A 128,805-nucleotide genomic window follows, 5' to 3' on the forward strand; every position below is an offset into this window, starting at 1 on the left:
TGAAGTTAAAAGGCTTAGTAAATGTAATCGTGTTTAAAACAACAAAACCTCCCTCTGCCCTTGTCATAAGGGACAGAACTACATGTTGACACCACTGTCTAGCAGGCCCCTTGGGAAGTTCTCGGAATTTAGGAGCTTTAGGCTGGACCCCTGATCAGGGTGGTGACGAGTGTGGATGGTGTTGACATCCACACAGATGAAGAGAATCTGTGCCCCGAGGCTGTTCCTAATGGGACCACTTCTCCAGGGGCCAGGCAAGTTACTCAATCTTCTGCAGTCTCAGTTTTCTTACCTATTGAATGGGTTATTAGTGCCTGTTTTGCAGGGTTGGTATTGAGGTCTAAGGGAAAAACTGGTTGGGAGGCAAACTGTGGAAGAGTGACAAAAAAAAAAAAAAAAAAAAAAAAAAGAAAGCTATTTTCACGCTGCAGATAACTAGCTTCCCAGAGGAGAGCTTTTCACCTAATTATTGCCTCACCCTTAAAAGCCCAGTAAATCTCCTAACTTCTCCACGCTTTGGGTCTTTTTCCACCCATTAAGTAGGAGTTGACTGACCCAAGCAGAAAGGCGCAAGCTCGAAACAGCAGGCTTGTGATGAGCCAAAAAGAAGGAAACCGGGTTCTTCCTTTCCAAAACTGGCCCCAACTCCAGGCTGCCAAGCACGGAAACTAGCGCGGTGGGCACTGTGCAATCCTGTCTCATTCTTGCTGAACAGTTAGGAAATGGCACCTCATTGCTGGGGTTATTTGCCAGATATCCTGACGACAGCTGCTGGGCTCTGGACAGCTGCATCAGCCCGTCCGCTCTCTGTATGAAACACCCTACAGACTATTACAAAGAGCCATGCGATTCTGCCTGGAATGAGTGAGTGCTGCTGGTCCTCGCCACCTTCCTTTTGGAGATCCTGTTTTGAATCCACTTTATGGAGACGCCAGCTGAAATCTCTTTCAGTGTCTGCCTGTTGTCAGCACTTTCTCCTGCCCTGCCTCAAAGGGCTTTCTGTCCTTTAACTGCATCTGTTTCCTATGCCACAGTCAACCTTGCAACAGGCAGTAGTGATGGCAAGCCTTCCAGGACCCTCAGCCTCAGCAAAAGTCCCATCTTAATGCAAACATTAGAAAATGATTTTAGGAAAAAAAAATGATTTTAGTGTCACTGAGCACAAATTAACCTTCTGCTTGCTACTTAGGCATTGCTACTAGGCATGAGTTTGTTATTTTAACTACCTAAGAATCTGTGACGTTACCCTTCTACATCACAATGGTAAAGATCCTTCCTTTCCTGGAAGGAACTGTAACAAAGAACCTAAACCAGACCAAGCCAAACCAAACAAACAAACAAAAGAAAACAAAAACCCACCAATTCCTTAAAACAAGTTTTGTACGTGAGCTTTCAATTTTAAAACTATAAACTATAAAACTATAAACACATATTATTACAAATGCTTATACTAAATAAAATGGGAGTTTAAATTTAGAAGGATAATTGTTTGCCTATAATGCTGCTTCAGACATTTTCTTTAAAGTTCAGTACTAATGGCATCTTGCTTTCCAAATTAATAAATTATTAGCTAAGAAATAGATTTCTGGATTTATTTCCTTCCTTTTCTTTCTTTTTTTTTTTTTTTTTTTTTTTCCTTTCAGCCCTAGCTGGCCTGGAACATGCTATGTAAACCAGCTTGGCCTGAAACTCCCAAAGATCTGCCTGCCTCTGCTTTCCAGTTCGAGGACTAAAGATATACACCACCATGCCTGGCTTTTGTTTTGTTTTGTTTTTATGTATTGCAACAGTCAGAAAGAGAACCAAGCATACATTTCACATGGATGGGGGACTAACGCAGCAAGCAGTTGAAAAGACTATGTACCAGCCATTAGATGGCCTGCCCCTTCCTGCTGTTGTGACCTGAGGCATGCAATGTAACCTGGCTAAGCCTCAGTGTCCACTTCAGTGATACTGGTTTAACAATTTAACTTCACACATTATAGTGGAGATCAGAGCAGTGGTCACTGAGGGAAGAATTAGTACACAACTCTGGTTAATACTATGACCGAGCTGCTTCTGGAGTCTCCTGCCACGGAAGTACAGGCCATGTTGAAAGTGGCAAGCAAGATGCATGTCTTGGTGTGTAGGGATGACTTCCTTTATTTGGTGTCAAAATGGTAGGAGGGCTGGGAAATGCAAGGGAAGTGGAGAGGATGCCAGCGATGGCCCTGAATGGTTAGGGAACTGATGCTGGACAAGTCAGAGCAGCTGGAGAAGAAAGCAAGTCGGAGCACTGCAGCCAGTGGGGGAATTTCACTGAGATCTAACTAGCATTTGGAGTACAAACAGAAGCAAGAACCCCAGCCCTGCGGATGAGGGACATGAAGAGATGCCCTGAAGAGCTGCCCTAGCTGTGCAAGAACACAGTAGCCCTCCTGCCCCATGAGCAAAGGAACCTGAGCTTACAGATGCCTGGGTGGGGGTGGGTGGGGGTGTAAAAGGCTCAGATTAGGCATATCTTCATGCCCCAAGGCACAGGCCAAGGGAAGACTGGGTAAGTGACTCACTTGGCCAGACCTGAGCAAGACCTAAACCGAAGGCACTGGAGGATTCTAAGCACAGCGTGTGTAAATGTTAACTCCTTAACTCCGTCATTGTGACAGTGGACTAGAGAGCTGGCAGAAGAGGGAGGAGTGTGGCTTAGAGGACAGCAAGTGGAAGCCTTGGGCTACCAGTCCTGAGTTGGGCTATCAAGATAAGCAGTGGATCTAGAGGTCTAAGTCGAGGGGCCAAGATCTTCAGAACATGGCATCCACCACACTCAGCAGTCTCCTTAAAATGCCGTGTACATGAGTGGGGACGCAGAGTGGGAAAGAGTGGAATCTGGTTGGTCCCTTGTTCTAAGCTATGACAGGAAGCTTCAGTCACTGTGATGTGGAGTAGGAAGAGGCAGATAGATTCTGGTACACTCTGAACCTCAGCTGATTGGTGGAAACCAACGTGGAACTGCCAGAAGGGCCGCTGGATAAAGGCCAAAGGCTGGAAAAGGACAAGCGATGGGAAAGAGGACTCAGCACCTGGGGGGAGCCGAAGCTATGGGTGGTTTGAGACTGGCTGGAGAGAACATGAGTGAAAACAAGAAGCTAATGGCAAAGCCACAAGCAGCACCAATGAAGAGGCCAGGAACAAGGCCAGTGAGCTGAAGATGATAAACCAAGAAATGAGTTACAAGAGCCTAGAGTTTAGAGCAAGGGGCTTGGAAGTAGCACAGGGCAGAAACTCCAAGCCATATAAAGGATTAAGAAGAGGCTATTTTATCAACTTGAACGTCTGTCTCCTCTTCTTAGAAACTTCTTGTCTGTGGCCAGTTAGAGTCAACATCCCCTTTTCCAGTCTCCTTCAAAAGCAGCTTCATTCCTAACTGTGCATCTGTCTCCAACTTAATTTGTTTGAAAACCACCTCTTCAAGTAGACTGTAAGCTACAAGGATGCTGGGACTGCCTTGGACCCTCTGCATCTTAGGTGGTACTGGCACAACAGTAGGTGCCCAAGGGTTTGGTATTTTGTTTTTTGTTTTTTGGCTTTTCTGGTTGTTTTGTTGTTGTTGCTGTTTTTGTTTGTTTGTTTGTTCGTTTTTTGGTTTTCTTGTTTTGTTTTGTTTTTTGTCTTGCATCTAAAAAGCTTTTGCTTTGCATTTTAAAACAATCCCCATTATGTTTATATTCATGCAAGTAATAAAACCCTGTATGTTTTATTCATTTTACAACCTAATTGTAGCCCCCTCCCTGGTCTCCTTCCAATCCCACCCTCCCTCCCTCCCTCAATAATGGAACTAGAAGCCACAGAGAAATTTAGCTTGCAGAAAGGAAGAGATTTGCACATTTGTAGTGGGAGGGGGAGCAGGAGGAGGAAAGGGGCGGGGAGCAAAGCTTCTGGAGAAAGGGTAGGAATAAGGACAGGCCAATGGGAGAAAGACAAGGGCGGGTTCTGTGGGAGGTGACATGGGCATGGCATGTACTTGGCAACTATTGTAAGGAATAAATACTAGGCTCCCATTTCTCTGTAACTTGAGGAGGTGGGGGGGTTGAAGGAAACAATGAAGTTTTGGGTTTCCTAGTTAGGAATGGGAAGAAGACTGACTAGAAAACAGGCTGTGTGTGTGTGTGTGTGTGTGGATGGGGGGGTCTTCTGCTTTCTGGGATCCTGAGCCCCAGCTTAGCACCTGACTTGGAGTGAATGTGGAATGGAATGGAATGTTCTGCACTGCACAATGGCAAAGCCCAGCGCAAAAATGATAGTGGACAGAGATTAGGAGATTTAACAGTAGTCAGTAGTTTAAACAAAACTAACAGTAATGATCACATTTCTGAGTGCCCAGATAGTTCTTTGACTCTTCATAGTAGATGCTGGAACGCTGGAAGGCTCTGGAAGGTGGCATTTAAACAACCTCAACTGTACTTGAGAAGTGCTCTGAGGCTGTTGGCTGGGACCCTGAGTTCTCCCAACAAGGCTCTTCATGAAGCCAGCTGGCTTCTCAAGGATGGAAGGTGACTTATGGAAAGGATTCTTGTGTTGTTGACGCCATAGTTCTGTCTCCCTTTGCTTCCCGTCCTATGTAGACCTAAGCCTGTCTAGCATGACCAATGAAGAAAAGGCAAGCAGAACTCACGGCTTTTAGAATGGCCAAGAAAAACGGTGCGCCTGAGTCAGTGTTTCTATTCCTACCACACAAATCTTCCGCTCTTATTATAAGCACTTTGTAACATGTATTTGATTCTCCTAGAATGAAATTTGCAGACATTTCTTATCAACACCGATAATTAAATATACATATTGTCTTAGCAATAGTGACAGTTTATTAAAAGAAAGCAAATCATAATTAAACCATGTTTTGTGCAAACTTGTGGGACCAGTAGGTGTGGTTACATGACTGCCTCAAGCTGTTCCCATGTAGAAAGAACATGCTTGCATAGGGTGAGGGTACTCTGGAGATAATACATGAACATATATATATATGGGATCCCATATATATATATGGGATGAAAAAACCCAAAAATAGAAGGTGGGGTGACCTTTGAACTGGGCCACACCTAACAGATTATCTGACATTTCTATTCACTAAAGGGACAACAAAACTGCTGTTACAGCTATGATTAGCCTGTGGTTTTCCAAAGTGAAAGAAATAGTTTCTTCCATCTGAGCCCCTCACCCCATACAGTAGGAACCCTGAACCCTCGGCTTGCTCAGTGGCTGCTGGAAGCACCACCAGCCCTTGTTCTTGCTCGGAGGCCAAGCCACCTGGCATCAAAGACACTTAGTGTCATTTCCTGCTCAGATTTCCAGGTCAGCAGAACTGAAGCCTCTCCCAGCTAGCAATATCAGATTTTTAAAAAAAAAATTTTTTAATGCACTCTCCCTAGTTAAACTCAGATTTCAGATGAACAACAAATTATGAGCCTCATCATAAAAAAATAACTTGCAAATAAAAATATCACACACTGCAATTAACCAGACCCAAAGTCGGCACACCTCAGTGAGCTTCTATACCGATAGCCATTCTGAAGCTGTGGGGCTTCACACGGAATTTTACATTTTCTGTTAAATTGGACATAGAATCTACACTCACCCAGCCACACACACGGGTGCATGTGTGCACGTGCGTGTGCGCGCGCACACGCACACACACACACACACACACACACACACACGCACACACGCACACATACACACACAGTCTCCTTGGTGCACTGTTGTGGTGGGCCATGCTAAAGGCTTCCTGGCTAACAGTGAAAGCCTGCTGTCCAAGCATCAGTCAAACCCACGGCCTCCCCCCCCCCCCCCCCCCCCCCCCGACACACACACAATTATCGCATCAGCTTCAGCCCCAGGAAAATAAAGGAGCCACTAGAAGGCTTATTTCTAGATGTGGAAGTCCTGGCCAGACCCACCTCATATACAGTCTGGGCATTCTCTGGGCTTTTACCAGAGGAGATGACATTTCTGACCACCCTTCCTGTGGTTGGCCTAGCCCTGCTCTCTGAACATGGTAATTTCTGAATGCTGGCATCTCCATTTTCTTTCCTCCGTGTTTAACCCTTGGAAACTTAAAGGCTCTTAAGTCCAAGTCATAGATATGAATTGCTTTCTTCAGCTTCTGAAGAAAGAGTTGGAGCTAGCTCTTGCAAGGGCTTCTGGGAAGCTGTCTCTGCTGCATGTGGCTGGTGCACACACTAAACATTTTCCTCCCCTGTGGAGCTGTCTCCTCAAGGTGTCAGGTCAGCCCCCATGTGATTATTCTAGCTGCTGGGTATCTGGGCATTTGCTAAAACATTTTTCTAAAAATAGCTTTGATCGGTTATATCAAAATTAACATTAATATCATTGTCCAAATTTACTTTGGATGGTCTTGCATTCGTTCACTGCCGGCACTATTGGTATGAAAGCCACTCAGCGGCACAGGTTCATGTTCCAGGGCATCAAGAGATTGGCCCTTATGAGACAGAGATGCCACCATTCTTGTCAATGGCTCCATGCCTACTCCTCTGTGTCCACTGTGGCTTTGTGCCATGGCATCCTGTAAGGCAAACCTTGTCTCACTTGCTATCTTTTGTAGCTGAGTTTCCTGTGTCACTGAAAAGGAAAGTCAAGGGACAAAAAAATATTTTCCAGTGCCAGCTGGTTATCATTCCCGGCAACCCTTTCACAGGAGGGAGCCTTCTGATGTCTGTCTCTCTCAGCCACTGGTGAGGGGTGCTGGAAAGAGGGCTCAAGGCTGCAGAGCCAAAAGGAGCCTGGTCAAATGCAAGGAACTCAGACTGCAGTGTGCAGAGAAGGCCCCCCCACAGAGCCAGACTGCTCCCCCTTGGGCTGGCAAAATGTGTGTGCCAGCCAGGTCTTCTCACAGACTGCTTTAGTTCTCTGGCCTTTAAACTAGGATCAAATGTTTCCTGTTTAGGCCAAACTACAGGGCAGGTAACAAAGGCTTCTTTGGTGTTCTGGGAGGGGAAAGCTGTTGGCATGGCTTGCCCATCTCTCTACTGAGGGACACTGCTCCATCTTACTTGTATCTCCCCTTCCTTCCTTCCCTTCTACAGTGTGATAAACAGACCAAGCAGTATTTTCCATTTCACCTTGAATGAGCTCTTATCGCCCATATCCATGTCACTGACACTCAATTCTGAACTAGTCCAACAGTGATTTTATTTAAAGATTCAGAAAGAAAGAGAGAGAGACAGACAGAGAGCCAAAGAGAGACAGAGAGAGAAACAGGGAGAGACACAGGGACAGAGACACAGAGACAGAAAGGGGGAGGGCAGGAAGGAGGGAAATAGGGGGGGAGGGAACTTTCCTTGGGAGGAAAGATGATGGAAATAAACAGACTCATGGTTGACGGTGTCCATAGGTGCCTGCCAGGAAGATGACCCAACATCATGGTCTTTTTCATTACGTACAGGAAAATAGCACAGGGTAGAGGTGGGGTAACCTGAGTCCTTCACTTTGGGACACTCTGTATGTTGGCTACTATGGTGCCCTTAATTGAAAAGATTCCTGGCCTGACACCAGCGATGGTAGTGTGTGGTGATGAGCTGGGTTCTCTGTCCACGCTCTCCTCATTAATCGGAACTAGTGTTTTGTTCATTTGTGATCGCGGGTAACCTGGTGCTGAGATTTATAGCATCCTCTCTTTGGGACTAATGGAATTGGCCTCAAATGATGGGCGTGTCTGGTTATAGTACCCAGGCCGCATGTCACAGAAACTACTTTGGACTAGATCTTGCAGTGGGAAGCCTGACTTTGTAAAGAAAGGAGTGAACTCCTATTCCAGGAGTTTCTGTAATTGCTGTTCCTCAGCCTGCTGTTTGGTAGAGGGCAGCTGGGCTCTGGAGTCACTAAGGCCTGGCTTCTGCGCCCAGCACCTCAGTTCTCTGACTGGATTTGGAAAGTCATTGATCTCTTTGGAAGTCAATTTTGGTCTCTAAACTGGAGGCAATAATTGTTATCTTGTGAGGATTTCATCACCTGGTTTGCATTAATTCTGGGCATTTGCCAATCCTTGCCTTTCTTCAGCTTTAATCTGGTCCACCCTATATATATCTACCCTATACTCTGATTCTTTGCTCTATTGTTTCAATTTCAACTTTGCCAATGGACAATGAACAGGCAGGACGCTTAGTGATTAGAAATAGTTTCCACATAACCCCTTAGGTTAAGAGAGAATTGGAATCCTTCCTGAATTTGTAGTAATTATGTTTCTTTCCAACTGTGGCAGCCAGCTCCTGACTGTATTTCCAAGCCAGACCTCTCCCAGTGCACCACGTGACCCTAGTGGCTTCTCACCTAAAGGTCCAGTTGGCATCCCAGGATACAGTATCCAAGAAGATGCTTTCCCATCTAAATAATCCGCAAACTGTCTCTCCAGTACACAGGCCGAACCTTAGACCTATTCCGGGTGCATCTTCTGCACATACACAACCAGCCAGATGATGCAGGTGGCTCAACCCTCATCAGCATCCACTAGCCATGCGTATCTGCAGGCCACTGTCAAACACCATCACACTCTTCTCCTGGGACCATTGCTCCTGCTGGATCCTCTCATTTTCCTGTACCAGTTTCTCCTCAGAACCACGAAAGAAGCCTACTGGCCTAAATGGTATTCCAAACAGCTTGCTAGTTTACTCACAATAAAAACCAAAACTACAGCATATAGTCTTCATTGGTTCTGACCCTCGGGACAACTAACTGGGTTCCAACCAACACTGGAGTCCTGGCCAGGTCTCAGAGTTACCAAACGCACTCCAGACTCAGGGCTTTCCTGGTCTGCTAGGGGATCTCTTCACTGGCATCTACATAGCTCCTGTCCCCTCCTTCTGCAGGTCCCACTCACCACACTGACTGCTTAGTCAGGCCTTCAGAGTCAAGTGTTTAAAATTACAGCCCTATTTCATCCCTAGAGTCCCTGCTTAATTATTTTCCACATGCCCTTGTCACCTTTCAGATGCTATTTGACTCCTGTTTATTGGGTGCTTTTGCCATAGGACCAAGGGTATTTTGTAATGAGGCATACAGTGGAGTCCATTGGGTCAGTAGAAGCCAGAGGTGTAAGAAACTACACAGAGGTGTCTGAAAAAAATCCTCCTGTGAGAACACACCTCAACTGCCTTCTAAGATGGGAGCGTAGAGAGCAGGACAGACTCTCTATTGACCGCACTTATTATGCAGTTGCCTTGGCTGCCATTCTTTGCATTTTGTACTTGGCAATGTTCAATGTGTACATAAGCAATTCAATTTTAAAGTATTAGATATTTAATAATATATATGTTTAAAGATTATTTTTTCTGCCCCATGGCCTTTCATTTTTCGATGAAATAATCCAGGATTCCAATACCCTTATGCCTCAATATTTCTGTTCAGTTAGAGCAGTGGTTCTCAACCTTCCTAATGCTGCCACCCTTTAGTACAGTTCCTCTTATTGTGGTGACCCCCCCACCATAAAATTATTTTCATTGCTACTTCATAGCTGTAATTTTGCTACTGATATGAAATATGTTTTTCCAATGGCCATAGGTGACCTGAGGTGAAAGGGTCTTTGGAACCCCCTTGGGGGGGGCAAAGGGGTCACATCTCACAGTTTGAGAACCATTGAGTTAGAGTAACTAAGCTATGAAGTACACAAGCATCTTCACACACAGAGACCAAAAAGGGACACTGGCAGTTTTCCTCCATCTCTGTTTTATTCTCACACTGAATCAAGTTCACCATTTTTTTTTTTAATTTGGGCTGACAATTTTGGAGTTCTCTCCCTCACCCATGTAGATCCTGGAGATTAAACTCAGCTATCTGACTTGGCAGCAAGTACCTGTACACACAGCGCCATCTCATTGACCTCATCAAGGAAGAAAAAGAAGCCAGTATAAAGTCTTCATCATCCATCCACCTCACAGCAAGCAACCCCACTAACACTGCTGCCCCTTCATTGCAAGTGACAAATCAGCCACTGGCTTTTTTTTTTTTTTTAGCACAGTAGGGCTGCACCACCATTGGCTTCATTTAACACAGTAGGGCTGCACCGTCTTGTCCTGTGTGTGCTTCACTATGCTCACGTTTCTCTCAAATGCTGTTCTGAGAACTGAGTACTGTTTCTCCAGGAGGTGACAGGTGCAGAGAACCAGGCTTAGTTAGAAACTGTATTGAATAGCATAGTTATATGGCAAGGTGCACACCACCACCAAGAGAGGAGCATAGAAGTCCATCGTGGCACCACACATCTTTGTCTGCAAGGAAACTGTGCACTGAACACTTAACTATTAAGAAATTCTTGAGGGGGCTGGAGAGATGGCTCAGAGGTCAAGAGTACTGTCTGCTCTTCCAGAGGTCCTGAGTTCAATTACTAACCACCACATGGTGACTCACAACCATCTATAATATGATCTAATGGCCCTCTTCTGGCATGTAGGGGTACATTCAAATAGAGCACTCATATACATAAATAAATAAATCTTTAAAAAGAAGAAATTCTTGTAGTCCTCTTCCTCATGTCACACCCTCAAAAAAGTCATGAGAGCCTTGGAAGGATCCATGAATGTTTTTAGACGCTCAGAAAACCACCAGCCTTCATTGCCTCCATTGGGAAAGCAGTGTGCAGCCTGCCAGTGGACATGGACAGTGACCTGAGACTGCTGGCCTTTCTACCACTGGGCCAAGGAACGTGGCTAGATGAGCGGTGGTCTTTTAGATGAGCATAAAAGAAGCTGGAGAGGCCCAGAAAACCAATCAAGAGTTCAGAGAGATCATTCACCCTAAAGTTGAATGAGCAAGTACTCTATTTCAAATGGTCTAAAGTAAGGACAGCACTGTCGTTTACCGAGCAGGTGCACACTGGGGGACATGATATTAAGCAGTTCACACACAGGTTTAACTGCCAATTGACTGCAATGTTCCTCCCTCTCCATTTCCCCCGTTGGCTCCATCTAACTCACTCAGGATCTAAGGCCCATCCTGGAATAGTACCTGCCCACACCTAACAGCCTGCTAAGGGTAATTTAATATGGTTCCACCAAGCCCCACCTCACCCATCTTAGAACTTATCTTAGTACGCTATGTGTTGCCCTTTTCTGTTTCTGTAGAAGATTGCAGATTGTTGTGGTTTTGTGAGTGTAAGTCAGCTTTTCCTCAGCAGATTTCCATCCAGATTAGGTTAAACAGAGGGTAGCTAGGTATGACTACGCAGATGATAAGAGATGAAACATAGATAAAGAATAAGTGAATGAATGCCCTCATTTTAGAGGAAAGGGGGGATTAAGGCAAGATAGGAACCCTGGCCAGCCTGAACTCCAGGCTGGTGCTGCTAGCCAGGGCCATATTGTACTGCACATCAGTGGCTTTCCTCTGCCACCTATAAAAGATGACTGACCGGGCTTTGTGCTAAAAGTCCCTTCAGACTGAACTAGGGGACAGTCTGCTCTAGACTGTAAGACTCATCACCTATACCCACTTTCACACTGGAGGAATGCTCAGTGCATTGAAGGCCTTGCCCACTTCTCACATGGTAAAGTTCAGACCCAGAAGGGGGGGGGGCTTTGGGGCATGCTTTGCTCATCTCCTGCCCTTGGCTCTGTAACCATCCTCTCCCCACAGACTGCCATCTGCAAAGAAACCAGTATGAAGAGAGTATGGAATGCAGTTTGAAATCACAATTGGAATGACCCTCAGATTCTTTCTGGTCATCCGTTAACAATTCTGGACAAACATATCATCCAAGCAATCACACGTATCCCCTGGTGTTACACTGAAAACATGCCAGGAGCAGCCCTGGAGTCAGATTTCCACCTTTACAACCAACACAAACTGCTCCTCAGCACGCATGTAACCTTAGCAGGTTATCCCACCTTCCCTGGCCTCTGAGCCTCGTTTTGCAATCAGATGTGGCAACAGTATAGACATCCGGGGTTGCGTGAGGACTGGATGAAGTAACACAGGGTTGCAGTGCCTGGCCCACATGTAAGCTCATTAAACGTGGGTGGATTCCCCACAATGCTTTTGGTGCCAGCAAAATGATTCAAGGTACTTTGAAGTCAGTAAGTCCTCTTTAGGTCAGGGACAGCACAGGTTGGCTCCACCTTGTCACCTCCCACATCCTTGGTCTCTACCCCCAGTTTCCTCCTGACACATGCTGCTGAATGCTTCCAGTCCCCATCCAAACTGTGATGTTACCTGAAGCCAGAAAAAGATGTTCTTAAATGCCCCAACTTCTGCCGTTCATGGTAGAACACTCCGGTCTGATCGGAGGATGCCTGAGACTACAAGGCCCTTGGAAGCTGCCATTCTGCCTATCCAATTTGCTCCCTCCAGGCATGGGAACCAGCCCTCAGAAATGTGAGAGTCCCTTCGTTGGGCCTGCCTTCTTCCACTGCCTCCTAAAATGCTCTGCCTCTCAGGTCTCACCTGAGACAACCTGTCCTGGCTAGCTCCCAGCTTCCTCTATAGTGCCAACCTCATTTCTGGCCCCGTGCCACTCAGAGCTCCCAAGGTAGGAGCCAGATAGTCTGGGCTCCTAAGCCACGGCGATGTGGGTTAGAGGTGTTTTCCAGGAGCTCCCAGCTTTTCAAGTAGTTCTCACGTGAAAAATGGATAATGGTAGAAATTTTGGTCACTAAGACAGCTCAGGGAGATTAACGCTTTAGCAAAAATAAGCAACTGTTTTGGTAAAGGTTCTTTTTCTTTATTTTTCTTAGTTCCTCCAACATAAAAACCTCAAACCAGACAAATTAATTGGAAGACTCCCATAGCCAATAAAAACATGAAAGTAAAAGCCAGCCTCCATCTCACACAACTGAGGAGGTACTAGAATACTCCACTAGGGAACTGCTTTCCCACCTACGCAAAGCAACGTGACCTTAGGTCTGCAGCTCCATTCCTCATAGATTCTAACACTATAGACCACTGCCTTCTGTGGCTTACTATGATGCATTTCAGAAAGCCGCAGGCACAGGAAACGTTCAGTCGTGATAAGCAGTATCTTGCGGATGGCTATGCAGATGGGAGTCTCTGATTTGTTCTCAAATCTCATTGGTCAGATGGGGAAATGCACTTAACCACATGACTCTGAATAAAGATAGTTTCTCTTAACATTTGTTTTGCTCATCTTAAAAGGAAATAGGGGGCTGGAGACATGGCTCAGAGGTTAAGAGCACTGACTGCTCTTCCAGAGGTTCCAGGTTCAATTCCCAGCAACCACATGGTGGCTCACTACTATCTATAGTGTGATCTGATGCCTTCTTCTGGCCTGCAGGTGTACATGCAGGCAGAGCACTGTATACATAATAAATAAATCTTTTTTTAAAAAAGGAAATAGGGCACACAGACACCCCACAGTACCATGACTTGGCAGCAATGAGGCAATACAACAAACCATGAGGTATCCTAGAAATGGAGCTGGCTTTTGATGATTGCTTGCTGGAGCAGTTATCTAGAATTCAAATTAAAAGAGGGATTCCTCTCTGACCTCTTCTTGCTCCTCACGGTCTCAGCAGACCAAGACGGACTGAGCCCCTCTTCACCTAGACGAGCAGGATGCTGGGACTTAGAAGCAGCATCTTCATCATTTTGTTTCTCCTCAGACATTCCAGTTTCAGGCCTAAGAGTCCTTGCAGGGGGTTGGGCAGTCCATGGCACATGCTCATGGCTGGTGTCCTTTTCCTGCAGCAGTTCCAGCGAGCAAGTTCACTGAGTACCCGTGGGGAATTTTTAACCTTGCAGTACAAGCCACAAGTTTCTGTCGGAGGCTTGATGTGGAATGTAAGGGTTTGTTTATTTACAAGCTCCCTGATGTACAGGGTTATGTTACCAGGGGTGATAATGTCTGGCCATGCGGGATGAATGTGCCAAACACACAGTATTGGATGGAACTGAAGCTTAAGTCGGACTGTGATGCTGTTGACTGCACTGAGTGGTGATTTTCCACAGCAGCAAATAGCTTTGAAAATACGATGATGGCAGGAGCCACAACATTCTACAGAGGAGGCCAAGTGAAGCCTCCAACACAGGCTCACCTTTACTGCCCTCCCACACATGCTTTCAAAAGCCATCTTTTAAAAACTATGCCGTCCTGCAACTCTCCCTTGTCTGTAGGGATCAGACTTTATGTATGTATGTATGTATGTATGTATGTATGTATGCATGCATGCATGCATGCATGATGTATAACATGAGCACAGCATATCAAGAACCCAATGCCTCAGACCCATGGGAATGACAAGGCCTTCCCCAGGGTACAGATGTTGGTACCATGTACAGAAATTATCAATCAGTGTTTTCTCCTCCCTGATGACTATAGCTTGAGACCATCGAGTACCAATTGGCTAACCTGCCTCCTAGTTCTTTTGTGTACAATGAACCCACCTCCTCAGATGCTAAGATTCCTGGGTTTCTGGTGTGTCTCTATCAGAACACACAGCCCACTTGATCCCTGATTTTCTACATATTTGTCTTGCTTTTTATTGCCCATTACCACAGTCAGGGCAACCCCAGAGCTGGAAAGGTCATGGCATTTGGCCTCTTCTACCATCTTGATGGCCATGGCAAGTTGTTGCATAAACTTCTACACTTATCCATGCCTGCTTTGTTTGCTGCTCTTCTGTGTGCATTTAGTTAGCATCTCTGAAGAGGTGAGCTCTCTGAGGTGAGGGCCATGTGTGCTTTTGCTTCCAGAATCTTTAGCTTAAGTAAAGCACGGATCAACCAGATCTTTGGAAAAATTCAGAACAGGACTGAAAATCCCATTCTCTCTCGTGTTCCATTGCTGCAGACAAGTCATCTGCGGGTGCGGTTATGTTGGGTGACCACTAAGGGACACCATGGATGGTATACCACATATGCTATGTGTCACTCTCTGCTGTCAGGAGCCATAGGACCTTGCCTGACCTGCCCCAGTGGCTGAGAGGCCCTGCTGGCTGAAAGCCACAGCTGTCTGCATACTTGAGACAATTATTCTGCCTGGCTACCACAAAGATCCAGCCTGACCTTGAGAAAGAGAACATTCGGTGTATCGAGACTTCTGTATAATCGCCCCACTCCACACCTGCTGTCCTTGGGCCTGGCCCAGAAGATTTTGTAACTTTCCACTGCATTCCTTCCCACCCTCCCACCCTTTCAAAAGCTTACTATAAATTTGGATACCCCCTTACAATAAACGGCCCTCGATAAGCAAAGTTTTCCTGGGCTCGTGCCTTTCTTTTGTCCATTCTTTATTCACAGGTTGCGACCCTCCTCGCCACTCCACGAATAACTGAACCCGCGGGTCGGGAACACTCTGCCATTCTTGTCCCCTTCCTCAGGTACTTAGTGGTGCCGCTCCATAGTGTGGATGTGAAATGCCACGTGAAACATAGCTGACAAAAAATAGGGCTGGAGAATTCCTGCCTGAGCATCTGTGGCATTCACTCTGCACGTCAGTTTGTGATGGTGTAAAAAAAGAAAGGAGCTGCTGTTACAGCATGACATGACAACTCATCCAGCCCGCCATGAACATATGCTGGGCGGCTGTTTGCAGGCGCTGCCCTGGCTGTTACATCATCTTCCCATGCAGTCTCTGTCCAGCTTCCACAGCACTCTACATCAGTCATCCACCAGGTAGAGAAGAAATGGATCTTTACAGCACGTTTCTTGACTGGTCACTGGTGCTGAGCCCTGAACTCCTGCCAATCACCTCAGTAGATGCTGACTGAATGATGGATACAGCTGTATAAAGGAAGCTACGCCAGAGGACAAGGAAGGTGCTACAGTCCAAGCTGTTGCCTTCTGTACTCCTTGAGGGCTTCTGGTGAATGCCACAGATTATAAGTACCAAGAATGTCAAGGTATGACTAGATTCACATCTGGAATCTCCACAGTATCATGGATTTATGATAATCACAATTAGAGGATTATGGAGACTAACTGTCCTCTTAGAGCAGTTCTGGGCCAGAATCACTGTGTTCCAATGAAGGTGACAGACTTTTAAGGCATCAAAATTTCAGCCCTTGATACAAAAAAAAAAAAAAAAAAGCTACAAAGCCATTGGCATGCCTCAGTGACAGATACCACATAAATTGCATTGTTCAGTAAAATTAGACGCTAAATGTGAGTAAACGGCTTACATCATAGTAATATACTCTAAATATTTAATTCACCTAATTATATGGAAAATCTTAAGAATTTCTCAATAATTTTTTTTTTTACAAGACAACTCCCCAAAAGGAAAAGAATCCACAAACTAAATTTCAAAACCACTTAAAGCCTTCTCTGAATCGTCCTTGAAGTGCTTGCTGGCAGGGCCACAATGGTTCCTTTTGGAGGCATGATACAGTTACCAAACCTCACCTAAATCCCGCAGCCCCTACCTGCAGCATGCCATGTGAGCCAGAGAACTCCGGCATCCCAGCTTCATCCTGGCAGGCCACGTTCATGTGTCTAGGCATGAAAATATTTTTGTGCACCAAGGGAAATTATATGAGCAATATCAACACAAGCTGATTTCACAGCTGCACAGAGTTAATTAAGTGTTTTTTTTTTTTAATTTTGCTAAGTGTGTTTGGCTTATTCATTCAAAACACATTAGCGGAGCCATAGTGTGAGCAAAGCCCAGGGTTAGCAGATATGAAAATGGTGCAGAAGAATTGAGCATGGAAGCTGCCTGCAAGGCCGAGGCCCAGTCTGACAGGGGAGGAGATGGGCTCAGAACTCAAACACGACTGGCTGGTATAAGGTAAAGCAAAGAGAAACAAGGCTCTAAGAGCGCCTTGGTATAACGGTTCAGCCACATCACCAAGTTCTACTGCCACCACCACCAAGGTGAGAGTCTCCTTCACCCCACAGTCCAGGGAATAGGAATCTGGGTTTCCTTAGCAGAAGCTAGGATCCCTACTTGGTTTAAAGCCACAGGAGCTAAGGACTCACATCTGTTCCAGTAAAGAGTGGAGTGCCGGGGAAAGTCCTGCAGGAGCTTGAGTCCCCTAAGCCAAGGGTGACAGGGACAGCTCCTCCTAAAGCACCCCAGGGAAAGAGGTTTTTTACAAGATTAACCTCAGGCCTCCCTCATCTACAGAAGGAAAATGGACCACAAGGAAGCAACCAGCAAATGCTGCTCCAGCAAGCGCACAAAGTGAAGCCCCATCACAATTCATTTTTACTGGACAGTTGGTAATGGCGGATGGCACAGTGCAAACACTGACTTCTGACAGTGCCTTAGTGTCTGGTTGGAGCCTTCATTCCACAGAGAGGCCACTGTGCTACTTAGGGAACAACGCTTCACTCTAAGCCAATGGCTGTCAGCCTTCCTAACGCTGTAACTGGTCACTCAGTCCCCTCATGTCGTGGTGACCTCCAACCATAAAATTATTTCAAGGCCCCCTCATAACTGTAATTTTGCCACTGTTATGAATCATAAACATTTGATATGCAGGACACCTGATATGTGACTCCCCCCGCCCTCCAGAGATCATGAGGCACAGGTTGAGAACCGCTGCTCTAAGTAAACTGAGAGATTCAAGGAACCAAAAGGCAAGCTGGAACTGAGAAATCTAGGGAAATTAAATTTAGAGGCTACTGCCTGGCTGAGAACCCATCCAGTCCTGTGGCACCTGCATTGCCTCCTGGTCACACCTGTAGTGTCTGCTCTGAGGTTTACTGGGAGGTAAGATGAGGGCTTTGGAGGGAAGGATGTAGTAACTGCGGCATGGCTTGAGATGGGAGCCTCCTCTACTTCTCTGTAGGCAACGGTAACATCTGGGTGCTTCACACATTACAAACTCGGTGAGCTTGGGTGACCTGGCCGAACCTCTCTGGCCTCATTTTTTTTTTTTTCTGTAAAATAATCATAGCCATCCTTATCGTTAATTTATATGCCAGAACAACCCGCCCTGCTAACTCCTTTTACACATGACCTTGCGGCTCTGCTGTTCCCTGGAGGCTGGCTGGCCACCATCCAGGCCTGGCAGGAGTAAGCTGATGCTATCTACTTTGGTTTAAAGGTTTCCTGCTTCCTGAATATACACCCTCACCCCACCCCACCCCCACCACCTCCCCCGTTTCTAAAGTGTAAAAGTCAGGAGCCTTTGTGCGGAGCAGACGCAGTTAGAACATTTCAAATAATGACCAGGAGAAATCACCCGGGACCCCACACCTGTTTCTCTCCCATCTATGAACGCACCTGCCACCTACACATGGTCTTTCAGTGTACAAGGGCTGTAGACCCTCTGGGACCTCTGCTAGTGACCCTCCTCCCCCACCTCCCTCACCTCCCCCACATCCCTCACTTCCCCCACTTCCCCATCCCCGCCTAACCACCCATGTGACTTCAGACCAGTTTTCTTCTTTACACACAGAAGGTGTGAAGGTAATAGCACCGTACCGTAGGGCCAAGCTTAATGAAAAGCATTTTATGAAGAGCATTTTATTCTTGGCACATCAGACTCATGGCTGATGGCGTTATTTGTTGGAGCCATCTTCATCACTCTACTTTGAAACTTTGGCTTGGAAAACGATACTCTTTTTAAAAATGTCAATGCCTACTAAGATGAAAAGTGGGTAGGATTGACGCCTTAAAAGCCATCTATCTGGTCAAGGGGCCCAGGGGTGGCTTTGAAATATGAGTGATTGAGTTGCTGGTCTCAAGGACATGCATGCTTCCATTGCAGGATTCCAGGAGGCGGGACTCTTGGGAGCACATGAGAATCCCTGTCCACAGGCCTACCTCACCCCCCCCCCTAAACACCCTGGCCACTGTGCTTTTGCATGGAGTTGTTTGGCCAGCTCAGAGCCACCCTGGAGTGGGTAGAACAAAAGAGCATCCAGCGTGCACTAGGCTGGAAAGAGTGGATGCAGAACCCACCTGTCCTTATCAACCACTGTGGTTTTGGACAAACTCTTTAAGTCTCCATTTCCTCTTTGTATAAAATAAGCAAAATAACGTTTCATCCTAAAATGAGAAATTTAGAAGAAACAATATGGGTCATCAGCTTGCGTCACTGTGAATTCTCAAGTAGTCACAGTTAGTCGGTTTCCGTACCAGCGTGGTTTTTGTATTTTGTTTTGGCTCTTAGCAACTAGTAGGTTTGTGTCATGCCACCCTTTCTAGGTTTAAACAGGAGAAATATCTAACTTGTCTCAAAAACTATGCCCTGGCCTATTGGTTAATTAATAATTTATCTAGTTTAGATGCCAAAGGTTTATGCTCTTTAGGAATCTGAGCTGCATAGACCTAGGCGGGGTTTGGATTCCCCAAGCCTTTTGACTTGCAATCAAAGTAAGAAGTCATGGTCTCATGACCACTAGTGAATTTCTTTGCTCTCTCTCTCTCTCTGTTTCCTGAATAGGATTCTTCACCACAAATGTATCATATGTGTTTTTTTTTTTCCATTAGCATCCTGTCACCTGCCCTGGAGAATGTCCCAAGCCCTAGAGGACTGATCTGTAGCTTGCTGAGTGATAGCTGAGTGGTCCCATGCACCTTGTTCCTCACACAACTGTACTACACCAGCTCAGGATTTGATACTCATTGCCTAGTGCTCTAGCTCTGAACGTGACAGGTACACTCCAGCCACCATGTTGGTGCTCTTTGCTTCCTGGTGTCAGCCATTTGAAGATCTAGGTGTTTTGAGTCCGAAACTGGAATGTCAATGTAGGGACATATAAAAACACGTACTTACTACAAGTGTGCTAACATTGGGCGATCTAGGTAAGATGCTGATGACCACAGTGCTAAGCAATAAGACTGATGACTTTCTAGCGCTGCACTGAGTGCCAAGGACACATTACTCCTCAAACTGATCTGCATATAAACCCTACAGAGAAGTACAGTGAACAGGAAAGTAAACCCAGAGAGGCCAAATCAGTGGCCCAGGCTGCAGAGATTGATAAGGATTCTTGGGTTCCTGATGTAGGAGGACAGGGATGATGGGATGAGACTGAAAAAGCAGGTGTGGAAAGCCCTGAAACTTCACTTCCCAGATACTACGCCCCCTTCAGCAAACAGGCCTACAAGAGGAGGGACAGGGCCTGCAGACAGCCCAACTGGAGGTTTGATTCATCTGCGGCTGTTATGGAGTCAGCATTGCTATGGCCGTAGATTCTATCATTGCTGAGAGCTCATAGAGGCGTCGTTGAAGCCTCCAAAGACAGACACATCCCATTCAACATGTGTACTCCCATCGTCTGGGAGGAACAATGAACACTTGGTCCCCTTACCCTGCTGTATACCCCCAACCCTTAAAGGTACTGAGCCCAACCCACAACTGAACAAGAGGGCAGAGGGACGCTCTTCGGAATGCTCATTCTGGGGTGGCGTGGGATGTTTCTGACTCTGTAGGGATTTAAGGTTAGCAGGATACCAATCCACTGTCCACACCACTCTCCTCATCAAAGAGTCTACCCGCTTCCCATTAAGGGACTGTGAGCTCCAGAGTACAATGTGGTCACCTCATGGGAGTCTATTTGTCAAAGCTGTGGCTCTCGATTTCACTGACAGAGATAGAGTTCTCTCCTTGGATCCGCCTCTAAGGTCCTGGAGGCCCCCAGCACTGTGGCTGAGTCAGCTCTGACTCCTTCAGGCCATTATTACCCGCTGACCTTTTCCCATCAGTATGAGTCACTGAAAATGTCAACCTCGGTTCATTGTCCATGCCCTGGACACTCACCAGCCATGGCTTTAGCAGGCTTCTTGGGCCTGGATTCCTGCCCACAGCTCCTTTGGCCTGGATTTCTGCGATTGGGATGGAAGCAGGAAGAACTAATCTTGGCTTGGTGGCCCACATCCCGAATGTCCTCTTTTCACAGGACATCCGGCTTTTTGTCTGGCTTCCTGAACAGGTCCTATGAAGTCACAAGTGCTGCTGCCATCTACAAAACTCCCACTCCATTACAGCAGATCCCCTAGAGGGGCAGGAGAAAGTAGAGCCAGGTACATAGCCCTACACACTATTTACGTAGGTGATTTAAGAATGCTGCTTGGGCTCTTGAGTCATCCCTCCCGAGCAACTTAGGGGCCGTGGTCCAGGCCCACCCTACTCTGTACTAGGACTTGGCTTTTCTGTCAAGATGCCTAAGGAAGTGCATCATGGAAAGGAAGAGGTAGAGACTTTGCCTTTCAGGCACAGATCGCTCAGCTCTTGTCCATCATCAATACTTTATACTCAAACAAGGAAATTTTTCTCCATGAATTGATCTCTAACACTTCTGATTCCTCGGACAAGATTTGTTATGAGAGCCTGACAGATCCTTCCAAGTTGGACAGCGACAAAGAGCTGAAAATTGACATCATCTCTAACCCTCAGGAGCACAAGCTGACTTTGGTGGAGGCCTTGGCATGACCAAGGCCCACCTCATAAATAAGTTGGGAACCATTGCTAAGTCTGGCACAAAAGCCACCATGGAGGCTCTCCAGGCTGCTGCAGACATCTCCACGATCTGGCAGTTTGGTGTTGGTTTCTACTCTCCTTATCTAGTGGCAGAGGAAGTGATTGTGATCACAAAGCACAATGGTGATGAGCAGTATTGTCTGGGTGTCTTCTGCGGGTGGCTCCTTCACAGTTTGTGCAGACCATGGTGAGCCCATTGGTCAGGGTACCTAGGTGATTCTTTACCTCAAAGAATACCAGACAGAGCACTTAGAAGAGAGGAGACTCAAGGAAGTGATGAAAAAACACTCCCAGTTCATAGACTATCCCATCACCCTCTATTTGGAGAAAGAACAGGAGAAGGAGATCAGTGATGATGAGGCAGAGGAAGAGGAAGTTGAGAAAGAGGAAGAAGATAAGGATGCGGATGAGAAGCCTGAGATTGAAGATGTGGCATCAGATAAGGAGGATGACAGTGGCAAAGACAACAACAAGAAAAAAAACAAAACAAAAGGGGATTAAGGAGAAATACATTGATCATGAAGAGCTGAATAAGACGAAGCCTATTTGGACCAGAACCCCTGGTGACATCACTCATGAGGAATATGGTGACTTCTAGAAGAGCCTCACCAATGACTGAGAAGACCACTTGGCAGTCAAGCAATTCTCTGTAGAAGGTCAGTTGGAGTTCAAGGCGTTTCTCTTCATTCCTCGGCAAGTTCCTTTTGACCTTTTTGAGAACAAGAAGAAGGGCAATATAAAACTGCCTGTCCGTGGTGTGTTCACCATGGACAGCTGCGATGAGCTGGTACCTGAGTACCTCACCTTTATCCACAGTGTGGTTGACTCTGAGGACCTGCCCCTGAGCATCTCCCAAGAAATGCTACAGCAGAGGAAAATCCCGAGAGTCCCCCACAGAAACACCGTCAAGAAGTGCCTTGAGCTCATCTCTGAGTTGGCGGAAGACAAAGAGAACTGCAAGAAATTTTGTGAGGCATTCTCCCAAGAATTTAACGTTTGGAATCCATGAAGGTTCCACTAACTTTTGCTGCCTCGCTGAACTCCTCCACTATCACAGCTCTCAAGTCTGCAGATGAGATGATTTCCCAGTCAGAGTATGTGTCTCACATGAAGCAGACACAGACGTCCATCTACTGTACCAGTGATGAGAGCAAAGAGCACGTGGCCAACTCTGCCTTTGTGGAGCGTGTGCGGAAACGTGGCTTTGAGGTGGTGTACAGGACTGGGCCTATTGATGAGTGCTGCGTGCAGCTGCTCAAGGAGTTTGATGGAAAGAGCCTGGTCTCGGTGACTAAGGAAAGCCTGGGGATACCAGAGGATGAAGGAGAGAACAAAAAAGTGACGAGAGCAAGGCAAAGTCTGAGAATCTCTGCAAACTCATGAAGGAGATCTCAGATAAGAAGGTTGAAAAAGTGACAATCTCCAATAGGCTTGTCTCTTCACCCTGCTGCATTGTGACAAGCACCTGTGACTGGACAGCCAAGATGGAGTGGATCATGAAGGCTATGCACTGAGAGACAACTCTACAATAGGCTATATGATGGCCCTAAAACACCTAGAGATAATCCTGACCACCCCATTGTGGAGACTCTGAAACAGAAGGCTGTGACAGACAAAAATGACAAAGCTGTCAAGGACCTGGTGGTGCTGTGTCTAAAACTGCTCTGCTCTCCTCTGGTTTCTCACTTGAGGATCCCCAAACCCACTCCAACCATATCTACCATATGATTAAGCTAGGCTTGGGCATTGACAGAGATGAGGCAACAACAGAGGAGCCTGCTGCTGCTGTTCTTGATGAGATTCCTGCCCCCCCACCCACCCAACTTGAAGGTGATGAGGATGCCTCTTGCATGGAAAAAGTAGATTAATGCTCCTGCAGGAAGCCCATGCCCTCTGTATAGTTCCCCTGTGGCTCCCTAGCATCCTTGGCCCACCTGCCTCTCTGCTCATGTCAAGAAGAGTCTCTTCTATCATGTCCTGTGCCTTAAGGCAGGAAAATCCCCTCCCATAGAATAGCAGGGTTGGGTACTGTGTATTGTGGGCTTCTGTTTGTTTTGTTTTATTTTGTTCTAAAATTAAAAGTATGCAATAAAGAAAATGCAGTTAATAAAAACAAAAAACAAAAAGAATGTTGCTTGGATCTGTAACCACAATGGTTGCCTCCTTAGAGGTACTCTTAGCCAGAACAGCTAGGCAATTCTGGACACCAAGACTGTCCTCTTCCTAGGGCCCTAAGAGTCTGGAAAACAACAAAACCATGTGGAGACTTCAGGGAGGCCTGGGACACAGAGGCGGCTTCATTAGTCTTACTAGACAGGGAATCATGGCCACAATGTGGCCAGAGACATCAACACTGGCCAGGCTTTCCTTATAGGGGCAGAGGGCAGGAGAGGAAGGAATGTAGCCAGATCCCTAGAAAAGTCAGAACTGGCTAAATTCATAGGCTGATGGGAATCCAGGCAAAGGGAATTACCAGTCACAAGCCCACCCCAAAATCCACCATTTCTACACATAAGAGGACTTAAATGAAAAAGATGATTCTAGAGACAAATAAGGATAGTTAGAGAGGCTGGAGAGATGGCACAGTGGCTAAAAGCACTGCTTGCTCTTCCAGAGGATCAGAGTTCAATTCCCCACAGCCACATGGCAGCTCACAACTGTCTGTAATCCTGCTCTAGGGCTTCTGAAACCCTTACAGAGACATGTAAGCAAAATACCAGTGAACATAGCATTAAAATGAATTATAGGCATATTTTTTAAAAGAAGCCCATTTGCTTTAAAAAAAAAAAAAAAGAAGTAAAATCAAAATCTTTAAAGATGGAGAGGGGGAGGGAGAGAGAGAGAAAAAAAAATGGCTAGGCAGAGAAGATTCCGAGAGAGTGTAAGAATAGCAGGAAGCACTGTGCTTTCTAGCGTGGCAGCAGTACTTACAATCCCAGGACCAAGAAGCAGGCGAGCAGACCTGAGGCTCACAGGCCAGCCATCCTAACCAGGCCAGTGAGAGACCCTGTTCCAGAAGGCAAGGTGAACAGTGCCTGGGGAAGGACATCTGACACTGTCCCCTGGCTTTCACACATATATTCCCATGTGTGCCCACAGTCCTACAAACATGCTCCAAGAAATATTAAACAGAGCGAAGGGCAATTTAGAGAACTAAGTGCTCACTGTCTCATCAGGCTTGTGTGTGTGTGTGTGTGTGTGTGTGTGTGTGTGTGTGTGTGTGTGTGTGTGTGTGTGTGTGTGTGTAATGAACAAACACATGCAGTGGAACCAAAGCACACTCAATCTGTAGAGAAAGAAGAGCAGAGTGGCCAACATTTCTAGATAACAAATGATTACTCAGAGCATCTTTTGGGAGCTCTGCTGAGATGCTGACCTTGGAAGAAATCACCGACACTGTTTACTGACGCAGCAAAGAGCTCCGTGGAATATAAACTAAGAATTGGCGTCTTCGCTCTTCACTTAGATTCCAAGTTTTAAATATAGATCGACCCTGATACTAATCTCCTTTGAGAATGGTCGGAGCTCAGAAGTGGCAATGCTGGGTCAAAGGGAAAGTCTTGTACTTGGAACAAAATAGCCACTGACTTCACAGCAAGAGCTGCCAGCCACTCCCTTCAATGCAAGGATTTCCTTCATGCCCAGGAAACCACGGGTCTCTATAGTAGGTGAACAGAAAGGGTGAGATCAAGCCTGGACTTCCCACTGTGTCCTGTTGAAGGAGGGCCGGCGTTCTGATGAGCTCATGCAAACTTGCACGCAAAAAAGGGAACTTGTTTAGAACAGCTGGCTAATCTTCCTGGATTAGTCGAGATGGCATCAACTTGACAAGACACAATCTTGTTAAGAATAGCAGGGCACAGGATTCACTATTAGTGGCAGTTTTAAAAATACCCAGAGCCTTAGAATTTTTTTTTTTTTTAATAAAAATAACCTAGTACTTCTTGAATGCAAGTGTGACCCATTTAAGGAGACATTTATGGTCTCCTTTCCTTGGTGATTTCATAAAAACATGAATGAGAGACATTTGCCTTTGAATGTGGGGAGAAAGCTTCCATCAAAGCGGAAACAGCATCTTGAAGTTTTCCTCCTGGGATTACCAGAGCCCTTTGAACATTCAGTGCATACAAAGCCTCTCAAGATCTTGAAGGGAATGGAGACTTCAAGATTCTTGATTTGAGCTTGTTTACAGCAGAACTGGGGAAGAAGGTCTTTGCATTATGATTCAGGCCTATTTAAAGAACAATTGGATAACCAATTGTCTGTCCATAAGATTTTTGTTTGTTTGTGCCCCCTCCCCGCAACAGGATTTCTTTGTGTAGCCCTGGCTGTCCTGGAAGTTGCTCTGTAGACAAGGCTGGCCTAGAATTCACAGATATGTTCCCTGCCTCTGCCTCCCAAATGCTGGGGATTTAATGCCCATCTTCCTGAGTCTTTCCTACTTTGGCTGACTAAGGAAGCAAGCTTGGAACCCATGTGCCAGAAACTTGAGAGGCTTTGCAATAAATACAGCTTTCAGCCAGACAAAGAAAATACTGGTAAAGCCAGAAACAGAGTACAGTCAACCTTGTGAGCTTAGGAGTGGGCCTTTGGCACAACGGAGCCACTTCCACGGCTGTGCCCATAATGGTGGCCTTGTTAGACTTTACAATGAAAACAAAAAGATCCTGAAATGGGAAAGCAAATTACAGCATGCCCTGAAAAATTAAACCTAATAAATATATATTCTATGAAGCTGGCATTGGTGGAAATATTGTCCACCTTTAATTCTATCATTTAGGGAGGCAGAGGAAGGTAGATCTCTATGAGTTCCAAGCCATCCTGTTTGCTTAGTGAGTTCAAGGCCAGCCAAGGTTTCATAGCGAGGCTTTGTCTCAAAGCACCAAAACCCCAAAATGCTAATGACCATTTGTTTTATGGTGGACGGGGTATAATCTACCTTTAACCCAGTACTGAGGAGGCAAAGGCAGGTGAATCTCCAGCCAGCCTGCTCCATGCACTGAGTTCCAGGCCAGCCAGGGATACAGAGCAATACTCTGTCTCAAAAACAAATAATCCAAAAGTTAACCGTGGGGGTCGGTGAGATAACACAGTGGGGAGAGGCATCTGTTGCCAGGCCTGGAGACCCAAGTTTAACCTCAGGAGCTCACATTGTAGAAAGATAACAGACTCTAGCAAATTATTCTCTGACTTTACATGCCGGCATGGCATGTTGGCTCACACACACACAGGAACACACATTCACACATACATACACACACACACACACACACACACACACACACACACACACACACTTACTTTTCTTCCTTTGTAGCAGCTATATGATTAAGTAGAGATGCTTTGTCTGCTCTCTCTGCAGTGTGGCGTCTCTGGATTCAAGCCTTCACAGAGCAAGAGGTCTTTTGGAGCAACCCAGTAGCGATGCTGTAAGGCACCCTGCCTAGCCCAGGACAGTGAAAGAGGCACATAGGGGACTGAGGGAACCAGTTCTCTGAGTCTCTAGAGACACATTTCTCTCACTTCTCTGTGGAGGGGATAGCTAAGCTTTTCCCCAACACTGAAGGAAGTATTTGCAAAGGTTGATAGAGTTCGGGCAGCTGTTTAGAGTAGCTGGTCTCAACCTGTGGGTCTTGACCGCTTTGGCAAACTCTATCTCGCCAAAATATTTTCATTAAAATTAGTATTTTACAATTGTGAAATAGCAATGGAGTAATTTATGGTTGGGGTCGGCACAACATGAGGGACTGTTAAAGAGCCCTTGCATGAGGAAAATTGAGAACCATTGATTTAGAGCATTGTTTGGAGATACCAACACCAGCTTTATGGCTGGGGGTTTCCATTTATCCTGAGGGTGTGCTTTCTGCAGAGCATACAGAAGCACCTCAGGGAGGGGCCTGCCTGTCTCCCAAGCCCCTCTAGCCCCCAGGGCAAATCTCCTCAGCCAGAAACCAATCCATTTCTAAGAATAAGGCAACGCTTGCTTTATCATTGCTATTTTGTTTTCAAGTATAACCCTGAAACTACTGTACATTTTCCTGATGTCTTATAAAGCATTCCCTCAGCATTTAATCCTAAGTGTTAGAGTTTGTCTGTTTTGTTTTGTTTTCTGATCACTAGCAACTGAAGCACTTGTTGGAATAAAATACTATTTTCAAGAAAATTCAGCCTGCAGTATTTTGGTTCTGAGGAGGGTGTCCTGTGGTATTAAAGTCGAGAGGAGGAGTGATTTTTCCAGGATCGGCGTGGGTCACAAATGCGCTTGATTTCTCATCTCTCGTTAGCCACACAGGAATATCCTGTCTGCTTCAGCCTTCCAGAATGAAGTTTGTTATGAACAAAGGCACCTAAACACTGGCTTCAGTCTCAATGCTGCGATGCGTTAATTAGCAACAGCTTAGAGAACTGCCCAGTGAGTTTACCCCTGAACCAGGAAACCCACTCCATAACAGCCCTACGTGAAGTCTTCTCTGAGGATCACTGAGCAGATTGGAGGAAGCATCGCATTTTGTTGCCCTTTGTCTTGTGTGTGGAGGAATGAAGGTGTGTGTGTGGGGGGGGGGGTAATAAAATGCTTTTGGATAGAAAAAGAGATTGCCATTAGGCACCCCGCTCCCAGTTTCAGTTTCTAAAGGACAACCGTCTATTGCTCAGGTCCTGCTTCCCCAAGAGTCTGACCTACTGCGCTACATCCCAGGGCCTCCAGGGAATGTTTCCCCAGATCACTGGAGCAAGACGGGGGAAAAGAAAAGAGGCCAGCAATTACAAAGGGGTTGTGAACCATGTCCCAAAGCATCATTAGGTTTCTGGAATGTCAACAGGGCTTCTCTACAGAGACAGGCCAAAGTCCCTGAGAAATGACTTTGTGTTTATGCTGTGTCCTTTCCAGAGATTTCTACAAAACCATTAACATGAGGTAGTAGACACAGATTCAACTTCGAGGAGGCGGATTCTGTGCATGTACTTAGAGAGCTAGCCTTTCCCAGTGTGGTGAGCTATCATAGACACTAGGAGAAGAAACGCCATCAGACGTTACAAATCCAGGTTCCGGACAAAATGTACACGCTGAGCTCTGAGTTTCCCCTTCTTCTCTCTTTCCAGCTTGTTCATTGCTCCATAATGTGTTTTTGTCCTTTTTGTGCATTTGCTAAGATAGTTACTAGGTTTCCTCAGCATCATCAACATGTGGATACTCAGACCCGTGGGCTCCCTCTTCTGCCTCTGCGACACATTCCCAGGGCTCTGAGGCCTTTCCCTCCTGGCTCTGCCGCGGGGAAGGAACTTAAAACTCGGGTCTAGATTTAAATCATGATTCCTAGTACCTACTGCTCACTTGACCTTTCCGGATTTGGTTAACCAGTGACCACATCTGTGTTGTGAGGCCTTAAGACTACCTACACTCAAGCACTACAGTCAAATGAGGTTTTACCTTTATTTTTAAATGAGGTCAAATAAGGCATTGCTGAAAAGCTCTTGCAAAGTACAAAATAATCTCTTATGGCTAGCTTCCAGTGTCCTTGCTTATCCCCACAGAGGACAAATCAAGAACCGAGGCATAGCATGGCAGGCAGGATGATGCCTGAGAAGTGGGCTAGGGGTACACTCTTGGATAGAAAAAGAGGTTGGCGTTAGACACTCCCCCCTCCCCCACCACACACACATTTCTGTTTCTGAAGGACATCCAGTCATCCATTTCTCAGGTCTGGCTTTCCCGAGAGTCTGACCCACTGCACTACATCCTAGAGCCTCCAGGGAATGTTTCCCCAGATCACTGGAACAAGATGGGAAAAGCAAAAGGGGTCAAAAAAAAAAAAAAAAAAATCATTCCTTCTTGACAGAGAACTAGTATCAGAATTGGATTTTCCCAGTTGTCTCATGAGTGTTCTAGCTGTCCCCCACCACACACTGTTTACCCAGGGCACTAGCTATGGAATGTGAGGAAAGTGGTATACAAGATGAAGGAACAGTTAATAAATTGCCATGAGCTGTGGCCAAATGTGGTCACTGGCCATAGTGCTTGGAATTACAGCTGAGTACAGAAGCAAATACAAGCCAGATTCCCGGCAATCCCCAGGACTGCTCTGCGAGAGCAGTGGTGCGACGCTGGTGTCAAGCACAACCAGAGCATGTTAACAGAAATAGAAACTGGCTGCTCCTCTGCCCAGGAACGATTGATTTTGTGAGGAACATTAACATAAATGAGTGTCAAGGTGTATGTGTGTGTGTGTGTGTTTGTGACACTGCAGATGTAAAAGGTTTTTTAAAAATTTACAAGTTGCTTTGCCAAAGACTTGAAAACATACCCAAAGATGCAGGAAAACAAACAACAAAAACAAACAAACAGGGTCTAACATCCACGAGTACAGGTGAGTGCTGATAATTGCTTAAAGTTTTGTTTTTCAAAGTGAAGTTGCTGGCATTGTGAGACAACACTCCTAAATCCTTATTTGTGAGCCCCTGAGACCTCCTCCATTGATGTTAACGCGGAGCCTGTGAAGTTGCGGGGTTGTAATTGTCTTGAGTACGATTTAATATAAATGTCTCAAACTAATTTACCCAAAGATCTAAAAACACCTTGCCATCAGAAACACCCCTCGACTTACCTTTGAAGCATCTGGTAGATCTTTGTCAACTGTCCCATGGGTTCTAAGAAGTGCTCCGCCCCTTAACATCAACACGCTCTTTAGCAAGCCACGCCATTTCGTCTGTTATGGGAAGCGATCGATTCTGTGTCCTTGGATGACAGTCAGGGCTAAATAAGACACCATGGAAATAACCCGGTAAAATTTCAAAGTATAAGCAACACGTTGCTAGTCACACGGGCGCCAAAGCAACCCAGGTTCTCCTGGTTCGGAGGTGGCCCCAACACGTGATGAACCTTTTTCCTTTAGGGCCTGCAAGGCACGAGGTGCAGAGCTGGCTAGGGAAGGCGCTCCACAAACTGAGGCAGGACATGGGGTTCCCTTTCATGTTCTCAGTCCCCAGCGGCCATCTCCAAAGTGCGGTCCGCAAGCTTTGGGTGGTGTGGTCATCAGCGTCACAGTCACCAATAGGCTGTTAAAACCAGAAAGAACATAGCTCCGTGGCTCCACTCCTGGGTTTGACTCTAAGTCTGAACTGAGCTTGAGGATCTTCTAGCAAGTTCCCAGGTGGGGGTGAGGCTGCGGATACAGACGCTGGCTTGGTAAGGATGGTTGTGTTTCTCTCATGGGGCTCTCCATGTGAGCTCTGCCTTTTGTGCTGATGAGGGTCTTTCATGGAAATGAACATCACCTGGGGAGCCTTGTTACAGAAATTTGCTTCAACTAGTCTGAGGTGGGGCTGCACAGCACAGATGGGGCTGGGTTGCTGACCAGGGTCACTGGGGAGGCAGAAGTATGCAACTGTTCCCAGATGGTTGTGAAATTCCAAATTAAAAATCATTATTATTCACAATATTATGCATTTTCATTTGGAGGCATCACTTTTAGAAATTTCAAAGACTTGATAAAAATAAGAATAGAAAATGGGCAGATTTTAAGGCTCGATGAAATTAATGAAATAGTGTTTTTATCCAGAGAAGGAAGGAATTAAAAGGAGTGAAGAGGTTTGTGGGTAGACTGTAACTAATACACTGGGCCTATGGTAACTTCCTATTCAATGGCTGGGTCTGTAGGAGTCTGGCTCATGGTTGCCATGGGAGAAGAAGCTTCAAGGATTGTGAAGTGAGAGATCACAACTACCAAATGCTGTTGTGGTCCTGCTAGGTGTAGCTGGAGACTGGGGAGTGTACTCGGGTCTCCCAAGTGCATTTAAGGAGCTGGGTCATGCTGTAGTAGGGGCTGGGGTGGGGAAATGCTGTTGTAGGAGTCACCTCCATAGGTGGTGCAAGTAAAGATGACAAGTAAACTTGATCTCAGGCTAACCTGGGTCAGCATCACCTAGAGATCTTATTTTAGCAGTGCCGGGCCCACCTCAAACTCCACTTCCTGTAGGCCTGATGCAGAGCTGGAAAGATTTCATTTCTAACATGTTTCTGGTCTGTACCAGGTAAGCATACTGGTTAGAAAATTACACTTCTTGTGTCAACCAGTATTTAAGATAATCAACTTAAAAAAGTGGAAATGTATCTGGGCTCAAGTTTCGGTCCATGGTCCACTGACAATGGGTTTGCTGAGAGCCTGCAGAGAGGCAAGGAGCCCGTGGTGGCCAGAGCTGCTCACTTCATGGCAGAGGGAATGCAGGAGAGAGACAAGGGTTCGGATTCCTACCCCAAATGACGTAAGACCTCTGCTGACCTCTTAAAGTTTCTCCACCACCAACAGCACCAAGTTGGACCAAGCCCCCAGCACCCCTAGCCACTGGGGGATAGTCTAGACTCAATCCATAGATTTAGATCAGGTTTTTTCAACTTTGGCACTATTGCTGTTTGAGGCCAGATAATCTGTTACTGTGTGAAATTGTCCTTCCCTTTATAGGATGTTAACAGTAGACCAGGTTTCTAGCCATTAGACATCAGTAGCCCCCAAAAGACATGATACCCAAAATGTTCTCCAATATCTTTAAATGCCCCTCGGGGGTCAGCACAACCTACTGCCTTAGGTTATATAACATACAGGGGGAAACTCTACAAGACACTGCAGAGCTGTGTTCTGTAAATGTGGAAAATAGTGAACCACGGCCTACAAGATAGGAACTTGTATGCTCAAAACTCAAATGACCTGTCCAAGTTAAGGCCTCACACTTTAGCCTTTAAAGAATTGACCCCAGAAAAATCAAGTTGGACCTGTAATTCCAAATTTCTTTCAGGTTTCTGCATCGTGGAATTCTGATGATTTCCAGACCATTCATCTCTCTAGAATGACCACTTCATGGATATCTACCCCCCTCACTCTCTCCCTCCCTCCTTCCCACCCTCCCTCCCTCCTCTCTTCCATGTGTGTGTATATAGTTTTCTTTTAATTTTTTGAGACAAGGTCTTTCACTATGTAGTCTGAGCTGCCTCGAACTCGCTCCTCCTGCCTCAGCACTTCCCACTTCCCCTATACTGGTGTCACAAGTCTGCACCACTAGCTCATTTATACTTATGTGTGTTCAATTTTGACTTTCACATTCTGATGTCCTGCTGTCAAGGTAGTGGTCTGTACCAGGTAAGCATGTTTATATATCTTATGCTCAAACATAGTTTTCCAGAAAAAATACTATTAATATAACGTAGTGAAGTTTTACTAACGTAGGTCTTGCAACCGTTGACCTTCAGCCCTTCCAACACTGAACACTAATGATAGTAAAGGTTCACTCTCGCTAAAGTCTTGTCACCCACTTTGTGGCCCCTGCTTCAACAGTGCAGGCATCAGATGGAAACTCTTTAGAAATAGAGAATTTTTTAGCTCCATCCCTACCAGGCTGAGCTGAGAGCTTTAAAATAAATGGCTGCAGGTGATCCCGAGGCACAGTGATTCTCAGCTGCATGAAGGTCCTGAGGAACGCACAATACACCTGTTTTTCGGAATGCCAGTTCTGCATTTGTGATTTTGATAAATGCCCCTTTCCTCCTTTCGACTGCAACACCTCATGGGAAAGTCTGCTCAGCAGTGGTCCTCAGAGCCACACACATCGCTGAAATATCTGTTACAGGAATCAATGAAGCACGGCCCAGATTCCCTTCATATCTGCTTCCCCCAACCTCTGAGGGCTCAGCAGAGCTTGGACTGGATTTTCTCAGATCTCCACGGGATTAGAAGGAATCCCTGCAGGAAGAAAAGTGAACTTGAATTGGGAGACTTCAGCTCTCCAGCAGTTAAGGGTACACTGGACAAAAGACCTCCACTGTTGTTGGAACAGGCTCCAAGAATGGAGCGAATTCACAGAGCCTGTGAGAAAACTCCAAGAAAACAAGAGTCTTGTGTCCTCAGTAGTTTCTTAGAAACACCGACTTGTTCTTGGAATGTAGTTTTGTGCCTCTCCCAGGTGTGGCAGATAGGAGTGAGTTTACTTCGGATGTCATTGCTGGCTGTTGTTATTCAATTAAATGTTTAAACTAGCCTTTGTATACCTCAATGGAAAAACATGTTTTTGCCATGTGCAGCTCGTTATTAGGATCGTAAACACCTTGAACTCATGAGACTTTCGCTCGTGTGATTTCTCTTGACCCTCAGTGTGGAAACTGTCTGATGCTCTGGATAAAACTGGCTGGTGCATGAGTCTTTAGTCTACCTCACAAATGGGCTTCATTTTCCTAGGTCCCCCACCTCTAGAGCAGTGCCAAGTGTCTTCCCCCTAATTCCGTGCAAGGACTTTTATTCTTGCATGTTTTCATTTTGTTCCTCTACAGTTGTTTTTCCTTCCACCCAGAAAAGTTATTGGAGAATCAAATGTTATAAGTTAACAAGATCACTAATAAGATTTATATAATGCATATATGCTTAAGTGTTTACTTATAGTTTATATTGGCAAATAAAGCAATGTTTTCAATAAATTACAAAATGTAACTAATTTACTCTCTGTCTCAGTGTCTCTGTCTCTCTCTCTCTGTCTCTCTCTGTCTCTGTCTCTCTCTGTCTCTCTCTGTCTCTGTCTCTCTCTCTTTTTTCTCCTGTCTGGGTATGTGATGAATAGGCTTCTTATTTTTAACCCAGAAAGTACAATCCAGGTGGTAAAGAAAATTCGAGCATGGCTGAGACAACAGTGTGTTGCCTCAAGACCCCAGTCACAAAAATCAGAAGTCAGAAAGCAAGAAAGAGAAAACTAATAGTATTAACAGTGTTTTTATTTACAAAGATTGCTTTTATTTGGCCATTTTGAAAAACCACGTACATTTTTCACTTTAGAAAACATTAAATAATAAACAAGATGGTATACAGTACTTTGGATAACTTCTTCCAACAGTGTAGTGCAATGTCTTATTGGCACCTAAAAGTGAAATTCTCAATTACTTTCCCCTTTCTTCTTCGGCTGTGCAGTTACATGACTAAAAAGGAAATGAATCATGAAAAAAATGCACCTAAGAACATATTACTGGGATTTATTCAAAGACTCAGTCCAGAAGATCCAACTCTGTCTCTAGTGAGCTAAATGACAAAGTCACTTGGACCTGCTCAAAGACATTACCAGCTTGTGGGACCTGGAAGGCTACTGCTAAGACTGCGAGGCATGGAAGGAGGTGAGGGAGAAGGCTAACAGTGCCGTGATCCACACACCCTCAGTAGCCACGTTAAACTTAGAACATGCAAAACAGATTCAGTGCACCGGACAAAAATCTCTCTGACCCATGCTTTTTGGTGTGGATCTCTCTGAAAAACAAGTCTAAATAAGCATCTACTGAACAAACCAGAGGGTCACACCGTTCACCAGGAATACGGAGTAACGTTGTCACATTAGGACATTGTAAAGATACTACAGCATCTGTCTGATATAACCTCTCCACGAATAAATAATTTAGGGATTTTGTTTGTTTGCTTGTTTTAATACTGCTGAGTTGGCTGTTGAGTGAGAGGCATTTTAGTGAGTTCAACATCTCCTTTTGTGACCTTTCTAACAGGAGGTCAAGAGAAAAATGCCTAAGAGTTCAGTCGAAATTGCTTATTTCTGAAGATTTATCATTATTATATACTATTGTGAGGATCTAAGTGTCTTCTAGATTCCACAAGCAGGTATGTCGCCTTGAAGTTAGCACACCTGAAATAGATAACATTTTCATGTAAGTTTTTTTTTTTTAATGGAAGGAAGGGAGGGAGGAGGTGGAGAGGAAGAGAACTGGAAAGGAGAGAGAGAGAGAGAGAGAGAGAGAGAGAGAGAGAGAGAATGATTTTCACACTTTTTTTGGTAAAAGATTTGACTTAAGCAACTGTCCCTGCCAGGAACTGGCCCCTCACACTCTAGCCTCAGCCTGCTTCCTCTCCTTCTAGTCTCAGCGCACATGCAGAACAGCTGGTCTCCAAGCTTTCAGTGCCAACCCTTTGGTTTGCCCCGCAGTCTTCCCTTCTCCAGGCGGAATGAGCCCAGCTCCTTTAATTTTTCATCATAGATCTTTTTTTTTCCCCAGCCCTTTAATCATCTTTGTGTTTCCTGGCATAAACAGCAGAAAATATTTTGATTACTTAATCAGAAATGCGAGAAATGTTAAGGAGACAGTTGACTTTTCAGTTACGTGTTTGGAATACAAAGGTATGGCAGGGAGGAGCTCCAGTTGGGGCTTTGTGGATATTAGAATTCCTATCCTCTCTTGTCCTCCCCCATGCGTGGGTCTCATCCCGTTGCCTGCATCCCCGCGGCGCACAGGCCTGCTTCCCATCCCAACCTCGGGTAGGGTGAAAGTCAGAAGCTACACTCTTGGAAACCTTGCCAATTTGAAGCTCATTATGAACGCCTGTCCCATGGCCTTCCCCTCCCCCCACACAAAGCTTCTTAGCAGTGAAGCCATGTGACAATGGTGAAAGCTGTTGGTTTAAATAAAGCATAACATAGGGTTTTATGTATTAACTGCAGGTCCTCGCTTCCCTTAATGGCTTGCTTTCTTCTTTAAAGATCAAACTCAAGGGCACCGAAATAAAGCCGTTATTCTACAGCCCCAGCCACACACCTCTGCCAGATAATATGGTCGTGGCATGGGTGACACTTCACCATGTATTTTTTTTTTTTTTTAACTCAAGGGATCATAAGCTGCCTTTGACCTTGCAACTAGAGTCTGTGACTATTAGGAACATGTAAATACTTATAGTAACAGCACATTTTCACAAACACAGTACTACTAACAAGGAATTCCATGCCCGCCCTACATGACTGTCTTTAAAAGAAAAACACAGTTTACAAGAATAAATGCATCTTAATACATTCTATACCTTCCCATTATAAAGTGTATGGCAGTAAAAGTCAGAGTTGAGGTCAGGCCAGAACGAACTGAAAGTGAAAAGGATGAACTAGTCCCACAAGCACGCTGTGCATCATACTGTAAGCAAAGTCAACACTACTCATGGCACAACACTGGACAGATGACAGAACGCCATTTGCACAGAATGAAAACTTCTCCCATAACTGGCTATCAGGGCCACTCTGTCACCAGGATGAAGGATGGCACGCGTCCCACATGCCAAAGGCCTTCCTAAAGGAGACACAAGGAGAAAGCCCCACCCCAGAAGGGCCTGGATGTGTCTCCAGATGCTGCTGTATGTCAAGGCGGGTGTCACTGTTTGTTGGGATGCACAGAAGCAGGCCACCAAGACCTCAGTCGCCAGCCAGCCTTCCCCCGACCCACTCCTGCCCTGGCCTGATACAAGGGAGATGAGAGGGCAAGGACTGGAAAAAGAGGAAGAAGGGCAAGGTCACTGCCAGCTCTGGAGTGTCCTTCTCAGCAGTGTTCTTCTTAGCAGTGGCCTCTTTTCAAGCTCACATCATCCAATCCAATCTCCCCTGTGTGGCCACGCCTTTTTTCACCTTTGAAGATTACCTAGGGAGAGAAAGCGTACACTGGTCAGGCTCCTCTGACCCTTCCCAGCCTCTGACCCTTCCCAGCGCTCGCTTGTGGAGCGTAATAAGGAATCCCTTCCCCAACGCCAAGCATTAGACTCCGTGGCAAAAGAAAACACTAGAACACAGGTGCTGGCATCGTCCCAAGCCCCATGTATTTCTATGCATGCTTCGATCAGCAAGCTGTTCACCAGACCGAAGGACCCAGGATCAGTTCCTCTTCAGTTGCCATTCTCACTGTACACTAGATGACTGCAGGAATGCTTACTAGGTGGACGGTGGTCAAAGATTACCAAGTATCGGAAGGTAGAAGAGTGTAGTGAAATATAAGGCTGAAAGCGTAGGGGCTGAAGAGCTCTGAGATGCAGGCTTAAAGCCTGTCTTGGTTTTCTCTTGATAACATCCCCTCACCACCCACAGTGGAACAGAAGTATCACCATACTCCAAGCACACTGCTGCTTTGGCTGTGTAACCCCCAGCCTCTGAGCGGGGTGGGCGGTGGGGGTGGGATGGGGGGGGGTCTGCTCTCTCACATTTTATCCTCTGTAGGGTTTCCCTGCTTCTTTAAAATGGGACAAACCTTTCAATACCACAACTTGAAGTCATGCATTTCCCTGTTTTACTTCTCCAATATAGACATTAAGAAAACAAAGGCAAGAGGTACACAAAATCTAGTCGCCCCCTGTAATGGGGGTTCTAACGTAGCCTCAAGAAACTCTGTAAGAATGGATGTAGAGTCTTCTAGGCAAAGTTGTATAACCATCTATGGGAAGGTGACATTTTCTGAAATCTACCCATTATTTTGGTGGGATGTGTCATATCATAGTCTCACTACCCAGGACTTGATTATTTAAAATGAAATTTTACATTTAAGAACAATTTACATTCCCTACTCAAAGTTTCCCCCATAACCCACCCTGAATAACACGTCTCAACCCTGTTTCTGGGCTCCCAACCTGGAGCTGCTTAACTCTTATCTCTGGGCCAAAGGGAATTTCAAAGGAAAACTTAAAAATAAAAAGAACTGCCCCCACAGAGGTTCTCCTAGCAAAAGCTGGAAGCTTTCAGAATTGAAAGTAAAGAAAAAGCAGACAGCATTAGTCACTACACCGGAGATTCTGGATGTTTCTAGCAACTCTTTCTTTTTTAAATTTTCTATTGCTGATTTTCTCTCATTGAAAACGACTGGTCATCATGATTGAGCGAGGGTGTGGTGCTCAAGGTTCCAATGAAAAAAGGGTGAAGACACAGAAAAGAATTTCAGAAGGAGGTGACGGCTGGAGCCCTTGTGTCCAGAAAAAAAGCCACAAGCCAGTGGAGCTGAATTCACAGAGTGAGGCTCTTCGGGGCTCCCCTGTGAATGCACAGCCTCCCTTTGGGGATCTACTTACGCTCTTGACGTCAGCCCCTCGCAAGGTGATCTGAGTTTGCCTCCAGCCATGGCCACCGTTTCTTCCCCACAGGGCTGCTCCGTGGGTACCATATTTTCTCACAAACACCTGCAGTGTGCCGGAGTGCAGCCCAGTCACCTTGTGCCTGAAGGACAGGCACAGGTCCCCTGAATGCATGAGGTGGCCGAGAGGGAGCACCAAGCGAGCGGCTTTCCCCCCAGGGGCTTTGGCTGCAGACACTGTGAGATACTGTCCACCTGGAAGGGAAAAGCAGGGCCTCTTTCCAGCACAAACTGCATGGACACAAGGTCTTTAATAAACTTCAGACAGCAACATTTGTTAATAAGAAACCCCAGATCTTATTTCCATGCCTGTTGTGAATGCTTTGGTGTTTACAACATAACACCCACCTACTGTGCCCCAGCGAGAATAAAGACAACATGCCATGATCTCCTGACTAGTACCCAGCACTGTCTCCTCAGAGTATGACCAGACGCCCCTAGGCACATGTCTTCACTACCTTCCAATCCTCACCAATTCTGTGCTGTCAGACATCCTGCACTGGTTTAGTAGAAATGACCCAAAATGTCCTGGGTAAAACTTATTTGTAAATAACTAACTTTTGGACCATAAAACACAGAGTAATCAACGCTGCATTATATCTGCTTATTCTTTCCTCTCGCCACTTATAAACACAACCCTAAACTGCAGAAGGACGATCTAGAAGTAGTTTGCAGTCCTTCTCACACAGGGCCACAACTCATGCAGGAAGACACACAGGAAACTCGCTGAACATGCCTGGGGTGTCAGTTTCATTTGGAGGCTAGTAATTTAAAAGACGTGTGTGTGTGTGTGTGTGTGTGTGTGTGTGTGTGTGTGTGTGTATCTCTGCTTGTCTGTCTATGTGTCTGAATGTCTGTCTTGTTATATCTAAGGTAACATAAACATTTAATAAAAGCCTCCACTTTTGACATGTCCACTTGGCCATCCTCAGACCCCAGTGTCTATAGATTTCCCATCTCTCTTTTGTTAAATAAGTGGAATTTAAAAAAAAAAAAAAAAAGACTAAGCACCAGTATGGCGGGGGCTGCTGCCGATCAAGAGAAAGTTATGAGTGTTTTGAAAGTGAGTGCATGTACAGATGACAATCCCTTCAGGCAGTTTTTGTCACAGAGTTTCGACACTGATTTGTGCACAGGAAGAATGTGGCTGGAATGCTGAACACATGTCTCTGCTGTGGGAGAAACCTCATTTCCTTTTCAGCTCAAAAACAGATGACCATTATCATCACCTTACTCTTCATTTATACAAGACATGGCAGGAGACTTGGGGTGTCTTCTCACTCAAGTGTGTTTTTCTCTACCAAGTTCCCGCTGGTGTTCTCCTAGGTAACAAAGGACTTCTGAGTAGCTATGATGTACCTGTGCTCTGTGCTAAGTGCTCCCTGCAGGCTGCAAACAACCAAAGCCAGCCCCATCCACACTTCAAACCTCCCCATTAACATCCTAGGATAGAGTGGGTCTATAAGGATATTTGTTGGCTAAATGACTGATGTTCCAAAAATATAGCAAAAAACTGCCAGAGAATAGTCATGTACCCAAGTCACTAAAAACACTGTGTGTTGGCTTCCTCCCTCCTTATCTTGGCTCCCTTCTCCCACATACTGACACTCCCAAAATACTGGGCCAAAAATTTTATGTGTATGTTAAATGTCTGTCTATAAGCCTGCTTCTAAGGTAAGATTATTACAGTGAACCTGCACGGTTTAAGAAAACAGGGATTATCTTAAGTACCTGTGGAATGCATGCTAATATCATTTTTCAAGACACTGCATGCAAACAGAGCACCTAACAAACCAAGGCACCCCAGATTCAAACAACCCTTTTCTACATGTATTCAGAACTCTAAAATTGTGATAAGGATGAGAAAAGTTGCTACTGTTCTTCCTCTATATAAATGTTCTGAGTTGGGCTTAATTTTTTTAAAAATTTTGTTTATTGACTGAGTGGCTAATTGTGGGAGGGGTGGGGATGCTCACATGCCTTAGCACATGTGTAGAGGTCAGAGGTGTGTGGTCAGAATTCCCCAGCATACTCTGAGGAACAACTCTGAGTGGCATATTGACATGAGCTGTGCACTCGCACCATCCTCCAACTCTCCGCCATCTTTTGGTCCTTTCCATCCTTTTCTCCGTGCTGAAAACTTGCTCGCTGATTGCCTTGGTGTTACTTGGGATATTTTCCGCATGAATACAGATGCTCAGCGCTAAGTTAGAGGTCATTCCCTCTCATGTGAAGCTTTAGCCCTTTAACAACATCTTGCCAGAGGCCATCCCACCAAACATCTCCAGCAGGAGGCTCATCTCCTCCACACCAGCCTGTTCTTTCTAGTAGTTCTATTGAAAGTTCTTTTTGAGTGCTAACCAAAACCCATCAATGTTGTTTTCTACCATGAATCTTACTGAGTCACAAAGAACAACTGGTCAACCTTGGGTCAATTGTTTCAAAGTAGTGCAATTCTATTGCTTCTTGTGCAGGTTAAACATTCTGGCCTTCACACACTTTTCACAGGTAAAAGAAGACACATCTCTTCATCCAGGTCATTCCCTTCTGAATGATGTACAACTAAGTCCCAGATGAGAAAGACTCCTCAGAAGTAGATCAACCACTTCACCACAGTGTATTTGACATTCTGGAAAAGGACAATCTCTGTAGATATATTCCATCTTTTTGAAACAACTGTCCCAAGATTCACCTATAATGACTTCACTGTGTACTAAAGTCTAAAGTTCTTCATATAAGGGCTGGCTTACATCTTTCCATAGTTGTGGTTGGTTTCCATACCTTGAGATATACTTGCCATGAGCGTGTATCCCTGTGTGCAGCCCACTGACCTAACCTTTTGAATGATGGGTCTTCCAATACACAATAACTTTCTGTTCTAACACAGTTCAGTGACAACTCAAAATACGCGCTCCCCACCCGCACCCTCGTTCAAATTTTATGCATCTTGTACTAGAGGATAAGAAGAATTTGCCCACAGATCGAAATGTCTACAAATGTGCTAACAATGGAAGGTGTTGAAAAGTAGTACACGGTTCTGAAAAAGTGTTCTACAAAACAACTCAGTTTGTTTTGCAAGGACTATTACAAACAGCCTGTTTTGACAAAACTAATAACCTCTTTTAAACTTAGCACGAACTACTCCTTAGGTGTACCTTACTCAAAAGAGTTCTTCCTGTGGCCATGGACGTTACTGACCATCTCATCACCCATGCCTGTAGAAGATCTTTCTGCTGCAAACTACTGCAGGTCAGCAGTCTGAACCAGTCCCACTCAGAGGCTACACCAGGTACAGGCCCATGCATGCCACTAAACTGACTCTACAATGTACTAGTTTCTTCTTCTCTTCACTCTAGCTTTGTGGCCTCTCAGGGAACCAGCGCTTCTCTTGTGAAATAAAGACAATATCACTCAATTCACTGGATGCATATGAGGATTAAATAAAATTAGTGAGGTGAGGACCGTGCTGGTTCTACAGCAGATATTAACATCTGCCAGGTACCTATTATCTACAGACGCTTTTGATATAATAACAATGTGCTCAGTGGTTACCTTCCATAAGTGTGAGTGACTCAACACATAGATGTGAGTGTAATTAAACTGTAGGAGATACTGCATAGTTTTTAATAACAAATCTCTCTCTCTCTCTCTCTCTCTCTCTCTCTCTCTCTCTCTCTCTCTCTCCCTCTCTCTCTCTCTCTCTCTCTCTCTGTGTGTGTGTGTGTGTGTGTGTGTGTGTGTGTGTGTGTGTGTTTTGAGACTGGTTTCTCTGTATAGCCCTGGCTATTCTGGAACTTGCTCTCTGGACTAGGCAGGCCTTGAACTCAGAGATCCACTTGCCTCTGCCTCCCATCATATCAATTTATTTAATATTCATATTTTTTAAGTTTACCTTGAACATTTATTCTTAAATACCTTTCCATTTCAATTCAATATTCTTTCAGTTATATTTAATTCAGTTCTAGAAGCACTAATGAAAGTAGTCTGGACTAATCACTTGAAGGCTTGTCGCTGAGACTGCACACTACAGAAGGACACTATAAGCACTGCTGGCATTCCTGGGAAGCCAACTACGATCCATTGGATCCTCTTGCCACAATGCCCCACTCACCTGCCCCACCACTGCCATGTTAGATTGTAAGTGCTCACAAAGTAGCTTTGCTATGTTTCATCCAAAGACAGTATGGCATTGGAAAACTTGGCTTCAGGCAGACGTCAAGCCGAGCAGTACTTTGTCTTCCTACCTCTTGTGTCTTATTCTTCAGGGTAAAAGGAAAAAAAGAAACTAGGTTTCTCACCCTCCCATTAAGGTGGCTTCACTTGAGAAGACAGTTGATTACCGAGGGAAGGAGGAGTCCAATGTGTAGCTTTATGTCTCAAAATGAGGCAAAATGCTTAGTAACCACTAAGCGTTTACATCAGCAAGCACTGTGCAATTTACAAGTCTACTAATTTTTCAAGAGCCCATGTCTAAGTCCTGCTTGGAAAAAAGCGTCTCCTGGAAGCAGAGTGGTAACAGGTCCTCTGTCCTCTAGGATCTGACTTAGACTAAATTGTTTCCAGTGAGCCACTGTGTTGTGTAAATGTCAACTGTCTCCATCATCTGCAGCTAAATCTTTGGTAACAAGTCAGAGAACATAACTGACAAAAGTATGCTGTTACCACAGGGGACAGGCCACTATACAGAGGAACTGGGTGTTGCAAGTACGTGTCATGAGAATGATCAAGCCAGGGTGAGGCTAAATGCTTATTTACTAAGCTTTTTGAGGTAAATCATCCGGCCTCCTGATTATCTACATGTATCCCATAATATGAGTCTAATGGACAGCTAGCAAATCTCCTCTCCTAAAGAAGGTAAAATGTACATTATAGGGACGATTTTTTCTTACTGGTCAGAAGGACCAAACACTGCCAGAAGGCGTTGGATCATGTGACTTTACCTGCTGGGTCCCTGACAGGCTCCCAGTGTAAGTCGCTGTCCTTTTCTCTGATCCATCCACAAAGTCCATGGTCAAAATTACAGCTGTGTATGAGAACACCTGCAAGAAGGGCCCGAAAGCTAAGACCACAAGTCCACAAACAGTAGCCAAGGGCTTGCAGAGCAGAGGGTTGCAGTTTTCTCCTATCCAAACTTAATATCCCAACAGAGCACCTTGCCCTGAGCTCAAGAGGAAATGACATGCATCTTTGGCCAGCACAAGTGGAACAGATGCTCAGCTGCAAAAACAGAACCAAGAGTTCTCTCAACTCATGAACCTGTCGGGGTGCCACTGTCAAAATATGACTTCCGTCTCACAGCTCAAACATGGCTTTAATGCGGTTCTAAAAGAAAATGATGACTCGTAATTCTTTTCCCTCAAGTGACTTAATGGAGTTGAAAAAAAGAATAAGAGAGAAGAAATCACAGAAGTTCTCTAATGTAAGTGGTAAACCCCATTATTTTGCATCCCAGCTTAAACAAGAAAACCCGCACAGTTCAAAGTTCCTTTCCTGAGATGGGGGCAAGATTGGAATGTAACAGCGTCTACCTGGGTCGTCGTTAGTTTCATCATCGGCGCTGATTCCTCTTTCAATTTCAAATACTTCAAACAGGTCATTTGAGGGCTGCCGTGGAACTGCAACAGAGAAGCTAATGGTTTGTTTGTTTACTTATCAGCCATCTAACTATTTATCTACCCATCATCTTCCTATCATTTATTTATGAGACTTTGCATCATCACCACGTCTTTAATAAGGATGAGGAGAAAGCTTATGGATTTCACTTCCTTTTACACAAAGAGCAATACAACTTGCTGTGCAGATATTGGCCTCTAACATATATCTGGATATATAGAAAAAAAACATAATTTTCAAAATTTCTAAAATTCTAAATAAGAGCAAGTTAACGGGAGGGGGAGACAGCTCAGCTGGTAAAGTACCTGCTGTGTGTGTGTGAGTGCAGAGTTTGGATCTGCAGCTGGTGCAACAGAACACACCTGTAACTCCAGTGTTATGGGGCAGAGTAAGGAGGATCCTTTACACTGTTTGGCTAGTCCACCTAGCCAAATAGAGGCTTCTAGTCTGCTGACAGACCCTAACTCAAAAAATAAAGGGAAGGCAGTTGCTTGCAGATTTTCATTGCTAAAGCCACCCATTTTGGTTGGTTTTTTGTTTTTTTGTTGTTGTTGTTGTTTTGGTTTGGTTTGGTTTGGTTTTGGTTTTGTTGTTTTGGTTTGGTTTTTCTGAGCATTATCTCAAATGTGTGACTTTGCCTTCTTTCTGTCTTTTTCAAATCTAAGTTTGGTTTGGTTTGGTTTGGTTTTGGTTTTGTTGTTTTGGTTTGGTTTTTCTGAGCATTATCTCAAATGTGTGACTTTGCCTTCTTTCTGTCTTTTTCAAATCTAAGCTCCTGACTTAAAAGGCATGACTTTATCTTCTCCCAGCACCCTCCTCCCAGCAGCTGTGGAAATGTACAGCTTGCCCCCTTGGTGCCTCTAAGCCCCAATAAAATTGCTTTTGAGCTTCAAAATGGCTGAATGAATAAATAAAAACAAGGTGGAAAGTAACAAGAAAGGCACCTGATATTGACCTCTGGTCTGTACATACATACACATGTGCTCACATACATGCACACACCTAAACAGATACATATACCACAGAGAAAGAGAGAGAGAGAGAGAGAGAGAGAGAGAGAGAGAGAGAGAGAGAGAGAGAGAGAGAGGAAAACATACTATTAAACAACTAATTTCTAGAAAAAAAATTTACAAACTTCATCTCTGTGACTGATGCATCAGTGAATGGTTTGGTTCTTACTCACAGAACCTATTTCCCTCAAAAGAACTTTGAACAGCAGTGTAGACAGTACACACCTGTTACCACAGCATTCCTTATCTAAGCAGGTCCCCCACCTCCTCCTGTAAGGTGGAATACAGGAGGTTTCCTGGTGAGCGTGAGCCATCCGCCCGACAAAGTCCACAGCCTTGCCCAAGCATGCCATTCATTCCCACATCCCTGACACTGATGCTCTTTTTCCTACTAATTAACCTGAACAAACATCCACTCTTCATTTCAGGCCCAGCATAAACATCAGAGAAAGCTCTGAAAATTGGCATACTCCTGCCGGAATTAAATCTTTCCCCACTGTTCACCCATAGTCCTGTTTGCGTATCTCTTTTGTCTGCCTTTATAAGGAGCTGCAGTTATTTACACACACACACACACACACCGTGTGTGTGTGTGTGTGTGTGTGTGTGTGTGTGTGTGTGTGTGTGTACTAGTCTCTGAGGTCCTCACTCATCAATCACACCCTACTCACGGGGTGTTTCCAGAGCTTGACCTGGTGACAGGCACTCTGCGATCACTGAGTGAATGCAAAGATCCTGTCAGAAACCCATGTTTTTTGTCAACACCCTTCATGGGATGTCACAAGTGGGTCAGAGCTTAAGCTCACACTTCAAGAGAACTGACTCACTTAAGCCCTTATTTATGCATCCACGCGATGTATATTTGATTTCCAACCCACTGCCAACCCTCACAGTGGGCACTGAAGAGACAGTACGTGGAGCGCGAATAAGATCAACAAGGATGCAGATCACAGGGAGCTTGGATTCTAATGGAAGACACTGACATCAAACATGGGGATAAATGGGCACTGTAAGCTTTGAAAAAGGGTAGAAAGGGGTGGCAATGCCTGAAGATGCCATGAAGAGTAGCAGGGTCAGAGAATAGGAAAAAACTGTGGGAAACTTGGTTAGTGGTTAAGGGACTTCCTGACCAGAGGCCAGGGGGTACTCCCTTCTCCTTGCCAGAAATGCAATTAATACTTTATTTTCATAAGGCAGGGCATAAAAGACATAGACTACCACAAAACTGATGACACCCAGAAGGCTCATTTTCTCTAGTTGTGTTACTGTCAACAAGGACTTTTAAAAGTGACAAGCGTGTACTATTTGCAACTGCTCTTAGCCTACGACCTCTGGATTGTTCCTGTGCTTTTGTTTCAAAAGTCAAAACAGGGAAGCGCCGTCCTCTTTCACAGCGCGCGCGCGCGCACACACACACACACACACACACACACACACACACACACTGCCCCCCTCGCCCCCACAAACGACAGGGATGACACAATCCAAGCTAAGGCAGAAGACAGATGAGACCTTCTGGTCCCTGGAGCTGCTGAATGACTGACAGCAATTACACCCAATGACAGCTCTCCTTTCCTCACTTTCAGACTCTTAGAGAACACCTTTCTTATTTGTTAGGAGTACAATGTTGTAGGCAAATCAGCTTCATTTCTCAGGACATAAGTTGTAAAAACATTAGGGCACAACTGTGCTTCTGTTCTACTCTTCAGTAGCATAAATGACTTTAAAACGGAAAGGCTCAACTCCCAAGGTGTAGAGTCTGATGGCATTACGATAGCCACCCTGCCCCTCCCCGGCCTCAAGCCGCCGCGGTGAAGGACCGCCCATTGGCATTTGTTTTTTTGATATGTCCGGGTGTTCTGAAATGTGAGGCTGTTTGATCAAAGAAGACCAGGAGGTTTTCTCTTAAAAGAGCAATTTAAACTGAAAGGGAAAGAGGCAGAACTTTCCAAGCAAAAAGCACAAATCTGGGGTGATAAAGATGGCACCTTGGGCACAGAGTGGTGGAGAGCACCAGAGGGTGTGGACAAAGAGAAAGGAGAAGATGGGGCGTTTGGAAAAGAGATATCCCCAAATCCGTCATCCATCCACCCACAAAGCCTCAGATGGCTCACTACGATTTCAGACAATTCTAGGAATTATTTAATTAACAGTGGGTGATGGTGTTTACACCTTTACTGGTGTGACGTCCTCAGCACCCATCTATGCTTGCAGTGTTGTTGGCACTACTGTGACCCTTGCCAGGTTACTGGTGTTTCTCACCACATCAGTGTGACTTACTAGGAACATCACAGGTTAGTGTCTGCAAAGGTCCAGTACTGTACCTGGCATATGGGATAGGATGTGAGAAAACCAACTGTAAATAAGTATAGAAATTTGAGTAGGTTTCAACAATGTATTTTTTAAGACTAGAAAAACAAGTCATAAGAAACACATTAATAATGTGGTAGTCTGAATGTAAGAAATTATAGTGATTTTTTAATTTGCTGATTCATTTAGTCTCTTGTATTCTATATTTTTGGGGCTGTTAAAACATTTAAATATAAAAAATCCTAATAATCTATACAAGGAAGTCTCTGTAAGGATGTATCTAGCTACACAGCAGTGACATATCTGATGTTTGTACCTTGGCTGCTCAGAGAACTTTGAATACTTTTGATATCTGATGGAAGCAAGGTTGTAAAACTTAAATGTCTGTGAAATTCAAATACTTTTTTTCATTCAAGGGAGTGATTTTAATTGATGCAGAAAATAATAATTAAAACATCTGAAAACAGACTAGCAGCAATGGACGCATGCAATTTCACTACTCTTCCTTGCTTGATATCTTGCTTAGTATTCACCTGAGATACACAATAAACAGAAACATAGCTGAGACTTTCTTAGAATTAGAATGGTGTAATTATAAAGATTAAAAAACAATAAAAGATGCTAACAATGTTCCTGCCCCTCCATTTTCTCTCCTTCAGTGTCCTCCATTCACTGGGTAACCAGTCAAAATACAGAGCACCAGTGGGGTATAAGGCTGGGCTAAGCACCCGTAAAGCAAGGAACATGCTTTCCTCCTGTCTTCTTTTGCCCTATAGTCTCGGGAGGAAGATGGACATAATGGGGGCTTTGATGGAAAAGTAGACGATATTGCTTAAGTGTCGGTGTGACAAGCGAAGCCTGGCAAAGCTTCCCCAGGAAGAGGAGATGCTGAAACTCTCTGAGGAGGGATGTTTGAACTAAGATCTGGAGATGAGTTGCTGCCATCGATGGCCCTGGAGAATAAAAGGGGGTAGCAGCAGTCCTCTGGAGAGCTTCGGGGAGAGGCAGAGCGCAGGCAGAGAAAGGCTCCAAATGAAGCTGGGGCTGCAGAATGGCTGTTTGAATCCCTGTTAAAATCTTGGATTCTATCTTGGCAGAAATTGGATGCTCTAAAGGGTTTTACAGCAGTGGCAAGGGAAGGTCTGCATGGTGAAGTTACCAAGTATCATCCTGCTGCTGCTTGGAGAATGGCAAGGAAGAAGGTGAGAGCCGAAAGCATTTATTACTACAATTAATAAAAAGAATGTTCACACACTTAAAAACATTCTCCAGCGTTTTCCTGACATTACTTGATACTGCACCAACAAAAACATTCTTTTGGTATGGTAGAGCCTGGCTTTAATCCCAGCACTCGGGACGCAGAGGCAAGCGGCTGCCTATGAGTTCTGCTCCCACTGTGACTTGAATAGCGAGTTGCAGGCCATCCAAGATTACATAGTGAGGCCCTGTCTCCAAAACAAACGAGATCTTGCTTGTTGCTTCTAAAAACCACCTGTGTAACTAAAAGAAAGAAGGTAGTGACCCTCAAAGGTGGAGACTGAGATTCAGAGGGCACTAATACCACCAGATAACAACTGTGGGAAACAGAGGGTATTAACCCCCAAAGAGATCATGGGATATTGAAAGTATTAACCCCATAGAGAGAGACTGTAAGACACAGGGGGGACTAGCCCCAAAGATGGAGGCCGTGGGGTGGAAGTATGAGTGAGGTAGGCTGAGGGCACAGGACTGTCTCCTAATGGCCACAGAGTCAGTCCTGGTACCCATGGTGGGAGCAGCTATGGGAAGAAGCAGTCCTGCTTGCAAAACCCGCTGTTCGTCCAAGGGAATCCTATGAAGTGCAGTCTCTCCAGAGATGTGATGATATTAACAGATAGTCTACATTCATAAATAAGATTTCTCAAAGAGTCGGCTGCAGTTTTTACCCAGGAAAACCTTAGCAGTAAACACAGAGAGGAAACTGTAAATACTACCCCGCATACCTCCCACTGCCAAGCTGCTTGCAAAGCTGCAAGCACTAGTTCTCAATGGCAGGTTTGCAGCTTCAGGTTCCCTTCAAGGTGGTTTGCAGGACCTTGGACTGAAAATCACAGACAACACTGTCTTGAGTTCTTTCTGTGTTAAGGTTTCCCTTCACTGAAGAGAAAGGTACAGATTATCTATTCTCTTCTTTTTTAGTGTCTTACAGGGAGGAAAAGCAGCTATTTTCAGAGGCTACAGACTGGAGGATGGAGGTGGATGATAAGGACCTTATGCAGCAGTAGCCTTTCCTCTCCCTCCAGCTCCCACTCCAGATGCAGAACGCACTCAGCAGAGAGAAGCCGATAAAAAGACCAGGAATAAGTTTCTGCAATTTCCTTGCCCTCATTCAAGAAATATCTTAGCCAAATGTTGGTTACTAGAAACAAGAAAAGGGTCGCTGAGCCCTACAGCAATAAGACCTTGCTTGCCAATACTTTATACCCTAGGGAGGAGCTACAGATGTCAGAAGACAGAGCCTGAGAGCACTGAACAGAACTGGGAAAAATTAATTCCCTGGTGAAAGGCGAACGCAGGCCCAGCTGTTCAGTAATGGGCCTGTGAGGGTGCGGGCGGACCCCTTCTCCGCTTCACACTGTGTGTGCCTTTTATAAAGCAACTCAGGTTCAGGAGGTACCCAGGGAACTCCTAAGAGGACTGAGACTCTAAGTCACGGTTCTTCACTAAGCATGGTTTTAAGAACCAAGAGAATAGCCGACAGGCTTGGCTCTCCTGCCCTCTTCCGAGCCAAAGCAAACCACAAGGGCTAGGCTCCTCCAGGCCAGTGCACACACCTCCACACGGGTGTTAAGTAAATGCCCCACAAGGGCTACTTGAACTGAGCACAGCACACCAGAGTACAGGGCCTGCCTACTGTACAGGAAGGTGTAGCCCACTCATCCAAACCATCCATCAAACTAGCAAGGGGAGCTTTGGTGTCTGCTGTTCATCAGACACTGCCATGTGCGCTTGCCATCTGCGTGGACTCAATCTCTGGAGACAATGGTCGCTATGTTCCCAGTGAAGACGCTAGGGTGTCGTTGTCTCAATTTAACACCCTCTTAGCTTTACATGTGCCATGAATACCTGATTTAAGCATGAGGTTCCAGTTATTCGGCAATAAACAAAGTATATGCAAAGTAGCTCATTTCTATTTTCATTTTCTCTGCTCACACTTGTAAATCAAATCAATTTGCTATGAAAAGAGAGCATTAGCCAAAAATAGCATTAAAACTGTAGCGAAACATAATAAGCATCAAAAAAAAAAAAATAGTCCTCACTAGAATACACGGCTTCTCTTATGAATTAATTAGCGAAGGCTGTTATTACCACACAGATGAATTCCGCTGATGTTCTTATGCAGCAAACCCTGTGGTAAGTGTTTTACATGGAAACCCATCTAACCCACGCAGTTGCCCAGCGAGGTGCACACTGCAACTGCCTCAACATTTCAACGAGAAAACATAGATGGAAGAACTTGTCAATGTGCCCCAAATACCATCCTTTTAATTATACCTCTATAGGCAAATGTGCACAGGACTTTATAAACTTCTGATCGCTGGCTTAGGGCATGTTCACTAAGAACTCAATTTATACTTTCTGAAAAGAACCACTTATTTTCTTCACCAGTCACCACAGAACCCCATTAAAATACAAATCAAAAAAATCTTAAAAACTCTCAGAATCCATAGCACCAGCCCCTGACCTGGGAGCAGCAGCAACTCGCTTCTCCACAGCTCTGGCAGGGATTTCATCTTCGGGGAGATGTCAGCGCAGTCCTGAGGTCTCTGTGGGCCTTACTGTTTACTTGAGAACAAATTTGTCAGAGAACCTTTTCACCCCTCAGCTGAAACAATCATCTACTCATCAACCACCCAGAATTAGAAAAGAGAATAAAATATGTCCATGGCTAAAAATGTTGAGATCTACAGACTAGGAAAATCTACAGAAGAGAAATACTAGGAAAGCAAACCCCGAGGACAGCACGGTACAGAGCAGCAATTTTCCTTTTACTGTGTGATACCGGGGCCTTCAACCCAGTCTCGTGTTCTATAACAGCAGTGGCAAAACGGCTGGTTCTCAGATATGGCCGCGTACAAAAGAAGGTGGCAGAGATCAACTATATTATATTCTAGAATCCTGAGTTGATAATGCCTTCTCTTTTGTTTCTTGTGGTACAGATGGTAAATTTCTGTTAGGCAATTATTGTATATTAAACAACCTGTATTTGGCTAACTCTGTTTCTATGCAAGACACAGTTCTGATGACTAGGGGCTGTCACTGGAACTTAGAGAACCCTGCTGCACACTCTGGCCCTCATTTGTCAGCAGCATAGCTGTGAGTGAGCTAAAAGTACAGCCTGAGATCCTATCCGGCCCAGCTGAATCAGTGCACGTCTTCATCTTAATAATCTGTACACACCCTGATCTGATGACCCTAGACAGTCTGCATGAGTGAACTCCAGAGAAGAGGAGCCTTAAATGAGCATCCTGGTTCATTCTAGTTCAATCTGGATTCTGAAAACACTTTTTTGGGGAAAAAAATATGTCTGCTGGTTCAAGTGATACTATATTCCTTGTAGTAATCTGAGTCTTTTGGCACAGTTATGGCACATCCTATTCTAAGGAAATGTTAGAACAGTTAGAAGTTAATAAAACCTAGAATGGATTTTTTAGAAATAGAAATGTTTCTAATGAGACTGGAGTGGGTAAGAACCAGAACTCCCTGGGGTACTTTCTCAAAACGTACAAGCCTGTTATTAACCTTCTGTGGGAAAAGTGGGACCCTCTTACAACGACCCTCTGCTACAGAGTCACTGTCACAGCAAATCACTGTTTTCTCAATGATGACAAAGAAGAGTTTAAAAATTACCACATGGGGGTAACAAGAAGGCAATGAAAATCACTCACAGCACATAATCCATGGTTATTCCATTGGAATTTTTTCTTTCAGACTTTCATATACATCCAAACATATGGAGTCACGTATTTTGCATTTCAGTGGGGGTAAAATGGTACATATAGCTTTGTATTTAATTTTTCAGTTAACATATTTCAAATATGGAATTTTCCAAGTAATTTTTTATGAGAATGGTTTTTTATTTTTCATTTATTATACCACTAGATCAGGATGCATTCTCCGCCAACTTCCTCTGCTAACACCTTTATTTTCTTTGCTCTTACATAGCTGTTTCTGACCTGCCTCCGTGGACTGCGGAGTCTTTACCACCACGTAAAGCTGCTTTTCTGTTCGTCTGCTCAGTACCTCTCTTCCTACTGGGAGCAGGATTCTCTCCACTGGACTACCTCAGAACAGGCCTATTAGTTTCAGCCTGGAATGCGATGCATGCTACTCAGTCAGGACTCTTGGTCACTGCGGTGAGTGGTCTCCTTGCTTCTTAGTTCAGCCAAGAACTAACCAGACACTGGTTGAAGAGAATTCTAATCCAATGAGTTAAGTAATCCCATAGATAAATCTATCTGAAGGTGATACACACTGTACTAGGCTTTTCCTAGTCTGAAAAGACTAGCTAGCAGACCTAGTTAGCTTGGCTAAACTGGGTATTTCTTAATGCGTTTAACCCCAGAACTTGCATAACCTTCCAGGTAGCTAATGGCCAATGAAACACACTTGTAGAAGTGCTGCTTCCTCCCAGTAGTAAAGGAAGAACAATGGCACGCTTTGTCAGGGACTTAGCACAGTTTAAACCAGCCTATTATTAGCTGGTCTACCATTAGCTCTGAAAATGTATCTGGGTAGGTTGCTAGTCCATTAGCCAAAAATCCTTAAGTCCCTTAGAGTATGGTTCCCAACCTGTGGGTCTTGACCCCCTTGACAACCTCTATCTCCAAAAATATTTACATTACAATTCATAACAGTAGCAAAATTACAGTTATGAAGAAGCAACAGAAATAATTTTACCATTAGGGGTCACCACAACATGAGGAATTGTATTAAAAGGTCATGGCATTAGGAAGATTGAGAATCACTGCCTTAAACTATTCTTAATTTGAAACAGGTGCTTAATATTTCACATCCAACATAAAATGTGACTCTTTAGTATATTTATTCTCTCCAGTATGGTTATAGTGAATAAATAGGTAACCTTTCCCACTTCATAGTGGTTCATTAGTCATACAAATTTTACTTGAATTCTCTCTGACCTTCAACCCACTAGTAACTGAGCAAAGCCACAAACTCAGAGACAGCAGAGGTATGAGGCAAAGCTTATTGTGGAAAGAGTCCTGGCGGGAGCCCATCCCGGATGCTTCAGCCGCCTTCCTATCCCCTTTCGACTATTTATACTATATCTCAACATCAGGCGTAGACTTACACTGGATGCAGAATTTTCTAGAGAATGTTTGCTGTCACTGGCATGTTACCCTACACCAGGGTGAGAATAAAACTGTGATCTGAAATAACTCATCGTTTTGGAAGGCTATTAGAATCAAGAAGTGGGACAGAGCTGCAACAAGAAATACAATTCAAACTGCTTAGTCTGAAGAAAGGGCTGAGTGATTTTCTGAAGTTTTTCTTGAAGTACATGGGAAGCGAATCTGACAACAGTGACCATGTGCCACCACCCCTGAGAAAATGACAATAGGAGAGTTCATAGATTTCGGTTAAACATAGGGTGTCTCGGTTATGAGCTGGGTTGTGGGAAGGAACCCTGGATGTAGCAGGGGTGACTCGAGAGTCCTCATAAGGCCACACAACACAGGAGCAAGCCTCTTGGATACTTAAGTAATGCCGCTTTAGAGTGTTTCTAGGCCCCAAGTTAAAATGACCAGGGACTATGGCAGTTATCAAATAAGCCCTCATTTGACCTTTAAAGGTTTGCAATCCTGTATCCCTTTCTCTTGCAGCATAGCAAAGGAACAAAGTGTCGGTGTCATGGAACTTTGCAAGCTCTCATTGTGTTAAGGAATTGTTTCATAAATTGTTTAAAAAGATTACGAACCTTTAAACAGACAAACTTTCACATAGTAAAATCATAAAGTAAAAAGTAAATTTTATTATAACTAACTTGGGGCACTAGGAAGCAGACACATGCTTTGAGGCCCCTGCTTGAAATGGCTGACATTTCTCTTTGTGTTAGCATCAATACACTACCTCAGAAAGAGTCCTTCACTGTGGAATACATAGGATTGGTGTCTCATTATGTTTCTAAAAAATCTGAAAAATATTGTATTTCACAGTCATTTAGAGTGTGGATATATGGTAGATTTTGGATCTATAAACCAGGAGAAATAAGAGTGACACACCTTAGATATAATCATTTTTAAAATAAAAAAAAAATAGTTCAACTAAAAATGTGCTAAGGTTCCTTTTTATTTTCACAGAGAATAAATAATGGGTTTTTTTTTTCTCTGCATAAAAGGCTTGGTAGCCTTTTACTTTTCAAAATATATGCTATAACCACAAGGAACCAAGTTAAGAAGACTCCAGAATCTTCTCCTATGCTCCAAATGTATGAGTAGCTATTGCTGAAGATGAAGGGAGCATTAACTTTAGTTCCTGGCAGTGTGTCCGAGCGGTGAGGCGATCTGTGGCATGTGATAGCCTTGGCACAGGATCAAGGTGATCTCCCAGGGTATGTCCTTAGGATAGCAACCTCTCACAGCAAGGGCCTGGAGAAGCTCTGGAGCTATGCACCCCCAGTCTTACACCTAGGTGCTACGGGCAAACTTCAAGACTATTTTTAATTCCTTTATGTGTATCTATGTGTATGAAGAAAGAACACTTAGAAGGGCTCTTTAAGAAGAGAAACCCTGTCTTGAAAAATAAATAAATAAATACATACATACATACATACAGCCAAAAAAAAAAAAAAAAAAAAAAAAAAAAAAAAAAAGAAGAGAAACATTAAAAGGGAGAGACCAAAAGATGTTCTCTCCATTTGTGGGTTGCCAACTTGTCATGACCAGTAAAGGCACAAAACAATGTACATACCATACATGGTTGAGACGTGAGTAAAAATCACATTATATCACTAAGAGACAGGAAAATACAAAGAAGAGAGAGAGAATACACAGAGAGAAATTACAAAATTCAATTTAAACAACAGATTATGCTTATATGAAATATATATTTTGAGAGCTACCATATAATTCTCCCAAGCTGTATGTAAGTTGCCTAAAACATGCACAACCACAACAGACGGACTCTAGATCTCCCTTTAAACAAAAACAAACCTGATAATCTTATGTAGGTAAAAAACAGCTTATGTCTTCTCTTACGAAGAAGTACAATCATTATGGGGGCTGGGGAGATGGTGCAGTCAGCACAGTGTCTGTGTTCATCCCCTGGGCCCAGGTTAAACATACGGAGCTAGGCCTGTGGATGTACACATGTAACTATGTGTAACAGAGATGCACCCCTGTATCTCACTAGTTAGCCAGCCTAGTCTACTGGGCAATTCCAGACCAATGAGAGACGTGGCCTCAAAAGACAAAAAAAGAGTTGACTGCTCCTGAGAAATAAAACTCAAAGTTGTCCCATGGTTTCCATATGCACATACATTCAAGTATATACACACCTGCACACACATGTACACACACACACACACCAAACATCAGTATTCTATTTACCTCATTAAAAAGTTATAGTGGCATTTAATTTAACTAGCATACAATGGCTCCATCATGGGAAAAAACATCTTAATGGGTCTATTAAAAGATAACACTTGAGGCTGGAGAGATGCTTCAGTGGCTAGTAGCAGTTGTCCCCCTTGCAAAGGACCCAGGTTTGATTCCCAGCACACACATGGTGACTCACAACCAACTGCTATTCCAGTTCTGGGGAATCCTAGCCCTCTTCCCTAAGTGAACACCTGGCATGAATTTCATACACACTACATACACAAAGGCAAGACAGTAATCCACATAAAATATAATAAATAAACCTTTAAAATGATAATAATTCATGTGACCTACTGAACACATCTCCTCTGGGTTTCTGAGGATCTGTCTGTATCCTGTTGTCAACCGTAAATCCTCGTGTAGATGTACTGGCAACAGGTGCCATAGTTGTCGGTCCAGTGGGTGGCCTCTCTGGGGTTGGTGGAAGTGGAGTTGTTCTGAGCTCCGTTGGGAGGGGTGGCGGGGGTGGGGGGGTAGGCTGTGTTGTTGGATTTGGTGTGGGTCTTGTTGTTGGCTTGGAAGTGGGCCTGTTGGTAATCACAGGGGGAATATATGGTGTCTTCAGGGGCCACCTGGTACTTCCAGCGTCAGGAATCCTATTGGCATGTCTTCCATCTCCCTTTGAGACTGTACCATTTCTCTCTGGCACATGAACTGGGCCTGAAGGTTCAATCATGACTTTAGGGATGTCTGAAAAAAAAAAATCCAAAAGTTTAACGTAGCATGAAAATATGTCTAAATGTGCAACAGGGAACTGCAGACAAAATACATGCACAGAAACACCTCATGCTAACTAAGTCTTATTTTTCACGTTTACAATATTCTCGTTTAGAAGAAGTGACACCACTTCCTGAATAACAAATGTGTGTATATGCAAAAATACATTGGTGTTTCTATAATGAATATGTATTATTTGAAGCACAAAAATGTCTTCAAAATGTATAAAGCAGTAGCAACAGAAATCAGTAGTTTTCCAAAATACGGGAATATTGCATTCTGGGGGAAACGCACTCAGTGCTGTGCTCCCCTCCTGCGCATGTGCCATGAAGCTGGGCTTGGAACCCTGCAGACCAGGCAGACCCTTTCATCACCTGTACTTTAGATGTCTTTAACTTATGTAAACAACTGGTTTTATTGCTGGCTTTTCTTCACATTTGCTAATTTACATTTGTTTTTCTAAAAAGGCATGTTCTGAAGTTAATAAATCATCTGTGGGATATTTCCCATTGATAATCTTCACCAAAAAAAAATCAATATTTAATCTGCCTGGAATGATATATTTCAGAGCAGGAATGACTTCACAACACTTCAAAAGCCCTTTAATCCACAGGATTTTATGCCCTGTGGTTTTTCAGTAAATATTTTACCCAGGAATTTTTTTTTTTAATTATCTAGTGTTACATGAAATGTGTGGTAAATTATGGCCTTTGGTTTGTCAAACTTTCATCTTCAAAAACATGCACTTTTCTTGTTTATCTGGTAACTCACTACTCCAAAGATAACTTAAGAAAATTTAAAAGCAAAGCAGTTTTAAATGTAAAGAAAATTGACATTGGAATTACTTTCAGCAGTAGAGTTAAGAGGCACCAACAAGAAAGCAAATATGTAGATTGTATCCCAGTTAACATAATGCTGTGCTAACAATGGATGTTTATTTCAGATTCAACAAATTTGGATTCTCAGGAAGGACTCCACCCTTTTTTGTCTACCTGAAATGAAGCAATTCCTAGACTTTACTCAAGAAATACTAAGGCTTTTAGTATTAGAATGCACTAGTGAATCTTATTTAAACAGTTTTTTTAAAAGTTATCCAACAAGTGATTTTACTATTTATAGAGGATCAGGTTGACCTTAGTAGATATGAAAAGTCATTTCTTCAATAACCAATTGCGTTCCTTATCTGCCTCAGCAACAGCCTTTATGCAACCCATATTTCCTAAAGAAGTGAGATCTGGGGGCGGGGGGGGGCGGTGTTACTCACACACACAGTTCAGTCCGTCACCCTCGTATCCATCTTTGCATTTGCACTTGTAGGACCCGTGCACGTTGTAACATCGAGCAGAGCTGCTGCACTGATGCTGCCCAAGGGAGCACTCGTCAATGTCTGCATCAGGGGCAAAAAAAAAAAAAAAAAAAAAAAAAAAAAAGCCAAGTGGAGGGGCATATGATGACGTGAAACACACACCAGTTTGCTGAGTTCCACATGAAACAGCAGCGATCAGAAAGAATACAGTGAACCTAGTGGATTCAGTAGTTACTGTTCATTTAATGCCTGTCCCCTCCCCTGTCCCTGACAGCTGGAGACTTCTCAGTGCTGGAGGAAGACAGAATACACAGGGATGGGACACTTCCATTACCATGACATTGATATTTGCCTCCAATGTACATGAGGTCGAAACCAGTATGGCACTTGCAGATGTAACTCCCGAATGTGTTGACACATTGCCTGAATCGAGGGCAGGAGACTCTTCCAGTAGCACACTCATCAATGTCTAGAAATATAAGTTAATCGCACTTAGGTAGAGCCAAGATGGGAGCTCATATCCCCCTGGCTACCCCTGCGACAAATTATACATTGAAAACAAGAAATCCTGCAGTTCCAGGTTTCAACTCGAGCTCTTCTTTTCTCACAGTCAGCGTCGGGGGACACCACACTGCCTACTTAGTGAGCTGAACTTTCCCCCCCAACAACTCCTAAACCACCACCAAGTCCTGTCATTTGTTGTCTAGCACCCCACCACACACACACACACCATCACCTCATTCCTACCCACCGCCTCCTGCTTTCCACTGAGACAAGTAGTCGTGAAGCTGGGTTGTTTGCTGCCAGTCTTATCTCCTCCAAATCAGTCTTGGCAGGTTCTTTAAATTTATTCTAAATTTTATTCTCTATGCATGACTGTTTTGACTGCATGTAGATATGCACACCATGTGCATGCCTGGTGCCTGAGGAGGAGGCCAGAGGTGGCTAGATCCCCTGGGACTGGAGTTACAGATGGCTGTGCGCTGCTCTGTGAATGATGGGAAATGTGGACCAGTAGCCAGTGCTCTTAGCTGTTTGCCTGGCCAGCTCCTTGGCAGGTTCTTTAAACAGCTAATGGCCCAGGTCTAACTTTAGAAATACCCTAATGATGATTTTCTATGACGGTCCCTTTCTAGTTTTGTTTCTCTTACTACCTTTTGCTAACATTCAGCATGGTCAGTAATTTTACTGGATACTATTTATTTTCTGTCTTCCCTAGCAGAAGATTAACTTCTTAAGGACCAAAACCTCACGTTCTTTGTCCATTGCTACACACCCAGCGCTTAGCGCGCAGTGTCTTGAATAGAGCAGCAACTTAGTAAATGGGTCTTAATTAGTGAATAGCTCCAAGCAAGGCTTGCCCCATGCTGGGGACTGTGACTGAGCTCTCTGAAGACATGATCTCATTCAACACTTGCAATGGTTCTATGTAGTATTGTTTCCATTTTAAAGAAAGGGAGGCCCAAGCTCAACCAATAGAAGTTCTTTTCCTAACTAAGGTTTCATAGCTAGCTAGTCTGCAGCTCAGCCAGGTTTAGAAGGTCTGAACTCTGTCATAATCTGTACATGCCATCTCGATGTTCTAGGAAAACGCTAAGCCCTATGGTACAGCACATGGGATGAGTTCTGCTCCACTGCTGAACAGATTACAGAAACTGAGATCCAGTTTGCCTGAACACAGTGCTCTGTTGTACATCCCTGGTCCTGCACATGTGGTTCCCTCTGTCTGATGCTTTCTCCTGTCCCAAAAGTTTCAAAAACCGTGTTGGTTCATTTACGGAAATCCTCTTCTGAAGTAGCTGGTATCTCCTCGCAGGTAGCCACATACCTGACTAAGGAGCTACCTTTTTCTTTATGCCTCCCACTGTCTTCCTCAAGCCCACCACATCTACTGTAGACGTTTAGTGAAGGAACTCACCCACACAGGTTCTTCCATCAGGAGCCAGCTGCAGGCCAGGGGAAGGACACTGGCACCGGACTTGTCCCTTGACAACATCACAGCCATACTGACAGTTTGCCATGGAACAGGATAGGGCACCTGGAAAGAGAGCAACTGGCTGCCTCCAAGACATAGGAAGCATTTGTAACTTATGCAGCTTTTTCACATGTCCTGCAATAGGTGACACTGATTCAGCAACAGGGGGTCAATTAACCAACGTTCTAAGGGGGTAAGGCAGGGAGGGAAGATGCTAAAAAGTACAAATCAGGCCACCACTTGATGATAATCATAGAAAACTAAGTTCAATTCAGTTTTCAGCCTACAGAGAAGTTTAGGGTAGTGCCTGTCTTAAAAAACACATTCAAATGCTAACAGGAAGCATTACACAATTCTCTTATAAAGATGCATGTGAACTGGACCCTCTTGGGCCTGGGCACGCAGCTCAGCTAGTAGAGCGCTTGCCTTGCCTGTATGAAGGCTCTAACTCCAGCACCTCATCAGCACTCAGGAGGCAGAGGAAAGAAGACAAACCACTCAAGGTCATTCAAGGCTAGCCTGGGATATGTGAGATCTCATTAAAAAAAAACAAAAACAAAAAACACAACTCAAATTATCTCATGCTATATTCATTTTCGCTTAAAACAGTTTTTTTCAACTAATTCTCAATCCAACCTTAAAATCTTTATTATCAAGAAATATGAAAATGAACTGAGAAGTATTTATGAACAGATCTGATGGATTCTATCTAAGCAATGTCTCAATAATCATTAATATTCTTTGACCTGAAGTATTCATCTGTGCCCAGGGAGTGCACTGGGGCCAACACACCGAGAAAAACATTAGGAAATGTGATTCTTATTCTAGATACAGTTAATAAACCTATTTAATGTTGGCCTGAGCATTAAGAGGAATGTCACATATATAAATGTGCACCTCTTATTTTGATCTTCTGTGCTCAGGCGCGCACACAAACACGTTCACAATCCTATTCAATAGGGATAAAGAGGCAGCTTTCCCCACAGGTGGGCTCCCCAAGCACCTCAGAAAGCAAGCCTAGAGCACATATAAAACTGTTAAGATTCTTGACATACTTGAGCAGGACCCATCTGGCGTGAGCATGTAGCCGCTGAGACAATAGCACTTGTAACTGCCGAAAGTGTTCATGCACCTGTGCTTACAGGGCCGAGGCTTCAGGCCACACTCGTTTAAATCTGCAAAGAATGGGGGTTAAAGCAGAAAAGTCACAGACCTCAGCACTGACGGAAAACACTTCTCTACGTGGAAGATGAAGGCAAAAACGGGTCAAGACAGTGAAACCATCACTCCTATGACAGATAAAGCTGGTGTGCATTGCCTTCACACAACATTACATCCCAGATGCTGTTGGGATCTTTATGGTCTATAATCTTTGGGGACAGTACTGTGGGCCTGCCTGTAACCCCCACAAAGAGCAGCAGGCTCACACCTCAGGTAGAGTCTGTGTGACTGCTGCCAAGCTCAGAATGCTTGTGCATTCTCTGTGTTAGAACCTCTCCTGCTAACAGACTCTGCTAAAAAGGATACTGCGTGACACTTTTCACTTCATAGGGAATGTGCAAACGTTAGAACATTAGGATAATGTGACCTTCTCAAAGGACAGCTATGTTTTCAGAAGGGAAAAAAACCTGTATGGATCAAACTGAATACTATTTTGTTTTTTCTTGTTCAGTTTGATAGGTTCTATACTGACTCTGGACTACAGAAAACTCAGCTTCCTGTTTCACCAATCCATTCAAGTCACAAAACACGTTTTTAAAGCCTTCCAATGTGTTTTCATTCGTTTGGCAGTTAAGAGGAGCATGTGGAAACGCTAAGGGACAAAAACATCATTATGTATTTTATGTTTATTGGTTTAAATATCAATGGGAAATTAATGAATTCCACAATATAAAAGTTTTCCACCACAAAAGTGAACACTGCCTCAAGTGAACATAAAATTCACAGCGGCATAAAACACTGAAATACTAATGCTCATAATAGACCTCATTAAAAAGGAGCGTGACCACATGTTTGTCTGGAAACAGCAGCATAAGTACCTTATTAGCATAATTTAATTATAAATTTATCCATATCACCAAATAAAAACACAGATAATATATCTAGCTACAAAGCTGGTTCTAACTCTAATCAAAGTTAAATGTGACCTGTTCATTTGCCACAGGTATGTGGTATCCCTCTGAAGCACCCAGTTACACTGCGCCATAAAGGCACCAAATAAATAGCACATCTAAGAATATTTTCACATCCTACTGACTCTCCAACTTGGTCTTTCTTCTGCTCTTACCACAGTGTGAGCACACTGCCAGCTGGGCAAATTCTGGAAAGGTTAGATAAATACAGCAAATACCTTTGTCATTTCCTATGTTTTCTTCAATTCGTTGCTTTATTGTCTTTTGTCCAGTTAAAGGTTTTCAAAACAGAATCACAGTTTAAGTATTTACAAAAGAATCCCTCCTCATGGAAGGTACTTTGTAGATTATTATATCAAAAAAGTTGACTTCCATGTCTGCTGAGTGGGGTAGGAATAAGCAGGACTGCCTGAGGTGAAATTCTACTCCCTGTCCAGACTCCTCTGCCTTGTATTTGAAGATTTATTAAATATCTGAGTCAGGAAAGTCTTTCTTATCTTCTAAAAGTTGAGTTCCAGGCCAGCCTGGTCTACAAAGTGAGTCCAGGACAGCCAAGGCTGCTACACAGAGAAAGCCTGTCTCAAAAAACCAAAAAAGAGAAAAGTTTTGTTGTCATCCTTAATATCACTCCTGCTGAGTGACGCTGGCCTCCCTGGAGATGATGAGAAAGGTACTTAATCAATCTGCCTATGTTATAAGAGAGAATCTTATTTTTTTCTGTGCTCAGAAAGCAACAAAAATAGAGTAAGATTTGATCTATATTTCAAGAGAATGCTACGGATGGCTTTTTAGAGTGTCGATTATCATTCCCTAGTTTATTTTGAGACAGCAACAGAAACTTCTGGTGGTTCCTTACCGGAACCAGCAGCTGTTTATAATCCCAGGTGGCTCACAAGCGTGGTATTTGATGCCAGTGGGAGTCTCTCCAACACTTCCTGCTTAAAGCAGAAGCCAGTGGAGGCAGTACTTCCCCAAGCCAGTGGTGGTGCTGGGCAGTGAGGCCCTTAGGAGAGCTTTGGGAATCCAGCCTGTTTCTCAGGGGTCTTAAAAACTGCTTTTAATCCACATTTATCTTTTCTTTCCAGTGGGAAAGTGCTTAAGAATCATAAAACTGAAATGATAAAAACAAACAAACAAACAAACAACTATGTGTTAAGATTGCTGAAGTGCAGCTCTCCTGAATTGGTGTCTTCTGGTAGGGTAGAGGTGGGGGAAGGGCTTGGTTTTCTTTTCTTTCTTTTTAGTTTTTCAAGAGACAGGGTTTCTCTGTTACACAGAGCCCTGGCTGTCCTGGTCTCTTTGTAGACTAGGCTGACCTCAAACTCACAGAGATCTGCCTGCCTCTGCCTCCTCTGCTGGGATTAAAGGCATGTGCCACCATGCCCATCTCAGAACTTGGTTTTCTTTAAGGGGCTGGTCAACACAAACTGGACTCCTCCTCCTCCTCCTCTTCCTCCTCCTCCTTCTCCTCTTTGAAGGAGCGGCTGGGTCACAAGGGTAGGTGGACTAGGGAGTAAGTATGATCGGGGTACACAATGTGAAATTCCCAGATAATCAATAAAAATTATGTAAAAAAGTAATTTAAAAACTAACAGACTGTCATAGGTTTTTTTATTACTTTATGAGAGGATATGGAGGGGGGCGGGGACCAGGATGTATCCATGGGTAAAAATGAGGAGACACTGGCTATATTGCCTGTTATTAAATTAAATGCTATGTAAGAATTCAAGCATGTGGGAGCAACTTGAGAAACTGTTCTAGCAGCTGTTAATGGGCTGCATGACAGTCCCTTGGCAGGTGGCTGTTGTTCTGTTAATGTCCCTGATGACTGCCTGTCCCATGTCTAGCAAACCCCACAGTGCCCCTTACCAGAACTACTACATAACAAAACAGCATTCCAGCCACCTTGTTTACCAACCACTGCAACACAGTAACAGATCTGAGGAGGAGGGAACGCCAAAGCTCTTGGCATCTTGTTGGAAAAACTTCGCCCTCCATTTTCTTCAAGGTTTCTTGTCTATAATTATCCCACCTTATTTTGTTGTTGTTGATCCAAAGTGTTACAAAATTGAGTTAATAATGCTTCTTCTGATAAATGTGGTACTCACATTTGTATTTTATGAAATTAAGTCAGAAACTTTAAATGACACTTTCAAATTATGGTAAATATCCTTATGCCAGTCATGAAAGGCTCCTCTTGATCTCCCATGGTCTCAAGGAAATTTAAAAGTTGATAAGTGAATCTAGGAAATAAATTCTAGTGTTTTTACTTTAAGCTTACTCTAGAGGATTATACAGATCTCTAATAAAAGTATAATGCACTCCATCATACACATATCTTACACTAAAGACATAATTTTATCCCCTATATTCAAATACTTTAAATGTTAAGCATATAATTCATGAAGAACATTATCATCAGGGTTACATTAAGCAAGGTGGTGGATTCGGGAGCTTGGAGGGGTAAGGTACAGTGAAAAGGGAAGTGGGCCAGAACAGGAATGCAAGCCGCATAGCATCATTATTAGACTTCAGGGCAAAGAGAGTCAGAAACTGTATTAGCGTGCAGACAATGAAAGGTGGCTTGGAAAAGCCTGGGAGGGAGTCAGCACGAAAGATAGCCACTGGGCTCTCACAGAAAACCACCTTCTGTTCCCTTTAACCATTTGGACTCCCCCCTCCCCCCCCCCCATGCTTCTTAAGTCAGATGTTGTTTCAGAAATCAAACTTTTAAAACTTTATCTCACTACAATAAGGTCACCAGTGAACAGATGTCAAAATAGCAACAGCCAGAACTCTCTGAACTATGAGCAACTCTGAAATGAACACAGTCGTCCTTGTCCCTCCTACCGAGCATGTGCAACGTGAGTAAGTTCCCCATCAGCAGAGACAATAATTACCCCTAAACTCTTTCAGTTATTCTAAGTTAATCCTGTGAGTGCGTGGAGATAAAATCTAGAAGAACTAGCCAGCGGCCCTACCACCTTTCTCACCTATAGGTTTTTCCATCTCACAGCAGTCCCACAGCCAAGCATGGCAGGAAGTGCTCTAAGGTCCCTTACTGCCGAGTCTGACACTCTCCAAACAGGTCGCCAGTACACAACCAGTTACAGCCAGAACTCAACCCTCTGACATTACAGAGTGTGCACAAAAGAAAAGAGCAAATGTGTGGCTCGATTTCTAACCAAACCCAAAACCCCATATCCCGGACAGCAAGAGAGGAAAGGGCACTAAATTACTCTTAAAAATCGACTTGGAAAAAGGCATCCAACCTCATAGCTCCCTACAGGAATTCCCAATTTCCCCTACAAAAACTGTCTTGCTAATCTGATTTTGGGAGAAGGTTTCCAAACTCAGAGGAGAGGAGGAAAAGTAATGATCCATGACACGTAAGAGGAGAGAAAGCCCCATGCTTTCCAGGGCGCACGGCCTCAGCGACAGGTGATAACTGCCCCAGCCGGCTTCACATGCTCAGGCTGAAGGCTGCACTTCCACGCTAGTGTTCAGGCATTTGCAGGAAGTGATATAAGGACATAAGGGCATGAAGCCTTGCAGGCGGGAGGGGAGGAGCAGCCACCGGAGACAAGGCACTCTCACCCCTTGAAGGTACACTTGTGGCTTGATGGTCCGGGGGTTGAAAAAGAGGCTGTTCACTGCCTTGGTCAAGAGGACTTGGGTAGGAAGGCTCATCTTCACGGCAGGGAGAAGGTAATAAGAGTCAGCTTTGAACTGATGTCATTTTTAGCCCTAAAAATCTTCACAAGTATATATTAAACAATTACAAAATGTTGATGGAGCTTAAAAGGACTCTTTGACTACTTCACAAATAATTTCTAGCTCTGTTCTATTTTCTTTCTAAAAATTTATCATAATAATCTTCCTTTCCAAAGAAAAAATATAAATTAATAATCCATCATTCTCATACCATTAATAACCAAAAAAGAAATTAACATGTGACTTTCATTATCACCAGAAGGAGAAAACAAAACCAAATTGTACAAATAATAACATAATAAACTAAGCCCATTTAGAATATTAAAGTTTAAATGACCAATTTAAGATTTGTCTTATATCGTTAAGTTGCTAATAATAGTTAAAAATTTAAAAATGTTTAAAATCCATTGAATATTGATCTTATCTAAATCATAATACAATAGATCATCATACTTTCACCCAAAAATAAAAATCTTATTTCATATTTGGTTCACATTTATTTACAATGAGCACTCGAGGCTTTAAAAAACAATGTTAACCATTGCCATTGTCTTTAACCAGTTCCTGTGAGATGACTGGGCTCAAAGCACAGTGTCTTTGCTTTCTGTTTTACAACAGAACAACTCTGTTTACCGACCACTTACTCTAAAGCAAAGGCACATTTGTTTATGGGGCTGGAACTTTTAAAAGGCAAGGCTGTCAGTATCACCACAGTTAGGGTGAAAGCACCTACAATTGTACTCAGTATGGCCATTTACAATCTGCTGTAAGCCATACACCCAGACATATAGCCCTGTTCTATGCTGTTCTTTCCTTGGGATGAGGAATTCAACATAAGGAACAGAAACAAATCCAAAACCTTAGTGATCAGTATCTATAAATTGTTTCTTCTGAGATGAATATGAAACATGCATTTAGAACAATGTCTTAATTTCTTTTTTTTCTAATTTATTCATATTACATCTTGATCGTATCCTCCCACTCCCATGCCCCCTCTGTCTTCCGCCCTATTGCCCTATTCTCCTCCTTTAGACCTCTGACAAGGGAGGCCGTCCTCCCCCACTGTCTGACGGAGCCTATCAGGTCTCACCAGGAGATCTGCTTCCCCTTCCAAGGGGAAATGAGCAAATCAGGGACACCAGAGTCCATGTCAGAGGCAGGTTCCCCGCCCCACCCCCCCCCCCGACACCCCCACCCCCACCCCCAATGACCATGGAGAATGAGCTGTCCATTGGCTGCATCTGAACAGGGGGTCTAGGTTCTCTGCATGCATTGTCCTTGGTGCATCAGTTTCTGTAGTGCCCCCTGGGTTCAGATCCTCAGACCTTGATGGCCTTGAGGATATATTTTCATGCTGAGAATAATTCTCCAGGTGATACGATAATTTACATTCTAAAAAGAATTCCTCAGTGGGACAATTGTAAAGGGATTATGTGTAATAGTATTCTTTCTTGGATGGGTGGATTTGTTTGGGTAGAGATGCTGAAGGAGAAGGAAATGGGTGTGTAAAACATTAGTGGAGGACAACGGGAGAGCTAATGATTAAACACAATCTTGTCAGAATTTGAGTTCCAATTCCATCCCCTGTGAAAAGCATGTGCCTTACAGTCTGCTAATGATTCAAAACCATAACTTTGTTTTTTTTTTTTTATTCAGCTTACAATTCAGTTGTTATCCCATCACTTGTATCCTCCTGTTCCTCCCTCCCTCCCACTTTCACCCTATTCCCCTCCCCTAGGTCTGTGACTGAGGGGGACCTCCTGCCCCACTATATGGTCATAGGCTATCAAGTCTCATCTTGTTAGCCTGCTTATGCTTTCTTTGAGTGCCGCCAGGCCTCCCCACCAAGGGGAAGTGGTCAAATATGGGGCACCAGAGTTCATGTCAGGGTCAGTCCCTGCTCTCCATATAACTGTGGAGAATGTCCTGTCCATTGGGTAGATCAGAGTAGGGGTTCCATGTTTACTACTTGTATTGTCCTTGGTTATACAATAGTTTGAGCAGAGCAAAACCATAACTTTGTATCTGATCTAGAGCAATGAATCTAGAGAGTGACTCAGAGGGAAGAGCAAGCCACCTAGATCAGCCCAACTGTATGAAGGTTTTAAATCCAGCCAATTGAAAGCACAGCTTGTCCGGCCATTCTGGTCAAGGCCAGGGAAGCCCCAAGTACACTGGGTCAGTGTCTGTTTTTCATTCAAGCTGTTTATCCCACCAAGCAGGTTTCTGAGACCGCTTCTAAAGTGGCTATGACTTAAGATTCTTACCCCAACGCCAATTTTAATCATATGCTAACTTCCAGTTATGTGAAATTACTTCAGATTTACTGCTTCTTGACACTTCTTTCCTTGAGGGAAAAAAAATCTTTTGATTTTATGTATCTCTGAGGCATTTCTACTTTATGAAAATGTGTGGGCCTAGATAAAAGCAGTTAGTTAATTTATTGTATGGCAGTTCTGCACAATTTGCTGTAGTAAGGTTTATAAGACTCCAGGCTGAGCTCACACTTACCCAGTCCCTTCCCCCTAGCAACTGGCAGGCTCAGTCGATGGATGCAGACTGTGTAAGATATGATATTAAAAATCTCCAGGGAACACTCTTAGGTTCCTATGACTCCTAAGACTAAGAGTGGCTGTGTGAATCTATCATTCAGTTAATGAATAAGTAATGTTCACCTAGCAAACATGAGGCCTGTGTTAAATCAGAAACACTTCGAAAAGTCCTTGTTGAATGAGCCTTTCCTGCTGGGATGAGCCATGACTACTGGTTTTGCAGTCAGACATGTTTTTTTGTTTGTTTGTTTGTTTTCGAGACAGGGTTTCTCTATGTTATCTTGGCTGTCCTGGACTCACTTTGTATACCAGGCTGGCCTCGAACTCACAGTGATTCGCCTGCCTCTGCCTCCTGAGTGCTGGGATTAAAGGTGTGTGCCACCATGCCCGGCCAGACATGTTTTAAGGTACATGAATTTATTTTTCATTCTCATGTAAGACATAACTCTGGTTTTTCTGATGAAAGTTAGCATTAACTTTCCTCTCTTTTTAGCTTTGTAACTCTAACAGTTGAAATTTGCAGATACAGTTAATTAAGACAAGGAGCTTTGTGTGGCCTTCGAGAAGAGTAAAATAATCAAGTTTCCAGTTACAAATTTTCACTGAAAATTAGCTTACCAAAATGAATGTGGGTTATGTCAGCCATAGCTCTAAATCAACTCAGCCCTTCTCAACTAGTTGTGTTTACTCAGGCAAGACATCTAGTATCTCTGACCTTTAGGTTCTCCAGATGAAAATTGTGTCGGGTTTTGTTATTACCTATATGCCTAATTATAACAAGTGATATTTTACTTCCTAAAAGCCTTACTAATTTATTCGTGGAAAAACAAGAATTCTAGAAGGTAAGACTGTCAAAATTGTATATATGTATCTATGTATGTATGTATCTATTTTTATGTCGTGTGTGTGTATATGTGTGTGTGTGTGTGCACACGCACGCACACGCGTGTGTGTGTGTGTTAGGTTGCGGGGGTGCATGTGCCATGGCAAATGTGTAGCTGTCAGAAGACCACTTTGTAAATTTAGTCCCCTCTTCTACCTTTGGGTTCTAGGGCTCAAACTGAGCTTACCAGGCTTGTCCAGGAAGAGCTTTCATCTGCTGATCCCTCTCCCTGCCCCAGAATGTAAGACTTGAATTACAGATATACACATTTTAGTGAGTATCCAAGAAGGCAAGTAAGAGAACATCTTTTAAGAAAATATATGAAAAAAAAAGAAAGAAAATATATGATTCTAAGATTTACTGGTTTTAGTATTAATTCTTTCATAATTGGGAGAAACAGCTATGACAACGGTTGGAAAATGGTTGGGGTGAGAATTTAAAATTCTTTGTTGGGAATAGAGGCGCCATGGCTTTCAAGCTATTTTCCTACCTTGGTTGCAGGTTTTCCCAGCAAATCCAGGGTGACATTTGCACTTGTTTGGCCCGATGCACTCTCCATGTTTGCACTGTGGTTGACACACAGCTGTGGAAAGAGGACAGTGTGTGTCAATCTCAGGGTCATCAGTGCATCCTCCAATAAGCACTAAAGTCATGGACCAGCATGATGACGCAAACTAAGACCTTATGATAAAGTAGCCAAAGTTATAAAGCCACTGTCTACACCACAAACCTGCTTGTACGCATTTATCATACATGTAAATATGTTAGTATGTATCACTAGGGGCTGAAAAAATTGCAAACTGTGTATACTACTCAATAAAGGTAACATGTAACTTTACAAAAAATGTTCACACACAATCTCAAAACTTATTCTTTCAAGTACATGTCAACAAAGCTTTTAGTCTGAACTTCGGGGCTTATCTGACATCAATAAAGCTTTCAGACTAGGATGTGACTTGGTGGAATAGCACTTTCCTAGAATGTGGGAGACCTTGAATTCGAGCAACAGCATGGCCAAAACCCAAAATGAAATAGATTTATTAATAAAGAACAGTGACAATCTAAAAATAAAGTAATCAAAAGTGAAACAAAGTAAAACAAAATTTTTAATTTCTTCTCTTCACAGAAGTCTTCATAGTCTTGACCTTTCTTACCCCTGGCACGCACTACAGTTCCTCTTGAGTTTATAGAGGCTTCCTGTATCTCAGCAAACTTGAAATAAGTTTAAGCTTATTCTTCCCTAACAACAACATCCACTTTTCTCAAGAACTCAAGTCTTTTCACAGTCTGGAAGTTTACTGTGTTAGCCTTGTGTCAGTGGTTTTTCCACGGGGTCCTTTGCACATTGGGGACATCTGGCAATGTCTGGAGACATTTTGTGCTTTCCTGCCCTATAGGGGATAGAGCACATCCCATAATGTCTAGCTATCCTACTCACATACAAACTGTCCAAATGACACCAGAATGTTATAAAGCCAAGGATGGGAAATGCTGTCCTACTCTGCCCAATATGTTCATAATGTAATGGCAGATACTATAACAAACAAAAAATAACAGCATAATTGCTGACTTCAAGGAGCTCACAATTTAAAGAGACAAAACTTTTCTACATTCCTATTTTAGATTTATTTTTTTAAGTGTGTGTGCCTGTGTATGTGCCTGTGTGTGTGTAAATATGTGAATGTGTGATACACAGGTGTCCAAAGAATCCAAAAGAGGGCATCAGATCCCTCAGAGCTGGAGCTACAGGCTGTTGTGAGCCACCTAACATGGGTGTTGTGAAACAAAGTTCACAACAAGAGTGATCCACATCTTAAAACATCGAGACGTTGTTCCAACCCATTACACATGTTTTCAATTCAAGACAGTATTCATGTATGGGCATAATGGTTAGAAAAATAGACAACGCATAGAGACATCACCACATACGGACTTGAGCAGAAAGCCTCAGAAAAACAAGTGTGCTGGATCATGAAACATGATGTCCCATAGAGAAGAGAAATGTGCAGCAAAGATACCCATAGGATAGTGGGAGGTCACTCAGGAGGCCTGGGTAACTAACAGGATGAGTACGTGCTCATGGAAGAAGAAGAAGCAACCATTCATGCTAGGTATGGGATGACGGTCTTCTGAGACTCTCAAACTAAGGAGTGTTACCTTATCTGTGGGAAACGGATGATTCTGCAAGGCTTTCGTGGTCAGGAGAACTACTGTATACATGTTGAAGCTGTGTGGACACTGATGTGGTGAAGGTATGTGAGATGAACTGGAAATAATTCTGACGTAAGGAAAGCAATGAGGTTAGAGAAATTAAAGTTCAGGCTGGCTAGACCCAGGCAGCCGTGGTTCGTGTTCATGACAGGAAGAGATGAGCTGCAGTAACCATCAGGTGAAAAGCAGATAGGGCCTGACCTAGGGCAACGCAGACACCACGCCTCTGCCCTCTGAAGTCTTGGATGCCCGTTCCTCCAGCCCACGCTTGGCTCCATTCTGGGACACACTTCCAGTTTCCTCAGACAATTTTCAAACATTTCCTCCGAGACTCCTGCCAACCAACACACCCCCTGGGTTTGTTTTGGACATCTGCTCCATCTGTTCCCTCAGCTCTCGTGTGCTGCTGTTACTGTCAGCCTATGCTTTATGCAGTTAGGTCTGAGGACTCCTATCCCTGATGGAGAATCAAAGCATACAGTAGAGGATGGGCACAACACGGAGAGAAGAACGTGGAGACTCCTTAGCCTCTGACTTTAGACACAGCATACAGTCAGTGGGAAAGAAGTGTGCTCCTTCTGAGAAGCACTGAGCTTTCTAGAAAGCCCTTCCAATATTACTCTCAGTGAACGGGAAATAGTTCATCCTGAATGCAGGATTTTTAAAGAAAGTTCTTCAACCATGGTTCTCTGGAATATCTAGGCTTCAGCATCAAGAAATGCAAGTGTGAAAAAAATTTTCATTTTAAAAAGGAAATACTGCCTGGTACAGTGGTTCACATCTATAATCCCAGCACTCGGGAGGCAGAGGCAGGCGGATCGCTGTGAGTTCGAGGCCAGCCTGGTCTACAAAGTGAGTCCAGGACAGCCAAGGCTACACAGAGAAACCCTGTCTCAAAAAAAAAAACAAAAACAAAAACAAAAAAAAACAAAAACAAAAACAAAAAATGCAAATATTCCAGTGCTGGTGGATGGTTCAGCAGGTAAGGGTGCCCTCCCACTAAATCTGATGACCTTTGACCTCAAGGAAGGATCTACATGGTAGAAGGAAAGAAGTATCAACTCCCACAAGCTGTCCTCTGACTTCCACATGCATCATGTCACATGGCTATCACAGTGCTATCCCATTGGCTTTTTTTTATGAATGTAACCTAAATAATCAAGTCTCCTGAGGTACCCAGAATGGTGTACTTTCTTTAAAAGGTACCATTCATATTTGGTATATTTAAATCAAAGTGATAACTCCATAGAATAATTGGAATTGAAAAATATCTGTGAAAAAAAAAAAAAAAAAAAAAAAAAAAAAAAAAAAAAAAAAAAAAAAAATATCTGTGAAGATATGAAAGGGAAGCTTTAACAATACCACTTATAAATATGAGGTTTACTCAGCGGACACTTTGTAGTACAACCTTGCAGCCTCCAGGTTGCCTTTGACCTCTGACCAGGTGCTGGCCATCCATTCATGGTTTTCTACTCACAAAGGTTGGGTTTTTTTTTTTTTTTTTTTTTTTTTTTTTTTTGTCCTCTCCCCTTTTTATTTGTTCAGCAGGATGCCCTAATCTTAGGTGCATCAAATGTACACACTCCAACAGGACAGGGCTATTAATGGTTTTGCCAAGTTTGGGGAGTCAGTTATTTAAGGAAAACTGCTGGCTGTGATTCTACCTGAAGGAACTAGCAATTACAGATTACTGAGCAGCTACGAAGAGCAATAAAGCACATACAGAGCTGACACAATTATTTCCTTCACAGAAAATTAATGCTTTACACGTTCTTTCATACAAGGACTTTCCCCCACGATCTTGGTTTTAGGTCTGGGATGGAAATCGGTAAATACGTATTAAACACTTATTATACTCAATGTGTCACACTGCACGCCTTCAGATAGAATGGGGGAGTGACAGAAGATATGAAATTAATCACATGGCTAATTCTGTTTAAGCCACGGCAGGAGCTAGGATTGGAGAACTAAAAAGAGGGGAGGGTGAGTGTGGACAGTGACTAAATCCACAGAGCCTCAGGTCTGAACCACGATCACAGAGAGCAACTGTTAAAAGGGAGGCCTCAGAATATGAACAGGTGGGGGAGGGGAGGCAGTGAGGGGGCTCTCGCTGAGTGGGTAGTGTTCTTGTAGGCTACCCTGCAAAGTGCTTACAACAGCAGATGAGATCAAAGGACGCCCAGGATAGCTAGCTCGTAAGGCCAGCGGGATTCTTTGGATTCCTACCTTTCTGGTTCCCTTTTGCCTTACCACAGAATGTCCTTTTGGTTTCTATCCCCCAGTGTAGGGGGATATTTACATTTCCTAGTCTCCTTGGCAGATGGAAGTAAGCAAAGGAATAAAGTCTGGCTAATTCATATATAAATAAAAGTCATTGAGTGGAGCCGGTGGGATGCTACTTCGGGGAGCATGTCCTAACGGCCTGTCTGTGTTCTTACTGGGCATGGAGAACCAGAACTGTTTTCTGACCAGTGATCTTGAGAATGGAAAGAAAGGTAGAGCAAGAATCATCACATTAGGCCCATTCCCTGTTCACTGCTGCACCCAGCCAAAGACAGCCCCTGACTGGTCTTGAACACGAGGCTGTGGAATATGAACGTAGCCTGTTTTTATCAAGAGGGACAAGAATATTTTGTTTTGCTTTTTTGGGAGTCCTATTAGTAGCTTCTGGTACAGAAATAAAGCACACCATGTTTTTGGTATCTACAATGCCACATTACTCATGCAGACAGAAGAAGAACTTCATTAGTGCATATAAGCAAGCAGAGAGCACATGCCCACTTTAAAAAACTATACAAAATTGGCTCCCCACTTTTGCGTAAACTGGCCTGGCTTAGTAATAACTAATTCCACTGCAACTCGCAGCATCTGTGTTACTCAGTGAACTGGGTCATCCACCTGATGAAAAAGGACAAATGATCATTTTCATCTAGTAGCAAGCTTCCAGACCATCAAAAGGAGGTAACACCCTGGTTCTGGAGGAACTATGCCAGGCCTACAGATACTACAGGCAATCAGAGAGGACAACAGGGCTTCCCTGATCTCTGTGTGGACCACATTTGATGGTCCTGCCTCTGCCACCCTCATCTAGTTCCAGCTCAGTGAATAAAGATCACATGAGGATTGTGGCTTTTCTCCCTTCAAGATGAGTTACAAGAATGATTAAGAACGCATAGGTACACCAACTCAAAACTTACCCAGCATTCCTGTCACATCTCGGGGGGGGGGGGGTGTCTCAGAGTAACTAAGTCTTTGTTTTGACTAGAAAGAACACACATGTCTCCACATTTGAAGCAACCACAGCTCTTTGACACTTCCTCCCTTTGACTGAATTCTAAAATTTTACTCAGAACCATTCTAACTGTTGCAACCGGGGTTCTGAGAGGTCAACAGCAGTTTCAAATTCCGACAAAAATATCGAGTTATCCAAAAGCTACGAGACAGTTAATCTCACACATCAATTTTATAGTGCTTCGTATGTGAGTGAATCACACTGGAGGTCAAGGGCCAATGTCTGGATTAATAAGAGACATGTTGAGATGCCAAGGGGACAGCTGTTCTGGAAAGCAATGAGGACAGAACCAATCCAAGCTCCATCCTTACTTTATGCTTCTTAATGTAAGAATGCACCTGAGTCCTTGGGTGTCATCTGTAACCCTTGCCATCTTGCCCTGCCTTCTCCTCCAGGTCCCTTTACTTAGGAACAAGGTGACAATGGTTATCCAAGAGTGGAGCAAAAGAACGAACAGCTGTAAGACTGAGAGACATTTGGAGAGCTGCCATAGTTCCCAGCCACTCCACTGAGTTGATTTGAATAGATGTGAAGGAGAAAAAAAATTGCAAATATGAAGAGAATCTCTTTTTCCAAGTGCCGTTGACCTTGGAAGAGAAAATTGCTAAAAGTAACATGAAATCCCTCACTGCTTATTTATAGAACCTGGGAGGGATGGAGACAGAGGTTTATAAAAAACGATTGGAAAGAGCCCTGAGCCATCACACATCGTATGCAGAACAGAGCCCACCATGCAAGATCTTCAGAGGAAAATAACTCTGACTCACCTCAAACACTGTATAACACCAAGCAAGTATTCAACAAGTTCAAAATACTAAATTTCTGATGTAATTAAAAACAGTGTAAAGTTCCTCAGATTCTTATTTAAAAGGCTATCTAATAAATGTTCTCTTGAACAATAAACTAAAAACCATTTAATGTGGCTGAATTTCTTGTGGCAGTACCCATATGCGGAGGAGACAAGTGGCCCTTGTTGCAGAGTCCACACAGCCTGAGTGAGTGGCGCCATTTCAGTAAAAGTTTCTTAGTGCGGGACTACTACTCCTCTGGTGGGTTAAGAAAGATGAGGAAGCCTGGCATGCGATGTAATTTGGAAGCTAGAAAAGAGAGGTTATGATAAAGTAGTAAGCAGAAAGGAATGGGAGTAGGGAATGGTGGCCAAATGCAAATAGTATTTAAGTGACATTTCTAAGGAAAAGTTGCCTTGAAGAAACATTCTATAATTTCCAGGGACTGTAAAGAAACCTGCTAGAATACTTCAAAATAAAATAATCTCTTTATTCTATTGTTTGTTGTGTACACAAACACTTGATTCTGAAGCGTTAATGAAGCATTGCTATATCTAAGGAGGGGATTTTTGGTGACTTTTTGCAAATATTAAATCAATATTATGACATTTCCTAGACTAATATGATGTGGGATATTTGTGAATTTGACCTTTCAGGTTTCTTTTTAAGAAAATTATTAGTTGTTCCCAATTTGACTGATAGAAAAACTTGGCCAAACTGTGATAATCTAAATGTCTATTAGTATCAAACTGGTTAAGTAAGAGAGGACACAATTGTTTTTCTCCCTCTAGCATGTAGACTTCAATCCAGGCCTAAAGCATCACTGGAGGGCCCTCCCTAGACTATGATTTGGGCATGGTATTCTCCCTATACTCACGTGGGGGCTGGGGGGCTCCCTTGCCTAATAGCTCTCGGTTGAGCCCTTGGGATATCATTCAAACCATATCTTGTGTCTGAATTCTTCCCAGACCATCAGCTTCATCACCAATCACGGACAGCTAACTGCAGCTCCCAGGAAGCAACACTCTAGAGTCTCCGTGCTGTCACGTAGAATGCCACTCTCCCTTTGACTGCGAGACTCATATCTGGACAGGCTTCAGAACTCAGTTTAAGCATCACTATCTACAAAAACTGGCTTTAGCCTCTTGTACTAAGTACAGCCCTCCCCAGGGCTTTCCTAAGCCTCTACAAAGATGTCTATTATAAATCAAAAATATATACATTTCTGTATACATATTTCACAGTATATTTTAAGAGTTTTGCAGATCTAGCTCCCAGACCTTGAGTTCTTTAAATATACAAAAGTTCCTTTGAAATACGATGCAGTCTTCTGACAAAGACAGCCATGACAGGTATACAAGGTGTTAAAAGAACGCAGCAGAATTTTTCTGTATGGCGGTGGGAGTTAGAAAGATGCCAGCGATGGCTTTCAAGACTGCACCGAATCTGACAGGATGAGTATAAACTTGTCACGTGGGCACGTATACAGAACGAGTAGCAGAAGAATGGCCAGAAAGTCACAGGACAAAGCAAAGGGTCTGCACCTGAAGGGGCCATGCAACACTTAAAAGGAAAAGAAGAAAGAAATCCTTTAAACAGTAGGCAACCCGAAGACCCCAATGAGTCAGGATCCTACCCACAGCTGTGAACAATCACTGGCTTATGCACAGTCGATTAAAAGCATGGAAGCTGATTTCCTTCTTTAACCTTAAGAGAGAGTTAATGAAATATTAAGTCACAAGGGAGGCAGACTAAAGATGTTCAGTTTCACAGTAAATTGTCCTTCCTAAAAATAATAATCTGCTTATTGAGATCATATCTCCTTCATGGTTTTTGTTCTTGTGTTTTCCAGACAGGGTCCTTACAAAACCCCGCCTGGCCTGAAGCTCACTACTTAGACCAGCCCCTGCCTCCCAAGTGCTGAGATTAAATGCATGTGCCACCAGGCCTGGCTCCTACATCACAGCAATTGCTATCTCTTACACATTTAAAAGTGTACTGAGCTGAATGGACTGCATGCTGCAACAGAAGAAATAACGTTGGTCTGCAAACCACCACAATAGCATAAGGTAGCATGAACCAGGCTCAGGCAAATGTAAAAGCAAAGTGTAGAGGAGGGGACAGAAGTCAGCTGTGGCGGGTAAGGACAGCATACACGACAGTGATGTTTGAGCTGGGGCTGACTGAGTTAGGAGAGCATCCGCACCCTAAAAGCAGCCCTGCCCCTCCCGGCAACCATTCACTTTCATCCAAACATGTCTATAATTAGAAACAGTAGTGACGGGAGACAGAAGAGGCTAACCAGAGGGAAGGAGAATCTGCTTACAGAGGATGACTTTCTTCCCAGCTCTTGATGTAAAGAAATGCTGAATCGTTGGTTCTATTCAAATATGGGCCAAAGGGTAAGGCATTTTTACACAAATGAAAGCTTTTAGAAAACATTTCAGCAAATATGACATGGCTTTGCCTGGGACACATTCTTCTTTGTGACAATTACCAAGTTGACTGGAAGGGTCAAAGAGCATGAGGAAGATATGAGTCGTCAGTGGAGGGGGACCCAGAATCACCCTGTGCCTGCCAGACCCCCCGCCCCCGGAATGCATCAAACTTTTCCACTTTAAATTCTCAAGAGTGCTCCACACTAAGCACATCCCAAGCTGGCGTCAACATCCGCACCTTCTCCTGTGTTCTCTAGCTTACCAAATGACACCCTGGAAACGCTTGCATCCTCGTCGCTTCCGTCTCCTTCACTCCTCCACAACAGCCACTTTGTCGGACTGAGTGTGCGCCAGTCCCCAAGTTAAGTGCTCTATAAATATGTGCTCATTTACCCCTTACTTAAAATTCCTATGAGCTAGGACTCTTATCTGCCTCTCATCACAATGGCATTGTACACAGAGAAGACCCTCACAAAACACTGTCCCCCTGTGGCCTTCATGCTGTGCCCCTCTATCCATTCTGTTTTTAGGATTTTTTCAGTACCTTCCTATCTTTTTTGTTCCCACCACTACTTAAAAACAAGTCTAACTTTTCGCCATGGGCTGTAAAAACTCCAGCTCTGAACTTCAAATAGTTATTCCTTAAGTTGCCAAAGAGGAAGTTCCAAAATTAGCCCCAAACCTCAAATGCCTGCACGTGCCAGGCGTTTGCCCTGAAGGAAGTGAGCCCGGGTAAAACGGAGCGCATGCTTCTTCCATCCGGGTTGCTGCTTAACAAATTCTAGCCCACTGGTTCCCTGAAGTGATGCCAAGGTAATGATTTCCAACACTATCTCTGAAATCCATGTTTCCTGTGAAACACTGACAATTTCAAAAATAAGCTAAAACACCCTGACCAGAAAGAAATCCACCTTTGTGTTAGGTTTGACTCATCAGCCCCAGATGATATGCTCTCAAATAGTATGCAATTTCCTTGATAAAAATCTTTAGCGTGGTCCTTCATTACCTTGTGGTCAAGGCTAATCTACTTTATATGACATCAAGGGCTCCCAGAGACATTCCTATTTGCTTCTCTTATCAGACATCCTTCAAGCACTTATCCCACTGCTGAACTTGGATTCTTACATTTCCTGGAAGGCATCATTTTGGTTTCTGAGATCTTTGCGCAGTTAGAATACTATCTGCCAAGAGTGCCCTTCACTTGCCTTAGCCATCACAAGTTAGCTGTGCCGTGACAGCCCACATTCTTGGTCTACAGTGTTGTCAACTGAGAGGCACTCTCACAGAGTCCAGCATCAAAGTACATCACATTACATTACATCTTTCTCATCTAGTGCTGCTGTGGTCTGTGGACCTTAACTACGGATGCAGAGCAGGATGAAGGCCTGGACCTTGGGTTTACTGGAAGGATGTCTGCATTGGTGAGCCCAAGATCAAACATGTCGTTTCACTCAATCCATATGTGTTGAACAGATGAATTAACCGAACACCATGGAGCCTTCCAACTTCTTATTGCTCCTACTCAGCAGAGAGAGTCTTCCCCTGAACTCCCTCAACTCTTCTTCAAAGTTTCATTTCTTATTACTCAGGGAGGGGCGACACAGATGTGCGGGCATGAGTAGCATGGGATGCACGCACAGCCAGTCCTTTCCTGACTACTTTTAAAATGGTTCTGGGAGCTGAACTCAGGTCACTTGCCAGAGGGCACGTGCCATGGAGCCATCTGGTGTGGCCGCCCTCAACAATTTATCCTTAACTTTTTCCTATGCTAGAATTATAAAAGGAATAAAGACCAATCATCTTATATGACCGAGTTCCTTGAGAGAAAAGGTCCATGCTCTGTTCCCTTTGTGCATCCCTGGCTCCTAATTTTAGCTCCTAGTAAATCAAAGTAACTGTAAATGCTAAGGTTCCACAGCTCAACTCTATTTTCTTCTGGTTATTTCAAGTGCAAGCACTGTGAGCTAACCAAAACTGTTCCGCTGAGGGTTTGGGCAAAGACATTATTCACAACATGGGAAGGAAATGGTGCCAACCAAAGAAAACCCTCCAGCCAAAGGCTTTATTCTAGCAGTGAACAACCAGAAAATTTTCCTACTGCCAATTAATTCTTAGCTGCAAAAGATGAACAGGGGAAACAAAACAGAGCTCTGTTTGTGGTCTACATGCAGACCAACACAGTCAAGGACTGTCTAAACATTATTTGACATGACAATGTGGATGGGGAAATATCACAGGCACCCACCCCTAGATCAAAAACTGCCGGCAATTAACAACAACTGAGAGAGGGAAAATTAGTCTTCCCCCAAAACATATTTATATATAAGCAACACTGAATGGTCTCATTAGGTTGCATTTATATATTTCTTTGCATATACATATGTAACAACAATTAAAGAAAAAGGTCCATCAATATGAGGTGGGAATGAGAGAGGTTGGAGGGAGGAGAGAATAATGTAATTATATCTTAATTTAAAAAATTTAAAGGGAATTGTTCTAGAGTATTGGATCTGGTGGTCTACACCTGTAATCCCAGCACTTGGGAGGTCAAGGCAATAAGATTCAGAATTTGATGTCAGCCTGGACTATATAATGAGTTTGTTTAAAGCTGACCTGGGGGTACATAGAGATACGTGACTACCTTACCAGGCAAGGATGGGAGAAAGAGAGAAAGAGGGGTGGGGGGAGAAGAGAAGAGAAGAGAAGAGAAGAGAAAAGAAGGGAAGAGAAAATTGTTCAGTAGGCAGCATTCTACTTACAGCCAGAAACCCACCTAAAAAAAGCTTTATTGATTTTGTCACTAAATGTTCTTATTGAAATCCTACCTTTAAATGGTCTTCAGTGACATGGGATGGCCTCCTGCAGCAACCACCTTGTGCTGCCTCCTTAGAATTGACTACTGCAGGCTGTAATTTGGTATGTTCTCACCCAAATTAATCACTTAAAAGGCAAACGTCTTGCCAAGTGACCTTACTCACTGCTCACATGTTTAAACCAGGGAATACTTTTGCACCAAAGCATCAGGAGGAAGGTATAATCAATACACAACTTGTTATTCAATATAGTAAAAAGTATTTCTTACCTGGATTGTTCCATGGAGAATTAGTAAACATGAAACACAATTCCCATGGGTTAGTGATGAGCTGGTGTTAGTAACTTCACTTGGTGGAGTTTTGCTTTTTTTCTACATTTGTTTCTTTAAATATTAAGAATTTAAACTGTCCTTTAGGTTAGAATGGAGGTCAGTTTATTAGATTTGTAAAACAAGAGGGAGAAATAAGAGTCAAAAGGGAAAAATTTAAGCTAATAACTTGGTTAAAGTTACCTTAGAGAACAAAAGGGGGACCCAAAAAACAAAGCAAAACAAAACAAACAACAAGAATAAAACCCCCACATATCTATGGAATAGAGTGCCCTGAAGTAAGCCACTCAAAACTAAGTAGTGTTAAACCTTGTTTATAGCTTTTTAGAGTATCATTTAGATGTTATGGCTTTCAAGGAAGAAATTAGCCAAAATTATGTCAAGAAATATGTTCCTCTAACCTTTGAGCTGGCACCTTATCCTTGCTAGTCTCTGCCTTAAGACGTAGAAAGCTGCAAAACAAATGGCCAAAAAAAGAAATTCCAGATCTTTTCTCTGTAAGGAGGCAGGCCTTGGGTATGCCCAGCGTGTTACATTCCCGGAGACTTACACACATTCAATTTTCAGTGCTTTTCTGAAACAACAAAAAAATCTAGGACATGTTTAAAATAGTAGTATTTTAGTCATCATTTTGTTATTAGAAAACATTTTGTAACAAAAATATTAAGCAATGATTGAACTTATGCTATTCTTCTATAGCCCAAGTTCTTTTAAAAACATCTTTTTTTTTTTTTAGTGTGTGTGTGTGTGTGTGTGTGTGTGTGTGTCTGGGGGTGAGGAGGGGGTGTGCAGGTGCATGTGTACCACAGTGTGTGGAGATCAGAAGTCAACTTGTCAGAGGTGGTTCTCTCCTGCAGCCATGTGGGTCCCAGGGATCAAACTCAGGTCCTCAGGGCCAGCAGCAAGCATCTTTAACCACTGAGCAACATCATCAGCCACCTATATTCCAAATTCTAAAGAAATATTTCAGAGCTTTTGTAATACTGTATCTTTCAATATTTCATTTTCAGAACATTAATTGTTGGTCCCTGGAGTCAGTATCCTTTTATTTAAATGAATGTTGGACAAAGCATCTGAGGAAAAAAGAAACACTTGGGCTCAGTCAACACCCGGGCTGGTAATGCTTGCATCAGTACGTGCTCACTTACCTTTTCCTCATACACTGCATGCTCCCTTTTCTCTCCAGCTTTGGGAAAAACATATTAAAGTTTGTTTTCTTCCCTTTCACAGCACTGTCTTCTCGCATGGCTGCTTTGGTTGTCAATAGCAACAAGAATTAACTGCAAAACCTCAGCCATTTCTCTTGGAGATGCACAAATAGCCAGTTAAATGAAAGTAAAGGAAAGAAAATCAAAATACTACAAACAGTGGTCAGTGTTGGACCAGCCTACTGTGCTAGGGGTGAGAGAAGAGATGGTTCCATTACTACTCTTTTGGAGGAATACCTTCCCTCTTTAAAACACCCACTTTAACACATGATCATTTTGTGTATCAGTCTAATTTAATGGAGTCTTTTTTTTTTTTTTTTTGAGTATCAGAAGAAAAACCTGCAGGTCCAATTTGACTCAACAAAAGCAACAATTTAGTTATTCATTCAGAATGATTACAGAGTATTCCTAAAGGCAAACATTTGTTTGCCAGATGTTTTTTGTTGTTTATATGTGACGTGATGTATGGTGCATGCATGCATGCGTGTTGCATGCATGTGAGTGTGGGGGCATGCATGCCAGTGTGGGCATCCACCTCTGTTCCTCTTTACCTTGTTACCTTGAGATAGAGTCTCTTACTGACCTAGAAGCTGGCCCTTCTGGCTAGGCTGGCTGGACAGCAAGCTCCCTCCTGGGATCTGCCTCCTATAATGCTGGAGTTGGAGGAGCATGGATGGCTTTTTTTTTTTTTAAATGATTGCTGAAGATTCAAACTCAGGTCCTCCTGCTGGCACTCACCAACTGATCTATCGCCCCAAGCTTTGTTTGCTAGATTTTTTTTTCATGTTGGTTATGTTTATGATTTGCATTTTGTACTATGTTGCTTTTAATTTTAAAATAGTTCACCATATCTTGATGGCGCCCCATTTATTTATGAAGAATAATAAAATGCATCAAGTATTGTCTAAAGGAACTGAGGATAAATCAGAGCATAAAGCACATTCTGGATGGCATATCTAGAAGTTGTGTTTATGCTCATGATTATGTATGAGAAAGAAAATGTAAGAGAATACTATTTCCTTAATAAATTCCATAACCAATTTTGAATAATTTATCTGGAAATAATATTTTAAACAAAAGAAAAAGGAGTCATTAAAGAATAAAAAACATCATTAGTTTCAAGCTAGCTGTACTGGTAACACACAGCCCAACAGTTCCATCTAGCCAACTTCCTTATACTATCTTAAGTTTGGGTAGCATTCTTCTTAACTCACCTGAGTTAATTGGACATAGTTGATTTGGTAAACTGATTGGTGTCAGTATGCATACCTCTTAAGGCTTCTAAGTTAAATCTCAGCTGATGTCTCACATTCTAAAATTCACATTTCAAATCCATACGTAACTTTGTTTTAAGTCAGAGGTATATTAAACATGAAATAGAAAGTTTCTGGGGTTTATTCTGTGCTGATGGATACAGACATTTTCATAGGTAACCCGCAGTGCAATGATTGAAAAGTTGCCAAAAATCAATCCCTTGTGTGCATTCTGTGCCTCAGTGTAGTGTGCGAAGCCTAGAACGGAGTCCATTAGGAACACGTAACACAGGAAAATCTCTCCTCCTGATAATTTGTTTCTCCACAGCTACTGTAAAATGGCTGTGGGGGTTAAATACATTCAACACCTGCCAGCAAAGCCACTGGTTTACAGTTCAGGATTTGAGCAGCCTTTCTGCTCCAGTTCTTCTGAGATTTCTCATTGATAAATCACACTTTGCTACATGGGTAAATTTATGAGACTGTGACAAACCAAATAAACTATTCAGTTATCAGCTTTCCTTGCCTGCAGAGCACAGCTCTATGGATTTGGAGGCAGGCCTGAGCTTAGGACAGGGTGAAGGGGAGGTATACTCCTGTGGTAAAGTGTGGGCCTAGCACGTGTGTGAGCCCGAGAATGGAAAACAATCCTTATAGCCATGCATGGTGGCATCTTGTCACACATGGTAGCATCCAAGAGGGAGAAGTAGAAGGTTCACACGTGTGAAGGCAGTGCTGACTATGTGGTGGGACCAGTGAGGGGGAAGAAGAAAGAAAGGGAGATGGGGAAAGAAGTCAGACAAGGGATACGACAGAAAACCTCACCACGGTAGTAACCCTTTACCCTCACCCTGCCTACCTTCTGGTTTCGAGTTTACTATAAAGGACTGAGAGACTCCCTCAGGTCTCTCAGGTCATTTAAAATCTTTGGGAAGGAAACAATAAAGTACTAAAAAGTGAGATGGCTGGGACAATTACCACATGAGGTAGCCTGGGGCACAGAGCCCCTCAAATGTGTGGCCCAACAGGCCGGGTGCCAATGTCTCACGGTGACAACCAGAGGTACATGAGAGGGAAGTGACAACATGTCACACTAGTTCCAGCTGCCAAGTCCTAACCATCAGCTAGAGACACCCATATCCCAACCATCAGTTTTATAGTTTTCATTGTCAAAAACTTGGCATTAATCTGGGAAAATCTCTTCACAGCCAATTACCCAGCTTGGCACAGTTACACACTCACATGCGGCACGACAGACAGCAGAGCATAGGCATCTGAGTCCTAGAAGAACTCCGCTTTCAGGAAGAATTTTAAATCCTATCTGAAGAAAATGCTCAAATACCATAAAATGTACGAAATGGTGTGATTATCCAGTAAAAAAAGAAAAAAAAAAAGTAACTAATGTTAGTAAATACCAAAATAGAAGATATTAAAGAATTTGCGGTTGTGGAAAGTGTAGGGGATACACAGATGGCTTGGTGATTAAGAGCATATACTGCTCTTGTGAAGGACGCAGTGGGCTCCCCACACCCACCTGGACTTGCTCACAACCACCTGCAACTGTAGCTCCAGGAGATGCAGGGCATTTTTTTTTCTAGCTGTTGCAGGCATCTCAATATGCACTCATGTGCATGTACCTACCCCTGCCTCTGCCTACCCATATAGATAAATTTAAATTTAAATTAAGAAATTGGGCTGGAGAGATGGCTCAGCATGTAAGAGCACAGGCCGTTATTCTAGAGCACCCAGGTTTGATTCTTAGCACCGACGTGACAGCTCACAGCCTTCTGCTACTTCAGTTCCAGGGGATCTGATGCCCTCTTCTGGTCTCTATGGACAACAGGCACGCACATGTTGCCAAGACATACATGCATGCCAAGCACTCATATATAAGTTGGGTATCTAGGTAGGAAGGATCTGAAGAATTGGAGGAGAAAAAAAATGATAAAAATATATTATATTAAAAGATTTAAAATTAGGGGGTGTGGTGGTGGTGCATGCCTTTAATCCCAGCACTCAGGAGGCAGAGGCAGGCAGATCTCTGGGGGTTCGAGGCCAGCCTGGTTTACAAAGAGAGTTCCAGAGAAGCCAGGGCTACACAGAGAAACCCTGTCTTTGCGGGGTGGGGGTGGTGGGGGGAGATTTAAAATTAAATAAAAAGGGGAAAAAAGAAAAATATCTATGGATGGAATAGTTCCTGTCAATTTAGCAACACACACACCTTTTACCAGTTAGGGAACTCCTTGAAATTGAATTTGACACTTATCATTTATGAAAATAAGATGAAAGGTTTTGGGTTTTGTGGCTATTTTGTTTTGTTTTGGTTTTGACAGGATCTCATCCTATAGCTCTGGATGTCCTGGAACTCACTCTGTCGACCAGGGTGGCCTTGAACTCATGGAAACCCGCCTGCCTCTGCCTCCCAAGTGTGAAGTTCAACAAGGAGCACCACCATGACTAGAAAAAAATAACACCAATTGCACAAAGCACATATCAGCCTAAGAATTGCTGTGGGGTTTTCCTTCCTTTTGTGTACACTATTAAAAATTTAAACTGTGATGAAATCGCTCCTAACATTTCAGATTCTGTGGATAGTTCTGTGGAAGGCAATGCTAACCAACCACAGGGAAACAACAAGTTCTGGAACACTTGTGCCATTTCTCCACAGAATAATTAGATAGAAATTAACCAAATTAAGCATTTGGCTTTAAGCTTTTACTGACAAAAGTCCTCTATATCAAACCCTAATCACAAGTCCTCCTTACCCGAAGTTTTGCACCTACTAATGCTAGCTCTGACCTTTAGTATAAAAAGCTACATTGGACAGTGATGGCCTCTGATGAAACAGAGACATCTATTTGTTCTCCAATATCATCTACCACATTCTAAAGCTGAAAATAACTTACACCATATTTGTGTCTACCTTTCTCCGCCAGAATTATGTTGCTTTAGCAGTTTTATCAGGACAAGTTGAAACTGACCTCCTTTGTAACCACTATGAAATGACAGGAAACGAACAGAAGACATGTGCGACCATTTGCCACACACCATAATAAATCATCTGGGCTGTAATATGCTCCCTTATGCTGCCTCTAATGGGAACTTTACTACGGCCATAATTGTCTCTTTAACTACATATTAATAAGAAGTAAGGGAATAAAAAAAGCTAAGAAAATGTTGAAGTACATTAACATAGAAAATTATTTTTGGTATTACTTAACCAAGCTATACCTTATAACGTGCAACTTTTTTGTAAACACAATTATTTTTTTTTTCTTGTCCTGACATATTCCTAGGGAGGTACTAACAGTCACGTCAGACCAACACAACTGACTTTAATTTTTTTTTTTCAACTGATTTTTTTTTTCCCCAACCTTAACTGTCCTGGCTATCCACTATTTTTGAGGACAGATCTCTCATGTGTTTTTATGCTAAGGCCTCAATTCTCCAAGGCTGTTCAAGGTGAGAATTCAGGCAGCCTGGACGGCTGCTTCGTGTCTGAGGAATAGGAACCTCTGCTCCTCCTATAGAGATAGGCCACACTAGACAGTGCCCTCTCAGCACACAGCATCTTTTTGTTACTATTTGGACTTTTGTGATGTTAGTTTTCAGAGAGAGAGAGAGAGAGAGAGAGAGAGAGAGAGAGAGAGAGAGAGTAAAGAAGGAAGAGATGAAGGGAGGGAGGGAGGACGAGAAATTCTTACAGGGTTTATATGCACCAGGATTTCAGGTCCCATTGCCAAAGGGAAAGATAAAGATACCCAGAACTTCCCTCATGCTCTGCCTCTCTGGTCTAGCTGAGCCTCATGGCTTCCACAGAGCAGCTCTGTGAGGTCCCGACAGATCAGGAGACTCAGCAGGGCTCACGAGGTCTCCTCTGTACATCTAGAGAGGGCGCTGGAGAGGAGCCAGCACTGCTGCTGGGTTCAGTGGCCATTTACCATGCAGCCATGTAAGAAGGAAGTGGTGCCGGGATAAAGTATCTTTGTTTGTCTCTTTAGCCCAAACCATAATTTACACGGCATGATGGGGGCATAGTGTGATGGTGGTGAATTTATATGATATCTAATGAGTATGGATTAGTGTAACGATTCCCCAGTGACTCCTTCACAAAACCTATTTATAGCGGAGCCCACCAATCCCCTACCTAGACTCATCCGCGATGCTAGCTTTCTGCTCTCTGTCTCTCACTTTTTACTTTGGCATTTCTTACTTTTTAAAAAGATGAGACTTGAAAAGCCTCGTATTTTCCAAACAAGATAGGATATAAACAAATTATGAATAAAGAGATCAAGTCTACTTATGTTTTAAGGCATCGTCAAAGAGACCAAAATGTAGAAAGTGACTAAGTTGAAAATGTCATTTCATAAAATCAATCATCCTTTATTTTCATTTCAGTTAAATTTTTGTAAAGAAAATATACAGCAAAATTAAAGCTCTCTGTCTCTGTCCCTCTGTGTCTCTCTGTGTGTCTCTCTGTGTCTCTGTCTCTGTCCTTTTCTCTGTCTCTGAACAGGATGTCACTGTAGAATTTCCCCATACTTAGTTGTATAGGGCAGTGCTGATGACACACATCCAGATAGCCACTACAGAACATCTTGTAAAAACACATCGGAAGCTACCTTAGTGCATGTAAGTAGGAGATTATTAATGAGCATCTGCACGAAAGCAAACTGTAAAGCCATTTAAAAGACTGAGTCAGGTTTACATGAAGCTGTAAGGACTGGTCCTTAAACATTTCTGTAAAGGCATAGCAGAGTTTAATTTAAGCTACCGTTACATGAACAGTGAAAGTCTCAAAAATATTTAGACATTTCCGTAGAGATTAGTAAGCAACAATGACCATCTACTGGAGACCAGAACTTAGTGTCAAGAAAACATCAAGGTAACAAGCACTTACCGTGACTGCAGCTCCAGAGGCTCCCTCTCTCCCTCCCCTTTTCAATTCTTTCTACTTAAACATGCATTTCTTACTTTTTTTTTTTTAACAAAAGATGCGTTATGTAAATCACTTATCCCCACAGTTTTGAAGGCATTTTTGTAAGTGCTTTGGCTCTTTTTGCCATAATGTGCCCCATATAGCTTTCCACCCTCGGGTTCTACTCGCCACTTATAGATTACAGGCCCAGGAGCACAGCACACACCATGTACACAACACACACCACGCACACAGCACACAGCACACCATGTACACAGCACACACCATGTACACAGGTACATTGAATTGCGGCTGAAGTGGAAAGGTAACAGAAGCAATTCCTTAAAGAATACGTGAGTCTTTCGTACAAGTGAGAAAAGGCTCTAAAAGGGACACAATCTAATGGCTGCAAGCTAGGGGGAGACTTTGGCAAATGGACAAATGTCAGTCCATCCCGCCACCATTGGCCAAGTGTCACTGGTCTAAGATGAAAAGTGAATGTAGGATCAGACTAAGCAGAGGATTCCTTGGAAGAGAGTAGGGAGGAAAACATCCTAAAATCAGGCAACAAGCAATCAGTCTCTGACCTATCACTAGCAACCGAGAAACCTCTCTCCAACTGACCAAAGCTAAGACTATCTATGACATTTGGACATACCAAAAACTTGTCTTTCCTATGTATTAGAAGACTGCAGCTCTGAATTTTTCAACATTATGTTCAAGGTTATTTAGAAGCAGCGTACAGATGCAGCAGTAGAGGACTGATTAACTACAGGACAGACACCCAATGGAGCACTATTATGAATTCATAAGGAGAGGCTTTTCCCATACAGATGTTAAGGATTAGCTTTAAGATGCTGTGTGAAGGAGGCCCAGGGCAGTTTACCTACTATGCCATATTTGTACAAGGCAGGCAGGTGCCAGGGGAGAAAGAGAAGCTACCCAAAGGATGAAAACTCTCTCTGAGTGGTACAGAAGACCATCTGATAACACTTATTTCTCTGAGGATAGTCATCTCTGGAAGTGAATACATTTTCCTTTCTAAATAAATTGATTCTTTAAAAAAATGTTGGGAAAAATGTAAAATCCTGCACACAGCTAAAAGAAGAAGGCATGCCGTCTTCAGTAGCACAAAAATTGGAATGATACAGAGAAGATTGGCATGGCCCCTGTGCAAGCACGACACACAAATTTGTGAAGCATTCCATGTTTTGGGCATCAGTTTCTATATTTGTGTGAATTTATAAGCTTGCAATAGGTTTTGAATGAGGAAAAGAAAAGAGAGAGGAAAAGGCACAGCTACTTTTATGTTGTAGAAGAGACAGACAGTAAGAAAGGCCAGGTCATGCTGGGTGTGGTAGTGCACACCTTTAATCCTAGCACTCGGGAGGCAGAGGCAGGCAGATCGGTGTGAGTTCGAGGCCAGCCTGGTCTACAGAGTGAGTCCAGGACAGCCAAGGCTACACAGAGAAACTCTGTCTCGAAAAACCAAATAAGGGAAGAAAGAAAGAAAGACAGACAGACAGACAGACAGATAGACCAGGTCAACAGACTCTGCGTTCCTCGCCCCCCCCCCCACCACCATCACAGGGATGGTCCAGCCTGTGTTGAATAGCATCCCTTATTCACTGTGGGATCTACAGAGTTATTCATCATCACTGATCATCATCTCAAAGCAGCTGGTTTGACTTGGCGTGCACAGAGCACAAATCTGTCAGATAGAAGAGCGTCAACTAGAAACAGGAGGCAGAACACCTGCACAGGAGGGCATTTGGGGAGGAAGCACACCTGCTGTGTGCAGCTGATCCTGTCTCTGAGGTGCAGCCCCTGTGTGCAGAGCCTGTGTCATCAGCATCCAGCACCGTGCTCTTGTGGCAGGGGTGTGAGGGCAGACCCAGCCACTAACTCTCAAGAGTCTCCAGTGCTTCCCCTTTGCTAGTCTGCCCCTTCAGCTTGTGAAGCGCTAAAACTTCTAATCTGTAAAGGTTAAGAGCTGCCCAAATCATCTGCAGGAAGGCATTCAGGAAATTGGTGGCTCTAAATGGTATTACTGCAAAGACCAGGTCTAATCATGGAAAGAAAGGAAAGAGCAAAGCCATTTCTTTAAAACTTAACTTTGAAGACTACCTACACTCAATAACTACCTGTTTGAAAAGGTCAAGATTCTTCAACACAGCTTTGCACTTGGAATCTGCATTCCAAGGCCACTCAAAGTCACTCAAGGGACACGGTGTTCCTAAACAGCCTTTCCAGGGAAGTGACAGTTGAATAACCTTTGTTACAACAACAGCAAACCCAACTTCACTTCCTAAGGATTTGGGGACTCAGGTTTGGGGACATAAGTAGGTTTAAAATTATGCACAGCCTTGCTTTTATTCCTACCGTAAAAACAAACAAAAGAGATTCTAGGTCCACATAATAGGGAGAAGGTGGTAACGAACTGAGGACAATGAGGTATGAACAGTTCCATTAAGCTGCCCAGAGAGACTTGCCAGCAATCTTTCACACAGCTCCAGAGGCAGGACCCGCACCCCAGACTCCAGTTATTCCTGGGGTACACATGACTGAACAGTCATAAGTAAACTGTTATTTAGAAGGTCTAATCCATGTTCAAGGAAAGTTGTTTTATTTGTTGGCTACACATGGAAAGGTGTTTGCTAGCAGTAATGGTGGGAGTGGACTCTGGGTGGCACAGGCAGAAAATGAAGACAGATCCCAGGCCCATTGGGCCGTGACAGGAATAATATGTGTAACTTTCCAAAGACGACATCAGAATGCTGCATCTGTAGGCTGGTTGGTGCCGCTTGGTGACAAAGCACTTGCCCAGCATGTACAAGGCCCAGGGTTTTATCTTCAAGGGCCAAAAAGAAGAATTTTCTAATTTCTAAATTCCTAATTTACTTGTAATTATTTTAAAGAGGACGGTCAAAACTTAAATAACCAAAGACACAGCTTATGAAATTGTGTGAATGAAGACAGCAAATCAATGACCTGTGCAAGGACCAAAAAATTGATAAATTGCTTTCTTTTCCCAATACTCAGTTTCTGAGCAAAGACACAAGAAAGTAATCATAAATTTTAAGTATCTCATTTACTGTAATGAAGTTCTATGCTTTTATCAAACAGCCTCTTAGTTGAAACCCGGAAACAAGTCAGTGCCTTGCTGACTAAGCTTTCCTGTGTTCCCAGCCACCAGCCAGCAACATACATTATCCGATAACTAGGCAACTACTAATGGTTGTAGAGGGCTTTGCTATTCCGCAGTCTCTCCTTCATTAACCTCAAGCATCTGAAATGTTCATGGGGGCATTCTGCAGCTAGGGACACACCAGGAGGAGCGAGCCCAGAACCACCAGCAGTCTGTCTGTGGGTGTAGGTGTCAGTCTGAAATGTTCATGGGGGCATTCTGCAGCTAGGGACACGCCAGGAGGAGCGAGCCCAGAACCACCAGCAGTCTGTCTGTGGGTGTAGGTGTCAGTCTTTCCCAACTCTCCAGTGGGCACATAACAAACTATCTGCATTTTGCCCTGCTCTTAGGGATAAAGGGCCCAAACCCATTTTAACCCATAGCGTTAACCCATCCCTGACGGCCAGAGAACTCTGAAGCTGAAACCAGCAATGAGCTGCACTTCCAGCTTCCCTTTGCATCTCCAGAAAGGGTCATCAACAACAACAACAACAACAACGACAAAATAAAAAAAACAAAACAAAACAAAAAAACCACTACTGCCATTAACCCTGATCTCCAAGAAAAGAAAAAAATGAAGAAACTGTAGTGCCTAGTAGCAGACACTCCGTGTTTTTTCTCATCATGGAAGTTTCCCGATGGGGTTCACAGGCAACCCACCTTGGACATATGCTGATGGCTGAGCAGGTACGGAAGTAGGAGCTTGAGTTCAAGGCCCCAACTTATCTAGTGCTTTTTACTTGATCGCACTGCACAGTGAGCCTTTAAAATAAAATGTGAAAACCCAAGAAACCTCAACTACAAAGTCTCTACTTGGCAAGAGCAGAGCCAAAGTTAACACAGTAAAAATGCAATGTGTCACTGAAATGATGGGGAGCTAAAGCACAGGAAGTCACAAGCAAGGAACAAATACGCAGCGACAATATTTGGGAGATGGGGGTACTGTGTGCTGTAAATATGTGGCCACCAATAGGTGAACACAAGGACATTTCATTTGATAATAAAGAGCCCCCGTTAACATTCAATAAATTTAAAGCCCAAGACAATTAGAAAATCAAATGTGGAATTTTCAATGTGCAAGAGATCTATTTATGAGCCAAGAACACAAAACAAAGAGTGAAAGAATAGAAAGACGCCAAGGGTCTAACCCAAAAACGAACTATGAAAACACAACCTGCCTATTTCTGGAAACTGTCATGCCTTTCCAGCATGGCAGGAATGCTGGGACTGGACTGTGAGTGGCATGGGCAGGGAACATGAGGACAGACCCCATGCCCATTGGGCTGTTCCTATACTCTGTCCTTCAATAGTCCTGGAGAAATAGCAAGTCCCTGAGTTAAATGTGGCTTTGTGGCTAATGGTGGTAAGCCAGCCGGGAGGTCAGACAATTCCATGACGCTGCAATATGAGTCTTTCCAAACAAGTCCAGGAAAAGGAGAGCAAGTAGGAGTAAGTTGTGGGGTGTTTTGTGAAGACATATGACTCAGGTGACTGTTGGATCAAATCACGTCATACGTATTCAACCCGATAGAGCAGACACCCAGCCATAACATCCGGTAGACAACATAATGTGGGCACCACTTTCCCTGCTAACATGTCTACCTAGAGATAATCCAAAAGGCTCTGTGTAACAGGTGGTTACAGCTTTGCTGTGCTTTGTGAAGGAAAGTACAAAGTGAGTCAATCAGAAGAGGACCATGGCACCTTTGACAGGGAGATGACATGGAAAAGAAGCCTCAGGTTATTTAAGTGTCAGAGAGCTGAAAATATTTTTCCATGTTATATTTTTTAGAACTTGGTTGGGAATCACATAGGTAACTGACTACCAGACTTAATGCTAGGCATTTTCCTTGAATTGGATACAAAATTTTCAATTTTATAAAGGCATTCAAAGCAGTGTTCAGAGATGCTTCATTCATCTCACAAGACACTTTCTGGTGCTGTTCTACCCCTTTGAGCTGACCTCTTGCCCTCACATTCGTTCACCTCAGATCAAAACAAAGGAAGGCCGATTCTGAGCTGACAGGAGACATTTGGACCGTCTAGGATTCAGCAACAGAAAAACACACAGAAGAATAATTCTACCCCAGAGTTCATCTTCACAGCCTCAGCACCACCAGTATTAATGGGGAAGGCCCTTTTTCAATTTAAAGAAACTTCATTTCGCCAAGGCAGGAGACCTTGCAGCCATATTTTAAAATTTGGCCAGGTGTGCATTTTTCCAGAGTGAAGAACATGGAATCTGATAGCGAATTTACCCTTCCTGTGCCCTCCAGTCCCGTAGTCATCATGAACGGTGAACATGACCCAGTACAACACCTGTAGTGCTTGCTCAGGCCAGGAAGAGTGTCCAGTGTTTCCCAGGTGGTAACTCACTTCAGGGTTAGATGTCGTTAAGGTCTGTAATATTTCAGATTGATTCCAGAGATGAAGAAAAGGAAGCACAGGGGCGTGATGAGTTACTCAACCATGTGAAACTAGGCTGTCTAGAAGCAAAGGCTACGTTCCTCTCAGATACTATGGCTCCTGGACTTTGCCACACCTCCAATGAACTGTGGCGTGTGCGAGGCCCTCTTCCCTACTTTTGTACTGTGACCATCTTAACCTTCGATTTCTACACTGTACTTTGCTCACATCCTCAGAAATAAGGGGGAAAAGAGACATACTGAATGCCACTAAATGCCTTCTTTTAGAAACAAAAGGAAGGTTTGAAAATGACAGTGTCCCCAATCTGTTAGGAAAGGTACAGGAGAGAGGAAAAAAAAAAGTCAGGGAAATCTCTTAGATGATTACATTCATAATGCCGTGGTGACTTGAAAAGGCCTCCGCACTTGCTCAGCTTTAGAGTCTGCCAAGCTAGTGCATACTTGAGAAATTTTAATTACTTGGGTCAGGAAAATGAAACAGCTCCTGGTGTTGCTTGGGGAATTCCACAGCAGGACCTCTCGAGAGCCCAGGAGTTTTCACCCTAGAATTCTTTCAACACACCTGGCATCCAACCTACATTCTCCTAATCTCTGCCCACAGGGCAGGTGTGAAGGTGTGGCCCACTGCTACACGTGGCATTCTGCCAGTGCACACCTCCTTGGCCTGGGTAGGGCTGGGTGACAGCGCAGACCTCAAGGCCCTTCGGTGTTCAGTTCGCCAGTTTCCTGAAAGTTACAGCAGAGAAGAAGGAGAAGGGGCTCCTTCCTGCACCGAGGCTGCCCATGGTTTCATCTGGGGTAGAATTATTTCATTGTTTCATTCTCTCTTTACTTTCTGGTAAGTGGGCCTGGTGGCTCACCAGCCTTGATTACATGCGAGCCTCTGCCTGCCAGCACTTCTAACACCTGCCATGTATGTGGCACAAGGCTACATTCTACCAGATGCCTTCTTCCCTCAGAACCAACACTGACCAGCCAGTGGAAGCCAGACAGTGTTGTCTGGTCCTCCCATGTGCAGGAAGCCCCATCTCTCTTCACCAGGAAGCAAAGGCCCAAATGAGTATGGCACCAGCGCTTACAAGTGACAGGAAACCAAGTACTAGTTCTCTTCACCTGTCTGTCCCCAACCAGAGACAACAGCCCAGGTGTCCGTTAGTCAACCACTCTTCTTAAACATCAGCGTGTTGTTGATAATGGCCGATGGGACTCCTCATCGTCTTGACGCCTCATCCTGCCGGGCTTCCTTACTCCCTCTGGCCTTCTTGATCACCCTTCTCCATGACACCTCATGACTGACAAGGCAGATGTCCCAATGTGGAGCCCCACTCGGTTCCTGCCATCTTACCAGATGTTATGCTCAACAGATGCCTCAGAAATCTACTTGATCATTTGGGGTGGGATATGTCTCTTTTTGGAGGCAGAGGGGAAAAACAGGAAGACCAGGACACATTTTTGAGATGCAGATCTAAGTGAAATCTGAGAAATGTGCTAAACTACTCAGTTTTTTGTTTATGACTAGGATTTTTTTTTAAAATCATAGACAGATCTATTTTGATCAAGAATAAAATAGAAATCAGTGTTCTGATTTGGCACTTAACTATATATGACTTTGATCAATTATGGAATTTACAAATGATGTTTTTCAGATGTTTCCTATAGCCCCATTGGCTGGCCCATGTAGATATCAGTACAACTTCTCTTGATTAAAAAAAAGGCTTGAAAATGGCAAATGTGCCACCTTACACAACAGCTCTGGTGAAGACTTTACAGGAACTCTTAAGTTCCAAGTTTATTTAGTGTAAATACTGTCTAGACTCATTATCTCATCCTCATCTTAGAGCTTAGAGCAAAGGAAGGAACAAGCCTGGAGCGGAAGGAACTGAGGACAAAACCTTAAATTGCAGCACAGGGCTAAAGAAAGAGATGGCTCAGTGGTTAAGAGCACTAGCTGCTCTTCCAGAGGACCCGGGTTCAATTCTGAACATCCACATGGTGGCTCACAAACATCTGTAACTCCAGTTCCAGGGCACCCTCCAGCACCAGGTACTCAAGTGGTTCACATACATATACACAAGCAAAGCACCCATACACATAAAATAATAAAATAAATAAGTGAACAACACAGTAGGTGGCTCTCTGTGAATGGCAAAGCTGGCACCATAACACAGGGGGTCTCTGGTTGGAAGGCGGCAGAATAAAGATTTGGGTCAGATCTGCACAGCGAAGACTTGATCAGTAATGGCAATCCCTCCAAGGTGCAGAGGCTACCATGGCCAAAAGACACACCCCACCCACAAAGGGAACCAGAGCCTCTAGACCTGATACTCACGTTGACACTGTCCCCAGGACTGTCGAGCCCAGCCCCAGCAGCAGTCAATCCTGCCGCCATAACGACATAGGCCAATCGAAGACACTATTTGCCTGGGCCACCTACCAAACAAACAAACAAACAAAAATTTAAGTAAATAAAGAAACCTGAGATTTAAAATATGTTTTCTTTGTTTTATTCAGAAAAAAAAAATAAAACCACTTAAACCACACCCAGCAATTTTCTACAAACTCCCAATGTCTGCAGGGATTTGAAGGCAAGACACCTTCTCAGTAATAGCTCTGCAATGACCTAATTTCTACTTGTAAAGGTAGCACACCCAGTACACAGGAGTTATGAGAAGAGGCAGTGCTGGCTGAAACCAAGAAACCTCTCAGGCCACCATGCTACGGTGGTTTCTAAAACCCTGAAATAACACAGACTCCCCAGACTCACAGCTGATGGGTGTGGGGGAGGGCACAGTTTTGACTAACGCACCATAAGCTGAAAAGTGCTGAATAACAGAGAATCTGTCAAAGTGGAAAGAATTTCTGACTGGGATAAACGGCAGATAAGGAAATGGGCAAGGAGAGGTTATTGAAAAATGAAATGCAACAAAGCTCTTTTGGATACAAGCACCCCCTCTCACCACTGCCTTACTATAAGAGACGGGTGAAACCAAGGAATACTGACCGTGGGGAGCGTATCAAGTGTCCTTGTGTTTTGTAAGCTGCGTGCATCAGCAACTCATATTATTTCACTAATGTAAAGTATATCCAAAGAGACTGAAAGTTTAAGATGCAGATGTGTGCATCAGATCACACTTACACGGGTGATTGCTATCCTGTTTAGAGTCACACTTACCAGACTTTATTCCTCTAAATAGGCTGTTCTGGACGCCTTTTAAAAGCTATTGTACATTACTTGTGTGTGTGTGTGTGTGTGTGTGTGTGTGTGTGTGTGTGTGTGTGTGTGTGTGTGTGTGTGTTTCTTGTAAATGTGTGTGCCCCAAAGTAATGCACCACAAATCCAAATGTGGGCAAAGAATTGCTTTTGAAAAATAAAAGGCTTAGCCTCTGGCTGCTCTCCACTTTTCCTTAAACTCTTTATCTTTTAAATTCATCTTTGCTTTGCCCTCAGGCCCAAAGTACACAATAACCCCCAACTTTCTATTTCCTCCGACCAGGTGGTAGACCTGGAGCTGTGCCTTTTCTCTTCCTAGCTCCATGGCTTCCCTTCCCATCCCCTCCAGGGACAGGAAAGCCAATCAATCCTGGAATTGATTCGTTCCAAGATTGCAGGTAAAACAGGTGCGGCATCTTCAAGGCAGCACGGGGACAGGCTCTGAGGGGTGGGGACATGGGTAGGTGGCTGTGTGAGCCAGCGGGAAACCTGTCCAGCTGAGGCCTTCAGCAGGGACTGAAGGGAACGACCCTCACGCAGAGCCTAGGCTCTGCGGGAGAGCGTGAGCTGCGCAGCCTCCGCTGGGACTTACTGAGTGACAGCAGAGACCCTGCGGGAGGTTGTTGGGACCTGTCAGAGCAGGCAGCAGTCGAGCTGGCAAGGTCTAAGCGGTGCCGCGTGGTCCCCACCCCACACAGACGCCGTGCGCCCCCTCTCTGTCCTTACGTTGAGCTTCTGTCCCCACCAGAAACCAAGCGAGGAGCCGCTCGGGTGTCCCTTGTTCCCAAGCCCCGTCTTTACTTCCATCCTTTATCGAGCCGCCTGGTCACCTGCAAGTTTCCCCTCCGGACGCAGTCCACCCTGAGCTCTGGCAGCAGGCTTCAGGGACGCCCCGCGCGTCACCTGTGTCCCGGTGCCGGCCCGCGCTCACCGCACACGAGGCAAGAGCCTCTCCTTTACCAGCCCCGAGGCGGGCGGCGCGACGGGAGGTCCCTGCTGGAAAGAAAGGACACCCCGGACCCTCCTCACCTCCCGTCGAAGTTGGCGGCCGCCTGCAGGTAGAGCGAGGACGCTAGTACCGCCGCCAGGAGCACAGCCATGCCGGCAGGCCAGGGCGCGGGGTCGCTGAGGGTTCTAGGAGCAGGGCGTCCCGGGATCTCCCGGCCGCCTTCGGCGCGGTACCCACAGCTGCTGGGACGCACAAGGCGCAGCGCGCAGCCGGGCAGGTCTGCGGCGGGTTGGCAGAGCCCCTCCGGCTCCCTCCCGGCGAGGGGAGGTGCTGCGGCAGGAGCCGCGCCGCCCGCGGGGAGGGGCAAGGCGGGAGGGACGCGGCGCGCAGCCCGCCACCCTCCCTGCCCAGCCGCCCTGGTGCCCTGGGCGCGCGCCGGGGCTCGCCCCTCCCCGGGCCCCCGGGGCTGGTGAGACTAGGGGGCGGGGACGCCGCGCACAGTCTGCTTTCGCCACGGGAGGCGCTTGCCCCGGGCTGCGAGAAAAGTTCCCAGGACAGCTTAGGAGAAGGCTAGCTGGGGGTCCTGCCTGAAAGGGTGAGCCCAACCGCTGGAGGCTAGGACTGGGGATGTGGGAGTTTAGGGGAGGTAAGCGCTCTTCAGGGATCCCCAAGACAGTCCGCCCCCACCCCAACACACACACTCGGTGGGCTGCAAGGGAAAACCCAAGTTTTCCGCACCTATAAGGGGAGGCTCTTGGACTGATAAGGAAAACAGACTCAGATTGCTTCTCCTTCAGAGCTTGCATGGCCCTGAGCCTTTTAACTGAAAAAAGGAGGTTTGGCTCTCAAGTCGGATTTTTGGAGACTGTGCCTGCCTCCCGCAGTTCCACTCTGCGAACCTAGTGGGTAGGGCAGGTGCCCCCAGCCCTCTCCCCATTCCTTCCCCCCTCCCCACCCAGCGCTCAAGGAAGAGGAGTCAGCTTGTGGTGTAGCTGGTCTTCAGGGGACTCTGAGGGACTGTTTGAAGTACTTACTACGCTATTGTTACTGAGTAAAAAGCATTGTACCAAAGAACTGAAAATACACGATTCTCATAAAACATTTGTTCAAACTTAAATCATTCCTCTCCTTAAACCATACTCCCACATGATGGCTCACAACCATCTATAATGATATCTGGTGTCCTCATCTGGTGTATATGTAAGCAAAACACTGTGTATATAAATAAATAAATCTTTTTTTAAAAAGCCATACCCCCAAAGGTTGACTGTCCTGTCCCCTTTCTCCTCACCCCGTGGCTTTCTGACACTTTCTAGGCGCACGCGCGTGCGCGCGCGCGCGCACACACACACACACACACACACAGAGAGAGAGAGAGAGAGAGAGAGAGAGAGAGAGAGAGAGAGAGAGAGAGAGAGTCTTTCTGATATAATGTACACCCTACAAGAAGAGTTATCTTTGTTTAGTGTCTACATTGCCTGGCTCATAGTAGGTGCTTACAAATGTTTGTTGTAAGAATTCACTACATTACAAATGTCACTCCCCACTCATCTTGCTTCGAATTGTTAATGAAAAGCTCTGTGGCAGCGTTGCTTCACTGTCCTGACTTAACAGCTTGTGTAAAAACAGGAATTTTCTGCAAAGAGAAGGAAAAATGATGATTGCAACTTAAATGTCTCTTTGATTTCCAAGTTGTTTCTGTTAGCAAAACAAGTTTCTATTTTAATCTCAGAAAATATCCATGCCAGTTCAGGCTTGGGACATTGTTTTAGGCAAACAGCTTGGTGTCATCCATTTCAGATGCTTCTAATGAAGTCCAAAAAATGTAAGAGTCAAAATATTTTTTTTTCTGCAGAAAACCAAACCTTTGTAAATGTAACGTAGGCTTGCTTCCAGGCCACACCAGCCACTCCTTAGTGGCTTTCATTGCTTACTGGCTCCGGTGTTGGGTTTCTGAATAAGCTCCATCAACACACTGGATATTTGAGTTAACCTATAGGCTAGAAAATAAATACAGAAAAGAGAGAACAAAAGATGGAAATAACATGGATATCTGTACACTCCTCTGATAGAGATCGGTTTTGGCCAAGAAAACACTCCATCTTCCTATCTCACTTGAAGAGTCTCCATTTTTACACTTTTGGGTCCATGCTTAGATTTTCTTTTTTTCTCCTATGATATGGACTTCTATAATATTACATAGTTCCAAGAGTAGCTCTTGGTGAACTGTGTTGAACTTGCCTCTCTGCCACATTAGGTCTCTGTAGCTGACAGGAAGCCAACGATGCTACCTGTTTTGTCACTGCATCTGCATGCTGCTCAGCACAGTGACTGGCGGGAGGCTTAAATAGGCTTGGTGCTTTTAGTTGCTGTGATTTGGCCCCCTCTGGAGAAGTGGGTTTTGAACAAAGACTAAGGTGAGGGAGAGAGGCACAGGAGGTATAGGTGGGTGTCCAGCACCTTCCTTTTTCTCCCTCTGGGTCTGATGCAACTTTTGATAGCCAGTGTAATGCAAACCAGTGAACAAACTACCGCTCCCCCAGCCCAGCCGCAGTGTGGTTGATTTACTGCTGTCAAAAGGTCCCTGAAGGGGAGAGATCACACAGCTGCTGCCACAGAGTCACCCCCCTCACCCCCATCAGTAAGAAATCTGTGGCTGTTCTGGCAGTAGAAGAAGAGCCTTGGTCAGGCAGTGTGGTCAGCTTGCTTCCTTGGATCCACGTTGCCCACAGCCATGCCCAGCCACATCAGAGATCACTGTTGGATGTATGCCTTCATTAGGGACACACAGCTCCCTTTCAACTGGCACAGTTTTGAAGGCTTGAGCCTTTGTTGCTTTAAGGAATTCAAAGACAGACATTTTCAGGCCAGATTCATGGTTTCTGTGGAAACTAGGCTTCTTTAAAGCCCCACAAGCTTGTGATCTAGTTGCTCCCAGTTCATTTCTTCTGCCGATAATCACAGCTAACATCTGTCCTGGGCCTGGTCCCTAAGCGTTAGTCCTTTGCTTCTTCTCCTCTCTCATCTTTACAGACAGCAGACATACAAAAGCTGTGTGTGTGTGTGGGGGGGGGTCAACACCCTGACTTTGGCCATCCCTTTATCTCTATTAACATTTGAGGCATAAAAGTAACTCTTCAACATGGCAGGCCCTGAGATGTCAAGATATTCCACTTCCTTCTATTTCTGCATATAAAGTAAGCAGCTCCTAGCTGAACTTTCTTCTAGTGCCTTACCCAAAGCAACAAGGAGCAGAAAAACACACCAACAACCCTATTTTTTTTTTACACTTCTGTATCTAATGAGTGTGTACATTGATCTGGTAGGAGACCATGTGACCTATATTGTTGGAAAAATGACTTGCCCATAAGTAAACCATATTCAGAGAGAAGCAGATACACTGAGTAATAAACCATAACATTTGACACCCTTTACATGGCTTTTCCGTGTTGATCTCTTGGAGGGACCCTGGACACCATGCCTATAATAGTTGGCTCAGAGATGGTCCAGATAGAATAAGATGATTATGTCCAGGCAGTTGCACATACATAACAATGTGTTTCTTTACATTTTGCACCCGCACTCTGGGGATGTGTGAGCTGTTTGCTGAAGAGGGGCACTGGGTGACCCTGTGCAGGCACAGTGTGGTCACCATCCTTTATCCTTCAGAAAAGGCAGGTGCCAGACTTAGTCACGATAGTCTTGCGGGCTAGTTGTTTAGTTACATCCAAGACAAGCTCCTTAGAACATGAAACAACCTATGGAGACCTCATTTTTAAAAATAGTTTTTTTTTATTATTTGCAGAATAGATATGGATTGCAACATGATAGAATCGAATCTCAAACAAAGAACAAGAATATTATATATGATGGTGAAGTATTGGGAAATTCTTATTAATGTTAAGAAAAAAGAAGGGTTTTTAAAAAATCTTTGTTTTAATCTTGGAAACATTTGATACAATTAGACAAAAAATATGTTTTGAAGGCATGAGGCCATTTTCTATTATTTGAAAAAAAAATGACACAATTGTGTAACTGGATAAAATGAGTTAAATTCAGATCTACTGTAGGGGTGGAGAAAGTGGAGAGAGGGCTCAGCAGCCAAGAGGGCTCACTGCTCTTTCAGAGAACTGAGTTCTATTCCCAGCACCCATGTCTGGTGACTCACAACATGCATGCACGCACGTACGCACGCGCGCGCGCGCACACACACACACACTCATTACGAGGAATCTTTAAAATAAAGTAAAAATAAATCTACTGTAGCTTGATGCTGTGTTACACACCTGTAATTCCCACGACTGAGGAAGCTGAGGATAAGAGAATCGCGTGAGTTGACGAATTCAATAGAACTTGGGCAACATAATGACCCTGTTTCAAAACAAAAACATAAGCTGCTTACCTATAAAAAATAGTAATTTAAATATATAAGCATTAAAATATAATAAATCCACTAACACTTAACAATTCAAAATGTTTGTTAGTTTTCTCCTTACAAACAAAAGTATTACTCTTTTAGCTAACATAACACATAAGGAAAGAAAAACTTCAGGCACAGTTATTTAAATTCTGAGTATTTCTCATCTATTTTCAAATAACTTTGCAAAGGATAATGGAGGGCTTTATTTGATATTCTTTGGATTCTATTTGAATTTAGCTGGAAGAATCGAAATGGCCAGGGACATCAGATAACCAATTATAAAATGCTCCCCAGAGATCTCAAATAGAGTTGTATTTAGTCTCCCTCTCTTAAGCCTCTTTTTGTGTCACAGATAGCTTTTGCTCACAAATTTTTAAAAAGTTTTGATTCATCTTTTTTACTTATAAAACAGGGAAGATTGTTCCATGTTTATAAGACGTGTTTAGTATCACAGAACTAGGAATGGTGATGCTACCTACCTCTGCAACACACTGTCCCAGACCCACAGTGAAAATTCTTTCCACGAATGCAAAGGTCAGAGGCTGGGCCGGTGTCTTGAACAACCCTCTGCAAGCGGCTGTGCAAGAACTCAAGTCTTCTGTGGCTCTCCTTCCTTCAAAACAAACTCTTTTATATCATCTGGTACCGCTGTGGGGATTGTGAACATAGCAGAATGATGTCACCTGGCTCCTGGCATGCCCATGGGGTGGGGGTGGGGATGGGGGTGGTTCTGGATTACACTAAGTCAGGTGGGAGGTCAGATCCACACACCACACCACATACACCTTGATTGTGAACTGTATAAAAGGAGAAAGGGAGCTGAGTGGAAGCATGAATTCATGGTCTTTGCTTCCTAATTGTGGGTGTCATAGACTAGTTGCTTTGAGCGCCTACCAACTTGACTTTGCCAACATGATCGCCTACACCTTCGATATCTGAGCCAGATTCAACCCCTTCTCCTCGTGTTGTTCTTGTCAAGGTGTCTTATCATAGCAGCAGGAAAAGAAAGTACAGTATCCCTCTCAATTCATTTTATTTTACCTTGCCCCGTGGGTGGAAAGATAAACGGACTAGTGATGTCTCAGAAATAGTTTCTAGTTGAGCCCCAAACTAGCTGAGACTTGACAGCAGAAATGCTAAAGCCATCAGAGCTTGCCAAGCAGAGTTTGTCAGAAGACCAGCAGGGGAGAAAAAAACTAAAAAGACAGTAAATGCTAATCGATGCCAAAGAGAAGGCAGAGCCTTGCCACGCCTGTCATTCTTCATCAAGGAAAGTGGAGCATCTTCACACTGGAGAATAGGGGAAAGTAGAAAGCGAGCCATAAATTTTACAACTCATTTTCAACCAAGGAATTGAATTACAGAATACGATGGCCTGATTTTCTCGGAGGCAGTATATATCTAAGTTGATAGTGTAATTAACGTGGAGCTTAAATGTCGGCTGTCTCAGAAGAGTGAACACAAATCTTGGATGGAAGTATTTCAAGGCAGATGTCATCATCAAATATTCCCGTGCAATGGCTGCCGTTACACGTAGCCTTAACACACCGCGGCTTCATTTGTAGGTGTGTATGATCGAAGCAAGTTCATGCTGGCTACTTAAAGGTAACGTTCTTATTTAGCTGCTTGCTTCGGGACACAGGAGGAGGAAGATAGTACAACAACAGAAATAACAAAAAGCCTACACGTACGTGGAAACTAAACAACTCTCTGCTAAATGACACCTGAGTCAGAGAAGAAATAAAGAAAGAAATTAAGGACTTCCTGAAATTCAATGAAAATGAAGGAACAACATACCCAAATTTGTGGGATACATTGAAAGCAGTGCTAAGAGGAAAATTCATAGCACTAAGTGCCTTTAAAAAGAAATTGGAAACATCACACATAAGCAACTTAACCACACAGCTGGAAGCCCTAGGGGAAAAAAAAGACTCATGAGGAAACAGAAGAGTCTCCAGGAACTGGCATCTTTTCCCTCTGGGGCTACACACTCTTTCGCCAGTGTTTTTCTAATTCCTCTACTTGATCGACATCTAGTCTGCAAACTGCCTGTTCTCGTGGCCCTTCTAGGCATGGCCACCAATCACTCTCATCCTCCTGGGCCTTGGATGCATGTCTAGTCACATTACCACCCAAAAGGAGGCTGCAGCCCTCAAGAGAAAAATACTCAACCTTGCCTGGCTTTGGATTTATTTGATATAACCACAGAGTCTGTTTTTTTGGAGGGGGAAGAGAACTGAAAGAAACCTCAACATTGTTGTGACCTGGACACAACGTTTCCGTGTCTGAGACGTATCAGAAAATTTTACATTACTACAACAGACAAGTGCACATTCGGGGACATTGGCGGAAATGAGACAGATTAAGAGGGATATTTGTTGTATCTGTAAACAAGTCACAACTAAGTGAGTTATTAAAATATTTATTTTATGTAAATGCCTGTATGCCTGAATGTTGATGTGTCTGTGCACCACATGAGTGTCTGGTGCCCAAGGAGGCAAGAAGGGGGCATAAGATCCCCTGGAATTCCGAGCAGTTGTGAGCCACTATGTGGATACTGAGAACTGAACCCAGGTCCTCTGCAAGAGTAGCAAGTGCTCTTAACTGCTAAGCCATCTCCAGCCCCACTGAGATTTAAGTTCATACATTTCTTTCCACTAATTATGTTAACTTCTAATGTTGAAACAAAAATTTCAACATTACATTTGAATGCTAAACAAAGATTTTAATTTTGTATTTTAAAATGACAGGATATGACACATTTTGTGGAGAATAATAGGTTAGTACTTATATTAGGAACAATTGTCAAACTGTAGTTTTATTTATTCTTATTTTGATTAATTAACATAATTTAAGTAAGTGGCATTGCTGACAGGGCCCTGCGTCTGTGGAGGTCAGAGGGCAATTTGCAGGAATTTGTTCTCTTTTTCTACCTTACAGGTCCCAGAGCTCAAACTCATGTCACCAGGCCTTTGGGTAGGTCCTTTCCCCACTCAGCCATGTTGTCAGCCCTCCATGATTTTAAGGCAAAGCGCCCCTTTCCCGTGACATAGCCTAATGGAGATGCTGTGAAAAACCTCAGAGCTCTCGGTGCAGAGACCATTTTACATTTTCCCCATGAGTCTTGTGTAAACTAGAAAGGGCCTCTGAGTGCCACCAGGCCTCCCCAACAAGGGGAAGTAGTCAAATAGGAGGGACCCGAGTTCCTGTCACAGTCAGCCTCTGCTCTCCACACAAGTATGGACAATGTGCTGTCCATTGGCTAGGTCTGGATAGGGGTTGTAGTTTACTGCATGCATTGTCCTTGATTGGTACAGTAGTTTGAGCAGACACCCTTCGGTCCAGATCCACCAGCGTTGATGGTCTTCTTGCCTGGTGGTACTCAGAGGAAGGGTAAGCAGGCTACCAGGATGAGACCTAATAGGCTGTAATCATATGTCCCCGTCTGTTACAGACCTAGGGAAGGGGAATAGGTGAAAGAGAGAGGGAGGGGGGAATGGAAAGATACAAGAGAGAGGATAACAATTGAGATGTAATCTGAATAAATTATTTAAATTTAAAAAAACTAGAAAGAGCCTAGCTCAGGAAGTTTCTAGAAACTGGGCAGTGGCATAGGCCTTTAGTTTCAGATACTTGGGAGGTTGAAGAGGAAGGACTACTTGAGATTGGACACTCAAGACCACCTTGGGCAATGTGGTAAGACAAAAAGCAAACCAAAACCAACAACCAAATCAATGAAAATCAAGCCAGTCATGTGTGGTGGTGCACAACTGTGGGCCTGTAATTTCAGCATGTGGGAGGTGGGAGCTGATTCAAGGTCAGATGGGCTTTGTATCAAGATCAAGGGCAACAAAAGCACTCCTGCTGCCACTGTTGTCCTGAACAGAGTGAAAGCTCAGAGCTCAGGCCTGTCCTGTCTCATTTTGGAGGCCTCAGCTGAGTCAAGGAATGTAGGCAGCTGGCTTGACTAGCACATCCCAGGACCATCTCGTCAGGAGCGGACTTCATCTCTGAAAGAAAGAGCTTCATTGAAATAACATTTTCTAGCCCGAGTAAATAATACTTGAATAATATAACTTTTTAAAATGAAAGTTGAATCATTTTACCTTTCCCAATAAATCATATACTGTGAATTCTGTTAAATATTAAAATGATTGCATCAAATTTTAAATAAGTGTTGCTTATCATATTATAGTGGAGAACTAGTTTATGTGAGCATACAGTTGGAAACATTTTCTGAAAGTTTTAAAACCAGAGTCTCTGATACAGTTTGAAATTAATCTTATATGTTACTTTGTATTCTGAGTTTGAAGCGTATGGGACTGATCTGTCTGAAGTCTAGTTTCAATGTCCCTGCATCAGTCACCGTGGAAATGACTTACCTTTGCATCCTTTGCGTCAAACACTCATGGATCACTTAGCGGCTGCCAACAACAGGGACCATTGTTTCCTATGCTGCGCTCTCCGTTGAAGATGTCTCATTCTATATTCAGCTATGATTTCTTATGAAAGACATATTCTTCCAGGGAGGAATGAAAGGGGATTTGACTGAACAGTAATGTCAGGCATACACTCCCCTGACCTCTTGTCTCCTTGTAGAGAGGAAAAGGGGATTGGGGACCTGAGTAGAACCTGCAGTCCATTTGCAGGAAAAACAGCACTGCAGGAAGTTCAGCATCGCCTCTGGGATTCAGAGAAGGGACCTGGAACCCAGCAAGGTTCAGTTATTCACGTCGCTAGCCAAGAAGAAGCAGTTTATAACTTTGGCTTGACTCATTCCAAAGACCTGTGCAGGGTTCTCTGTCACTGCACCCTGTGGTGTAGTGTTTTCACAGACTGTAGATTCATATGAAAAATGTGTGTTTGGATTAGTTGTAACACAACTCAATGGAAATACTTCATTCTGAGATGTGTACATATACTAGCAGGGTGGAGTGATAGAAACGTTTTTATTCTATCACCACAAATACATTCTGTGTAATATTATGACAATCCACTTTCCACTGTAAAAGAGGAGATAATAGCTAATAATAAGCTGGCTAGAAAGCCCTATGCAGTAAACTCCGCTAACATGGACTCACGGGCATTGTAGTGTGATTGCATAAAACTGTCGCAAAGGCTTCTGCATATTCTCCGGCTGACAGCGCTGTGAAAGTCTGCTAAAAGGAACATTGTTTTATGCTTTGGGGTTCTGCAGGCATTCGTACCAGAGAAAGAGAACTTGAAAGTCATAGTCAACTGACTAGGTAAAAGGTGAGAGCTAGGGCTGTGGAGATTGCTCAGTGCTTAAATGTGCTTATGTCTGGCACAAGGGGATTCCCACTGGATCAAGCTGGTTATGAGCTCTGAGTTCAACTGAGTTCACCCTCAGTCAATATGGTAGAGAGTGATGGAGTAAGGCTTCCAATACTAACTGGCCTCCACATTTCATCACGTACCCCTACACATCTATGCTCACATACATACGAGTACACATACACACAAGCACACACACACCATACATGCATGCATATGCATAAGAAAAGATTGTGCATGCTAAGATTATCCCAAGAGCATCTTTGCCTCAGATCAGCTCTGAACTAGTGAAAACCAAGACGTGTGATGACTAAGTTTTATCAAGACAGGGGAGTCTTGCCCAAAGCAGTACAGGGCCTCTGAGCCAGAGGTGGGAGTTATCCTTGGTCTTTCTCTGAGCCTTGCTCCAGGACTTTCCTTACTTTATTTATTAGGGAATCCCCATAGAGATGCAGACCTTTCACCCTTTCACTAAGAGGCCAAGCCTAGTCCTATAGATGAGAGAAATATGGATGTAAAAGGTGCATTAGAAGTGTCAACAAGAAATATTTCTAGCAGGGTTTGGTGGTGCGTGCCTATAATCCTAGCACTTGGGGAGGCAGAGGCAGGTGGATTTCTGTGAGTTCGTTGTCAGCCTGGTCTGCAAAGTGAGTCCAAGACAGCCAAGGCTATGCAGAGAAACCCCATCTTGAACCCCTCCCTCCAAAGAGAAAAAAGGAATATTTCTAATGCTAACAAATATTTGAATGTTACATTTGTGATTTAAAGTAAAGAGGCTATTTGATTCATTAAATATTTTCAATATGCTTATTGTGAATAAATACGTGAATAAATAGGACAAAATAGAAGAAGGAAATCATTGGAAAATCAGAAATTTCTTTATCCTCAGATGATAATGTTTTTTAAAGTTAGCTAGCTAGTGTTTCACACAGCCCAGGTTGATGTCAGGCTTGCTTGCTTGCTACATTGAGTCAAGGGTGACTCTGAACTTTAAATTCTCCTACCTCTACAAGCATGTGCCACCATACCAAATGTATACAGTATTGGAAATTTAACTTAGTGCCTCATGAATGCTAGGCAAGCACTCTTTATCAAGTGAGTTGAAGTCCTAGACTTAGCTAGATCGATTAAAAATATTCCTGTAACTATTGAGTATGTGTATAGATGAGATGTATGCTTACCAGCCCACAGGCCATACATAGCATGTGTGTAAAGGTCAGAGGAGAACTTTGTGTAGTTGGTTCTCTCTTCCAACCTTTACATGGGTCCTAGGGGTTGAACTCAGGTCACTAGGTGTAGAGGAATTTTAATCTAGTAATGTGACTGCTCTGGCAAGGGATCACATCTAAAAACCTTCTAGGTCTGTGTGATCCAGATGGAATACAGACATGCCTTTAATCCCTCTGACTGGAATACAGACACACCCTTAGTACATACCTTTAGTCCCAATCATGTCTAATTGAGGGACAGACAAAGTGATGAATCAGAGAAAGATTTGACAGAATGAGTCAGAGATAGGATACACCCAACTCTCACAAGAGCAGTGTAGAAAGAGACAGGAGAGTTGAGTTTAGTGCCTTTCAGTTGAGTGTAGCCGGGCACAGTTGAGTTTGTACAGTTCCATTTAGTTCCATTCAGTTTGTACAGTCTGAGTGTTGTTCAGTTTGTGGAGTTCAGAGGTAATTTTTCCAGTCAGAAGCTGGATTGAATCAGTCATCTTGGAGAGGAGTTTGATGCAGAACAGCTGAGTTGAACCAGCCAGCCAGAGTTCAGAAAGAACTAGAAAGGATGAGCTTACTTAGTAGTAAGTCCTGGAGGCTGAAAACATTCTAACCCTAGGTTATGAGACAGAAGCTGGAAGATGAAGCCTTCAAGGTCCAGGTTTGCAGATTAGATTGTACAAAGGCTAGAAGCTAGGGATAGATAGAAATAGATATGTAAAGCTTGGGTACAGTTCTCATTTTATTCCTTCATCTAAGGAAATAAAAACATTTACAAGTAGGCCCACATATCAGGTACTGTTACCTACTGAACCTTCTTGCCAAACTCTGATAATTGGTTTTGGAAACTTTCCATTTGTTCAAATATTTGTTTCAGTAAACCTTAGGGAGGGCATAGGGACAAAGTACCTTTCATGAAGACATCTATGATGGTATGTGCAAAGGAACTGGAAGAGTGAAGACCTGAACAGAGTCACAGTGATAAAAAGAGCCTAGAACTCTGAGAAACACAGTGATGGGATATGTGTTGAGGTAGAACTGAAAGTAAGCGAGTAAGTAAGTGTGGTCTTCATCCTAGCACTCCTACTTGGGAACACTCTCAGTGGAGGCAGTGTTAAGACTGTCCTTCAGATAATGCTGTTAATCCCAGTGCTTCTTCTCCCTGTTGTCACTGCCAATCAGGACCAGGACATCTGCTCTTTGAGGTTGCCATTTTGCCATACTGTTTTGACAGGTGCCAACTTTTGTTCACTTCCTAAAACCCATGGAATCAAGATGCTCAAGATAGGAGAGCTGAGGAGAAATGAGAAAGAAACAATGGATCCCCTAGGACAACTCCTCACTAGGGTGCTAGACAGGCATGCTCTGAGTGAGGTTTATAACCATTCCTGTGGGTCTATAGTTGTTTATTGATGTTAGCAGGATGGCTCCTAGTACAAAGATAGACAGGGCCTTCCTGGCTCATGTACTAAGTCTCCTCAGGCCATTTCCTCATTCCAGCCCATGACTTTACCTGGTAGAAATAGCTCCTGACTCATAGTCTTAGTTGGTAGAGCCAACTCTTCCCTCTCATTGCTATTTCAGAAAGAAACTCAGGGACGTAAAGTGATCACAATGGATGCTAAATATCCCCAACTACAACCTTACCTAGCAAAATGAATCTTACATTTGCAATGTTTAGGAGATAAAAATTCCCAGAAAAAAAAATGCAATAGTAAAACTCAAAAGTAGCAGCTGCTTGTAATTCAGCTACTTGGGAGGCTGAGGCAGAAGCATTGTGAGTTGGCAGCTAACTCAGCTTATAGTGAACAACCTTGTCCCTAAAATAGAACTAACTGCACAATAGTCTAAATGATAGAACATGTGGATATTTATATTTCATATTTACATATATGAAATCTGTGGGCTATGTGTTTGGGAAGCTATTTGAAAATATATATATATATATATATTTGAATGTTATGTCTCTGGATGCTTCCTCATTAATATGGCAGAAACTCAATTCGTAAAAATTTTAAATTATTTGTTTTGTTGTTTTACATTTACTATTTATTTTATGTGTATGTGTGCTTTGCCTGAATATATGCCTGTGAACCGCATGCACTCATGGTGCCCTCAGAGGCCAGATGTGGGCATTATATCCTTCAGAACTGGAGTTGTAGACAGTTGTAAGATGCCATGCAGGTGCTGGAAACTGAACCTCAGTCCCCTGGAAGAGGGGCTACTGCTCCTAACCACTGAGCCATCTCGGTCAGGCCTGCTTTGTCATTGCTGCTGAGTTCCTTTGAAAGAGATAAGAATTATTGTGAATTGAAACAAATTCCATTTAAGCATAGGAAAATGATTCTAGAAATAACAGCTAGGTGAATAAATGTTTGCTTTCTGATGAATATCTAGCCACAAATATTTTTCTAATCATGTTAATATGCAGGCAGAAGTAAGCGGGTTGAGTATTAAGCATTTTTGGTGCATTTGTACAAAATATCATGTTTAGCAAGTGAATTTTAAATTGTTGACAGATTTCTTTGAAGGAAAAATAGTTTTTTGCCTGGCCTGTGCTACACTGAGAAGAGGGCATATGGAAGAGGAGGGCAGTGCAGAGACTCAGGACAAGAAAGCCCTCTTTTGCCTGACATGATGACACAGGGCATTAATTCCAGCACTCGGTGAGGCAGAGGGAGGCAAATCGCTGTGAATTTGGGGCCAGTCTGATCTACAAAGTGAGTTCAGGACAGCCAAGGCTACACAGAGAAACCCTGTCTCCGGGGGGGGGGAAAAGCACCACTTCTTTTTCTCTTAGACACAACCGGATAGACAGCACTAGAAGAGACAGAGCACAGAGGAGGGAAGTCCCTTTAGTCCCCTCTGACAGGGTCCTATGCCAGAACCTGAAGTGAGCAGATACTACTGTGAAGCCAGCTCTGATTGTCCTTTGCCTGTGTGGGGTTAGTCTTTCCCAGCCGCTAAGGCCAAATAGTAAAATAGTTTGCCTTTTTTTGGTTAAAATCTCTCTTTTAGTCTCATTTTCTCATTGTCATCATTAATCCCAAAATGTGTTGCTTTTCAAAAATATGATAATATGTGACAAGTTATTTAATTTCCCAGACTTCACGTCTTTTGGTTGCTAGACAAGTACAGAGAATGAGACGATAGCTAACATCTCTCCCTGATTTGAAGTGTGAAGACCAGCCTAGGTTTCTGGAATTAGCCTGTCACCAGAACCATCTGGGAGACTTCTGTTTCTCCAGTTCTGATTCACCCATTCAGCTAGCAATTATTGAGAACCTTGGGTTAAGTGTTGGGTACACAATGATGGAAGAACCAGACATAGTCTGATCCTGCCCCATGATTTACAGAAAAGGCAGATGAACCCAGCAATATGTGTTTTGAAATACAGCTCTGAAAATTGCAGTTCTGAGAGGCAAAGTGTCAGGACAAATGCACACAAAAGGTATTTCCAAAGGGCCCATTTTCATTTTCGTGGGCTGTAACAGCTTTATAATCTGAGAAATATTTCTACTTTTTACTATAACTTTTAAATAGTTTTTCTAAAATGTGCAATGTGTCTGCACACACACATATGATAGAAACATAAATGTTAACAGGAAGAAAGCATGCGATACATGTACATATAGATGTTGCTGTTACGTGTGGTTTAACAAGTTAACACTGGCTCTTGATTGGTTAACTATAGATGACATTGGCATAAGCCAAAAACAAAATTATATTTGAAATGAAATGAGAGTGATATTTTATTTTAGATTTTATATAAATCAATACATTGTTGACTGACTTAAGTGAAATTTAATTCTACTTATTCATTAGTGAGTTTTATAATTTTGCCTATTCCTATGTGTTGTGTCAGTGTTCTGTTGCTGTGAAGAGATACCACAACAATGTCAACTGTGATAAAAGAGAGCATTTAACTGGGATTGTCTTGCAGTTTTAGAGATTTAGTCCATTGTCATCATGGCAGGAAGCATGGTGGCGCCCAGACAGGCAAGGTGATGGAGAAATAGTGTAATGTTCTACATCCAGATCTGCAGGCAGCAGCAAGGGAGAGAACTAGGTGTGGCTTGGTCTTTTGACCTCAGAGCCCATCTCCAGTGACATACTTCTCCCAACAAGGCCACACCTACTAACCTTTTCAAGTAATGACCAAGCATTCAGATGCATGAGCTGATGGGGGCCATTGCTATTTACACCACCACACCAGGTATAATACTTTGAATCAAGATGAAATATTTTACTTGGTGACCTATGTCTCATGCTTGCTGAGCTATTCAACTTTATTTCCCTTTAAGTAATATTAACGACATAAAACAAGTGAAGAATATTTCTTTTTAAGCCTCCCAAATTACGAATTGAGTAGGGAAAACAACTCGACCTAGTTCAGGAGGTGTAACTACAGGAGACACTACAGACAAATGTTAACCAAGGAGCTATGAATAGTGAACCCTTAATTCCTTACTTTGCAAATTAGAATCTTTATCACAATTTTCCCTATCAACACCCATATTCCAATACATTCAGTTAAAAAGAAAGAGATAGCTTTAAAAAACACTATCTATTCAAATCAAGGCTCCAGTCATGTGACTTGCCTTACCTGAATACCATTGCTATAGGCAAGCAGAGCTTGGATGCTTTACAAAGAGATTTATTTTCTCACTGTTTTGGAGGGAAAGAAGTCCAAGATCAAGTGACAGCCTATTGTGAGGTGCTCCGTGTTCCCAGGATATTGTCTCTTGCTTCATTTTCACATGGAAGAAGGAAGAAGGATGGCAAGATGTTAAGAGACCAACAAAAGCAGGAAGTGAGTAAGCAGCCTTGAACTTAAAGAGTAGAGGAAGGGAACAGTAGCTTCTGGAGACTGGGACCTTGGGACCCCACAAAGAGCCATGGTTAAGTCATACAGAGCATCAAAGTCACTTTGACTGAAGCAGGGAGCAGGAAGAAGGGAGCAGTAAGCACACTCCTGCTTTCTGCCTTCTGATTTCCTGTTGATGTTTCCTCAGCTTCTTGGGGGACAGTGGATAGTGGGTTTATGGACAATTTTAGCAAAGTCCAGATCCTCTAAACCAGTAGACTTGGAAAAGACAATGTATCATGAAAACTTAAAGCAACACTCCATTTTTAGGCATAGTTCACTTACTTTGTAGATCATTGACTGTTGGTTTCTTTAGGTTTTTGTTTTGTATTAATTTTTGTATTGATTTTTTTCTTAGTTTCACATCTTGCACCCCAGTTTCACTCATCTCTCTCTCCCCTTGTATCTGACCTTCACTCTAGCAGCATCCCTCTCAATATAAAAAAACACACAAACAAAACCAAATGAACAAAACAAAACAAAGCATGGAAAATATTTTGTCGTGGAAGCTGTAGTGTGTCACAGATCTGTGACTGCTGTAATAATTGGTCTTATCAAGTCCTTTGGATTGAAAGACCCCTAGGAGATTAGGAAAGCATGCCCCTAAGAGTGTCTATGAGAGCATTTCTGGAGGTGATTAAAATCATAAGAGCTCTGACCTAGTGAATGGCTTAAAATTTGAATAGACTACCTATGGAGGTAGTGGAACGATAGAACACGGAGGCTGGTTGGAGGAAGCAGGCCACTGGGAGCATGTCGTTGGTGCCCTCCAGTTAGTGCTGGGCTCTGTTTCATGGCTGCTATGATATGAACTTCCTGCTCTACCAGGCTTCTCCCATTGACAGAGCAATGCTTCTGAAACTGTGAGCCAAGATAAATCCTTCCCCTTAGGTTGTTTATTTGGCATTTGGTCCCAACAATGAAAATTCCAATGACTGTTTTGCTTGCAGAACAATTTATATTTGCTACATTTTTACTAAATCCCAGTTGCAAGAATGTATTCATTCATGTGGTTTTTCCTGCTATTATATTGTTCATACAAAATTATAGGAAAAAGTTAAGTCAAATATTTTTAAAGATATTGTAGATTAGCAGTAAGTTGCTCCCCCCCCCCTTTTTTTAGTATAATATAGAGTTAGGCTTTGATGAGTAATGTAAATGGATCAGTAGGGACCCAAGCTAAGAGCACACTTCTTCCTGTGATGAAGAGTTGGCCCGAGAGTTATAGCATTTCTGTTGCTAGCATGGACTAGTCAACACTCACAGGAAGAATGTACTTCTTAGTGATTTAGTAATTGAAATGACAAGATACACTTTACAAATTCAGCATGACAAAGGTGTGACCATCACTGTTAAGGCTGCTGGTAATGTGGATGAACACATCACCTTTGGATGCTGCAAGATGAAGAGGACAGTGGCCCACATGCCATCGCCTAACAGATGTAACTGGTACCCAGCTAGCTTACGTTCATGGGACTTTCACAAGGTTACTTGGAAGGTCTAGTTCCCATGTCACAAAGCACAAATGCCATTGCCAGGAGCTCACATAATACAAGAGTAGTAAAATGGAAAGACCAAAGGCAATTTGATCCAGAATGACAGATCAGATGTCATATTAATATTGTGTACATCCAAGAAAGTAGTATGTCTTTCCAAGAAAAACACTGGAGACCTCACACTGGAATCTTAGAATCACAAGGAAATAGACTGGTTGCCAGTTTTCAAAGAGTAATAAACTAACAGGTTTTTATAGCAGAAGACCTAAAAATGTCCTGTTTCCAGCTAGTTGTCTCATGATAAATGTTGGCAAAAGTATAGCATAGGAGACTGGCATTAAATTCTGATTCAAGGTGAATACTAGCCATTAGTGTATTTGCAGTTATTTTCAAGAGACCAGGATGAACTTTATTCTTCACCATTTTAGTGCCCATCATATATAATGTATGAATGACTTGAAGATTAAGAAAAGACTGTGTGACTGTACAAAGTGTGCTTCTCCATTACACCACCAACTGCTTTTCCTTCACAATTCCTAGAGCATAATAAAATTACCAACAGCTCTAAGCCTGGGTAGTTTTTGTTTTTTGAGACATTTTGTACCTCAGGCTGGCCTGGTCTTTGACCCATTTCCATTTCTATCAGACTATCTGTCCTCATTTGGCAAGATCACTGGAAATACTAGCCTCCAGCCGTTGTGAGGTAATTTACATTTATTTTGTTAGATGGCCAGACTTGATTCTAAGTGTGCTACAAACATGGAGAGGTTTTTCCTCCTCCTTCCCCTCTTTGTCCTCTTTCTCTTCATTTTTCTTCTCCTAATCCTCCTAAGTTTGAAAAACAGTCTTACCATGTTTCCTAGGTTGGCCGGGAATTGCTGAGGTCAACTGATCTCTTGGCTCAGCTTCAGTAGCTGGGCTTATAGGCAGGTGCCATCACATCCCACATAGCACTCTCATTTCAGAAAACAGTACTTTGATCTCTCCCTATCCTTCTCCAAGAACTGAAGGGTTCTCATTTCAAGACTGTTATAGGATAATATTTGTATTTAGAAATTAATAAATGGTTTGGGCTTTGTTCTAATTTGTGTTTGTTGCAGTGATAACACTGAACAAAGGCAACATGCACAAGGAAGGGTTTATTTGGCTTACAGGTTACTGTCCATCATTTAGGGAAGCCGAGGCAGAACCTGGAGGCGGGCACTGAAGCAGACACCACAGAGGAACACTGCTTGTTGGCTTGCTTACTACCTTTCTTACACAGCCTAGATCCACGGTAAGCTGAACCCTCCTACACCACTTAACAGTTAAGAACATGTCTCACAGACAGGATCACAGAGCAATCTGATCTAGATAATTCTTCAGCTGAGATTCCCTCTTATCAGGTGACTAGGTTCATGTCAAGTATGTACTATAAAAGCATCCATAGACAGCACAGGGGAAAAAACTAAGCACAGTAGCACATATTTCTAACCTGAGTAAGATGGAGAGTTCAAAGCCTGCCTGGGAAATATATTGATACTTGTACTGGCTGCTTTCATGTCAACCTGACCCAAGTTAGAGTCATCAGAGAGGAAGGAGCCTTAGTTGAGGAAAAGCCTCCAAGAAATCCAGCTGTAAGGCATTTTCTCAATTAGTGATCAATAGGCAAAGGGCCGAGCCTATTGTGTGTGGTGCCATCCCTGGGCTAATGGTCCTGGGTTCTCTAAGAAGATAGGCCAAACAAGCCATGAAGAATAAGCCAGTAAGCAGCACTCCTCCATGGCCTCTGCCTCAGCTCCTGCCTCCAGGTTCCTCCTCTGTTTGAGCTCCATCCTGTCTTCCTTCACTGATGAACAGCAATATGGAAGTATAAGCCAAGGAAGCCCTTTTCTCTCCAATTTGCTATTTTGTCATGGTGTTTCATCATAGCAATAGAAACCCTAACTAAGACAATACCGTTTCTCAATTTTTTTTTAAAGGAGCTATGGTGAGGAAGACCAGTGATAGAACACTTGCCACCATATGTGAGGTCCTAAAACAATATACAACATTAAAACAAATCAAAACAATAACAACTCACAAACAGGCAGCGTGGTTATTTCCTAACAAAATTTTATTAGTAAGAATGCAGCATGATGGTTAGCTTTGGCCTTGAAGCTGTAATTTGGGCATCTGTCATTTAATGCTTTCCAGACTAGTTATGAAGTGGAATGCTCCTCCACTCTGGCCTCAGGGCTCTTATACGAAGGAGGGTGAGAAAAGAGAAAGCCTATCTAGAGTATCTGAATGGGAGGAGCCATGCAGTGTTGCTTTACTGACAGTGGGAGGGGCTCTGGTCCGTAGTTTCTGTCTGCCTTTCAATTACACAAAGAATAAATGAAAGGCAGAAACAACCCTGCAGCTCAGGTAGGGGTGTGGTTTTGGTTTAGGCACAACGCTTCTGTCATCTTTTCTCAGAAACTACACAAATTTTGTTCTAAGTTTCCTCCTCCTGCCACATTCCACAACCTCTCAACACTGCATTGTTGGGAGACATGGTCTGGAGGGAGGGGCTGCTCTGTGCCTTAGTGACTTTTAACAGGGCAAAGGCTTTGTCTGTTGTGTACACATCTCTGCACTCTTAGGGTGAAGTATAGTCTGTCTATCTTACTGTCTGGTTTTATACAGTGTAAGGTATCTTTTGATTACTAGTACCTCTGGTTTTTTTGGACACCCTTAGAATACTGTACCACACAAGACAAGGAACAGCAAGGAACTGGGGAGCTGAGGAAAAGCAGTGCTTGGTGTCTTATTTTCCAGGGTTAAAAACAATAGGTATGTGAGGGACAGGCTAGAGGAGTGCAAGTCGGTGACATATCTTCCTACAAAGAATAACAGGCAATAACTTGTCAGTAAAACATTCCTTTGGAGGAAAACCCACATCCATTTGTTTGGTGTGTCTTTTAGGATAGTGACAAAAGAGTGGGGAGCAAACACACATGATTCCTTACTTCTGTAAGCCATAGTTTTGTAGTGTGCAGGTACAAATTGCAAGTCCCTGGCATGCATATAAAAGGAGGGAATTGTGTAGCAGCTGTGTCTCTGGGTGAGATTAGAGATACATGCCAGGCACCCAGTTAAGGGGCTTGCATTCTATTATCAAGACTGGCTCCACTGAAGGGGCCTTTTTGTCCCTGTGACCATTGGACTTTGCTGATGTTTGCTGTGAGGGATGGTCTTACTTAGGAGCTCACCTGGCAGAAGTGGGCACTAGAGAAGACCAGCGTCTTAAGTCCTACAGAGAGAAGACTGTCACTCCAGGGTGCAACAACCCTTACAAGCTCCAATCTTATTCTTTAGAGGAGGGGCCATGTGAAATAATGAGTAATCTGAATACTCTTAAGTGCTTAGTGAACAGGGAAAATTGGAGTTGTTGGCAAGAACAGAAGGGCTGAGTGGTATGGATGAGATGGGGAAGTGGCCCTCATACTGGGCAAGTCCAGATGGCAGGACAGCAAGTGATTCTGGCCTAGAAAGTCAGTATTTACCCTAGGTTATACTGGAAGACAGTCTCATGCACTCCAATCATTAAACAGATACTTTAAATGATCTGTCAGAAAGAGACTGCCTTCCAGGCTTGATGGGTGTGTGATTGTGTTCATGGGCCCAGACCTCAGGACTTTCTACTTGCACTCCTTAAGGAAGATGTGCTCCTCTGGGCAACTTTGGTCCTAATAAAATGAGGTGTGATGAAGGTCTCTGAGGGTTCTGAGAACTACAGCAAGCGGCTTGGGTAGAACCAGGGCACATTTGTACCTGGTAAGAACAACCATACCTGAAGCCTCAGATGGGGATGGTGGAATCTGCTTTACTCAGATGAAGGGATAAGATAAAGCAAATATGAGAACCCCCTCAAATTCTTAACTGCTGCCAGTATTTGCCAGCTATCTCCCTGTCATATACACTCTTAAATATTGGCTCACTAGCCAGATGTAATGGCACAGGCCTTCAATCCCAGAACTTAGGAGGCAGCAGTAGGTGGATATCTATGAATTGAAGGCTAGCCTCATCTACAAAGAGAGTCCCAAGAGAGCCAAGGCTGCACAGAGAAAACCTGTCTCAAAAAACCAAAAATAAATAAATGAAGAAATAAAAGAAGCGGAAAGCTCTTGAACACACACACACACACACGTCATACAAACCATAGTAACAGAGCAGCAGTTGCTAGGTCTCCCAGATGACTATGAGGCAGAAATGGCCAGGGACGCTCCTTCCCTTCCATTCGACCATAAACTCTCAATACACATTTAATAACAACCAACAGGCTTTTGATTGCTCTGGCTCATCATTAGGGATATCTATGGGTGCTTCTCACCAGTAACACAGATTTACAGCACATTTTAAATTACAACAGGGAGATAGGAAGGCACAGAGAATTGAGTATAAGTTTCTGTGCACCCAAATTCTTCACTTTTACTTTATTGCATCATTTCTTTTTTTTAGAGAAAGTATCATTATGTAGTTCTGGTTAGCCTGAAACTCACATTAAGAATTCCATTGGACTCTTCCTTCCAAGTGCTGGGATTAGGGATATGTGCCACCGTGCCTCATGTATTAGTTATTTTCTATTGCTGTAATAAACCACCATGACTAAGGTGCTTTATAAGAGCAATCATTTTATCTAGCTTATGGCTTCAGATGGTTAGAGTCCATGATGGCTGAGAGAAGGAACAGTTGAGACCTCACATCTTGAGACATCCAGGATACAAGAGAGAAAAACAGCAGTAGGCATCTTCTGAATCCTCAAAGCCTACTCCCAGTGACACATCTTCTCTACAAGGCCACATTTCCCAATCCATCTAAAAGAGTTCTACTAGACAAGGACCAGGTGTTCAAACATATGAGCCTATGGAGTCACTTTTTCAAACCACCACACCTGATATCTACTGTATATTATCAGTATATTTCTAAAACATGTTACTAAAAAGTGATCTCTGATATATAAAACGATGTGTATAAAAATTCCATACAGTAAATGTCTATACATTTAAAAAGTCACTGAAAGAAAAAAGCTTCTAAGTACATTGCTCATGGCTGCCAGCAAGTCTTCACAAAGAATAAACACTGTTAGTTCAACCTGATCTATTAGTATAGAAGTGCTAGGTAGATCAAAAAGAGAGATCTAATTTATCTTGACTCTAGGATATTTAGGTGATTCAATGCATTAGGCCACAGATTTATAAACTACGATTCAGACTATGTAACTATTCGATGGAACACAAATTCCTAGAGGGTAAAACAAAACAAAACAAAAAAACAAAACAAACAAACAAACAAACAAACAAACAAAAAACCAAGGGGTTTCAGTCAGCTAGCTGCCTAACTTTAAAATGTATAACTTGTTTTTAAAAAAAAGATTTATTTATTATATGTACAGTGTTCTGCCTACATGTATGCCTGCCCACCAGAAGAGGGCACCAGATCCCATTATAGATGGCTATGAGCCACCACGTGGTTGCTGGGAACCAAACTCAGGACCTCTGGAAGAGCAGGCGGCGCTCTTAACCACTGAGCCATCTCTCCAGCCCCTAAAATTTATAACTAGTTTAAATAAAGATATGAAGAACTCATTGGAAGAAATGTCCAAGAAAAATGTAACTTTGAAAAGAAATCCAAAAAGAAATGGAAAATCCAAATATACCAACAACTAACAAAGAAACAATATAGCTGAAGTCTAATTCCTATACTTCTAACATAAACATATAAGGTGGCTGCACAGGTCAGTGAATCAGGCACTAAAGATGACCCCAGGCTCCAGGGATGGCTCAGAGGTTAAGAGTCCTGGCTGCTCTTCCAGAAACCATGTGTTCAATTCCAAGTACCCACATGGCAGCTCACAACTGTTACTCTAGTTCCATGGGATCTGATAGTTACTAGGCACACACACGATGCACAGACATACATGTGAGCAATATACCCATATACATGAATAAAATTTAAAAATGAAAGATAAACACTACCTTAGAAAAAATATTTTTCAAATGGTGTTAGAAAAACCTCATTGATTTAAACATCATAAACAGGTCAGGATAATGCCAGAAGTGAATAAAAATAAAATTAGGGATAAAAATACTAGCAACAGGGCAAACTTATTTTGAAAAATTCAAGGACTCTAAGGACAATTTAACATGGAGAGCTTCTATTGTAGAGTTAGCCCCATGGAACTACTAAAGGGAGGAAGCTAGATTATTGTTTCAGTGTGCATATCTTAAAAATTGCTAAAAATTTCAGTGTTTCATTGTATAAATGCTCATATGTAGAATCTTCAGGAATGACACAGTACACTGCTAAAGTGCCATTTTTTCCCTAGTCACTCCAACTCAAAAAAAAAAAAAAAGAAAAGAAAAGAAAAGAAAAGAAAAAAGAAAGAGGGAAGAAAGTAGGAAAAAAGAAAGAGAACAAAAAGAAAAGAAAGGAAAACAAGCAAGCAAGCAAGCAAGCTTTTTCCTGAGCACGACAAGCAGGTCCTAATTTTGGAGAGAGTGAATGGCCAAGACTAGCAAAGACTATTTTGAGAAAGAACAAGGCAAGGCTGCTGTCTGTTAGGTAACAAGACTAATAGTGTTAGTGATTACAGGAGTAACTGACAGTAATTATTCTGTTCAGATCACTTATGAGTTCAGGAATGCACCCAAGATTCATGGCTAAGGAGATGGCAGAAACTGTTCTTGGAATGAAAGAGGACTTCAGAAATACTTAGCCTTAGGAAACAAGATGTAAATGCTAAAATTAAAATTGTCTGGTCTAAGAGCAATTCAACCACCATCACACTAATAATAATGGGAACATAGGTTAAAAGTAAAATGGGGAACTGGGTAAAGTAGAATTCCCTTGAGGTGAAATAAACAAACTCAAGATTTCCCAAGAAAGAATATTTTCTCTCTTCTGTCTACGAATATCACACCAGCGTGACTGTCTGGAAAGTAGAATTTAATGGCTGCACTGGGCTATTTCCAATCACACAATTCTAGAAATAATCCAATGGTGCTCTTGGGGCAAGATAAAATGGGTGTAGAGCGACGGGAATGCACCGAACTGGATCTTCTCTCCCTCCATCTCACCCCCATCCATCCCACACATAGATGCTTTCTCAAAGCAACTGGCTGCTCTTAATTCAGCAACAAATGTGCCTCCACTTGGTGAGTTAAGAGCCTCCAGGAAGAGTACTACTGTCACCCTATGCATTTCACCAGGGCTGACCTTTGGATGAAATGGAGACCAGTCTCAGGTCATAAGGAATGTTCTTAGACATTTTCAGTTTCAGTGCAGGTAAAATAGATTGTTGGGGGCTGGAGTGATGGCTCAGTGGTTAAGAGCGCCGGCTGCTCTTCCAGAAGACCTGGGTTTAAATTCCCAGCACCCACATCATGACAGCTCACAACTGTCTGTACCTTCAGTTCCAGAGAACTGACACCTTCACCCAGACATACATGCAAGCAAAACATCAATGAATATGAAATAAAAATAATAAAAAGATATTAAAAATAAATAAGTTGTTGGATGATTTATTAAAAATAACATTTGTGGAGTCCTTTCTTTCTTCACTTGTGTCTTTGTCCTTTCTTCAAACAGGAAACATAAATGGCCTGTGTCCTTTTCATAAAAAAAATGATTGAAATGATATAACTAAGAAACTATCACTCAATCTTCTTTTGAAGTGGACTAAATTGATATATTTTAAGGACATTAAACAACACCCTCCTCCATATAAGCTGAAATATGAAATACACATGAAGTAATACTGAAATATATTTTTGCATCTCCCCACAAGGAATGGGATTAGAATACATTCTCATCTTGTCTTTATGGAGTTCCTACTATGAACCTGATAGCTATTTAAGTACTGTAATTATAATCCTAATTCTAAATGAGATAGTGTAAAGCTTAAATTCTAGTGAGAGAATTATCATATACACATATACCTATTGGTAGTCAGATTAGTAGAATCAATAGGCTCCAAGTTCTGTGAGAGACTTTGTCTCCAAAATCAGGTGGATGACAATTGAGGAAGACACTCACCATAGACCTATGCCCTACACAAACATGCACGTGTATTTGCAGTCCATGTGTACAACCATTCTGACATGTACACACACTGCACATACACGTGTATACATGCACAGACACGTTTCTTTTCTAAGTATTGGAAAAGAGATTTTAATACTTGGCTAATATTGGCATAACATTGGGTACTGTGACCCTGCTGCTGTCTTGTGGGTCTGATATTTTCCAAAGATCCATGTATTTATTGAAACTTGGTCTTGAGCCAGGTATAGTATACACCTTTAGTTACAGCACTAGAGATAAAGGGAGGCAGAAATCTGTGAGTTCAAGACTGGCCTATACATGCAGGGCTATATAGTGAGACCCTGTCTCAAAGGAAGCAATAAAAAAGCTTGGTCTCTATCTTGGTATTGGGACTGTTGGGAGGTGATTGAGACGTTAAGAGGTGGGGGTCTAGTAGGAGATCTTTGGGTCCCTAGGGGTATGCCTTCAAAGTGGGCTGAAGGTCTCTTGGGTCTCTTCCGTTCATTTGTGTGCACTAGCACAAGCTCAGTGATTTTATTCTGGATTGTGTGCTGCTAGAACGTGTGACAAGTCCAAAAGAAGGGAAGCAACTCAGAATGGACCATGATCCAACACACAACCAAATCAACTGTTTTCTCTTTAAATCAATTATCTCAGGCATTTGTAAGAGTAACATAGTGCTGACACAATATTTATTTCCTTCAGATTAGTGACACTTGATATTATTCTGAGTCTATAGCCCCCCCCCCCATCCAGAAAAAAAAATATTTGAAAAGCTGGTGTACTTTCAGGAGGGCTCATATATTCTGTATATATTTACATAATAAAATAATAATTTACTAGGTATTAAAATTTAATGTAAAACTTTAGACTTATAATTATGTAATGTGTAATTAATATATTTAAGGATATAAAACTGCTATAACTTAGCAAGTATGGTTCTAAAAGAAGGATGAAAAATTAAGAAACTTATACATTTATACTTAGTATACGACAGTTATCTCAATCAATGGAAAACATTCAATTTTTATGATGGCATTGTGAAAAGTAACTAATAATATATTAAATTTATCTCAAATCACCTATAGAAAGAAAATTGTGCTTGTTTAGAGATATAAATGTAAACATCAATACTATCAAACAATTAGAGGTGTGTGTGTCTGTGGTTCAAGAGGGTCAGGCTACACCTGAGCTGGCAGAACTAGGAACTGCTGTCCATGTGATACTGGTTTTACAGGCATAGGAATGGGGGAGGGGGGTCATGAAAACTTGTGCTAAGGTTCCACTAGGCTTTTGACCTCAGGTATTGTGTGGCAGGGTCAAATTCTCTACAAAAAGCCTGGAGGGGCCACTGCTTTAGATGAAACCTAATTTGCAGTGAGCCCAGGTGTTGCAGGATATTTGATCCTATTATGATCCCTGAGATTGTGAACTGTAAAAACCTGCCTCTGATCCCATTGTGCTCTCTGAGATTCTGAACTTTAAACCTGTCCCTTGTTTTGTGTGGTTGAGCCCTAACACACGCTTTTAATCCAAGAGCTTTCTGTACTCAGGATGTAATAAAGTTAACCCTAGGTCAAGAGATGCAGCAAGAAAGCAGCTGACAGGGATTAAAGAATAGTAGGGACTTTGAGTTTGAGAGTATTTAAAACAGTCTGTAGAAGTAGAAGGGACTCTTTAGCTTTTGAGCTCGTCAGCTCCTTGGCCTTTGAGCTAGCAAGGCTTTGGAATTGGAGTTTTTGGCCTTTTCTTCCTGGGCTGTCAGCTGAACCAGTGAGCCTTTTGGGCCTTTTTTACTTGAATGAGAGCTGAGAAGGAAGGTCAGCTGGGTGCTTTCTCTGCCTCTCTGAGCTAGCAGGTTTTTACCCCAGCATCTGGCTCTTGAATCTTTATTGGTAAAATAGAACGATTAGGATTTTCATTAAAGACAACACCCAAGATGCAGGCAGTGACAGACTGTGATGTGGATTTATAAACTGAAGTAAAATCTCTCTTCCTCAGGTTGCTTTTGGTTATAAGTGTTTTATCACAGCAATAGAAACCCCTAGTAAGACAGAAGTCCGTATCATGTTATGAGGTACTGCTGTGACAGTTACGTCATCTGAACTTTGGGCTGGAATAGCATTGAGTGCTCAGTGGGCAGCAGTGGAGCAGCTTAGAACACTTGTGAGCTGTGTAGATGACAAAGGCCTGGACAGTTCCCTTCAGACAGAAGCGATAACTCTACTGGGGCCATTTGTGTGATAATTTATGAAGCTATGACTGGTTAGCTGAAGTATTGACTGTGATTAACAAGAGACCAGAACCACTGAAATCAAATGTGTTTTCCTGGGACAATTAATGTTAGTTAGCTGGAGCTGAGAAGTCAGTGGTGACTGAGAAGTGACCAGCATGGCTGCGATGAAATCATCTGGGAAGTGTTTTCTCAGGGTCAGCACACAGAAGCCATGTGTGTCCAGAGGGGACTAAGGCTGTATCATATGCTGGCACATGGATCTATTAATTTGTAAGATTTCATATGTAGTATTGGCTTTGAAGACATTGGCAGCAGTGGAGGGAGGGGGCTCTTGAGGAAAGCTGAGGTTTGGCACTCTAAGAGGCTATTGGAGGTACAGTCCTGGGACTGAAGGGGCATGCAGAGAGGTTGAGGGTTGGCACCATCTGGCAGGGTCAGAATCCCCACGGAGATCCAGTCCAGTTGCAGTGGGGATCCCAGCACTGTGGGGCCACCACTAAGGACAACAGCAACTGTTTAGTGGAGCTGGACTGACCCTATGAGGTAAGCTGGGTGTGCCTTGGCTGGCGAAGCCTGAGAAGTACTAGCTCCCAGACCATGGAGCCCAGGGGCTCATGAGTGGGTTCTAGGCATTAAGTACTTAACTTTTTACACTGTTGAACTTTGCCTTGGTTCATCCCTCTTGGAGTAGGAAAATACTTTACTTATTTTGATTTTGCAGGAGCCCACAGTTGATTCTGAACTTCTGAAGAGACTCAAGTTTTAGAAAGACCAGGCATTTTTAGAGAGGCCTGAACTTTGAAAGAGACTTGGATGTTTTAAAGAGACTGAAATTTTAAAGTGTTTGAATTTTAAAGATTGTGAGACTTTTAGAAATTAAAAACCCTGAAAATATGAATGTGGCAAAGCCTTTTCTATTCTTACTGGGGTATTTTTAATTATGCATACATGTATGCACATAAGTACAGGTGCTCTGGGGCCAGGAGAGGGCACTATATTCCCTAGAGCTGGAGTTACGGCTGTTTTTGAGCTGCCCAATGCTGACGCTGGGATCCAAACAATTCCTCTGCAAGAACAGCACATGCTTTTAATAATCAAGCCATTTCTCCAGACCGTCTATCACAATTTCTTTATCATAACTACTTCTTAGGAATATAGCTCTATTTTTCTTAAACCATGAGACTAAATATTGAATTAGTTCCTTCATTATTTTGCTTGTGAGTCTTGAAAATGCTTTGATTTCTAGTATGATTGAAACTTGTCCCCCCAGATAAGATGAAGTAACCTAGCTATTTCTAATTACAGCCCTGCGTCTTCAAGTCAGCCCCAGAAGCCAATGAAAGATTAGCTTTGTTGGACAACAGAGTAGGGAGCAGCTTTGGGGTAAGACCAGGTCATTTGCTGAGATTACTGACACTGCAACAATCTTCTCTTGCTTGCTTCCGGTTCTTTTTGTTTGTCCTGGATGAGAAAGAGACTTAACCATGTTATTTCAAAAGAGCAATCACAGCAGCTGTATCTATTACCAACCACAATATAGCAGGTGAACTCCATGCTGAGAACAACTGTGGGAGGCCAGTGGGGCCCCTTCCTTTGTTTTTCCTCTGCAATTATTATAAAACATTTCCATCTGGAAAAGAGGAGAGCCTGGAGTCACCTGAGGACTAAAGAGACCCTGATTTTCCTGGATTCTGTTTGAGAAGGCCATCTCTTTGGAGACTGGGGACTCACTTTCACAGGATCTCTGGTGCCCCATATTTGGCCATGTCCCTTTGTTGGGGAGGCCCAATGGCACTCGGAGGAAGGATAGCGGACTACCAAGAAGAGACTTGATACCCTAGCACCATATTCAGGGGGAGGAGGTCCCCCTCGGTCACAGTCATAGGGAAGGGGGATTGGGGTGAAAGTGGGAGGGAGGGAGGAATGGGAGGATGCATGGGATGGGATAGAAAATGAGATGTAATATGAATTATTTTATTTTTCAATAAAAATGTGTTAAAAAAAAAAAAAGGAGACTCTCTGAGAGTAGGATTTCTACAACAGTTTCCTCAGTCCAAGAGAGAGGGGAAGACTTCCTTTAGAGCATAAGAACGAGGGAGCTTACACTAGTGGAAGAGTAAAGGTGGTGACTTTGGGAGTGACAACAGCATGTGAAGAGCTCAAGGCTAACAACATCAACCCCACAAGTAAATATAAATTCTGCTATAGTAAAAAAATTACAAAATATTGCTGAGAATTAGATGAGACCTAACAATATAAAAACCTTTGCCTTATATTCATGCTTATAGACCCAATATCAAGATGTTTCATTGTCTACAAATTGATCTCATAAGAACAGTACTAAAATACCCAACTGTTCTTCTTAGAAGATTAAAAAGTAAGTGAGAAGCTAATTTTGAAAATTTTGTAGAAATACAATAGTTCTAAAACAAATGATGAAACCTCCCAATTTTCATATTTTTCTTTAAGTTTGGACAACTGAGATAAACAAAATAACCGAACAGATCAGAGGATTCAGAACTAGACCCATACATCTGGTGACTTTCTGCAAAGATACTGTGTCAATTCAATGAAGAAAGGGTTTTCAAAAATGGTGTTCAGGGGCTGGGGAGTGGTGGAGTTGGTAGAATGTTTGCTTAGCATGCACAAAACTCAATCTTAACTGGATACGGCTGCACACACTTGTAGTTCCAACATTTGAGAAGTACAAATATAAGCTCAAGGTCATCCACAACCATACAGCAAATCTGACATCAGCCAAGCGTACATGTGATTCTATCTAAAAACAACAAATGGTGTCAAAATGATATACTCTTCCAGATATACCTATTTCTATACATAAATAATGATTTGACATATCACATGGAGAAGCTGAGCTGGTGCCTAAATAGTCTTCACCCCTAGTGTTCACAGTATTGACAGGTACTCTGTACACTATCATAGGAGAAAGGTAAACACCAACTCAGCCAGAAATCTACAAATCTGCAATCGACAATGGTGAACTGCCTGCAAGATATCCTGGTGCAATAGTGGTGCAAATGTTACAGGAATAACCAAGT

At 43.3% G+C, this 128,805-nt stretch overlaps 1 protein-coding gene and 2 pseudogenes across 3 annotated transcripts; 2 read left to right on the forward strand and 1 right to left on the reverse strand.

The window, feature by feature from the left end:
* The first annotated feature begins 21,051 nt into the window (after nucleotides 1-21,051).
* LOC127206237 (heat shock protein HSP 90-beta-like) lies at nucleotides 21,052-23,239 on the forward strand (annotated as a pseudogene).
* A 12,943-nt stretch (nucleotides 23,240-36,182) lies between these two features.
* Npnt (nephronectin) lies at nucleotides 36,183-98,467 on the reverse strand. 3 transcript variants are annotated; one of them, XM_051165512.1, is made up of 14 exons: nucleotides 98,244-98,467; nucleotides 96,333-96,433; nucleotides 81,413-81,463; nucleotides 69,631-69,723; nucleotides 65,589-65,681; nucleotides 60,915-61,034; nucleotides 59,803-59,922; nucleotides 58,219-58,353; nucleotides 57,843-57,965; nucleotides 56,156-56,551; nucleotides 43,797-43,883; nucleotides 43,209-43,307; nucleotides 38,207-38,463; nucleotides 36,183-36,795 (listed from the first exon to the last, which is right to left on the reverse strand). In XM_051165512.1, the coding sequence occupies exons 1-14, from the start codon at nucleotides 98,312-98,314 to the stop codon at nucleotides 36,712-36,714; spliced, it is 1,830 nt and encodes a 609-aa protein (XP_051021469.1). In that variant the 5' UTR covers nucleotides 98,315-98,467; the 3' UTR covers nucleotides 36,183-36,711. The 3 variants fall into 3 exon arrangements, with proteins under 3 accessions (XP_051021469.1, XP_051021470.1, XP_051021471.1); XM_051165513.1 differs by lacking the exon at nucleotides 65,589-65,681 and having other exon boundaries at nucleotides 98,244-98,461; XM_051165514.1 differs by lacking the exons at nucleotides 65,589-65,681; nucleotides 81,413-81,463 and having other exon boundaries at nucleotides 98,244-98,457.
* Nucleotides 89,506-89,604, forward strand: LOC127206772 (uncharacterized; annotated as a pseudogene).
* Nucleotides 98,468-128,805: the final 30,338 nt, after the last annotated feature.

Source organism: Acomys russatus, chromosome 23 (assembly GCF_903995435.1).
Source record: "Acomys russatus chromosome 23, mAcoRus1.1, whole genome shotgun sequence".
NCBI classification, from domain to species: Eukaryota; Metazoa; Chordata; class Mammalia; order Rodentia; family Muridae; genus Acomys; species Acomys russatus.

What these genes read in the sequence shown, in the direction of transcription:
- Npnt (XM_051165512.1), bottom strand. Translation starts at nt 98,314, where the DNA reads ATGGCTGTGCTCCTGGCGGCGGTACTAGCGTCCTCGCTCTACCTGCAG. An exon ending in GTCCTGGGGACAGTGTCAAC is followed by an intron (nt 81,464 to 96,332) that starts GTGAGTATCAGG and finishes TTTGTTTTGCAG; the next exon opens with CTTTCTACGTCTTAAGGCAG. An exon ending in ACCCAGAGGAGATGTGTTCA is followed by an intron (nt 43,884 to 56,155) that starts GTAGGTCACATG and finishes TCTCTGTTGCAG; the next exon opens with TTCCACGGCAGCCCTCAAAT.